Source organism: Monodelphis domestica, chromosome 1 (genome assembly GCF_027887165.1).
Source record: "Monodelphis domestica isolate mMonDom1 chromosome 1, mMonDom1.pri, whole genome shotgun sequence".
Lineage (NCBI taxonomy): Eukaryota > Metazoa > Chordata > Mammalia > Didelphimorphia > Didelphidae > Monodelphis > Monodelphis domestica.
Genome location: NC_077227.1, coordinates 537,793,970 through 537,938,148, shown reverse-complemented (window position 1 = coordinate 537,938,148; position 144,179 = coordinate 537,793,970). Strand labels below are relative to the sequence as shown.

General features: G+C 36.2%; 1 protein-coding gene across 1 annotated transcript; it reads left to right on the top strand.

Annotated features, from left to right (window-relative positions):
- The first annotated feature begins 33,018 nt into the window (after positions 1–33,018).
- Positions 33,019–132,611, top strand: TAF1B (TATA-box binding protein associated factor, RNA polymerase I subunit B). The gene is made up of 15 exons (XM_001381106.4): positions 33,019–33,227; positions 34,865–34,963; positions 42,000–42,090; positions 45,197–45,294; positions 46,570–46,665; positions 48,452–48,602; positions 56,934–57,090; positions 63,493–63,592; positions 92,630–92,777; positions 112,270–112,447; positions 113,003–113,049; positions 115,657–115,747; positions 119,136–119,206; positions 121,190–121,412; positions 131,168–132,611. Exons 1-15 carry the CDS (start codon positions 33,210–33,212, stop codon positions 131,376–131,378), a joined length of 1,779 nt encoding a protein of 592 aa, XP_001381143.1. The 5' UTR covers positions 33,019–33,209; the 3' UTR covers positions 131,379–132,611.
- The last annotated feature ends 11,568 nt before the right edge of the window (positions 132,612–144,179 follow it).

The window sequence follows — 144,179 nt, the reverse complement described above, 5'->3', positions numbered from 1 at the left end:
TTAGCTTTGTCTGATATCATGACTGCTACTCTTTATTTTTTTTTTACTTTAGATGATGCATAATAAATTCTGCTCCAGCCTTTTACCATTAATCTGTGTGTGTCTCCCTGTCTCAAATGTGTTTCTTGTAAACAGTATACAGTAGAATTCTGGTTTTTAATCCACTCTGCTATCTGCTTCTATTTTATGGGTGAGTTCATTCCATTTACATTCACAGTTATAATTACTGTGTATTACCCTCAATCTATAGTTTCCCCTTTTGTTCTTGCTCTACTTGATTTCACTCCATTCGTCTTCACCAGTGTTTTGCTTTTAATTACCCCCACCACCACTTTCCCTTCCCTCCAATTACCTCTCCCTTCCCTTATCTTATTCCCCTTCTACTTCTGTGTAGGGTAAGACAGAATTCTATGCCCCAGTGAGTATATTTGTTTTTCCCTCTTTGAGTCAGTTATGATGAGAGTAAAGTTTAAGCATTCCCTACCACCACCCTCATCCTCCCCTTCCTATAAAAATTAAATAGGGTTAAGTGACTTGTCTAATAAATATCTGAGGCCAGATTTGAACTCTAGGAGAAGTCTCCCTGATTTCAAACCCAGTGCTCTATCCACTGTGCTACCCAGTTGCTCAAGTGCCATATAAATGTTGGTTCTTGTTATTATACATTCAATCAATCATTCATTCACAGCTTAATAAATGCTTGTTGATTGATTGAATAGAACTGGATTTCCTAGTTTCAAGTTCCATTCAATTCAACAAGTATTTGAGTGTCTATTAAATGGTAGACACTATTTTAAGTACTCAGAAAAGAGGGTAGAGTGAAATAATCTCTGTCTTTAAGAAGTTTACATTCCATTGTGGGGAAACCAATATGTGCCCAGAAAAATATAATGAGAATATATGCAATGGAAATATAAAATAATTTGGAAGTGGTATGGAAGACTAATAACTGAGAGGACCAGTGCCTAGAGGAGTTGGCATGTCAGAAGGAAGGTGGGGATTCTGTGAGGTACTGTGAGGAAACAACATATTACAGGCATTTGGATAAACTATGCAAAGTCATGAAGACTGGAGATGGATTTTCAGGCATTGAGAATAGTAAATGAGTCAGTTTAGTTGAAACATGGTATACATGAGGGAGAGCTAGGTACAATTCATTTGGAAAGATAGATTTAATACAGATTGTAATTGGCTTTCAGTACAAAAATAGGAATTTGTAATTTTTCTTAAATGCAATAAGCAATCACTCAAGTTTCTTATCCTTTAGGAATATCAATTTGGTAGCTGAATGAAAGGTGAATTGGAGAAGGGAGAGACTTGAGGCAGGCAGAACAATTAGGAGGATATTTTAATAATACTGGGAAGAGGCTATGAAGACCTAAACTAGAGATCTGTGGCATGATTAGAGAGAAGGGATGAGATGTGAGAGATTACTGTGCTTGCTGAGACCTGGCTCTTTTCTGACAACACAACTTCCCTCTCCCCACCTTCCAACACTTTATACCTTCAGTCATCCCCTCTGATCCACCCCATCCACTCCCAACACATAGATATATGGGTTGTGATGAAATTCCTTGCCACTTTCAGGTTCTTCCTCTATCACTGTCATTTAGTAACTACTCCTTTGGGATTTGTTCAATACACATTTATCACTTAAGTTCTGGTGGCTATTGTCTACAGATTCTCTAGGGTGCTCTCTTTCATTCCTCAATAAGTTCAGTGTTTGGCTCAGCCTTTTTCTCCTCTCCAGCTGCTACACTCATACTAAGGGACTTCAAAATGTATACATCAATATAAACATCATATTCTCTCATTCTCTCATCTACCCTTCCTTAGCCTCCTCTTGATCTTGTCATCACCCACAGGTTTTCTGCATCCATATTCATGAGTCCTGAAATTCCTTTATCTGATCATAATCTGGTATCATTCTCTCTCTCTCTCTCTCTCTCTCTCTCTCTCTCTCTCTCTCTCTCTCTCTCTCTCTCTCTCTCAAATCCAGATTTTGTTCTTCAACTTTATTATCCTATACTGTGTCCTTTTCTCTTGAATTCCTTGCCCCTTTATCCTATCAAAGATCTTCCCTTGCTGAACATCAGCCTTGAATTACTCTCATGTACTGCCTTCACTTCTACTCATGCTGTGAACAAAGTTGGCAAAAAAAAAATCACAAAACAGTATTGATTCACCATAAATTTATGTCATGTAAAGTCAACTCTTTGTTGTAAATGTTGTAAATGTAAAGACCCTCATAGTGGCAAGGCAGTCCTCTTACGTCTCCCTAATTAATTTACTCCCCCATTCATTACTGCTGCATATCCAGACCTTTATATCCCTTCAAAAATCTCCTATGGGTCCCCTACTCCATTCTGTTTAGATAAAAAACCTTGATTCACCAACAATTCTCTCCTCTCTCTTCCTCCTTATCTTATATTATTGATGCCTTCTGCTATTTTCTTTTTTTTCACCCCATTTCACATGAAGAGGTGGCCCTTCCCCTTGTCAATAAAAGTTTCTCTACATGTATAAGTGACCCCAATCCATCCCATCTTTTCCAGATCACCTCCTCTTCAGTTCTCACTCTCACTTATCTTCAATCTCTCCCTGTCTAGTAAATGCTTCTCTATTGCCCAAAACATTCCCATGTCTACCCCATTCTCAAAAAACTATACTTAATCTTTCACTCCCTGCTAGTTATCTCTACCCTTTTGTGGCTAAACTCCTTGAGAAACCTCTCTATAATTAATTCCTCCATTTCCTTTCCTCTCACTTTCATCTTGACTCTGCACACTGGCTTCTAACCTCATATTTCAACCCAAACTGCTCTTTCCAAAGTTGCCAATGGTGTAATTTGCCAAATCTAATGGTCATATCTAAATCTTTATCCTTTTTAAAACACTTTTACATCCTTTGATATTCTTGATCATCCTCTTTTTGATACTTCCTTCCTTCCTTCCTTCCTTCCTTCCTTCCTTCCTTCCTTCCTTCCTTCCTTCCTTCCTTCCTTCCTTCCTTCCTTCCTTCCTTCCTTCCTTCCTTCCTTCCTTCCTCTTTCTCTCTCTCTCTCTCTCTCTCTCTCTCTCTCTCTCTCTCTCTCTCTCTCTCTCTCTCTCTCTCTCTCTCTCTCCCTCTCTCTCCTGGTTCTTCTGTCTGTCTGACCTCCTTAATCTGCTTTGCTGGAGCTTCCCTGAGATCATACCTCTAACAACTGTTGGTGAGTTCCCAGGGCTCTGTTCTCTTCTTTCTTTAGTTCTTTCTCTATATCATATTAATCATTGATCTCATCAAATCCTATGGAGTCACTTTATCATCTGTCTGCAGGTGATTCTCAGATCTGTTCAGAACTATTTGTCTAGTACTACCCTCTCTCTTGATCTCCAACTCCCTATTTGGATACCTAGAACTGGATGTCCCACAGATATCTTAAAACCAACATGTTAACAATTGATCTCATCATCTCCTCTACTTTCACCAATTCCCTTCTTTAATCTATCTTACACAAATTCAATAACACATGACTCTAACTATGCCACTAACCAGCCCAAAAATTTCCTTCCTTCCTTCCTTCCTTCCTTCCTTCCTTCCTTCCTTCCTTCCTTCCTTCCTTCCTTCCTTCCTTCCTTCCTTCCTTCCTTCCTTCCTTCCTTCCTTCCTTCCTTCCTTCCTTCCTTCCTTCTTTCCTTCCTTCCTTCCTTCCTTCCTTCCTTCCTTCCTTCCTTCCTTCCTTCCTTCCTTCCTTCCTTCCTTCCTTCCTTCCTTCCTTCTTTCCTTCCCTTTTAGTCTTAGTATAATTTGTAAGAGAAGAGCAGCAAAGGCTAAACAATCAGGGTTAAGCAACTTGTCCAGGGTCACATAGTTAGGAAGTATCTCAGGACAGATTTGAACCCAAGTCCTCCTTTCTCTAGGCTTAGTTCTTTATCCACTGTGCTACCTAGCATATTTTCTAGCCAGATCTGATTGCTTGTCATTCATTGAAAAAAACCAGCACATTTTTCTACTTCCATTCCTTTGTTCTTTGTGTTCATCCCCATCATTTGTTTTTTCCTTCTTGAAATCCTACCCATCCTTCAAGACCCAGCACTAATGCTACTTCTTTTCTTGATCTCCCCAGCAGGAAGTGCCATCTTCCTTCTTTGACCTGACACATAAGAACCTTGTCTGTATTTCTCCTAGGTACTCATTATATGTCACTGTGTTAATTATTGACACAATAGTAACTCACATTTCTATAGCATTATAAAGCTTACTGAGCATTGTAAAGCATTCATTAGACTGGAAGTTCATTGAAGGCAGATGGACTATTTTTGCCTTTTCTATATCCTCATTGCTCAGCACTATGCTCAACACATAGTAAATTTTTAATAAATGCTTATTGATTTTTCTCACAACAATACAGTGTGATAGGTAATAGAAGTGTTAATAGCTTGAATATTTTGAAGCCCACAATCACACAGCTATCAGAACAAGAATTCAAATTCAAGTCTTCTGACTCTATGCCCAATACTCTTTCCATTATGCTATCTATCTATCTTTCTTTCTATCTATCTATCTATCTATCTATCTATCTATCTATCTATCTATCTATCTATCTATCTATTATACTATACTAACTAACTCCTAGAATATGGACTCTCTGCAGGCAGGGAATGTATTTTATTCATCTTTTTTTGGAGCTTGCACAGAGTAAGTCTTTAATTAATATGTATTGAATGAATGAATGAACAAACAAATATACAAGCAGCTGTTTCACACACTCCTACCGAATCCTTATCCTTTTTTTTTTTTGCATTTATCTTCCTCTTCCATCAGTCTGGTCTTAATTAGAGAAGCCAAGACAAGCTGGCAATCTATGTGTCTACCAGCACGGAAGCTGCTGCCACTGTATCCCTATCAAGGTTTCAGCATGCTTGAGTAACTTGTAATTAGGGACAAAGACTGCACATAATTTTACATGTTGGGGAGCAGGTTATAAACATGTCAGTGCTCAATTATTTTCAACAAGTTGCTAAACCGGCTTCCCTGACCTGGGCAGATTTTCCACAGCAAAAATGGCAGTCTGATCAGGGAGGAGCTGAGTTGGACATGGATCACAATTGAAAGACTCTCTCAATTTTAGGTTTAGATCTCTAGAAAATCCAAAAGTCAGCTGTGTCATGTCTGTGCTGATTAGAAATATCTGCTTTTCTGAAATGTCAGAACTGGCCAAGAAATGAATACGATCATAACTTTCTTCTTAAAATCTCTTTGTTTAGGCTTATCATTGACTTAGAAGCATGGACTCTGGTAGAATGCTTCCATTTTAAAGACAAGGAAACAGACCAAGAGTGGGAAAGTGACTTGTCCAAGGTCACATAACAAGTTAGTGGTACAAGGACTAAAACTTGGTCTCTTTTTATTTATTTATTTTTTATTTATTTTTAAGCATTATTTTATTTGGTCATTTTCATACATTATTCTTTGGAAACAGAGATCATTTTCTTTTCCTCCCCCCCACCCCTCCCCTAGCCAATGCGTGATTCCTCTGGGTATCGCATGTGTTCTTGCTCTGAACCCATTTTCTTGTTGTTGGTATTTGCATAAGGGTGCTCATTTAGTGTCTCTCCTGGATCATGTCCCCTCAACCTCTGTAGTCAAGCAGTTGCTTTTCCTCAGTGTTTTTACTCCCTCAGTTTGTCCTCTGCTTGAGGATAGTTTTTTTTTTCTTATAAATCCCTTCAGATTGTTCAGGGACATTGTAAAGCCATTAATGGAGAAGTTCATTATGTTCAATTGTACTACAGTGTGTCAGTCTCTGTGTACAATGTTCTCCTGGTTCTGCTCCTTTTGCTCTGCATCACTTCCTGGAGGTTGTTCCAGTCTCCATGGAATTCCTCCACTTTATTATTCCTTTGAGCACAATAGTATTCCATCACCAACATATACCACAATTTGTTCAGCCATTCTCCAATTGAAGGGCATCCCTTCATTTTCCAATTTTTGGCCACCACAAAGAGTGCAGCTATGAATATTCATGTACAAGCTATGGCTGGATCAAAGGGCAGACAGTCTTTTGTCACCCTTTGGGCATAGTTCCAAATTGCCCTCCAGAATGGTTGGATCAATTCACATCTCCACCAGCAATGAATTAGTGTCCCTACTTTGCCACATCCCCTCCAGCATTCATTACTTTCCTTTGCTATTATGTTAGCCAATCTGCTAGGTGTGAGGTGATACCTCAGAGTTGTTTTGATTTACATCTCTCTGATTATAAGAGATTTAGAACACTTCTTCAGGTGCTTATTAATAGTTTTGATTTCTTTAACTGAAAATTGCCTATTCATGTCCCCAGCCCATTTTTTAAAAATATTTTATTTGATCATTTCTAAGCATTATTCATTAAAGACATAGATCATTTTCTTTTCCTCCCCCCCACCCCCCATAGCCGATGCGTAAGTCCACTGGGCATTAGATGTTTTCTTGATTTGAACCCATTGCTTTGTTGATAGTATTTGCATTAGAGTGTTCATTTAGAGTCTCTCCTCTGTCATGTCCCCTCAACCTCTGTATTCAGGCAGTTGCTTTTCCTCGGTGTTTCTACTCCCATAGTTTATCCTTTGCTTATGAATGGTGTTTTTTTTCTCCTGGATCCCTGCAAGTTGTTCAGAGACATTACACCACCACTAATGGAGAAGTCCATTACATTTGATTATACCACAGTGTATTAGTCTCTGTGTACAATGTTCTCCTGGTTCTGCTCCTCTCGCTCTGCATCACTTCCTGGAGGTTGTTCCAGTCTCCATGGAACTCCTCCACTTTATTATTCCTTTTAGCACAATAGTATTCCATCACCAACATATACCACAGTTTGTTCAGCCATTCCCCAATTGATGGGCATCCCCTCGTTTTCCAGTTTTTGGCCACCACAAAGAGCGCAGCTATGAATATTTTTGTACAAGTCTTTTTGTCCATTATCTCTTTGGGGTACAAACCCAGCAGTGCTATGGCTGGATCAAAGGGTAGATATTCTTTTGTCGCCCTTTGGGCATAGTTCCAAATTGCCCACCAGAATGGTTGGATCAGTTCACAACTCTACCAGCAATGAATTAATGTCCCTACTTTGCCACATCCCCTCCAGCATTCATTACTTTCCTTTGCTGTTATGTTAGCCAATCTGCTAGGTGTGAGGTGATACCTCAGAGTTGTTTTGATTTACATCTCTCTGATTATAAGAGATTTAGAACACTTCTTCATGTGCTTATTAATAGTTTTGATTTCTTTATCTGAGAACTGCCTATCCATGTCCCTTGCCCATTTATCAATTAATTATCAATCAATCAATCAATAAAATTGGAGAGTGGCTTGATTTTTTGTACAGTTGATTTAGCTCTTTATAAATTTGAGTAATTAAACCTTTGTCAGAGGTTTCTATGAAGATTTTTTCCCAGTTTGTTGTTTCCCTTCTGATTTCAGTTACATTGGTTTTGTTTGTGCAAAAGCTTTTTAATTTGATGTAGTCAAAATTATTTATTTTACATTTTGTGATTCTTTCTATGTCTTGCTTGGTTTTAAAGTCTTTCCCCTCCCAAAGGTCTGACATGTATACTATTCTGTGTTTACCCAATTTACTTATGGTTTCCTTCTTTATGTTTAAGTCACTCACCCATTTTGAATTTATCTTGGTGTAGGGTGTGAGGTGTTGATCTATTCCTAGTCTCTCCCACACTGTCTTCCAATTTTCCCAACAGTTTTTATCGAATAGTGGATTTTTGTCCCAAAAGCTGGGATCTTTGGGTTTATCGTATACTGTCTTGCTGAGGTCGCTTTCCCCCAGTCTATTCCACTGATCTTCCTTTCTGTTTCTTAGCCAGTACCAAATTGTTTTGATGACTGCTGCTTTGTAATATAGTTTAAGGTCAGGGACTGCAAGGCCCCCATCATATGTGTTTTTTTTTTCATTATTTCCCTGGATATCCTTGATCTTTTGTTCTTCCAAATGAACTTTGTTATGGTTTTTTCTAAATCAGTGAAGAAGTATTTTGGTAGTTCAATGGGTATGGCACTAAATAGATAAATAAGTTTGGGTAGGATGGTCATTTTTATTATATTGGCTCGTCCTATCCATGAGCAGTTAATGTTTTTCCAATTGCTCAAGTCTAGTTTTAGTTGTGTGGAGAGTGTTTTGTAGTTATGTTCATATAGTTCCTGTGTTTGTCTTGGGAGGTAGATTCCTAGGTATTTTATTTTGTCTAAGGTGATTTTGAATGGGATTTCTCTTTCTAGTTCTTGCTGCTGAGCTGTGTTGAAGGTATATAGAAAAGCTGATGATTTATGTGGGTTTATTTTGTATCCTGCAACTTTGCTAAAGTTGTTGATTATTTCAATTAGCTTTTTGGTTGAATCTCTAGGATACTTTAAGTAGACCATCATGTCATCTGCAAAGAGTGATAACTTGGTCTCCTCCTTGCCTATTTTGATGCCTTCAATTTCTTTTTCTTCTCTAATTGCTACTGCTAGTGTTTCTAGTACAATGTCAAATAGTAGAGGTGATAATGGGCATCCTTGTTTCACTCCTGATCTTATTGGGAATGCGTCTAGTTTATCCCCATTGCAAATGATATTAGCTGATGGGTTTAGGTATATACTGTTTATTATTTTTAGGAATGACCCTTCTATTCCTATGCTTTCTAGTGTTTTTAATAGGAATGGGTGTTGTATTTTGTCAAAGGCTTTTTCTGCATCTATTGAGATAATCATGTGGTTCTTGTTGGTTTGCTTGTTGATGTGGTCAATTATGTGGATGGTTTTCCTAATATTGAACCATCTTTGCATTCCTGGAATAAATCTGACTTGATCATGGTGAATGATCCTTCTGATCACTTGCTGGAGTCTTTTTGCTAGTATCCTATTTAAGATTTTTGCATCTATATTCATTAGGGAGATTGGTCTATAGTTTTCTTTCTCTGTTTTTGACCTGCCTGGTTTTGGAATCAGTACCATGTTTGTGTCGTAAAAGGAGTTTGGTAGAACTCCCTCTTTGCTTATTATGTCAGATAGTTTGTATAGTATTGGGATTAACTGTTCTCTGAATGTTTGATAGAATTCACTGGTGAATCCATCAGGCCCTGGGGATTTTTTCTTAGGAAGTTCTTTGATGAAAATGGATTTCATTTTCTGATATGGGATTATTTAAGAATTCTATTTCCTCTTCTGTTAGTCTAGGCAGTTTGTATTTTTGCATATATTCATCCATATCCCCATAAATTGGTGTATTTATTGCCATATAATTGGGCAAAATAATTTCTAATGATTGCCTTAATTTCCTCTTCATTGGAGGTGCTGTCCCCCTTTTCATCTTTAATGCTGTTAATTTGCTTTTCTTCTTCCTTTTTTTAATTAGATTGACCAGTACTTTGTCTATTTTGTTTGTTTTTTCAAAGTACCAGCTTCTTGTCTTATTTATTAAATCAATAGTTCTATCACTTTCGATTTTATTAATTTCTCCCTTAATTTTTAGGATTTCTAGTTTGGTTTTCTGCTGGGGGGTTTTAATTTGATCGCTTTCGAGTTTTTTCATTTGCATTTCCAATTGATTGATCTCTGCTCTCCCTAGTTTGTTAATATAAGCATTCAGGGATATGAATTTACCTCTGATTACCGCTTTGGCTGCATCCCAAAAGGTTTGAAAGGATGTCTCGCCATTGTCATTTTCCTCGATGAAATTATTAATTGTTTCTATGATTTCTTCTTTAACTAAATGATTTTGGAGTATCATATTGTTTAATTTCCAATTGGTTTTAGATTTGGTTTTCCATGTACCATTACTAATCATTATTTTTATTGCCTTGTGATCTGAGAAGGCTGCATTCATTATTTCTGCTTTTCTGCATTTGTGTGCTATGTTTCTGTGACCTAATGTATGATCAATTTTTGTGAATGTGCCATGTGGTACTGAGAAGAAGGTGTATTCCTTTTTATCCCTATTTATTTTTCTCCATATGTCTATTAATTCTAATTTTTCTAAGATTTCATTCACTTCTTTTACCTCTTTCTTATTTATTTTTTGATTTGATTTATCTAAATTTGATAATGGTTGGTTTAAGTCTCCCACTAAAATTGTTTTACTGTCTATTTCTTCCTTCAATTCTCCTAGTTTCTCCATTAGAAATTTGGGTGCTATATTATTTGGTGCATACATGTTGATTAATGATATTTCCTCATTGTCTAAAGTCCCTTTTAACAAAATATAATTACCTTCCCTATCCCTTTTGATCAGGTCTATTTTTGCTTTGGCTTTATCAGATATCATGATTACCACTCCTGCCTTCTTTCTGTCAATTGAGGCCCAAAAGGTCTTACTCCAACCTTTAATTCTGACCTTGTGGATGTCTACCTGCCTCATGTGTGTTTCTTGAAGACAACATATGGTAGGGTTTTGGATTCTAATCCATTCTGCTATTCGTCTATGTTTTATGGGTGAGTTCATCCCATTCACGTTCAAAGTTATGATTGTCATTTGTGGACTCCCTGGCATTTTGATATCCTTCCCTAATTCTAACCTTTTCTTCTTCGGCTCTACCTTTTAGTCCAGTGATTTACTTTGAATCAGTCCCCCTTGTCCCCTCCCTTGATGTTTCCCTTTTTAGTCCCTCCCTTTTTGTTCCCTTCCCCTCCCCCCTCTCTTTCCCTCCCTTTTTGTTTTCCCTCTCCCCCTCCCCCCCTTGGTTTTCCCTTCTCCCTACCCTTGTTGGGTAAGATAGAATTCAAGATCCCAATGGATCTGGATGTTTTTCCCTCTCAGAGTTGATTTCTCTGAGATTAAGGTTTAAGTAAAAAATCCTCTCTTCCTCTCCTTCTTATAGGAGTTTTCTTCCCCTCCCCTTCCCATGTGAATCTTTGTGTGAGAAAGATTATTCTATTTGGTCTTTCTTTACCCCCTATTTATACATTACATTTTCCCCACATGTTAGTATACATAGATTGATAGAAATGTAGTCCTTATAGAAGAGAGTTTGAGTAAAAGAAGATAACATTTTTCTCCTTTCCCCTTTCCTTAATATTTATCTTTTCAGGTATTCCTTGCTCTTTGTTTTTCGGTATCAAACTTTCCACAGAGCTCTGGTCTTTTCTTTGCAAAAAGTTGGAAGTCTTCTATTTTGTTGAATGCCCATACTTTCCTTTGGAAGTATATAGTCAGTTTTGCTGGGTAGCTGATTCTTGGTTGAAGACCCAGCTCTCTTGCCTTTCTGAAGATCGTGTTCAATGCCTTACGATCATTCAGAGTAGAACTTGCAAGGTCTTGTCTGACCCTGATTGGCATTCCTTTATATCTAAATTGTCTTTTTCTGGCTTCCTATAGGAGTTTTTCTTTTGTTTGAGAGCTTTGGAATTTGGCAATTACATTCCTGGGAGTTGTCTTTTGGGGGTTTAGTGTAGAAGGTGTTCTGTGAGCTCTGTCAATGGCTGTATTACCCCCTTGTTCTGGAATCTCTGGGCAATTTTCTTTGATTATATCTTGTATCATGATGTCAAGTTTGGTGTTTATTTCTGGCTTTTCTGGAAGTCCAATTATTCTTAAATTATCTCTTCTCCCTCTATTTTCCAGATCTGTCACCTTGTCGGTGAGATATTTTATGTTCTCTTCTAATTTCTTGGTATTTTGGCTTTGCTTTATTAATTCTTGCTCTTTTACACGATCATTGTCTTCCAGCTGCCTGATTCTGGCCTTTAAAGCCTGGTTTTCCTTTTCAGTTTGGTCACACCGGTTTTGTAGATGCGTGAATTTCTTTTGCATTATTTCCCACTTTTCCTCCCAGAAGGCTTCCATCTTTTTGGTCATTTCTGATTAAAATTCTTCATGGGTTTGTGGAGAGTTTCCATTTCCTTTGGAAGGTTTTGGAGCATTTTCTTGTGTATCGTATTCTATCTCCTCTGTATTTTGTATTTTGGCTCCATAGAATGTGTCCAAAGTCGCCCCTTTCTTCTTATTTTTCTTGGGATTTTGGGGCTTCTGTGCTTCTGTGGAGTTTGCCATCTCTGAATGGGGAGGATTAGCTTTTATTATCTCTGTCTGGTGTTCAGAGGCTTTAGTCCTGGGCAGATTGTCGGTTCTATGAGGTTTCCCTGGGTTAAACTGAGTATGCCTTAAGGCAATGACTTTCACTGGAACTGGAATGGAAGGGTTGGACCAGGGGGCACACTCTCCCCCAGTTCTCTCTGTTTCCCTGCTGCTAAGGTTCCCCCTCGACTGGACTGGGTGGGGTTGCTTTCCGGAAGTTGCCTTCAGAATAGCTGGCCGTGAGGCTGTTTTGTTGTCCCTGAGGGATGCTGTTGTTTCAGAGGACCCTGCTCTCTGCAGGGGAAGGGGCTGCGGCTTCCCGGAGTCGAGAGCAGTGACTTTCACTGAGACTTGGATAGCAGCATCCAGCTGGTGAGGCTGTGTTGCCCGCCCTGAGGGTTGCTGTTGTTTCAGACGACCCTGCTCTCTGAGGGGGTAGGGGCTGCGGCTTCCTGGAGCCTTGGACTCTGAGCTCCTACCCCTTAGGTCCGAGTGATCTCGGGTTCTGGCTTTTGAGGGGGGCCGTACCTTTTGATCCAGGTCCAGGTCCAGGAGGAGGATTCCCAGGGTCTGTGCTGTTGATTGTTTTGAATTTCGGCACCTTAGGAGCTTATAGTTTGAGATCAGTCAGGAAGGGTTTTCCGGAGATCTAAACTTTAGCTTTCTCTAAGCCGCTATCTTGACCGGAAGTCTCCCTAGCCCATTTTTCAATTGGAGAATGACTTGATTTTTTGTACAATTGATTTAGCTCTAAAACTTGGTCTCTTAATCACTACTCCAGTGTTCTTTTCACCATACCACAAAATATTTGTGAAACACAGGATGTTACTACATATATTTTCTGCTTAGAGTATATCACAGTAGAAGAATACTCATATATATAAATAATTAATCATTTATAGCATTTCATTCAGGATAATGAATATCAAGAACATAATTACTACAACTACACAATGAGCTCAGTTCCATAGATATTTCCTCAGTAACTGCCCTGTGTAAAGCCCTATGCTAAATGCTAGGGAAGAAACAAAAACTTTCCTATCAAGGAGTTCATGGTCTATTAATTTAAAGAACAGGACAATAACTAGGGCCAGGCAACAAGGGTTTTGCCTCAGTGTCATAATATAGAAGGCATTGATTGCACTTGTTTAGTAACATCTGATCTTAATACCTAATTAGCAAGTAATAATAATAATTTAAAGCAGGAGGCTACCAGAGAGGGCAATACTGGCTATATCCACTTGATCTCTTCCCCAGCCCCCTCTCCCTGCCATCCTTCTCCCTTGCAGTGGCCTCAGTCAGCAATATCTGACAGCACATTCTATGTTGCTTGCCCCAGCATATTTTACACTATCTGCTCTAGGCATAAAAATTACTGGTTATAGTTCTGGGAATTCAAGTAACTGCAACACAGTAGGCTATAAAAAGCTCATAAAAGAAGTACAAATACTGAGTGCTATCAGAGTTCAGAGGGGGAAGTGATGACTTTCACCTGGAGTTATCAGGACACGTTTCATGTAGAATATTACCTGATTTAGTCCTTAGACTTATAGAATCATCAGGCTTTAATGGACATGTAGGGATCATATTGTATAATATTCTACCTTTAGGTAGATGAATGAATGTCTAAACCATCTAGGGCTAATCCCTGGCCATGCTTTGGCCAAAGATTTCCACTGAAAGAGTCCACATCAGAAGGAGCACACTTCCCCTTTATCATCTATTCCACTAGTTTATCACTGACATGAAGAATTTATCAACCCCATCAACAAACAGTTGTAGAATACTTTCTTCGTGGGGGACATTGGGATTGGCTCATAGCCCAAGGCTGCTAGAAGTTCCTACTTAGGTCAGTACTCCAGGGACCTGTGATTTCATCAGTGTGAAAACTTAAAGATTGCCACCTAAATTTTAACTTATAGTCTTAAAGAGTTGCCTGAGGCTCAGATAGATTCAGTGATTTGCCTATGGTCACATAGATAATCTAAGTGTCAGAGACAAGGTTCAGAATGCAGGTCTTCCTGATTCCATGTCCAATACTTTATTGACTATATCATATTACTTCTATTTTTTTAAACCCTTACTCTCTATCTTAGAATCAATATTGTTGCAAGGCAGAAGAGCATAAAGAGGTAGGCATTTGGGGTTAAGTGACTTGCCCAGAGTCACACAACTAGAAAGTGTCTGAGGTCAGATTCTGATCATCATACAATATTGTTGTTACTGTGAAAATGTTCTCTTAGTTGGTTCTACTTATTTCACTGCATCAGTTCATATAGGCCTTTCCAATTTTCCTGACATCCTCCTGTTTATCATTTCATATAACACAGTATTATTCCATCACAATCACATACCACAATTTCTTCAGCCATTCCTCAATTGATGGACATTCCCTCAATTCCCAATTCTTTGCCACCAAATAAAGAACACATAAATATTTTTGTACAAGTAGGTCCTTTTCTCCTTTTTTATTATCTCTGGGATTTAGACCCTGGTAGTGGGTCTATATTGGATCAAAGGGTATGCACAGTTTTATAGCCCTTTGGGTATAGCTCCAAATTGCCCTCTGAAATGGTTGGATTAATTCACAACTCCACCACAATGCATTTGTGTTCCAATTTTGCCACATTGCCTTCAATATTTACCGCTTTCCTTTACTGCCATGTTGCCCAATCTGATAGGTATGAGATGGTACCTCAGAGGTGTTTTAATTTGCATTTCTCTAATCAAGAGTGATTTAGGGGGCAGCTGGGTGGCTCAGTGGATTGAGAGCCAGGCCTAGAGTTGTGTAACAAGGGAATCACTTTAAAAGACTGATATATATTAATTTAAGGTCACCAAGGAATCAGCTATGTAATTCCTAAATGAAAACTCAAGTCAGCCGTCAGCCTTTTTTGGAGTTTAATTACAATAGGAGTAAGAAAGGAATTAGAGATAGAGAGAGAGAGAAAGGGAGAGAAGGGAATAGGGCTTAAATACCCCTTCTGTTTAGGCTGGGCCAAAAGGCCCAAGCCCTTAGATAGCTGGGGCAAAGAAAAGAGATCAGTCCCTATTACTCACGTGTCCAAAATGGAGAAACAGTCTCAGAGGCCCCCACCTTCAGCTTCCTTCAGAGCAAGCCTTCTTCGAGCCCACAGGAACCACACCGACCAAGACTCCTCAACCTCCTCCAGTCTCCAGACCCTCCTATCTTTAAGGAAACCATCCAAGTTCCTCCTCCCAGTTCTCCCATCTACCAATCCCTGTTCATCAATTTCCCTCTGCCAATGGAGGCTCTAGCTTAACCCAGGACAGCCCAGAGGTTTCTGGCTTTTGCACATGTCTGTTGAAGGTCATATTTTCAAATGATTAAATCTTTACTCCTTTGCTACAGCCCTTTCTAAATCCTGTTAACTTGAGTATGGTAGAGATTGGAATAATTAAATTTTGATCTAGGCTGCAGCCCTTACTCAATCCTATTAGGACTGAATAGGGTGGAGATTTATTCCAAGTATCTCCATTGTATCAATTCTAAAATCAATCAAGACTCAAAGAAATTCCTGTTCTATGCTTAAGCATAGGTCAAAGTCCTTTCCATTGTTCAGCAAAGGGTTTCTGTCCTAAAGTAATCTTAAGAAGGGAAGAGAAGGAACCTCCCATGCCAATGGGGTTCCCATTCCAATAGACTATCAGTAAGAAATTTTCCAAGTATGAAATATCCCAATGGTGAAATTTCCAACATTTATAAGTCTAAGGAAATTTGAGGTTTACAGTTGGGAGGTCCTACATTCAAATCTGGCCTCAGACACTTCCTAGCTGTGTGAAGTCACTTAGTCCCATTTGCCTAGCTCTCACCATTCTTCTGCCTTAGAACCACTACATAGTAATGATTCTAAGATGGAAGGTAAGAGTTTTTTAAAAAGAGTGATTTAGAGCATTTTTTCATATCATTATTGATGGCTTTGATTTCTTCATCTGAAAATTGCTTGTTCATATCCTTTGACCATTTGTCAATTGGCAAACATATTGTATTCTTATAAATTTTTCTTAGTTCTTTATAAATTTGAGAAGTTAGACCTTTATCAGAGATATTATTTATAAAAGTTTTTTCACAAATTCTTCCCTTCATCAAAGGTCTGCCAGGTAAACTATTGTGTGTTTGTCTAATTTGGTTATGGTATTACTATTTATATCTAAATCATATATCCATTTTGAGCTTATCTTGGTACCCTCCCCTTTTTTAGAATTAGATTAATTTCCAATTAATTTTTAACTTCTCTTTTCATAGCCCCTTATAGATTATAATTTTAATTGCATCACAATCTGAAAAGGATGCATTTGTTATTTCTGTTTTGCTGCATTTGATTGTGATGGTTTTATGCCCTAATACCTGGTCAATTTTTGTGTTGGTGTCATGTACTACTGAGAGGAAGGTATATTCCTTTCTATTCCCATTTAATTTTCTCTAGATGTTTATTAGATCTAACTTTTCTAAAATTCCATTAATCTCCTTAAGTTCTTTTCTTGTTTATTTTTTTGGTTAGATTAAGAGGGGAAAGTTGATATTTTTTTCTGCCTATTTCTCCTTTAGCATATTTAGCTTTTCTGTTATTTTTTCTGTATATTTCTCTTTGAGCATCTTTAATTTCTCCTTTAAAAATTTGTAGGCTATGCTGGGTCTGTATCCCAAAGAGATAATGGACACAAAGACTTGTACAAAAATATTCATAGCTGCGCTCTTTGTGGTGGCCCAAAACTGGAAAACGAGGGGATGCCCATCAATTGGGGAATGGCTGAACAAACTGTGGTATATGTTGGTGATGGAATACTATTGTGCTCAAAGGAATAATAAAGTGGAGAAGTTCCATGGAGACTGGAACAACCTCCAGGAAGTGATGCAGAGCGAGAGGAGCAGAACCAGGAGAACATTGTACACAGAGACTAATACACTGTGGTATAATCAAATGTAATGGACTTCTCCATTAGGGGCGGTGTAATGTCCCTGAACAACTTTCAGGGATCCAGGAGAAAAAAAAACACCATTCATAAGCAAAGGATAAACTATGGGAGTGGAAACACCGAGAAAAAGCAACTGCCTGAATACAGAGGTTGAGGGGACATGACAGAGGATAGACTTTAAATGAACACTCTAATGCAAATACTATCAACAAAGCAATGGGTTCAAATCAAGAAAACATCTAATGCCCAGTGGACTTACGCATCGGCTATGGGGGGTGGGGGGGAGGAAAAGAAAATGATCTATGTCTTTAACGAATAATGCTTGGAAATGATCAAATAAAATATATTTTAAAAAAAAATTTGTAGGCTATATCATTTGGTGCATATATATTTAGTATTGATGTTACTTCATTGTCTATGGGGTCTTTTATCAAGATATAATTTCCTTCTTTATCTCTTTTAATTAGATCTATTTTTGCTTGATCTTTTTTTTTTGAGATCATGATTGATACCCTTGCTATTTTTACTTCAACTAAAGTATAATAAATTCTGCTCCATTCCCTTACCTTTACTCCATGTGTGTCTCCCTGCTTCAAATACATTTCTTGAAAACAATATATTGTAGGATTCTGATTTTTAACCTGCACTGCTATCTACTTCTGTTCATGGAGGAGTTCTTTCTATCTGTGTTTACATTTATGATTACTACCTGTGATTTCTTCTCTATCTTATTTTCCCCTCTTAATCCTGCTCTTTCTTTTTTCTTTCACTCTTTCCCTCCTTCTAATTGTTTTGCTTTTAACCACCACCTCCTCCACTTCACCTTCCTATTACTCCTCCCCCCAACCATTTACTCTTCCCTCTCATATATCTCTATAGGGTAAGATTTTTATACCCAACTGAATAGGTTATTATTCCCTCTGTGGACTAAGTCCAAAGAGAGTAAGTTTTAAGCATTGCTCAACACCATCCTCATCCTCTCCTGCACTATAATAGTTTTTTCATGCCTCTTTAGGTGGGATAATTTCCCCCATTCTACCTCTTTTCTCTCAGTACTTTCCTCTTTTTCACCCCTTGATTTTAAAAAAAAAATCTTTTTTTGGTTATTATGTCATCCTAGTCAACTTACTCCCACATTCTCTGTCTTTGTGTACTCCTTCCAATTACCCTAACAAATGTAAAACTTTAAAGAGTTACAGGTATCATCTTTCCATATAATGATATAAACAGTTTTATCTTATTGACTCCCTTAAATTTTCTCTTTCTCATTTACCTTTTTATGATTCTCTTGAGTCTTATATTTGAACATCAGATTTTCTGTTTAGGTTGGGTCTTTTCATCAGGAATGCTTGGAAATCTCCTATTTTGTTAAATGACATTTTTTTTGTTGTTGTTCAATAAATGATTCTTGGTTGTAAACCCAGTTCCTTTGCCTTACAGAATTTCATATTCAAAGCCTTCTGATCCTTTAATATAGAACCTGCTTAATCCTATGTAATCCTGACTGTAGCTTCATGATATTTAAATTATTTATTTCTGTCTTCTTGTAGTATTTTCTCCTTGGCCTGGGAGCTTTGGAATTTGGCTATAATATTTCTCAGAGTTGTCATTTGGGGATTTATTTCAGTAGGTGCTCAGTGGAATTGTTAATTTTCTTTTTTACCCTTTTGTTCAAGAATATCATCTCATTCTTTTTTTTAAGTCTTCTAATTATATTTTCCCCAGTTATATATAAATGCAGTTTTAAATATTGTTTTCTTATATTTTGTGATACATGTTCTCTCTCTTCTTACCTCCCTTCCTTCTTCCCCTAGATAGCAGGTAATGTGATATAGGTTATACATTTATTTTCATAGCCCATTTCTTAGCTTTATTTTTGTAATCAAGGGTAGATGGCTTTCATAAAGTAATTTTTGATGCTCTTCTCAACCTAGAAGAGTGATGGTGAACCTATGGCATGGGTGCCAAAGATGGCACACAGCGCACTCAATGTAGGTACATGGCTGCCCTTCTAAACCCTCCTCCCAAGTTCAGAGGGAAGGCAGAGGGACTAGGGTGAAGCTGCTCTCCTCCCCTTCTCCACCATGCCTCATGACATTTTTTCACATCACCTGCCTTTCTGCCCAGTAGTCCAATGGGAGCACTTTCTCCCTCCCCTGTCTGAACTAAGGGTGGTGGAAGAGATAGGACATGCCTGGCACTCAGTTGGGGGGAGGGGCATGGCAGGCAATCTGGGGGTGGGGGGAGGCATGGTACTTAGTTTGGGTAAGGGCAGGGTCCAGCACTCCAACTCTAAAAGGTTCACCATCACTGTCCTAGAACATACCTTTACCATTCTGGCTCCCTCTTTGCATTTAATGAGTTCTTTCTAAGGCATTCATTTTTGGAATGTGCCCAAGATAGCCATGTTTACACCTGTTTTGATTCTCTGGACTTTGCTGCAATGTCCCCATAGAGGTAATTTCTCCTCTCCCTTTTCAGTTTCCTTTTATGTGTTGTCTTCCCTCACAAGACTGTAAGCTCATTGAGAGAAGAGATTGTTTCTTTTTGCTTGTATTTGTGTCACCATCATTTAGCACACTGCCTAGCACGTAATAAACTGCCTGCCTGCTGAAATGGCCCTCATTATTTCAAAATGAACTCATTAAGCATTAAATCATAGACACGATTGGCAAGCCAGTAGTGCTATTATTGCTATATTTTTATTAACATGTTTAAATGTAATTGGGAATTTTGGAACAAACTTTCAGTCATTTTTCAGTCACGTCCAATTTTTTGTGACCTCGTCTGGAGATTTTTGGGCTAAGAATGGTTTTTCATTTCTTTTTCTAGCTCATTTTACAGACGAGGAAACTAAAGAAAACAGGATTAAAAGTGACTTGCTCAAAAAGTCACACAGTTAGTATCTAAGGCCAAATTTAGATTCAAGAAGCTGAGTCTTCCTGCCTCCAGGTCTGGATTAGGGGATTGATTAGGGATTGTACTATAAGATGAATGTGACTCATGTTTGGGAGTTTGTAAAGTGATCTATACAATCTTAAAAGAAAAAGACTGAGAGGGAATTACAAAAGCTGAACAGCAGCAGTAGCAGTGAGAAAAAATCAACTCCAGTCCCACTGGAGCTAAACAGGAAAGATCTACTGGTAATGTAAAATCAAATAAGTAGACTAGAAATTGCCTTGTATCCTTAAAATTTTGCATTGAGTTAATATTAACTTACTTTGTGATATTTAGAAAACCACTTAATCTCTGAATTTCAGTTTTCTCACCTGTGAAATTGGAGAATTTTTTACAGACTGAAATCAGAGAATTATCTAATCACTGACACATAAGGTCTCTTCCAATTTCATATTTAAAATATAATGAATAATTAAGATTTTTTTTCTTGAGAGAACTTACACTCACATTCTTTTTACAACTAATTTATCTGGTTGAATGAAATAGTGAATAAATATCAGATGTTTGGGGACTTCAGGTAGATGCTTGGCATCATTTTAGTATAATTGTCTATTAGATTTCAATTTTTTGTTTTTACTGAGACAAGAAGATGTGTCTTAGCTCTTAATACTTCAACAATTCCTAATCTGCAAAAGAACAATCTCATTTGGGTCACAAATGCTGAGAACAGTATATATGAAACCTATTTAATTTTAAGTTTATCAGATTTGTTTTGGGACACAGAAAAAATAATGCTTTTCCCTCTATTCAGAGAGGTCTAGAAATGAGAGGACATATGGGAAGATATTTATACAGTTATATTCTCAATTAGCTCTTACCTAATTAACCAAAATTCTCAATAAATATGAGCTTTAATAAGCCTCATTTTTAGGAAAATGAAGCAAAGAAGAGAAAACAATCAATGTGTATTTAATTTAATTAAAAACATAAAAATTCCCACAAAAAAAATCCAAAGAATCAAACAGGTTTTATGTCCTTCCCTACTTCTACTTCCTCTTCTTACTATTATACCTCCATCTCCATCTCAGTCTGCATTTCTTTTTCCTCTCTAACTTCACTTGCATATTCAATTCCATCTCTTTTTTTCTCCCTTTCCCTTTCTCTCTTTATTTCCCCTTCTTTCTACTTTTCCCTCTCTATTTTTCTTCTTCCTCTTCCTCCCATTCCTCCTCCCCTTCCTGTTCCTATCTTCCTTCCTTCCTTTGTTCCTTCCTTTCCTTCCTTTCTTCTTTCCTTTCTTTCTTTTTCTTTCTCTTACTTTTCTCCTTCTCCTCTTCCTCCTCTTTCCTATAGTATTTATTAATTTTGACCTTAACACTAGAAACACAGTAGACACAATAAGTACTTTGTGATTTTTTGATTACTTGCTGATCAATATTCAAAATTATAGTCCTATAAGCTCTGCATTTCTAAGCTTTGTGAAGAAAGGGAACATACTTTATTCATCATTATATCCCATCAACCCCTAGAACATGGCCTTAAACAGAATAACTCTTTACTAAATATTAGTTTATTGCTTGACTGATAATTGATGACTCAGGGACCCTAAAAAATATTAATCATCCTTTCCATTGCTTTTGAATCATATCTTGTCCATCTTTATAATTTTCACACTGCTTAGCACAGTGTCCTATATTAAGTAGGCATTTAATAAATATTTGTTGATGAATATGTGAATGAAAGAATGAATCAAAGACATACCAATAAATTAGAACACTATCTAGAGAGGAGAGAATAGAGCTTTGCCCTAAGGTAACAGGAAGTTCTATACATTTCCCTTCGAACTCAACCTTTTTGATAGATTAATTTTCCTTGTTTGCTTAAAGTATGTCATTCTTACTTACAACCCAGTACACTTTACCTTGTAACTATGTAGTAGCTGCCCAATATAGGAGCAAATCTTTGAGGACAGTAAGCCCTATGGCCAAAGACAAGTTCAGGAATAACCCTAATAACACCCGTGTGAGAGAGATAGAGAACTGGTAATTTGTCCTAGTTTTATGAAACGGAAAAACCAGTCACCAACTAGTTCTGTAACTTGACAGATCTTATCTTTACTTCTGCTGATGCCTGAAAACCTCACAATTCTCTTAAGGGAGCATCTAGTCTCCTACAAATTCATGTTTCATTCATTCATTTCATTTATTCATTCCCCCAAATTCATTCACACATTGATCATGTGGAGCATTATATTAGATACCTTAAGAAAGTTGTGTAGTTCACATAAGACTTAGTTCTTCATGGAGGTCACAGTCTATGGAATCATAGATTTAGAGTTGTAGAGGAATTCAGAAACTACTTAGTGTAATCCCTTCTTTTTACAGATGAAGAAATTAGGGCCCAAAGAAGCTCAATAATTTGATCAAGGCCACATAGGTAGAAAGTCTCAGATGTGAACTTTGAAGTCAAGTCCTCTAGCTTGTCAGTGACTCCCTCTCATCCCCCTTATTCTGTACCACCTTGCCTCCTTTATGTTAAATACATCAAAGAGAAGATGTAAAACAATGTAATCAGCGACATAAGTTCATGACTAAGGTGGAGGAGAAAGAATAAGTGAATTCAAAGAAAAAATAATTGGTTATATTCACTTAACAAATTTATTAAATGTACTCTGGGCCCAAAGGGCCATAAAACTATGCACATTCTTTGTCCCAGAAATACCACTACTAGTTTTGCATCCCAAAAGGATTAAAGATAGGAGAATAGGACTTACTTGTACAAAAATATTTATAGCAGCTCTTTTGAGTTGTGGCAAATAACTGGAAACTGAAAGGAAGTTAATCAATTGGGGAATGGCTAACCAAGTTGCAGTATATGGTGGTACTATTGTGTCATAGAAATGACAAATCAGACAATCACCAAAAAACTTGGAAAGATTTATATAAAGTGATTCAAAATGAAGTAAGCAGAACCAGGAGAACATTATACACAGTAACAGCAATAATGTATGATGATCAACTATAAAATAAATTAACTATTATCAGCAATGCAATGATCCAAGACAATTCTAAGGGACTCATGACAGAAACATCTCTCCCCCACCATAGAAGGAACTGATAGAGTCCAAATGCTGATTGAAGCACTTTTCCTTTTATTTCCTCCATGAACTTTTCTCTAGTGTAAGCAATATGTGATATGTGTCTCCTTTCACAACATCATGAACATAGAAATATGTATTCTATGATAACACATATATAACCTATATCATATTGCCTGTCCTTTTGGGGAGCCTCTATCTCCCATGTTCCTTCAGCCCCTCCTTCCAGATGGGAGAATTATATTTTCCATCAGCCCCTATTGCCAATAAAGGGCTATATTCAAAGAGAAGTTATTATTAACTGGGGTCACTAGGAAGGTTTCATGGAAAATGAAGTATTTGTGTGGAGATTTAAAGGATGGTTGGGATTTCAATAGGCAAAGAATAGGAGGGAGAGTATTCTAGGCCTATGTAGTAGTGAGAGCAAAGACAGGAGAACTCAGGGCATTTGAGGAAGCAAAGAGTAGTTCAGAGGAAGGGTGGGTAGGAGAGTGAGAACATGGATCACAAAATGTCAGAAAAAGATTAGTAAAAATTGTATTGACATGTAAAAAGATTACAAATGAAAAAATACCTACTGTGTGTAAAACACTATACTTGGCACTGAGAGAGATAATACATGATCCTTGCCCATACAGAACTTACAGTCTAGTAGGGGAAATAATATACTAACACAAGTAGCTATAATACAGAATATTATATGATGAATGTATACGAAATGGAAAAACAAAGCATAGTTTCCTTGAGAACAAGACTGGGTTTTAAAATTTTGTTTTGTTTTGTTTTTCTTTCCTTAGCATTTTGCTCACAGTTGTTGTTTCTCCTTCATTTTAAAAGGGGATCTTGTGCATGAATTGGATTTAAATGAAGCATTCTTGTGCAAAGTTGTCAGAATTACTCTCTCTTCCAGAGTTATCTAAGTTCAATGGCAAGATGAAAGTCAGGATGACTGGCAATCATCCGGGATGCCTTGGATAACCTGGTCATCTTCAGTGTATGATGTTGGAACTAATTGTTCTCATCTGTACATTCTGCCAGTGGAAGTCTTCACATGCTTAGGGTAGATATCCTCCTAATTCACCAATGGGTTTGTGGCCCATTGGTTACCCTCAGTCTTACTCACAGTAGGCACTTAGAAAATAGTTATTTGTGAAGCTCCTCTTTGTATAATCAATTAGGAAACTTAATGCACTTTCAAGGTTAAGTTTAAACCAAATGACATTAGGGTCCCTTTTGGACTTTCCCACCTTGTACAGTCCACTCTTTTATAACAAACATTCATAAATACAACAAAAATCTGCCTCTTCTTTTTTTGGGGGAAGACAAAACCTCTTTTTAAAATATAGATATCAAATAAACAAAATTTAAATAGAACAGGAAAACCCCAGAGGAAAGCAAGCAATGCCAGTTAGTCAGGCAACTATAAGGCAGTAGTAAGGGAATGTATATCCCACAGTGTGAAGAATAGGTTTATCAAAGCAAACAGCAAATTTTATGCAGGCAGAACATTTCTTAAGTAGGTCAGTAAGTCAGACAAACTAACAACTGCTTGATGCCAACTGGTTGGTCAGTACCCTGGACAGCCCTGTGACCAAGGGCTGTGTTACATATCTATAAGAATTGGTTTCTGATTAATGGTTGAAAGATCTCAGAGTCCATGATGCTGCTTAAATGAAGTGTTTGTTTTTTCCTCCCAAGTCAAAGAGCTCATTAATTCCTGGTTTTATATTGTCTATTCTAATAAAGAAGTAAATAAGAATATAAAAATAAAGGAAAAAATATATATATAACTCTTCCAGTCTTCGTTACTGCTTGCTTTCATAAAGAGGTTCACTAACTATTCATGATGATCTCTTGTGTAACTGGTATTCTGGAGAGAGACCTAAGCTGGTGAAAGTAAGGTAAGAGTATCTTCTTGAGAGTGATCAGAGAAAGTGGCAGTTAGTGGCAGCTAGGTGGCCCAGTGGATAGTGTACCAGGCCTGGAGTTTGGAGGACCTAGGTTCAATTCTGGTCTCACAAACTTCCTAGCTGTATGATCACTTCACCCTGATTGCCTTGCCCTTGCCCTTCTTCTGTCTTAGTACTGATACAAAGGCAGAAGGTAAGAGTTTTTTTTTTTTAAGTGGCATTTATGCTAAACCCCAACATATCTTACATCTACCTTTATGTTTTATCTAATATCTACCAATATTAGATATGTAGTAGAGAACTATGATTCTAGTCAAACATTACTCTTAAAGATAGGAAAATGAGGAAGAAATTACCTAGCCATGGAAGTCCTGGATCCTGCTTGTCCTTTTGCTACTCTGCTGTTACTGAGGTCAGCAAGGACCTTCTTCCTACTCTTTGAAAGCATGACAAATGCAATATTCCTTGGAGTCAATGTGAGGCAAATATCAGACCATATGTATCTAGGCCAGTGATGGTGAGCCTATGACATGGGTGCCAAATATGGCACACAGAGCACTCTCAGTGGGCACACAGCTGCCCTCTCCCCCAGTCCCCATTACTAGAAAGGCAGAGAGACTCTGTGGAGCTGCTCCCTCCCTCCTCTCCACTGCACCTGACATTTTTTCACATCACCTAACCCTCTGCCCAGTAGGTCTGGCATGAGCAGGCACAGCACTTAATCTAGGGGGTGGGGGTGGGGCAGGGCCAGGCACTCTGTCTCTAAAAGGTTTGCCATCACTGATATAGGCCATTCAGGGGTCAGTTGTAAATATATAGTCTCCCTTGGAAACAAAGTGGGCTAGATTCTAAGTTATATCTATGTATGCCACGAGCTATGGATCTAAATATTTAGATAGCATCCCTAAATCTATATTTTACCATTATATTCAGTTTGGCAAGCAGCAATATTCCTTGAACATATATTACTTTGTAAAGAGAGCAAAAGTTCCTTGAGTTCCACAAGGCTTCTGCCTCCCATGTTCCTTCAGCTCCTCCTTCAGGTGGGAAAATTATACTTTCCATCAGCCCCTGTTGCCATAAGGTGCTACATTCAATGAAAAGTTATCACTAACTGGAGTTACCAGGGAAGTTTTAATGGAAAACAAAGCATTTGTGTTGAGACTTAAAGGATGATTAGGACAATACTGTGCATGTGTATTGGTTCCAAGGCAATAGAGTGGTGAGGGCCAGGCAATGGGGGTTAAGTGACTTGCCCAGGGTCGCCACAGCTAGGAAGTGTCTGAGGCCAGATTTGAACCAAGGACCTCCTGTCTCTATGCCTGGCTCTCGATCCACTGAGCTACCCAACTGCCCTCTCAGCTGGTTCCTTTTGAAGTGGTTAGTAAAGGAGTCTTGGAGCAATAAGTGCTTGGAAGGGGAAGAATGGAAAGATTTATTAACCTCTGCCATAGCCTTGGCATTTCCAGGATGACAGATACTTCACCTCATCATATAGCTGCCTGGCCTTTCTTCTCTTGTTGAAGGAACAGTATCATTAGAGTGGCAAGCAACTAGGTGGCTCAGTAGATAAAAAGCTGGTTCAAGAGCCAGGAAGACTTAAGTTAAAACTGGCCTTGAGACACTAATTGTGTGACTCTGGGTAAGTCACTTAATTAACCCTATTGGCCTCTATTTCTTCATCTATAAAATAAACTGGAGAAGGAAATGGCAAAATAAATGGGGTCACAAAGAGTTGGTAATGAATAAAACAACTGAACAACAAAAGTGGCAGTATTAATTGTATGGGAATAGAAGTGAGAAAGAAGGCTAAAGGAGAAAGGGTTTTCTGTGGCAAAAAAGGAAGGTGAAAGAACCAAAAAAGCAAATCTTCAATTTCACAATTTTCCTGATAAATACTAACCCAGATTAAGGATACATCTTCTAATCATACATTTATTTAAGGAAACAAAAACAAACTACAACACATCATTTAACCACAGTGGTAACAGACTGACACTGTTTTCTCGATCCACATTTTTGCTCTCTACTAAGCCATATCTTATCCTGGAATATGAGCCTTTATCACTCCTGCCTATCAAAATCTAGTCATCCTTCAAAGTCTGACTGAAAATTCACATCCTTCATGAATTTTCCTCTTATTATTCCTTTCGGAAAAAAATCTCTCCTTCCTGAAAACTTTCATGACAAATTGAGCCCATCTTGTTCTTTTTAAAAATAACTTTTGTAAAAGTTAAGAAATAACTTTAAAGGTTACTTATGTTCATGGTATTGCTTCCCTACTAGCATTAATGAAGTGCATTAAAGGTAGACACTGCAGTTTTATTGGATAGCAATGTGGTGAAGTAGAAAGAATACAGAGCTTGAAATCAGGAGTCCTAGATTCAAGACCCAGCCACAAATACTTACTAGTTGTGTCACCTTGAGTTAACTGCTCCAGGTTTTATTTTCATAATTTGTAAAATGGTGATGATAAGATTTGCAATAATCTTCGTTAAAGGGGGCAACTGGGTAGCTCAGTGGATTGAGAGCCAGGCCTATAGACAGGAGGTCCTAGGTTCAAATCTGGCCTCAATCGCTTCCCAGATGTGTGACCCTGGACAAGTCACTTAACCCCCATTGCCTAGCCCTTATCACTCTTCTGCCTTGTGTAATAGATACTTGAGGGTGTATTTTGATGGATTCTCTATATAACTAATGGATCAAGTTTGCCTACCCTCCTCCCAGTTTTCCTCCCTCTTCGAAAGCCTTTCAGCTTCCCCTCCCCCTTTCCCTTCAACCTTCTTCTGTCACTCAGGGTGAACTAAGATGCTTTAGAGAAAATACACTTTTCTTTAACTCAAGAAAGGATTTATTGGGGAAGACAGGAAAGGATGGAGAATAAGGTAAGAGGGATAGGTTTCCCTATTCTTTACAGGGAGCCTTGCTTAGGAGGATATTGAAGGAAATGGAAATAAGTCACTAGCAGGGACAGTCAGAGAGATAGGACAACTGTTTGTCTTCTTTCTTCTCTTTCTTCTAACCAGCCAGGTAAATATCAGAGATAAAAATTAGCTCTTCAGGCTCAGCCACCACCATCAGCCACACCAAAAGCCTCTCTTCTTCTCCACCTCTCTGTTAGAAGCCAAAAGACAGTCCAGCCCAGTTTATCTGTTGACTTAGCTCTAGCTGTTTTTCTCAGTAACATTCCAAAAGGAATGTTCCTTTTGACTGGCAGATGATGTCCTTTGCATGCATGTATATTCTCTCTTTTACACTTGGAACCAATATACAGTATTGATGCCAAGACGGAAGGTAAGGTTTTTTTCTTTTTAATCTTCATTAGGTTGTAGAAGGGGAATACCTATAGAAATATGTTATCCCTCACTATAACTAGCTATAAAAGGAAGGGCCTTGTAAATATTCAAATGATTTGGTGGAAAAAAAAAAAACAAGTGCATGAAACAGGACTTGCAAATAAACCATTAGTGTCTGTCATTGAGTGAAAATTCTATACCACTTTAACCAAAGCAAAACAAAAATCCCTCCAACTCTTTGTGACTTGACAATCTCCTTCTAGCAAAAGTTGTATGACTGGTAAATCAGGAGTCTGAAGATGAAAGATTCTATGGTGAGACAGGAAGGTGGAAAGAAAGTGTGAGATCTAGATCCTGCTCTTCTCCCAAACTAGCATTTTCTAGTGGAAATTCCTGAGGGAAGACAAATTATTTCAGTGTCAAGAATTTTGACTGCTCTCTAGAATATAACTTGCCAGCTTTTAATCAGTCTCTAGAAAGCTTAGAGATTAATAATATTTATAGACCTTGCATTTTACCCAATGATCTTGTAATGTATAATTCCCCTTAATTAAATGCTATTGGGTTCTTGTTGAGTAAGGAACTATCTCTCCTTTATATTAAAGAAAGAAAATCTAAGTTCTAGATGGACGAAATGACTACATTGGCATTTATTTGAAGTCAGTTCTCTTCCTTGGAAATACAACTCACAAATTTATACTGAAATGATGAAACGTGCTAAGGAGAATTAGAGAGTGTAAATTTAGCTTTAAACATTAATATACTTTGTTGTCTGAAATTTTGTTACCTTTTGTATGCCTTAGTTGTTATTTTTAGCCACAGTGCTTTCCTCCATTATCCTGAGTGTTTCCAGAGGCCTAGAACCTCAGATCTAGTCCCAATATTGACACTAAGGTTCAGGAGAACAAATCTAATACCTCTCTTTTCCTCCACTTCCCATTCTTCCCCCAAAAAGCCTTTCAAATCCTTGAAGGAAGTTAACATATCCCCAGTCTTCTTTCCACATGAAACTTTCTTAATTTCTTTAAAGGATATTTATCCTCCTGTGACACAGTATCTAAACCTCTCATAGTCTCATGGATCATCTCATATGGGTTGCCTTCCAGATTCTCAGTGCCCTAAGAGGCTTTACCAGAATTTAACACAAAATTCTAGATATGGTGCTGGGAGCCATCAGGCCACAACGCCTTGACAAAGTCACTCGTGGTAGCTAAGGAGGCCACAGAGTGGTCCTTGGCAAGATGTGATTGCCCACTCAGTCCCCCTTGCATGACCTCTCTCATTAACATCCCTTACCTATGGAATTACCATGATTACTATTTCCCCTAACCTCAGAAGGAATAATATAAGAGCAAAATACCTGAACTCTATTTCTCTAAAACATCACTAAAAGATCAGACCCTCAAATCCAATCCCAAAAGACTACCATGGATTAACTTTTACTTAGGTACATAATTCCCAGTAAAACTGCAGCTACAAGCCAAGCCCAGAACTTTCCCACTCACAGAAACTTATTCTCATGAAGCCAGCATACAAATCAATCATAAAGGCCCATACAAACATATAGGTACATCAAACTTCATCATGCCTCAGTGACTTGATTCTTCCCCTTGAGAAACTACCTGGTAAACCCTGAGAAATGATCAGTCTAATATTAAATCCAAATTGTGTTCCCAGTACCTCTCAACCTCAATGATATGATTGTTGAATTGTCTTTAAGAACTTTTGATTGATTATTTCTTTTTATTAAAAGTAATAAGTAAATTTCCTTGATTGTTTGTAAGCTCAAGCTCCTCACAAGGTAATGAGAAAATTAAGTCACCTATGATGAAATCATTTATCTTGTGTAAAATCTTTATTCTGTCAAGAATCTATAATCACAATACAAGAATATAGAGTATTAATCAAGTGATTTGTTAGAAGTTAATGTATCACTTCTCCAATTATCTCTATTTAGACATGTGTGTTAGTAATATATCTGTGTGCCAAGAAAATGGGTATGAAAATAAACATCAGGCCTGGGGATGGCAGAGCAGCTATCAGATGCAAAGCATGCTCATGGTGGTAAAATACACAGCTGTCTTCCATTTGTTATTTTCTTGACTAATCCTTCATCACCTGTTGGGAACCCCTGGAGTTGCAAGTGAGGCTGGACTTTGCCTGTGGCAATATGGTCTGATTAGGATAGAGGATAAAGGATTATCACCATCATGATCCTGGACTCTATACCTTTCAAAGCCTAAGATTCCAATATTTTGGTTTACTATGTTGTACTCCTTACTCATTTTTAGTTTGGAATCCATCAAAATCCCTGGGTTGGTTCCTCCTACCCCCACCCCATGAATCTAAGGAAGACTTCTTCATTTCTTACCTATGAAATTTATTTTTTTAAAATATCAGGATAAAACTATATTTATCGACTTCCCTCAAAAGTGAATTTGTATTTACTTGGTATGAATTTTGGCTGTGGGCATTTTCTCTGGTTGTTCCCTATGCCTGTAATTCTTTCCTTCCTCATCTCCACCTACTGGCTTCCCTGGCTTTCTTTAAGTCTTAACAAAATGTTATCTTCTACAGGAATTCTTTCCCAATCCCTTTTAATTCTAGTGCCTTTCGCTCTCTTAATTATTTTCTATTTGTCCTATGTAATAGCAAACATATTTGTTTGTTTGTTGTCTCCCCCATTAAACTGTGAGCTCCTAAAGCCTCTGGCTTCAGGCAAGGACTGCCTTTTGCTTCTTTTGTATCCCTAGTGCTTAGAATAGGACTTAACATAAAGTAGGTGTTTAATAAATGTTTATGGACAGCCTGTTTGTATATATAGATGAATGTATGAAATAGATAAAACACTTAAGTGCAATGTGCCAAGTATGGTTCTATATATACTTCATAGGATCATAAGTTCTGAACTAGCAGGGACCTTAAAGTTCATCAAATCCAACCTCCCCATTTGACAGATAAGGAAACTGAGGTATGGAGAGATTAAATGGCTTGTCCTTGGTAGTCTCTTCTCTCTAGGTTTTTGTGGCATCTATCTCTCCTGGATTTCCTCCTACTTATCTGACCACTTCTCAGTCTCCTTTGCTGGACCTTTATTCAGAGTGGTTCCACTATGAGTGTCCCCCCAAGGCTCTATCCTGGGTCCTCTTCTCTCTATATATTATTTCACTTGCTGATCTTATCAGACTCTGTGGTTTCTATTATCTCTCTGTAGATGATTCTCAGATTTATTTATCTACCCTAACATCTCTCCTGACCTCTTTAGTCTCACATCTCCAACTGCCAAAATGAATGTCCTATAGATATCTTATATTTAACATATCAAAAACTGAACTTTATTTTCCCTCCAAAATTGTTCCTTCTTGCTAACTTTCCTAGTACTATTGAGGGTATCACTATTCTCCTAGACACACAACCTAGGTATCTTCTTCAACTTCTCATTCTCTCTCTCCATATCTCATCTGTGGCCAAATCCTGTGTATCATGTCTTATATTAATCCTGTTCTTTCCTCTGACACTGCCACCATCCTGATGGAGGACCTCCTTCAAATCTCACCTTACTCCAGGTCAGTTACCACTCAGATATAAAAAGATCTTCCTAAAGCATAAGTCTGATCAAGTTACCCTTCCCACCCCCACCCCACTCAATAGATTTCCTATTACTTCCAGAAGCAAACATAAAATCTTTGGTTTGGCTTTTAAAGCCCTTCATAACCTACCCCTTTCTACTTTTCTAGTCTTCTTACAACTTACTCCCTTCTACATGTTCTGTGATTTAGTGATGTTCCTTGTGTAGTGTGCCCTATATGCCACCTCTTGGAATTTTCATTGGCTACCCTCAATGTCTGGAATTCTCTCCCTCTTTATCTCCACCTCCTTAGCTTCTCTGGTTACCATTAAATCTCAGCTAAAGTCTCATTGCAAGAAACCTTTCCAACTCCCCCTAAATGTGCTAGTGCCTTCCCTTTGAGATTATCTCCAATTTATTCTGTATATATTTGGTTTGTATGTAGTTTTCATATTGTCTTCCCTACTAGACTATAAATTCCTTAAGAACAGGTACTGTTTTTCCCTTTCTTTGCGTAGCTAGGGCTTATGACAGTATTTAGCATATAGTATGTTTACTAAATGCTTGTCACCTTAATTGGACTTGACTTGCTCTGGTTTTTACTCCAAATCCAGAATGCTATATATACAAATTTCACTTAATAGAATGTAAGTTCCTTGTGGACCAAGGTGTTTGTTTGTTTTAATCTCTCAATATAACCACTATCACAGTGACTGAGACATAGTAGGCTCTCTATAAATACTCGTATAACTGAGTTGAGTGCCAATTAAATTTCATCTGATTAGGGCCAGCTAGGTGGGTCAGTGGAGAGAGCCTGGGTTCAAATCTTACCTTAGGCACTTCCTAGCCATGTGGCCTGGACAAGTCACTTAATTCCAATTGCTAGCCTTTACCGTTCTTCTGCCTTAGAAGTGATACCTATTTTAAGACAGAAGATAAGGGTTTTAATTTTTTTTGTTTTTTTTTTTACTGTCATTCAATTAGGTCCGATCAATAAGTCAATTAAAGTTTATTAAGCACCTATGGTTTATGTGCTAGGCACTGTACCAAGTGCTAATGATACAAAAAGACAAAAGATAGTTATTGCCCTTGAGGAGTTGACAATCTAATGGGGGAGTCAGGCAAATAATTAGATACAAATAAGATATAGCTAGAATAAACTGAGTGTAGGTAGAATCAGAAGGAAGATACCAACATCCGATTCAGTCAAGGTTACTGGTCGGAAGGTTAGTTGGAAACTTAAAGAGTTGAAGAAATACAAGCAACTGTTATTGTGACCGTCTGGGGCTGCTCTCAGCGAAACTCTCCCAGCCGGTGATAAGAACGTTATAGGAACACAGCTAGTCCGGAACCTAAAGTTCCCAGGGCTGGTTTCCGGCCGGTGCTATTCTCACGCTTCTCTCTCAGGACTTCCGGAATTTCGGTGGAGGAAACTTGGATTCTCCGAGTAACGGGAGATCGGGGTTCCGCTATGGATTTTGACGAAGGGGTAAGAACCATGGAGCTGGACTGGGTTGGAGATGGACAAAGAAGAAGGGCTTCATCTAGCCTCCCGGGGGATGATTGAGGCTAATCAATCCACGGAGGGACTCAAAGCTGGGCTGAGAGGTCCCAAATGAGGTGGTTCGGTAGGGAAGAATCTCTGCGTCTGCTTCGAGATTGTCAGGGAGGCATTTTTGGCATTCTGGTTGGGTATGAATGAGTTTATATAAGTGTGTATGAGTGCACGTGCGAGTGTGAGTTTAAAGAGGTACCGACCGTTATATGATGTTAGGTAGGGGTGTGTGTTTGTGTGTTTACATAAGTAAGTTAAACAATTATTAAGCACCTGAGTTCAAAACTGTGTTGGGCTCTGAAAGAGGCAGGCTGGTGCATGCAGGGAAGGAGATAGAAACCTTAGATGAAGCACGGACCCCACTCTTGAATAGCTTAAGTTCTATTGAAGGAAAATAACTGTTCTTGGATAAGTAAGTAGAGTTTAACATTGAGAGGAGAATAAAGGAGAGGAGAGAGTATGTGTATCCGTGACCATCTCTTGCCTCTTTTTGTATCCCAAGCACAGTGCACGTAGTAGGCGCTTAACAAATGTTTATTGATTGATTTTGTTACTGTAAAAGCTTTTCGACGTTGTGCTATTGGAAGTTAGGTGGCACAGTGATAGATCATCAGGCCTGGAGTTAGAAAGACTTGAGTACAAATCTTCAAATCAGACAGTTAATAACTGTGGGACCTGGGTAAGTCACTTAAATCAGATTTCCTCAGTTTCTGCATCTGTAAAACGAGCTGACAAAGGAAATGACAAACTTCTGCGGATCTTTTTTGCCAAGAAAACCCCAAATAGGGCAGGAAGAGTCAGATGGTATTGAAGAACAACAGCAGCAAAAATTTTCCCCCTTTATGAACACCTTTAACCATTAATTGAGAGTTCTTCTCCTAGCCATAACTGTGAAAAGTTCCAAATCTTGCCTTCCTTTTTTGTTGTTGTTACTGGTGTTTTAATGAGATTATATGCCCATTTTTGGCTTATTGTGGTATTTGTGTGGTAAAATGTTTAATTAAACCTAATTTTCTGATAAACTTTTTTTCCTCAGCAATTCTTATAATAGTAATTCCATTATTAGGGTCATACTAGTTAATTAAAAGCGTTCAACTTTCTAGATCATCTGATACATATTTGATAACTGCACAGAATCAGATTGTGAGAGTTAGAAGACACCTTAGCAGCCATCTATTTCAACCCATACATGAAATGAATCTGAGTTTTAATATTTTAAACAAGTGGTCCAGCCTCTGCCTGAAGAACTCCAAAGTGGGGGAACATACCACCTTTCAAGGTGCAACCCATTTCACTTTTTTTTGGATGGCTCTAATTTTGGGGAAGTTTTTCCTGACATTTCTAGGGTGGATTTTGATAACATCTGAATTTTCATACCTTGCCCTAGGTTTATGGTGGAATGGCTTAGGACAGGACCAGGAACCTAATCCTCCCAAATCTGCTACTCAAGTCCTCTTTCTTTGTCCTGGCCTCTGGAAGAATCAATGTATACAATAATTGAAAGTGTATTATCTAGATGTATATTTGAGTTAAATACAATGAATGGATATTTTTTTCCTTTTCTCTTACAGAATGACTATAATGAACGCTGTACACAGTGCGCTGCGGTTTCTTGGAAAATTACTGATGAAGGAACATATTATTGTACATCTTGTCTCAATGTTACAGAGGTAAGTAATAGATGTTTTAAGAAATAATTCTGCTTACATTTAAAAATTCCTGTCATAAATGTAAAATACTGAAATATCTGCAAAGTTTTATAGATGAGCATCCAAATGCATTTCTTTATGTCATCTTTAGCATGTCATTTGAAAATATATCTTCACAAAATTTTAGATATTTGGAGAATTATAAATTAGACTTAGGATATTGGTCTTTAATGATACAGAGCCAGATTCTGCCAGATTTCTGAAATGATTCTACTTACTATTAAGCATTAGACTCCTTCAAGGAAGAAACTATCTTAGTTTCTCTTCAAGGATGAGACTTTAAATCTCTTCAAAGTGATCTACATTCTGATGTTTTGGTCTGGGTTCTGTGATTTTTATCAATGTGGAGAAATATTTGCTGTGGAAACTTCCTTCATTGAAGCAGATCAGCAGGTCATCTGTAATTTATGTTTATAGGAAGTTGCCTGAGGCAATGAGAAATTAGGTGACCATGAAGTCACACAGCTGATTTGTCAGAGTAAAGACTTAAATCTAGGTCTTTTTGACTTGAAAGCTGGAAAAGCTGGGAAAAATTAATAAATGTTTATTTTTGTTTTCTTGGAATTAAGCTCTGGAATTCAATGGGAAAAATACATTTTGTACCTTAAAAATTAATTTTTCATTTTAATTAATTAATTAAAAATATTTTTGTACTCTGGTTATTAATACTGTTAAAGGTTTTTACTTTTTTTTTTTTAACTTTTACCTTCTGTTTTAGAATTGATACTAAGTTTAGATTCCAAGGCAAAAGAGAGGTAAGGGCCAGGCTGTTGGGGCGAGGCTAGATTTTAACCCAGGGCCTCCCATTTCTAAGCCTGACTTTTTTTTTTTTAATTTAATTTTTTATCATGTAAAACACTCTTCCATAGTGGTCATTTTTGTAAGAGCACACTCATACAAAACCAAAACCTCAAAATAAAATTGTAAATACACTGATATAAAGGATAGCTGTTTTGATCCACATCCATCCAACTCTATCAGTTCTTTATCATAAGTTTTTCAGAATTATTCCAGATCATTGCTTTGCAGAGAGTAGCCAAGTTTTCACAGTTGATCATCATACAATATTGTTGTTATGGTGTACAATGTTCTCCTGGTTCTGTAGTAGGTCTTTCCCCTTTTATTTTTTTGGGATACAGACTCAATAGTGGTATTACAGGATCAAAGGGTATACACAGTTTTATATAGCCCTTTGAGCATAGTTCCAAATTGCCTCCAGAATGGTTGAATCAATTTACAACTTCACCAACAATCGGGCCAGGCTTTCAATATACTGAGCCACCAAGCATTACCCCCTCTTTTAAAAAAAATAATATTTCCCCCCATTACAGGTAAAAACAAATTTTTAACATTCATTTTTTTTTCAGTTTAGAGTTGTAAATTTTCTCCCTTCTGAGCCTAATTCCTTTCCTGTCCTTTCCCCTTCCCTGAATCTGATATAGATTTTACATGTGTAATCATATAAAACATTTTTCCATATCAGTCATTTTGTGGAATAGTTCTCAAAAGGAAAAAAAAAGAAGAAAGAAAATGAAATATATTTGTTTCAGTCTACATTCAAACTCCAATTCTTTCTCAGAGGGCAGATGGCATTTTTTATCATGAGTCTCTCAGATTGTCTTAGATCTCTGTATTGTTTGGAATAACTAGTTGTTCATAGTTCATTCATAGTTGTTCAAGAAATATTGTTGTCACTGTATAATGTTCTTGTGGTTCTGCTTATCTGTTCATGTAAATCTTTCCAGATTTTTCTGAAATCAACTTGCTTATCATTTCTTATAGCACAGTAGTGTTCCACAACTATCATATGTTGCAATTTATTTAGCCATTCTCCAATTGATGGACAACTCCTCAATTTCCAGTTCTTTGCTACCACAAAAAGATCTGTAATAAATATTCTTATATAAATAGGTCCTTTCCCCTTTTTTAAAAATCTCTTTGCAGTACAAACCTAGTAATGATATTGATGAATCAAAGGTTATTCATAGTTTTAGAGTCTATAAAGCAATTATTTTGTGGATGAAATTTTAAAGAAATGTACAGTCAGGTTCAAGTTGTGTAATTAACAGTCATGGAGGGGAGGGAAAAATACTGTTTTAAATAAAAATAATTAATACTGTTAAAGTTTTATTCTGGATTGCTCCCTTCATACATAGCTGAATTTGCTATAATAGCCAAGAAGACTCCCAGAAAACTGAGTAGGCTCTATAAGAATATTGAAAGCAAAATATAAGCCAATCCAATTTATATATGCTTGACATCCATATGTATATATACATATACATACAATATGTACCTATATATTTGTTGTTATTGTTTAGTCTTTTTTTCAGTTGTGTCTGACTCTTCATGACCTCTTTGGGGTTTTCTTAGTTATCTTTATTTCCATCAAGAATGTTTTGTGGTTATATTTATATGAAAACTGTGTATACTTTGTTAGATGGACTACCAAATATTTTGTATATTCCATAGTTTCTTGGAAAGGAATTTTTTCTGCCTTTTCTTGCTGATGGGATTTTTTTGTTTTTTTTTTGCTGGTGAATTTTTATTTGCCAGATTATTTAAAAAGTTTTATTTTCCCCATAAAGCAAAGAACTTCCCAGTAATTCCACTCCTTGATTCCCCAAATACTTATCAGGAAGAAATAGTCCAACATATTACTGAAAAGGGAAACTTTCCTATTAAGGAGAACTTGATCATTTTTCCAAATTGTTTAGAACCTTTCAAAGGAACATCAGGCTGTAGACCAGAGCCAACCAGCCAAATCATTTAATAAGCATTTATTATATGCCAGACCTTGCTAAGAACTTGGAATATAAATACAAGCAATACAAGTCTCTGCCCTATGATTAATTGAGAAAGACAACATAAAAAAAAGAGCTGAAAGGTGGGGTAGAGAAGAAGAAGGGTAAATGGGGTGTGAAGACAAAAGAAGTGCATTTTCATAAAATAGAACCCAAACAGATTTTGTAAGAAATCCTTAATATTCATTTTTTAATGCTTGCTTTTTGAAAAAAAAATCATAATATATTCAAAATGTTATTTTTCACAGTGACTTTTTTTTGTCTTTGCTTTTTTTCTGTTCTCTTCTGTGCTTTTTAAAAACACGTTACAATGGGTTTCTTTTTTTTTTTCCCATGACTACGGCTAACTGCCTTACCTCCCCAATAACTGAGAAAAAGAAAGTTAAAAAAACATCTCTATAACAAAATAAACATAGTCAAGCATAATGAAGCTGTGCTGTAGTCATGTTGAAAAATGAATGTCTAAAGATCTTATGTTAATCACCTTTCTGTCAGGAGGTAGATAATGTTTCATCATAGATCTTCTGGCATCATGTTTGGTCATTGCACTGGTTAGAGTTCTTAAGTCTTTCACAAAGTTATTTTTCTTTTCAGTGTTGTTATTTAAATCAGTTGTTTTCTTGGCTCTAATTACCTCACTTTTCATTAGCTCACCTAACCCAATATTCTCTGAAATCATCTTTTTTGTCATTTCTTATGGCTCAATAATATTACATTACATTCATATACCACAGTTTGTTTGGCCTTTCCCAAATATCTAAGAGGCAATTTAGGCATATCTTTAATTCCTAGATTTTTAAAAAATCTTTTTTTCCTTTTCCCTCTTTCAACCCCTCTTTCAGGATCAGGAGGTTTGGGCTTGTGCATGACTGCTTCTTCCTAATGTTATGCTCCCTGTTAATCCTCTGCTTTTCTACTTCATTTCTTGTTGAATTTGATGTTTTTCTATATCAAATTGTGTTTTTGTGGCTCTATGTATGTATGCCATTTGCTCCTTTGTTTCTGATAAGTATGGGATTCATCTGATGCTTACTACTTCCCTTCCATATTCATATACTCTTCTTCTCCTGAACCTAATTTTGAGAAACAATGAATTCTACCTCCTTTTTCTTCTTTTCTGCACTATCTTCTATTTCCATCTTAAATTCCTCTGGACTTAACTCCCAGAATCTGAGTGCCCAAACTCTGTTTTTCTTGTCTAAATCTCTTTGAAGACATTAAGGTTCTGCAATGATGCTTTCTTTTTCCTCTATTAGAATGTTAGCACTACATCATCTCACAGTTTTCTTTTACTTATTCAAATTTACTTTTCTTGTGCTTATATTTCCTACTCAGTTATGACCTTTTTATAAAAAAATTCTTGAAAATCCTCTCTTCTTTAAAGATATGTTTTTTTCCCCTGTTGGATTGTACCCTTTTTTACAGGATAATTCGCGGTTATAAGCCTACAACTGTATAATTCCAAGGTATCCTCTTGGTTTTAGTAAAACCATCCAGATCTTGTGTGATCCTTATGGCAGTTACTTGGTACTTGACCCTTTGTGGATCTTCATGGTATTTTTTTTCTTTGATATAGGAGCTCTGATTTTTGGTTATGATTTCCTTGAAACTCCTCTTTTTGGGATTCCTTTCAGGAGGTAGTCATTGGTTTATTTCCTGTCTTTACCCTGCCTTCTGAGTCTAATAGATCTGGACAGTTTTCATTTGTGATTTCTTAAAATTTAGCTTCCCAGAATTTTAATCTTGAAGTACCAGGGTTTGGTTTTTTTTGTTTTTGTTGTTTTTAAACTCTTACCCTCCATCTTGGAATCAATACTGTGTATTGGTTCCAAGGCAGAAGAGTGGTAAGAGCTAGGCAATGGGGGGTTAAGTGACTTGCCCAGGGTCACACAGCTGGGAAGTGTCTAAGGCCAGATTTGAATCTAGGAACTCCCATCTCTAGGCCTGACTCTCAATCCACTGAGCTACCCAGCTGCCCTCTTAAAGTACAAGTTTTAAAATAAATCTTACCTTCTGTCTTAGAATTGATACTAAGTATAGTTTCAAGGCAGAAGATTAGTAAGGGCTAGCAGTTATTTTTAAGTGACTTGCCCTTGGAAGTATCTGAGGTTAGATTAAAAACAGGACCTTCTACCTGCAGGCATAAGTCTCTACCTAGCTGCTCCAGCACCAGTGATTCTTAAATTCTCTCCCTTTGACCTAATACAGATATCAGTTATTTTTGTTATCAGATACTTTGGAGATTTTTTTGTCTCTTGATTTGGTTCTAATATTTCTTACTGTCTTATCAAGTTATTGCTTTCTGTTTGATCTGTACTGATTTTCAGAGAGTCTGTTTCTTCAGTGAACTTTACTATTTTCTCTTTCAAATTCTTTCTGTTAGGACTTTCATTTTGTTTTTTATCTCTTGCTAAATTTTTTTCTAGATTTTCATATAGTCTTTGTGAAATATCCATTTTTTCCCCTTTAAGATCTGCTTGCCATTGTTACAGAGTTAATTTGTAATGATTTTTGTTATTAGTTAGTGTCTTATTTATTAAATAAAATGCTTGTTCAGTTTGATCAGACCTTTGTACAAAGCTCAGACTCTATCCCATGGTACATTTTTTGGGTTGAGTAGTAGGTCATTTTTATTCTGGCCTCCTGGATTCTTGTGCCATTCTGAGTTAACCCCTCCCTCCAATGGATCTTTGAGTTTCAGAGTACTGGATCTTCAGGGCCATTTCTGGTGTTTCAGGTCAGAGTGTTAGGGACCTCAGAGCCCCAGGGCCTAGGTCAGTGATGGTGAACCTTTTAGAGATGGAGTGCCAGACCCTGCCCTCACCCTACCCTCCCCCCCAGACTAAGTGCCATGTCTGCCTCCCCTAGTCCAAGTGCCATGTCCCACCTCCCCACCTTGCCCCCTGGCCCTCCCCTTAACTCAGACAAGGGAGGGAGGAAGCATTCCCATTGAACTGCTAGGTGGAGAGGCAGATAAAATGAAAAAATGGCCTCAGCGCAGGTGAAGAGGGGATCCTCTCCAACTCTGCCACCTTTGAGCAACACCTTACCATTTGGGCTGCTGGGCAGAGGGGTGAGTGATGTGAGAAAATGTCTGCAGGCATGGTGGAGAGGGGGAGGGAAGCAGCTCTACCTGAGTACCTCTGCCTTTTTAGTAAGGAACTTGGGGGGGGGGTGGCTCATGTGCCCACAGAGAGTGTTCTGCATGCCATCTTTGCCACCTGTGCCATAGTTTCGCCATCACTGGCCTATGCTGCCCTGATCTGAGCCCTTTGCCACTATACTGAATAGCATTTTTTTGGTCACTAACAACTTTGGGGCATTCTTAGGAGATTATTCCTTTGCTCTTGCTACTTCTGGACACAGAGTGGTATAGGCTATATATACTTTATCATGCATTCTACTGAAGCTCCATTTGCTTGAGAGCCCCCTTTCCTATTGAACTTTGGGTTCTGGTTGACTTTTACTTTAGTGGAAGTTGACTTTAGTGGAATCTATCAGTTACTATATTTTTCCTTTAGATTTATTTATCTTTCAAGGTTTTCATGGTAGCTGGTTAATCTGCCTCCTGTTTAAGCAACTTTCTTGGCAGGAACTGCTTCTGGGGTATTTGTGAGAGATCTGGGTGTCCTAACATTCTACCATCTCTCCACATTCTTTAGTTGAATTTTTAAGAACATATTCTCTCCCAGCCTATGAGACTTTGAAAGTGAAAAAAAGTTCCACATTAGACCATGTGATTAAAAGTAATTAAAACAATGGCTAATGAGTATTAGCCATTGTTTTAATTACTTATTAACTTACTCTTTACATTTCTCCTGCAAAAACACACTTTTCTTGGTGATTAAAACTAGTATACACTTTGTCTACCAAATAAAGGAAATAATTTCCTTGAAGGAATTATTCTAAGAACATTTTTGTTATCCCTATCAAACTCCCTAAGCATTCCTCACACTGTATAGGCTGCTTGGAAGTTTTCTTATCCCACTGAACTCTCTATATACTCCAAAAAACATATTAACCATAGGAAACCATGACCTGTCTGATGACCCAGGTCTGTTGTTCTTCCATAACAACCTTCCAACACTTAAAAAAAAAGTCCTAATAAACAATCCTACAGACTCCTTTATGTTCTGATGAGGTTCAAGTATCAGCTTTCCATCTCTTTAATGGTCTGTTTCTACTTTTCTCAGAGGCGTAAGGAAGTTGAAAGCGTTGCGGACTTTACACCTAACACAAAGATCCAAGCCATCAATAGAGGACTTAAAAAAAAGAGGAAACTTGGTATGTATACTCTGGATGTACTCATCAGTATTTTTTATCATGTGTGGTATCATCTTTTTTGTTTTCATTTAGTTACTTTTCTAGGACATTGGTTTCAATATTGGATTCATTCTATGATTTCATTAGTATGGGGAACTCCTGGGTGAAGAATGCCTAGAGCACTAAGAGCTTAAGTGACTTGCCTCCTGGTCACATGGCCAGTGCTTGCCAGATGTGGAAATTGAACTGACATCTTCTTGGCTCTAATGCTCTCTCTGTCTACCATGTCATATTTTAATAATAATAGTAACTAGCATTTTAAAGTTTGCATAGTGCTTTACAGATATCATTTCATCATTTTACAAATGAGGGAATTGAGGCTGACAGAGAAGGCTGACAGAGAAGTGACTTGCCATGTATGTAGTGAGTAAGTATCTGAGCCTGGATTTGAATTCAGGTCTTCCTGACTCCAGTTTCAGTACTTTTAGTTTTCATATCACATTCATTTCTCTATATATTTCCCCTCAGAATATTATCAACCTCAAAAAAATAATAAATAGAAACAGCCAAAACAGAAACAGTATTTGAAAGTTTATTTGCTTTCTTTCCTTATAATCACTTGGCTTCTCTACTTAAAGGAGAAAGGTAAATTTAATTGTGTTCTCTGAGACTTCTTTTGTTTAATTCACTTACTTAGTTCAGGTTCCTTCAAACAACCTTTTAATTTACATTATTGTAGTCAACAATTCTTCTGGTTCTTATTTTATTGTGTCACTTCATATAAGTCCTGTTTTTCTTTGAATTCCTTATTTCCATCACATTTTACTACTGCACAATAATATTTAATTATATTTGTACTACCTGGTTTGTTTACCCGTTCTCCACATTCAATATCTACTTTAATTACCACAAAAGAACATTGTATATATATTGTATGAGGAAGAACTTTTCAAAAAATGCTATTGGAAAATTAAATGAGCTTCTTTATAAGGATAGGGAGTTAGTGTTGTTTAGTCAGAGAATGTGTGACTACTCATCAGATATTCTGGAGGGTGTATGTTTTGGTAGAGAAAAAATGGAATAGTATCTATGCTCTCTCTATGAATTTGGATATCACAAAATATGTTTTTCTTTTGTAAATATAGTAGTAATTATAGTTATATCAAAATTTAATTAATTTAAATATTTTACATTATTCATAACTACAAATCTGAGATTTTAGAGAGATTTACAATATTTTAAAACTTTTGTTTTTAAACTTTTACCTTCTGTTTCAGAATTGATGCCAAGTATTAGTTCCAAGGCAGAAGAGTAGAAAGGGCTAGGCAATTGGGGTTAAGTGACTTGCACAGCGCAGAGTCACATAGCTAGAAAGTATCTAAAGACAGATTTGGACCCAGGAACTCCTATCTCTAGACTTCATTCTATCCACTGAATGAACCACTTAGCTACCTCAAAAACAAAATCTTAATGTAGTATGGTATGAATGCTGGATATGGGAGTAAGGAAAACATGGGCTTAAATTTTGCATCTGATTCTTTCAAGCTGTGTATTCCAAATCACTTAATCTCACTGAGCTTCAATATCCTCATCTGTAAAATGGAAATAGTAATGCATAAAGAATGAATCTCACAGAATTTAGAAGAGTTGTTAGAAGATTTAAATGAAATAATGTATTTTAAGTCTTTGCAAACTTTAAGATGTTGTATATATTGTCAGTTATTATCCATATCAATTCAGGTGACTAACTTATATCAGGTGACAATTGTATTAATCAAACTAGAATCCATGTTCACCCCAAATCATAATAAATAGCATTACTTCTTTAAAAGTTTATTAAATCAATTCAGAAAATGTTTATTAAAAGTATCTATTTATTAGGGGACAGCTAGGTGGCTCTGTGAATAGAGGGCCAGGCCTGGAGATGGGAGGTTCTGGATTCATATCTGGCCTCAAATACTTTCTAGTCATGTGACCCTAATGTCACTTAACCCCCATTACCTAACCCTTATCACTCTTCTACCTTGGAACCAATACATAGTATTGATTCTAAAATAGAATGTAAGGGTTAAAAAAAAAAGTAGTATCAACCTACTATGTATAATCCTTTTCCCCGTTTAATCTGAGTTAGTATATCTTTTATCCTCACACTCCATTACCCCCACCATAAAATGAATAAATTTCTGTTTTTTTCTCTAAAGACCTGTTATTATGACACTTGCTATAGACAATCCTTGGTTCTTAAAGGTTATCCCTTTAGATCCATTTTATCAGACAGAAAAATTTCAGGTGATGGGCATGTCTTTGGTCTGAGGAGTCACTTAGTTAAATTCAGGGTCCAATCACTAAGTTTGCCACAGATAGATGACTCAGTTCCAAAAATACTGTAAGACTACTAAGTTATTGAAATCTGGATTAGTGGAGAGCTGATGAAATTACAGAATCACCAGGTATTGAAGTATTAATACTAATAAAAAGATAATTCTTACCTGTAGTGTGCCATTGATCATTTGGTTTCTTTCTCTTTGGCTTTTCCCCAACAACTGATCACTGTTTTGATAAAACTAGATTGTCACAGCACAACTTTTATAGACTTAACTCTTAGCTCCCTTCTGTATTCTCTGATGTTCAGCTGGCCCCTGATATTATTCACAGTTTTCTAGTTCAGTAGAAAATAATAGAAATCAGGGTGAGTGCTTTATTGTCTTTTTTTACAAGGCATTCCTCCATTAAAATATGAATTTTTCATTAACTTTAGTTTCTTGCAAAAAAAATAAAATTCTCTGTCTCTTGTGTATTTCAGATTAGAATACAAAAAAATTAAAAAGTATTTTAAAGAAAAACATTTCTTGTTGATACAATATTAAAGCAATCATTTTATAAAACTGATTTTTAAAAGGCAAATAGCTATTTTGTACTCATACTTTACAGAAAGGAAATATGTTGACTTGAAAAAATAGAGTGTGGAAACAGTAAGACCTATATTGTGAGATTTAAAGGAAATATATTTGAAAAGAGTAAACTTCAGTTTTAATTGTACATTGATATTGGTAAAACTGCTTCTGTGCCAAATGTTAACCATTAAGTTTGGAAAACAAACAATTGAAATATGGTTTTTGACATTTAGAGAAAGGCTGGGAGTGGTATGTCTGTGAAGGTTTTCAGTATATACTTCATCAACAAGCTGAGGCCCTGCTATCTCTGGGAGTGTGCCCCAAATTAAAGGTAAGTCAAGTCAAATGCATATGTTAACTTAATATTTTTATTTTTCTGGAAAAATAGGATTCAGTGTGGAACTAAAAATCTAAGGCCACTGTAGAACTATTTTTTCTCATTGCCATTTGAATACTCTTTCTATTAAAATATACTTTTCCTCTGGAATAATATATGGCATATTTTACCATTACCTAAATTTCATATTCTCTAATCTTTAGTATTTGGAGTACTTAGAAAATTTCCTTGTAGTTTTCTTTTACTCACCATATGTTTATCATTAACAATAAGCCTGCTGATGCCTCAGACTGAGATAAGTGCTAAAAAAAGAATCCTCAATATTAGTGAAACAGTGATAGTCAGTAAGATAATATGTAGTCAGGTGCTTAAAAAGTGACTGAAAAAGGAATTAAAGATCCCCATGGAAATGGTCAAGGAAAACTTTGTAGAGGAGCTTGCTAAAACCAAGCCAGTCTTTGATAAGGATAAACTAGAAGAAATCTCAGTTGGAACAGAGTATATCTTGAACTGTAGATGAGTAGATAGTTATTAGTCTATTCTTTTAATACAGTTTATGGAAATAAAATTTTGTAGAAAATTTTAACAATTCTGATAGAGACCTCTACATATAATATCTGAACTGAAAGGGACCTCTACATATAATAATTAACAATATTTGGATCACAACAGAAGTAAAAAGTTTAGATAGAAGAACTAATAATCTTTAAATATTGAAAACATAGTTTGCCTCTGTTGAAATAACCCTGTAGTAAAATAATAATTTTATTTGTGGACAGTTTTATATAATTGCTGTGTATTTTCATTCTGACTTACAGTGATGTAACACATTATTCCAGCCTGGTTAATATGTTTCATTTGGGTCAGAGTGACTCGAAATTATTTCTTTATTTATAATTGATACGGAGACATATACTTCTTGTTAAAATCAAATAAAAATAGTCAATAGCGTAGATAGAGTATTGAGCTTTGAGTCAGTTAGACCTGGGTTCATGTCCCTTCTTAGACACTGGCTATGTGAATCTGAGCAAGTTACTTATCTTTCTGAGCCTGCTTCCTCATCTGTAAAATGGGGAATTTGGACTCAATGACTGTTATAGTTTCCTTCTATGATCTTATAATCAAACATTTATTGAACAATTAATATGTTCTTAGGACTGATAATAACTTTTTTGAAAACCAAAGTAGAATATCATATGTGAATATTATATTGTATTTGAGAATAAAAGCATATCTGTCATAAATTGAACTATTTTTTTTTCTCCTTAGGATGAAGTATTGCATAATTTTTGGAAGCGTTATCTTCAGAAAAGCAAGCAGGCCTATTGCAGGAAGCCAATTTATTCCAATAATAATAAATCTGCAGTAAGTCTTTTTTTTAAAACTCTTACCTCCCACCTTAGAATCAATATTGTATATTGGTACCAAGGCAGAAGAGTGGTAATGGCTAGGCAAAGGGGGTTAAGTGACTTGCCCAGGGTCACACAGCTGGGAAGTGTCTGAGGCCAGATTTGAACCCAGGACCTCCCTTTTCTAGGCCTGGTTCTCAGTCTACTTACTGCACTACCCAGCTGCCCCCTGCAGTAAGTTTTAAGTTCAGAAAACAAACCTGAGAACTAACTAGTTAGTTGACTAAGTAAAAAATTAAAAGAGTTGAAGGAAAGATAGACAAACAAGAAAACTTTAAAAGTAATATGCTGAATTTACTTTATATTTTTTTCATTGAATTCTTTTCTTACCCCTCTACCCCTGGGATTAAAAAGAAACGTATAACTTTTGTGACACATAATAATTGTCAGATAAAACAAACTATTGTATTGGAGGTATCCAAAAATGGATATCTTATTCTCTGCATAAGTACATCATCTCCCTGTAGACCTTTGTAATCATTATTGATCATCACCTTGATCTAAGTTGTGATTGTGGTGAATAATAAATTGCCTGAGATCCCATGTATTCAAATTCAAACTTTTTGAAGTTATGATTATGTAAAAATGGCAATTGGTTCTAGCCCAATGGAAATATGCAGTGTGAATTTGAATAATGTGACTACTTCAGGGCTTTTATTTTTTAGGCTTTTTGGGATCTGGCTGTATGTTTAGTTGATATTCAATTCATTTTACTTCATACCCACCTCATTCCATGAATCTCTTTTGACTTCAGTTTCAGTGACCTCCTTCTGGCAACAACTCTTCCCCATAGCTGAATCTTCTAAATAGTGAATTCCTCTTCAAAAATCTCCATTTGACAAAGTACCCTTACTAGTTATGCTTACTTCAAACTTTCCCCAACCCATAACACCCTGAACTATATTTTTAATCTTACCTCTTCAGCTCCCCTTTATATGTTGTCTTCTCTTCATTAGAATGTAAGCTCCTTGAGGGAAAGGACTGTCTTTTTGCTTGTATTCATATTTCCCAACACTTAACACAGTCTCTGGCTTAGAGTAAGCATTTCATACATCTCCCTTCCTTTCTCCCTTTCTCCCTTCCTCTTCCTTTCCTCCTTCCCTACTTCCCTCCTGAAACTGTCTCTTTCTTCATACCTTTTTCTATTATATCTAACAGTATTCATATTTTACAATATTTTATTACATTCATATACCATAATTTGTCTAACCATTCCCCAGTTGATGGGGCATCTCTTAGTTTCCAGTTTTTTGCCACTACAAAAAAGTTATTATTAAATATTTTTGCACATGTAGGACCTTTTCTTGTTTCTTTGATTTCTCTGATGTATAGAACTAGTAATGGTATCACTTTATCAAGGTCTTGTGATTTAGTAACTTTTTTATCATAGTTCCAAGTTGTTTTCCAGAATACCTAAACCAATTCTGAGCTCCATCAACAGTTCATCAATGTGAGGCAGCTAGATGGCATAATGGATAGAGTACCAGGCCTGGAGTTGGGGGGACTTGAGTTAAAATTTGACCTCAGACACTTCTAGATGTGTGTCCCTGAATGTTAATGAATAGTCATGTCCTCTGTCCTCAGGGAATTTATAATCTTTGTTATCTTTAGTCTGAGAAGAGCATATTGTGCCAAATGATTATGTTTTGTGTTTTTATTCAAAAGACATGAATCATTTGAAGTTTTTAGAAGTTGTCTTCTTCACTAATGTCCAGGCAGTAATTATTATTTTTTTTAAATAGGTATCTGACAGCCAAATGAGTCTTTCAGGCTTGGATAGTGAGCCTGAGCTGCTTAGTATCTACAGTTGCCATTTATCAGAGAGTGAAGTAGAATCTCGGTCTGATATCAGTAGTAAACTGATTTTCCCCAACATCAAAACTACACAGTCTGGTAAGTAAAAATTCATATATAGATTCATGTATAGAATCACAAGATTTTAGAACTAGAAGGGACCAAGAGGTTTTTTTTTAAATTTAATTTTATATATTATATATATACATAAATATACATATATTTATATATAAATATATATAATAAGAAAATAAAAAAATATATAATAAATTAATTCAGTTTAACAAATAGTTCTTAAGCACCTGCCTTGTGATAGGAACTGGGACATGAAGCTGTCCCTGTACTCAGTATTTTAGGGAATATAGCAGGTAAACAGATAGTAAAAATAACTGACTTTTCAGAGAGAGAACACTAAGAATAAGGAGATAAGTTAAAGGATTTAAGTAGGAGATGGCAAGAATGTGGCTCCTGAAAGAAAGGTAGTGGTGTTAGGAAAGAACTGGAGTATTTTGGGCCTCTTTATTATTCCCAGAATGGAGGACATTCTGGTCAGGGCGACAACCCACTATACATACTCATATCAGAGATGGAGTGTCAAGTTTGAGAGATAGGTTGTTGTCTAATCAGGCATGCTTATTGCGATGGCCTTTTAATTGTCCTTTCTGCCGCAGGCCTCTCCCTTCTTTAATCCACATAGCTGCCAAAATGATTTCCCTAAAATCCAGATATAATGCTGTTGCTCTACTTCTCACTAAAGTCCAGTTGTTACAAAGAGTAAATGAACTCTGTAACTTTTGTGAATCAAATACAGATTTCTTTGTTTGGCATTTCAAGCCCTTCACATGCCCCCCAGCCTACCATTTAAGATCTGTGATGCTTTATTCCCTTCCATTCACTGAATACTCCAGCTAACCTGACCTTGTTGCTATTCTTTGTCATCCCTGGCCTGGGCTCCTTTCTGACCTTCATATTGGAGAATATCTAGTTACATTCAAATGTATTTCCTAATCCTTCCAAATCACTTAATCCCCATTTGCCTCAGTTTCTCATATGTAAAATGGGGGCACTGGAGAAGGAACTGGCAAAGCACTCTGTTATCTTTGCCAAGAAAAGCCCATAGACAAAAATCCGTGTGATCATATAAAGATGAACACAATTGAATGACTGAATAACAAAAACAACAACAAATTCTTTTGAGAAAATGGGGATTAAGTAACTTGCTCAGGGTCACCCTGCTAGTGTATTTCTGAGGCTGGATTTGAACTCAAATCTCCCTGACTCCAGGTCTAATGCTCCATCCATTGCACCACCTGGCTGTCTCTTAAGAATGGACTCATATTAATTTTGTATATATTTTATTTGTATCTATGTCTCCTATGATAGAATGTAGACTGGCATTTTAATTTTTTTTATCCAGACTACCTGATTTTATTTGTAATGAGGATTATTAGTGAAGAAATTCCTTCTACTAATGCAGATTAGCATTTGCTAGGCAACTCATATTAAAAGTTGCCTTGGGGACCAAGAAGTTAAGTGGCTTACCCAAGGTCACATAGTCTCTGTTTCATAAGTAGGACTGAACCCAGGCCTTCTTGATAGCAAGTCTGATTCAGTCCACTGTGCAATGGCTACCTCTGCCAGACATATAATAGATGCTAAATAAATGCTTATTTAATGATTGATTTGGCTGGAACATAAAATATGTGAAAAGAATTACCATAAACTAAACATAAAAAGTGGAACAATTAAAGTACCAGAATGAGGTTTATCTTTTATCCTAGAAGCAATAGGTAGCTATTGAAGGTTTTTGAGTATGGTATTAAGAATCTTCTTCTTTGTAACATTATTTGAAAACTGTATATAAGCTAAATTGGAGAAGGAGGAGCTGGAAGCAGCAATATCAATTAGGCAGTTATTACAGTATTCCAGGCTAGAACTGGTAAGTTTCAGAAGTAGGATAGTGGAAATGTGAATGGAAAGAGTGGGAAGGTTCATGAAGCAACAAGCAATTATTAAGTGCCTACAATATGCCAAGCACTTTGCTAGGTGCTAGAAATAAAAATACAAAAAATAAAACAATCCCTACTTTGAAGGAGCTTCTATTTAAACTTATCAGATAAGAAACACATATCTTAGTGTATGCAGGAAACATTTAAAGAGAATAAATGCCAAGTAGTGAAATAAAGTATAGTTAGGGATGCAGAAAGAGTACTAACAGTTGAGAAGCATCAGGAAAAGCTTCCTAGTAGATGGTGGTGCCCTTAACCACTTTTCTGCTTTGGAATCAGGGTACACAGTATTGATTCTAAGAGAGAAGGTAAGGTTTGTTTTTTAAAAGAAAAAAAGTACACTAAGCCTTTAAAGAGTCTCCCTATTTTATTCTAGAGGCAATAGGGAACACCAGGAAAATTTACTGTGTGTGTCAGTCACTTGGTCAGATTGGTGTTTAAGGAAAATCACATTGTCAGCAGTATGTAGGATAGATTGGAATAGGGAGAATAATGGATGAGAGAAAACAAATAAGATGCCATTGTAAAAGGCCTGATGTAAGATGGTGGTGATGTGAGTGGAAAGAAGGGAATGTATTTACAAAATATTTTGAAAATAGAAAGGGCAGCATCTATCAGATTGCATGTGTTGGGGTATATGAGAGTAAGTAATTGAGCATTAACTTGAGATTATGAACATAGAGGATTGGACAACTGATGGTGTCGACAGAAATAGGGAAATTGAGAAGAGTAGTGGGTTTGGAAATGTGACAGATGTGGAGGTAGAATTGACAAGACTTTGCCAATGATTGAATATGGAGGGAATAAAATAGTGAGAAACTTCAAAGATGACTGAGTTTATAAACCTGGTGTTTTGGAAGAATAATGGTGTCAGAGGGTAACTAGGCAGCTTGGTAGATTGAGATCCAGGCTAAGAGATGGGAGGTACTGTCAAATGTGACCTCAGACACTCCTAGTTATGTGACCCTGGACAAGTCACTTAACTCCCATTACTTGGCCCTTCCTTACCTCTTTTCTGCTTTGGTTCTAAGATAGAAGGTAAGGATTAAAAAAAAAAGAATAATGATGTAACTCCTATAAAAATAGGGATGGTAGTAGCACTTCTGGTTTTAGATAGAGAGTTCAGTTTTTGATCCATTAGATAAAAGATACCAATGGGATATTTGAGAAAAATGTCTAGCATTTAGAAAAAGTGCTTATGACCAGATGGATGGATTTGTGAGCCATTTGTAAAGAGATGATAATTGAGCTTTTGGAAGCTTTTGAGATCACTGAGAATGTTAAAGAGAGATTAGAATGGAATTCAGTAGAAAGTCTTGGGGAATCTACAACATATGAATGATGTCCTAATAGAAGAAACTGAGAAATGCTTGTTAGAAAGATAGGAGAACCCACAGAGTAAAGGTCAAAAAAAGCAAATGGAGGAGACTGTTGTGACAAGGAAATCACTTTAAAAGACTGATATATATTAATTTAAGGTTGCCAAGGAATTCAGCTATGTAATTCCTTAATGAAAACTCAAGTCAGCAGTCAACCTTTTATACAGTTTAATTACAAACAGGAGGAAGAAAGGAATTAGAGTTAGAGAGAGAGAGGGAGAGAGAAAGGGGAGAGAAGGGAATAGGGCTTAAATACCCCCCTTCTGTTTAGGCTGGGCCAAAAGGCCCAAGCCCTTAGATAGCTGAGGCAAAGAAAAGAGATCAGTCCCTATCACTCATGTGACCAAAATGGAGAAACAGTCTCAGGGGCCTCCACCTCCAGCTTCCTTCAGAGCAGCTTCCTTCAGAGCAAGTACAACCTCTCAGCGCAAAACCTCTCCAACCAACCATCCCCCTCAGTCCTCAGACCCCTCTATCTTTAAGGAAACCATCCAAGTTCCCTCCCCTCAGTTCTCACTGTCTCTACCAATCACTGTCCATGTCTTCCCTGTGCCAATGGCGGCTCTAGCTTAACCCAGGACCGCCCAGAGGTCTGTGGCTTTGCACATGTCTGTTGAAGGTCATATTCTCAAATAATTAAATCTTGATCCTTTGCTGCAGCCTTTCCTAAATCCTGTTAGGACTGAGTGGGGTGGAAATTGTATTTTCCAAGACCTGGTTCTGTCATTCCACGTATCTCTATTGTATCAATTCTAAAATCAATCCTGACTCAAAGAAATTCCTGTTCTATGCTTAAGCATAGGTCAAAGCCCTTTCCATTGTTCAGCAAAAGGTTTCTGTCCTAAAGTAATCTTAAGAAGGGAGGAGGAAGAACCTCCCATGCCAATGGGGTTCACATTCCAATAGAGTTCCCACTATCAATAGGAAATTTTTCAAGTATGAAATTTCCCAATGGTGAAATTTCCAACATTTATAAATCTAAGAAATTTTAAGGTTTACACTGTATCCAGGAAAAAGATGTATCAGAAGGTTTCAAGGTATCAGGTAGGATAAGGAAATAAGCCAGGGTCAACAGACTTATCAATTAATAGACCATTTGTAATCTTGGTGAGAATAGTTACATTGAGGGATGACATAGGAAGCTAGATTGCAAGGAAGGAAGAGGACTCAGTAGGAAGTAAGTAAATTGGGAGCAGTAGTTCATATGACTATTTTTAGTAAATTGTATGTGAAAGACAATAGCATTACAGGCAGGAAACTTGAGGTAATGATGGAGTCAGTTAAAGAATGTTTTTTGGCATGTATGCAGGTAATAGGGGAAAAACCAAGGGATAAGGGAAGACCAAAAATGAGAGGAGAGTTTCTGGCTTCCATAGCAACCTAAGATTTTCTAATCAAGTCCATCTCTTCTGAGGAATGCCTATGAAACAACAGAACCAAAGAGAATCAGCACTGAGCTCTTTTATCCCATAACAGATGGCATAAGGAGACAGAGACTGAAGCAAGAACTATTCTAAGGGCTTCCTAAGAGATGAGGGCTCTAGGAACAAGCACAAGTCTAGTAAGACTAGGAGCCTGGAGCTTTCCCAGCAGCCAGTATTATAGCTGGTAGGAACATTCTAGAGGCTGAAGCTGTGGCTTTTGGATAGGTGACTGGATAAAGAAGAGGACAAGACCAACAATATTAGGGTTGTGGGATACTCTGGAGATCAGAAACAAACTTCAGACTTTGGAACTGATTGGGTCTTGGCGCTCTGGCTTCCTGGTTCCCTATCTCAGAGCTGTGGAAGAAGTTAGGAAATGGCCATAGGCAGCCTCCACTCAGTCACTCTAGGACAATGGCTTCCAAACTACTACAGAGGCAAGACCAGCCCTAATACATTGCCATTTCAGAACTTTAGAAGGAGTCAGGACTTGGACTTAGTCACCTTATTTAATATTGTAAGGTGGGCAGATCCTGACTATGGTACAAAGTTCTGATTCAAGAACTAAAGTTATAATAATGAACAAAATGAAGGAAACTCCTCATGCTATAAAGAAATACATTCAGTTAAAAGAACCAAAAGATAAAACCTCAAGGAAGGGAAAAAGTCTGAAATAATAAGTAAAGAATGGATGGGCCCTGAAGATTCTCAATAAAGAATAGATTGGCCCCATGGACTCTCTGTGGATGGAGGAATTTAAATGGAAGGAAGAGCTAAGGCAATAGATAAAAAATATGAGATTAAAACACTTGGTGAGAGGATAAATGAGGAACTACAATGATGGAGACACAGGAAGAAGTGCAATTGAACTCCTTCGCACAATTTCTACATAAAGATCTAGAAAACTCAGCAGATCAAGTACAAAACAGGAATCTAAGCAAAAAAATCAACAATGAATCATTTTCTATCCCAGGTCAGATAGAGGTTTGAGGACACCAGCAATGAGAGGCAAACCTGGAATATCCATGCAGAACATTCCAGGATAGGGACTGAAAGAAGCCCAAGGGATGTACCATGGCAAGAGAAAGTCCTAGAACCATTCAAAGGAGTCCAACCTTGTACAATATGCAAGAACAAGTGGTATCTAGCAGCTCTGTTGCTAATTGAGGGGTTAAGGTGTTTTCAGAGTGTACCAATATGTATGTTGCAAGTCTCCTTGTATGAGGACTGGATTTGGGAAGGAGGGAAAGATTATGAGCCAGGTACTCATGGAAGAAGGGACAGGAATGCCCTGGCGAAAAGTAGACAAAAGCTACCAGGCTTTCAGGTGGGGGGTAGATATTAATTTTATGGCTTTCAGAGGAAGAGAACATACTGAGCTATGGTTGTAGAAGAACCTGAAACTGGCAACAGAGGTAAAGTGTGTTTTAGCCAATCTTATAGGTACGAGATTATATCTCAGAATTGTTTTCATTTACATTATGGTCAGTTGTGATTTAGAGCATTTTTTTCCCTTTGCCTATGTGTGGCTTTGATTTCTTCATCCCAAAACTGCCTGTTCATATATTTTGACCATTTATCAGTTGGGGAATGACTTATAAATTTGACAAAGTTCTCTATCCTCTTAGATATTAGACTTCTGTCTGAGAAATGTCTATAAAATTTCTTCCCAATTTCCTGCTTTCCTTCCGTTCTTGGCTACATTAGTTTTATTTGTACAAACCTTTTTTAACTTAATGTAATAAAATTTTCCATTTTGTACCTCATAATGCTTTTTCTATCTCTTGTTTATTAATAAGTTCTTCTCCTATCCACAAATCTTATAAGTAATATGGTCCCCATTCTCATTTGGTTATGATATCTCCCATTATGTCTAGGTCATGTATCCATTTTGATCTTATTGAATACTATGAGATAGTAATCTATACCTAATTTCTGCCAAACTACTTTCCAATTTTCCCAGCAATTTTTACTAAATAGTGAATTCTTTCCTCATGCCACCTTCAAAACCTTTACCTTCTACGCTGTATTGCTTGTATACTTGTATTGCTTCTAAGGCAAGAGAGTAGTAAGGGCTAGGCAATTAGGGTTAAGTGCCTTACCCAGAGTCACACACCTAGAAAGAATGTGAGGCTAGGTTTGAACCCAGGTCCTCCCAATTCCTCACCTGGCACTCTAACCACTGAGCCCCTAAGTATGAGTTTTTATGCTCAAAACTTCAATCAATACTTTTGTCAAATACCATTATTTTTTGTATTTCTGTTCTGTTCCTCTGATCTGCCTTTCTGTTTCTTAGCTAGTACCATATGGTTTTAATAATGATTACTTTATAAAACTTTAAAATCTGGTACTGCAAGACCTGCTTCCTTTACATTTTTTTTATTAATCCCTTTGATGTTCTTTATCTTTTGTTCTTCCAAATGAATTTTGTTACTATTTTTTTCTAGTACAAAAAATAGTTTTTTTGGTAATTTTATTGGAATAGCACTAAATAAATAAGTTAGGTAAAATTGTCATTTTAATTATATTGGCTATGCCCACTTATAAATAATTAATATTTCTCCCCTTATTTAAATCTGACTTTATTTGTGTAAAAAAGTATTTTGTAATTGTGTTCATGTAGTTTCTGACTTTGTTTTGGCGGGTATACATATCTTCAGGCATTTTATTCTGTTCATGGTTATTTCAAAGCATATTTATTAATTTCATTTAACCAGCCCATAAACACTTTTTATTTATTTATGGCAGGCACTGTGCTAAGTATGAAGGATACCAAGAAAAGAGAACGACAGTTGCTGCCCCCAAGGAACTCACAATGTAATGGGAGCAGACAATACAAAAAAAGAAGCTGAAAAGTCAGCAGGGAAGGGAAAGGAGCCAGTTTGGGAGCATGATAGGTGATGATGAGGTGACTGTACTGGATACCCTCATTAAATGAAGCATCTGAGGGTACTTTTCCAATACCCACCATCCACCCTCTTCAATCAGAGGGGAGTCCAGGGCCAGCAAAGACAAATGATTTTCAGAGTTGATTCAATCTTGTTGGAAGAAGTTGTGAAAATGATGGCATTTAGTGGATAATTGAATTAAATGGTATTGATTTTGAAATCAGGAAGACCTAGACTCAAATCCAGCTTCAGACACAATCTGGTGTCAACCTACTTTTTCCAACCTAATTATACAGTTACTTCCCTCTCCATTCTCAATGGTTCTGTTAAACTAGTCTTCACTGTCCTTTGTACAGTACAGCCTTCCACTTCTGTTCCTTTGTATCAGTTGTCCTCTGTACCTAAGATGCACTCCCTCCTCATTGTTACCTTGTAGAATACATTTTTCTTTCCATCTTCAACTCAAGCATTAACTTCTACCTGACGCCTTTCCTGATTATCCTCCTCATCCATAGTGTCTAACCCCCTAGCTATTACTTTGTATTACTTGTACTTACATATGTACCTTTTACTCCTGATAGAATGTAAGTTCCTTAAAGGCTGACACTATTTAATTTTTCATTTCAGACTCTAACTTGAAGTTCTGAGAGGAAACATTGCTATTGTGTTTCTTCTATCATGCAACATAAAAATTGGGCTTAAAAAAATCTCCATTTTTTTTTCTTCAAAGAAACAACTTCTGTCTGTTCTGGATCAATTGATGGAGTTGAATACTTAAAACAGAAGGAAAAAGGGATTTTAAAGATGACACTGCCAATGACCCTTGCATTCTGCTATATGTCATTACTTTGGCAAAGGGAAACAATTACTCTTTCAGATCTCTTGAGGTAAGATAACTATATCTAGAGAAGAAAAAACAAACTCTTGGTATTTTGAATAATAGCACTAATTGGGGGAGGGGTAGTTATTGCACATTTCCATTTTACCTTAGAGGCTTCGTATGATCAAATAACTTAAGAGATAGCATGGCCTGAGTTCTAAATCTGAAGCTTAATTCCTTCTAGAGTGGTAACTAACTTGTCTTTATTTTCTTTGTATAGTGGAAATAATCATAGTTATCTCATAGGTGCATTTGAAAGATTAATTAGCTAATGCATTTAAAGTTCTTTGAAGATTAAAAGTACCATTTACAGAGCTAAGTATCATTAAGCATTTTAATTTACAAGAGAAAAGATGAACAGATGGCCTTCCAATTATCTTTGTGTTTATTAATACCTAAATTGAGATATAAATAAGTTGTTATATATTAGGAATGAAAGTGAAAATAAGAATATTAAGAAACCTAATGTATAGGAGGACCTCTTTCACTATTAGACACACCAAATATCATAGTATGTTGCTACCTTACTGAAAGCAAATTAGAAATTTTTTTGAGGACCAGGACCTATTTCAATATAAATATAACAATAATAATCACACTTAAAGGTTTATGATATGTTTTATTTATAGATATATAGCCCTTTCAACTCTGTGAGATAGTTGCAATTATTATTCTTATTTTACAGGTAACAGAATAAATAGGGTTGAAAGGGCTCTGTGTGTGTGTGTGTGTGTGTGTGTGTGTGTGTGTGTGTGTGTGTGCATGTCTTTTCCAATTTTAACATTTATTTATCTTAACTCTAATTAGTCCCGATAAAGCTAATCTTTCCTTGTATGCTGTTATTATTTCAGTACCAGCTATCTATATAAAAGTAAAAAATCAATATTAAGCTATAAAATACTGAGAATAATTATAATAGCTTTTTCCCAGCCTCTGTGAATAAACTGTTGACTCTTAAAAAAGGAGAAGTAGGTTAATGTAAAAACTTTGACTCATTTTCATAGGGAATTTTACATGATATAAATTGATCACAAAAAGACCACAATAGCCCAGTATTATTCAGCTTAAGCTAAGCCACTTTAGTTAGCAAATATGTATGCTATCCTTGCCAAGAGAAAAGATGTCATCTGGAGTCAACATTATTTACAATATAAACTTATTTGCTATACATTATACAGAAGAATGGTTAAATATTACAAACTAATAACTCAGACCCATGAAAAGTAGTAGAGGAGAAAACAATTCTGCAGACTACTTGTCTTGAGACCCAGTAAACCAGATTATCCCAGTAGCATTTATAGATGAAGCTGGAAGGAAAACAAAAAAGTCATAAATGAAATGTTTGCTGGCATTTTTATGATGGTCTCTTCTTATTTTCATTACTTTTGGACTTTAACATCAATTCCTTTTTATGTTCTAAGAAGAATTGTTAATATTGTTTTGCTTAGGAAAAGCAAGTAGATCAGACAAAATGTATTCAGAAGTCATCTAACACATCTCAAAATTTATTAAATTACTGCTCTGTAAATTGTTATTAGGCACTAGAGACAGGTGTAAAGATTAAAATTTAGGAGAAGCTGAGGCAGGTAGAAATTAGTTTCTCTCTGCAAGTAGTATTATATTTTATGAGGTTTATTGAAGATTAAAATATAAAGAAAACACAAGTAAGAAAAAGCAAGTGTCTAGGCCCAGAGAGCCTATTCACAACCACTCACATCTTGCCTGTTAGGTGGAGAGCCACATGTGCTCCGAAGCAGAAGTAAAAAGAGCGCTAGAGCCTATTCACAACCAGGTTAAATACTCCATCTCACTCTTGGCCCAGGTGAGGTTTCAGTGAGATTAGAGGGCATTCTGGGGAAGTGGAGCAAGGACTTCTGGGGATTGAAGTCCTGGATTCAAGTTCATTTTTACACAGGGATAAAATAGAAAATAGTTCTAGACCTTCAATACCTTATATTCTACCAAGCTTGGGATATACAGGGGATAGAATTTTAAAACATTGATGAAATACTTTGAAGACATTTCAAAGCAGAGAATATTTCAAAGAACTGAAAATTAGACAGAATTATTACCTTCTCCTTGGCAAAAAGTACCCAAGAATATAATTGCAAACACAAACCTTTTTTCTTACTTTTTTAGTGTAATACTCCCTTGGAACTATTCTCTCAATTTGTAGTTAAGCATAGTCCCCTAAAGACAACTGTTACTTTGGATTCTAGGGGATAACTCTTTGGATCTGCACACCTAACAGTACAGATAAAAAGCTCCCCACTGGCCCTGCCCCTCAATTATGGTTTGTATCAACATTCAGTGTAATAAATTAGCTCGTAACAAAGGCATTTGTCCTAAATAGCACAGGAAGAACAATACCTATAAAATATTTCCTTTCTCCCTGTATTCCTGGGATATCCTCTCTCCTAAATACCCAGAAAGGAAAAGTAGTTTCAACTTAGAATAGAGTGGTAGTGAGGCACATATGAAGAAGATAGATTCGGCAAAGGTAACTCATCTGTAGGTACTACAGATTGGAAGTTCTTTATGTGTTTGTAAAGTCCTCATATTGAATTCCCAGGATCCATTCCTTTCCACAGTGCTGGACTCATGATTTACAAATGGGACATTCCTTTAACCTACTTCCTTTCTTGAGTGTCGGTCTCTCTGTATCTGTCTATTTAAAATATGTTTCTCTATCCCCCAATTGATATAGTGTCTCCTATTAGTCCAATAGCTATTCATGGCCTTTGGGGTTTAGGGAAAAAAGAAAAGCAGCATCCCTCCCTCCACCAATTAAGCCTTCTGATTTAGGTGCAGGACTTTCCTGCACAACCGCCTCCAGCTCTTTTTGAATTCTTTTTCTTTTTTAAAATTTTATTTAATTAGTCAATTTACAATATTTTTCCTTGGTTACAAGAATATATTCTTTCCCTCTCCTCACCCCACCCCTCTCCGTAGCCGATGCACAATTCCACCGGGTTTTACATGTGTCCTTGATCAAAACCCATTTCTATGTTGTTGATATTTGCACTAGGGTGATCATTTAGAGTCTACATCCCCAATCATATGTCCCCATTGACCCATGTGATCATGCAGTTGTTTTTCTTCTGCGTTTCTACTCCCACAGTTTTTCCTCTGAATGTGGATAGTGTTCTTTCCTCGTAAATCCCTCCAAACTGTTCTGGATCACTGCATTGCCACTAATGGACAAGTCCATTACATTATAGTGCACTACAGTGTATATAGTCTCAGTATGTAATGTTCTCCTGGTTCTGCCCTTCTCACTCTAGATCAATTCCTGGAGGTCATTCCAGTTCGTTATTCCTTTGAGCACAATAGTATTCCATCACCAACATAAGCTACAATTTGTTCAGCCATTCCCAAATTGGAGGGCATCCCCTCATTTTTCAATTTTTGGCCACCACAAAGAGTGCAGCTATGAATATTCTTGTACAATTCTTTTTCCTTATTATCTCTTTGGGGTACAAACCCAGCAGTGCCATGGCTGTATTAAAGGTCAGACAGTCTTTTAAAGCCCTTTGGGCATAGTTCCAAATTGCCCTCCAGGATGGTTGGATCAATTCACAGCTCCACCAGCAATGCATTAATGTCCCAACTTTGCCACATCCACTCCAACATTCATGATTTTCCTTTGCTGTCATGTTAAGCAAACTACTAGGTGTGAAGTGATACCTCATAGTTGTTTTGATTAGCATCTCTCTGATTATAAGAGATTTAGAATACCTTTTCATTTGCTTAATAGTTTTGATTTCTTTATCTGAAAATTGCCTGTTCATGTCCCTTGTCTATTTGTCAATTAGGGAATGACTTGATTTTTTTTTGTACAATTGAGTTAGCTCTTTATAAATTTGAGTAATTAGACCTTTGTCAGAGGTTTTTGTTATGAAGATTTTTTCCCAATTTTTTGCTTCCCTTCTAATTTTGGTTGCATTGGTTTTATTATTTTTTAATTTAATGTAATCAAAATAATTTATTTTACATTTTGTGATTCTTTTCTAACTCTTTCTTGGTCTTAAAATCTTTCCTTTCCCAAAGATCTGACATGTATACTATTCGGTGTTCACCTAATTTGCTTATAGTTTCCTTCTTTATATTTAAGTCTTTCACCAATTCTGAGTTTATCTTTGTGTAGGGCAGCGGTTCTCAACCTCTCAATTTGTAGCAATGAGAATACATAATGCATATCAGGTATTTACATTCTGAATCATAACTGTAGCAAAATTACAGTTTTGAAGTAGCCACCAAAATAATTTTTTGGTTTGGGGTCACTGCAACATGAGGAACTGTATTGCGGGGTCACGGCATTAGAAAGGTTGAGAACCACTGGTGTAGGGTGTGAGATGTTGATCCAAACCAATATCTCTCATACTGTCTTCCAATTTTCCCAGCACTTTTTGTCAGATAGTGGACTTTTGTCCCCAAAGCTGGGATCTTTGGGTTGATCATTGATTGTCCTTGATCCTCCTCTATTCCACTTGTTCTTTGTTCATTGCCTGGATAGAAGCTGTCGATTGTAACTTCTTTTTTCTTTTTCTGTTGTTTACTCATATTTTCCCCTTCTTTCCCCCCTGTAGTTGCCTGTAGTCTCGATTGTCTCACTTGTGCTGGATCTGTAGGTTTGGGCTGTTCTGTCCTAAAGGGGCTTCTTCTCTGATCTGCTGATTAATCAGGTTAGTCAGACCCAGCTGACAGCAAAAGCTGCAAAGGAGATGGGCTTCCCTTCCTGTTGTCAAGGTTGTTGCCTGTAGTTTGTTGCCTTGGAGCTTAGTCAGCAAGGCTCTCAGATCAGTCTGTGGGGGAGGGGTGTTGGAGCTTGAGCTTCCCTGTCCTCTGAAGGCTTCTTATCTGCCCTATTAATGATCTCTTTCTGAATTCTTAAACTCATCCAGGGCCTACCCATTTGAAGGCCCTCCCACCCTATATGGCTTACCTGCTTGCTCAGTCCATCATACTATTCCTTTCTTGACCCAATTAGAAAACAATTTGAACTTCCTAAAGGGATCATGGCATAGTTGCATCTTGTTCTCATATTAAACTTACTGTGTAACTAACTATGTTCTACAACTATGTCATTTGATGTGGGTGAGAAAAATCTTTTCATTATATCCTCTTTGTGAGAATATTACAAACATTTTAAGGATTTTCTTAATGAAAATTTGAGAAGGAAACAATTTTGTAGATAATTTTCTCTAGCAGATATCTTCACAATCTTATAGATGATTAAAAGACACTATGCATCAGTTGTCAGTTATAGAAGAAATTTGACTTTTGTTTATGCTGTCCATCATCTAAATATCTTTTGCATATTTTAAGGTAATCTAAGAGTTCTTGATTGATGTAACCCATAGAGAGAACTGGGTTAATGATACCTGTGATTATCAACATAAATAATAAATGTTTAATAAATGCTTCTTTCTTTCTTCCTTCAACCTTCTCTGCCTTTCTCTCCCTTGAGATATTAGCTGCTATCCTGGGATGAGTCTAAAATTGAACAAAAATTCCTTATAGATACTGAGATGTTTCAGATGCTTTTGTTTGACAAAGCCTTATCCTGATTTTATGAAGTATCATATCATGTTAGTGAGATTCATGACTACTTAAAATAAATTGGCTTGATAATCCAAAGAGAAAAACAAATGGATGAAGGGGGGAGGTGGGGAGTGTGTATACATATACACACAAATATAAAAGATCATGATATTCAGTTAAATCAGATGACAATTTATATGAAGTAGGAAGGACAGAATAAGCATGTATACAGCACCTTCCATATTCTAGGCACTATTCTAAATGGATTTTTTTTGTTGTTTTTTAAACAAATAATATCTCATTTGATTTTCACAAGCCTGCAGCATAGGTGTTGCTATTATCTCCATTTTGCATTTGAGGAAATTGAGACAAATAAGTTAAGTGACTTCTGCATGGCCACTCATTTAGGTGAGGTCTGAGGCTGGATTTTAACTCAGATCTTCCCGGCTCCATATCCAGGATTTTATTCACTGTACAACCAGCAGTAAGTTCTTTGCAAACCTTGGATGAACAACTCATCTCTCAAGCCCTGTTTACCCCTGATTTATGCTTGTAACTTAAGTGCTTCAGTGGTATATGAATAATTTAAGGAAAACGAGTAGAATATTTAAGCTGGGAGTTTAAAATGTGCACTACTTAGAAAATATACATTTTGTCTTAAAAAAAAAGATATGAGATAGTTAACCAAAAACTATTTTATAGTTATTTTACAAACATGTGGATATAGGTTATCCTTTAAATTTTTTCACGTATAGATAAAGGTAGAATGCATCCAATTAGCCCTTTTCAGAATAGAAGGTTTTTTAATATTTTTAAATAAGCCTAGAGCTTTTATTTGTGTCTCATCCTGGTTTTTTAAATTCAGATTTGTAGAAGATGGTCATATTCCCTACATAAACACTTACCAGAATTTTCCAGAGGAGATGAAGGTATATGGAAGAGACATAAGAATATTTTCTATAGAGGTAAATATTTTGTCTTTATTTGATTACTAGCATAATATAAGCTAACAGTAAATCAATCTGTTGAATAACTTTATATTCCTTGCTTGACCCATTTTTCTTTTTGGTGTGATATTTTATGCCATTTGATATGTGATCTCATTATATGGTTTTTTCTCCAGGGATACAAACATAGCCAGCTTATCCCACCCTGCCTATTCTATTTGACTCTCATCCATAGCCTCCCATATAATTGCTAGAGTAGTTCTACACAGTGAGCTGGGAGACTTCTTCCTGTTCTCTTAACACTGTGTGGATACATTGGAGCAAGCAGGCTTGATCATCAATCAATCATGTATTTATCAACTGTCTACTATATGTTAAGGACTGTGCAAGGTACTGGGATACAAATACAAAACTGATATGGTTTCTTGCTTCAGGGAGCTTATTTTTTCATTGGGGGAATACTTTTGTAAATAAGCAAATATGTCATATATACAAAAATATATACATAATGTTGGAGGTGAGAATATATCATCAAAGACCTTTTATGGGAGGTGAGACTTGAACTTGAAGCAGAAGTTCCAGTAGACAGAGGTGAACAGATAGAAAGCATGCAAGCTTATAGGGAAGAGCCTGTGCAAAGGCTTAGAGATGAGGGATGGAAAATTTAATCTTAAGTATCTGCAATTTGTTCAGTTTGGCTGAGTGCGTGATGGGGAGTAATGTGTCATCTACCTGGAAAGGAAAGATGTAGCTAGAGTGTGGCAGAACAGATATTCATACTTTATCCTAAATATAATGTCGAAACACTAAAATTTCTCTAGCAAGGAGTGATTTGGTCAGACTTGGATTATGTGAATATCATTTTGATAACTCTTTGGGGGATGAATTGAAGAGAGAAGAGGCTGGTGGCAGAAGGTTTAATTAGCAGGCTTCTGTAGTATTTCAAGGTTGTTGTGAGTTAAGAGAAGTGAGATATGGAAGAGAGAACTGACAATACTTGGCAAACTAATTGCCAGTGAGGACAGGAGTGTGAGTGAAAATTTGGGGAAAATTCCTAAGTTCTGATTCTGTGTGACCAAAAGAAAGGTAGTACCTTTAATGTAATTAGGGGATGTAAGGGGTAAATTTAGGGGTTTTTTACTAATATACTATGGTCACCAGGGATTTAATTCAATCCCAATAAAAATACTCAAGTCAGTTTGGGAATTTTATGGTGGTTTAATTAATATAGAGGGAAGGAATTAAGAAGAAGAAGAGAGAGAAAGGGGTATAAGAATTTTCCAGCCTAGCTTAAGCTAAGGGAAGTTCAGAGACTTCAGCCACGAGGTCTCCTCCATGATGAAAACTAGCTCTGCTTCCAGCCACAAGGTCTGTTCTGAGATGAGGGGCTTCCTAAGAGGATAGTGCTTTTGAAGGTAAAGGCAAAAGGAATCAGTCTAAACTCACTCACCTAGCACACTCACACCAAGCCTGGACAAGAGCTGCAAGCATGTCAAAATGCCAAGACGCCCAGCATGCTGCCACCAGCCACGTCTCCGCCCAAGAGAGATTGGCAAGAGAAAGTGACACAAATATATAGATTTTTTTTTTTAACATCACTTCCTGCATCTCACATGTACCAATGGTAGCTTAAGCTTTAATTCGGACAGCCCAGGGGGTATATCAGTTGTTTCTGATTTGTCATTTGCTAGCACATGTCTGTCATAGGCCATCCTTCTCAACACTTAATCCTTAAGGAGGGGTGTATACATTCCTGATTACTAGACTAAGCAGGGTGGAGTAAATCTAAAATTCATAGGGCGTTAGGAAATACTGCGATTTTACGGAAAAAGTACTCAATTCATTTTCGGACATATCAAGTTTGAGATGCCGGTTGGATATAACCAACAGACAGTTGAGAGATACTAGCCAGCTTAGGACAGAACTAAAGTCTAGATAACTAGGTTTATGTAACACCTGCATAGAGGTGATAGTTGAGTTAATAGGATCTGATGAAATCCCTGAGGGAGAAAAAGAAGAGGAGAGAGCCCAGGGCAGAAGAAAGAGAAGAGAGGCCAAGGGGTAACCAGACATATTTCTTAGGACTATTTTTCTGTCTTCCAACTCAGTCACAAATATATCTTCAAAATCCTTTACTGGGTCCCTTTTGCTTTAACTTACCAGACACTGACTGGTCAAACTATCTATTCATCTTTGCTCCTGCTTCCTGATTCACACTGTTTTCTCTGCCTCTCTCTGCCTTTTCTCCTCCACTTATTTTAATCCTACCCAACCTTTAAATTTCAGCCCATATACTTTTATCCTATTGGGTTTCTTTGAATCTTCCAGAATTATGGTTATTTCTTCCTCTGACTTATATATGACTTTATTTGTCTCCCTGTTATTGGTGTGTCAGTAACTTCTATCAGAGCAAAAGTTGTGTTTTCTCTAAACTGTGTATCATCCCTACCAGAGTTCTCACTACATAGAATAAGCTTAATATTTCTTGAATTGAAATAATAATAGTTTTAATTACTTCATGAGAGAATAATTTTTCCCATGTTATTCTGGCATTGAATTTTATATTAGCTTTTATTGAAAAAAGTTAAAGAATTCCTATATACAAACTTATTTATAGAACAAATTATTTGAAAATATTTATTTTTTTGAAGATTTTATTTAGTCAATTTAAAACATTTTTCCTTGGTTACAAGAATTATATTCTTTCCTTCCCCCAACCCTATCCCTTCCCATAGCTGATGCACAATTCCACTGGGTTTTACATGTGTCCTTGATCAAAACTTATTTCCATGTTGTTCATGTTTGCACTAGGGTGATCATTTAGAGTCTACATCCCCAATCATATCCCCATCGAACCATGTGATCAAGCAGTTGTTTTTCTTCTGCGTTTCTACTCCCACAGTGTTTCCTCTGAATGTGGATAGTATTCTTTCTCATAAATCCCTCCAAACTGTTCTGGATTACTGCATTGCCAATAATAGAGAAGTTCATTACATTCAATTGTACCACAGTGTATCAGTCTCTGTATATAATGTTCTCCTGTATCTGCTCCTTTCACTCTGCATCAATTCCTGGAGTTCATTCCAGTTCACATGGAATTCCACCAGTTCATCATTCCTTTTAGCACAATAGTATTCCATCACCAACATATGCTACAATTTGTTCAGCCATTCCCAAATTGGAGGGCATCCCCTCATATCCCAATTTTTTGCCACCACAAAGAACGTAACTATGAATATTCTTGTACAAGTCTTTTTCCTTACTATCTCTTTGGGGTACAAACCAAGCAGTGCTATGGCTGGATCAAAGGGAAGACAGTCTTTTAGCTAAAAGGGTTTGTACAAACAAAACCAATGCAACCAAAATTAGAAGGGAGGGAACAAATTGGGGAAGAAAATCTTCATAACAAAAACCTCTGACAAGGGTCTAGTTACTCAGATTTATAAGGAGCTAAATGAATTGTACAAAAAAATCAAGTCATTCTCTAATTGATAAATAGACAAGGGACATGAACAGGCAATTTTCAGATAAAGAAATCAAAACTATCAATAAGCAAATAAAAAGGTGTTCTAAATCTTTTATAATCAGAGAGATGCTAATCAAAACAACTCTGAGGTATCACTTCACACCTAGCAGTTTGCTTAACATGATAGCAAAGGAAAATAATGAATGTTGGAGGCAATGTGGCAAGTTGGGACATTCTTCTTCTGTTAATCTAGGCAATTTATATTGTTGTAAATATTCATCCATATCCCCTAGATTGCCATATAATTGGGCATAATAGTTTTTAATGATTGCCTTAATTTCCTCTTCATTCGAGGTGAGGTCTCCCTTTTTCATCTTGGATACTGTCAATTTGGTCTTCTTCTTTCCTTTTTTTAATTAGACTGACCAGTACTTTGTCTATTTCATTTGTTTTTTTTCAAAGTATCAGCTTCTAGTCTTATTTATTAAATCAATAGTTTTTTGACTTTCAATTTTATTAATTTCTCCTTTGATTTTTAGGATCTCTAATTTAGTTTTCATCTGAGGATCTTTAATTTGTTCATTTTCTAGTTTTTTAATTTGCATGCCCAATTCATTGACCTCTGCCTTCCCTAATTTGTTAATATATGAACTCAAGGATATAAATTTTCCTCTGAGTACTGCTTTGGCTGTATCCCATAGGTTTTGAAAGCATGTCTCATCATTGTCATTCTCTTCAATGAAATTATTGTTTCTATGATTTGTTCTTTAACAAACCAGTTTTGGAGAATCATATTGTTTAATTTCCAATTAATTTTTGATTTACCTCTCCATGTACCCTTACTAATTATTATTTTCATTGCATTGTGATCTGAGAAGTTGCATTTATTATTTCTGCTGTTTTGCACTTGTTTGCAATGTTTTTATGCCCTAATACATGGTCAATCTTTGTGAATGTACCGTGTGCTGCTGAAAAGGTGTATTCTTTTTTGTCCCTATTTAGTTTTCTCCATATATCTACTAACTCTAATTTTTCTCTTGCCTCTTTCTTATTTATTTTTTGGTTTGATTTATTTAGTTTTGATAGAGGAAAGTTCAGGTTTCCCACTAGTTTTGTTTTTCTATCTATTTCATCATTGAGCTCTATTAATTTCTCCTTTAGAAATTTGGATACTATGCCATTTGGTGCATACATGTTGAGTACTGATATTTCCTAATTGTCTATATTGCCTTTGATTAGGTTGTAATTATCATCCCTATATCTTTTGACTAGATCTATTTTTACTTTGGCTTTGTCAGATATCATGATTGAGACTCCTGCCTTCTTTTTCTCAGTTGATGCCCAATAGATTTGGCTCCATCCACTTACTTTTACCCTATGTGTGTCTACCTTCCTCATATTTGTTTCTTGTAGACAACATATGGTAGGGTTTTGTTTTCTAATCCACTCTGCTATTTGCTTGCATTTTATGGGCAAGTTCATTCCATTCACATTCAGAGTTATGATTACCAGCTGTGTATTTCCCAGGATTTTGATTTCCACTCCTAGTTCTGCCCTTTCTTCTTTCACTCTTTCCTTCTATACCAGTGTTTTATTTTTAATCAGTCCCCATAATTCCCACCCTTATTTTACTTCCCTTTCTACCCCCTTCCCTTCTTATTCCCCTCTTATTTTCTTTATAGTCTTTTTAAACTAACCCCCCTCACCCTCACTTGTATTGCTTCCCTCTCCACCAGTCCATTTGTTACCCTTCTATTTCCCTATAGGGCGCAAATCAATTCTCTGCCGCAAATCAATTCTCTGCCGCAAATCAATTCTCTGACGCAATGGATTTGATTGTTCTTCCCTCTTTGAGTCAATTTCAATATATGTAAGAATTGAGTATTTCTTATCTCCAACGTCTTTACCCTTCCAGTGTATTGATGTTCTCCCCCCTCTCCCTCCATGTGCTTCTTTGTGACATAAATTTACTTCATTTTGTTTCTTTTCCCTTTTCTCTTAGTATTAACCTCTTTTTTAACCTTTAATTATATATATTTATATATATGTCTTGGCACTTCATCCTAATACAGTTTGTCACTGTTCTCTCTAAATATAATTCTTCTAGCTACCCAGGTGATGATAACAATTTTTAAGGGTTGCCAATATCCTCTTTTCTTGTAGTGATACTAATCATTTTAATTTATTGGATCCCTTAAAAAAAGTTTTTTTTTTCTTTTTCCCTTTTCTTAATTACCTTTTGGTGATTCTCTTGAGTTCTGTATTTGGGCATCAACTTTTCTGTTAAAGTCTGATCTTTTCTTTATTAATGCTTGGAAGTCTTCTATTAAATGAGCATAATTTCCCCTGCAAGAATATAGTCAGTTTTGCTGGGTAGTTGATTCTTGGTTGTAGACCTAGTTCCCTTGCTTTCAGGAATATCATATTCCATGTCTTTCAGTATAGATGCAGCTAGATCCTATGTTGTCCTAACTGTGGTTCCATGGTATCTGTGTGTGACTTTGTAATAATTAAAGGGATTGTAGAGGATATAAGAAGTACAGGGGATAAGGAAGGTTTTGTAACAGGGAATTGGAGGAGTTGGAGGGATAGAGGGAATATGGATGCTGGTGAGGTAAAAGGAGAGAAATACCCACTGCTGAGAGGCTAGCTTTGAAAAATGGGGTTCCCATGAAATGAGCCAGCTATGATAGCCTGAGGGGATGTCTTCTCTATTGATTGATATTGAAGATACCCCAGAGTAGGTAAGCACATACCCCCCTGAGGGACAAGCCTCGCCTCAGACCAAGGTCGCCCGCAGGGGTCCAATAAGGACAGCTTATAGTTGAATGGCTGTCCTTAGGTTTGGTTCCCTCTATGTCACCCTGAAATGACAGTCCTCTTATCTGAGTGCAGGTTATTTAACTCAAGATGAATTTAATAACAAATTTGAATTGGTGTAAAAATTAAAATTAATGTGCAATAATAAAAATAATATAATTTATGGGATTCATTAAATATCATTAGAAATAACGGAATAAAGAGGATTCAAAATAAAAACCACGTGCCCGTGGCTGGTTAGCCATTTTCAAAATCCTCACCTTACCACCATCACTGCTGGCTGTAAGCCAAAGAGGAGGAGCAGGTCTGCCCCCTGGATATTTATTCCCTGTCTACAGGAAGTACGTACTGACAGGAAGTCAGTGGGTTCTTGGAAAAGGTAGTTCCCCTTTAGGGTAACAGATTTTCAGTTATACATTGGGAAGATATCAGGGAAGAGGGAATTGGGATTTCCCTAACTTGGGTTTGAGTCTCTCTCAGCTTTTGAGCTGAGAGGCCAGGCCTTGCAGGCTGGTGGAGGGTTTCTTTTATTCCTTTCTATGATAATCTGTGCTAGTTTTCTTAAGTTCAAAGTCTTTAGCAATAGATAGCAAGAGGAAGAAAAGATTCTGACCTTCAGAGCTTGTAGGACCTGTCTCTTCGGGGTGATACCCCTAAAGAAAGACCTTACAATTCAAACTGCTCTCCTTAAATCCTTTTGTTTGTTGGGAGAATCCAGGAATAGAGGTACTTCTATCCAGAGATGGAGAGAGTGCTCCTTCAAGTCCGAGGGCCAGGAAAGAGGGAGTCCTTCGAGAGCAACTTTTCACTTTACAAGTCTCCCTCCCCCCACCAATTGTCATTGCTGTCCATCAATTTCACTCTAACCTTCCAACTATTTGCTCCAACTCAGTGGCAGAAAGTCCAGAGCTTGATTCAGTTTTCCTTTCCACAACTTCTTCTTAGCAGTTTGTAATATTTTTACCTTGGTCTGATAGTTCTTGAATTTGGCTATAACATTCCTGGGTGTTGTCAGTTGGAGTTAAGTACATGAGGTGATCTGTGGATTCTTTCAATCTTCACTTTTCCCTCTTGCTCTAGAATGTCGGGGCAGTTTTCTTGGATAATTTCCTGTAGAATGATGTCCAGGCTTGTTCTTTTGTCATGATCTTCTGGTAGACCATGATCTTCTTAAGTTGTCTCTCCTGGATCTGTTTTCCAGATCTTCTATTTTGTGGATGAGGTGTTTCATATTTTCCTCAATTTTTTCATTCTTTGGGTTTTGTTTTATTGTTTACTGCTGCCTTGTGAAGTCGTTTGCCTCTGGTTGTCGGATTCTAGTTTTTAAAGACTGAATTTCATCACTGACTTTTTGGTCATCGTTCTCCTTCTGGTCTGATTTTCTTTGGAGGTCCTCTTTTATCTTCTTTGACTCATCTTTCATCTCCTTTGCCTCATCTTTCATCTCCTTTGCCTCATTTTCATGCTGATTAATTTTGGCTTTCAAGACACTATTTTCTGTCTCCAGCTGATTTATTTTGCATTTTAAGTTCTTTTCCCATTTGTCTTCAGCCTGTCTCAATTTTTTTTTTAATTGTATTTTTGAGTTCTTCCAAAGCTTGTGTCCAAATCACTGGATTTCTGTGTTTTTGCTTGGTGTTCCTTGATCCTCCTCTGTTCCATTTGCTCTTTGTTCATTGCCTGAATAGAAGCTGTCTATTTTAAATTCTTTTTTCTTTTTCTGTTGTTTACTCATATTTTCCCCTTCTTTCCCCCCTATAGTCTGTAGTCTTGATTGTCTCACTTGTGCTGGATCTGTGGGTTTGGGCTATTCTGTCCTGAAGGGGCTTCTTCTCTGTTCTACTGATTGATCAGGTTAGTCAGATCTTCCCCAGCTGACAGCAAAAGCTGAAAAGGAGATGGGCTTCCCTTCCTGTTGTCAAGGTTGTTGCCTGTAGTTTTTTGCAGCTTTTGCCCTTGGAGTTTAATCAGCAAGGCTCTCAGATCAGTCTGTGGGGGAGGGGTGTTGGAGCTTGAGCCCCCTTGCCCTTTGAAGGCTTCTTATCTGCCCTGTTGATGAGATTGAGCCAGGGTGGAGTTGATCTGCAAGGCTGGATGTGCCCTGATTCCAAAACCTTGAGTGGGGGAGGGCCAGATGGACCATCTTGGCTGAGACTAGGCTGCCTTCTCTGTGCTTCTTCTCCAGCTTCCTCTATGCCACCTGTGTTCAATGCTCTGAACCTGGCACAGCTGTGCCAGCAAGGTACTCCCTCCAGACAAGTGCCCTTGCCCACCCAGAGATTCCAGCCACACTTGGAGGTTCAGCACTATAGGTGGGGGAGGGGTCTTCTTCCCCTTAATCCCGTGTGTTCTAGAATTCAGGCTTTTTTTTTTCATTGTTAAAACCCTTGCCTTCCATCTTGGAATCAATACTCTATATTGGTTCCAAGGCAGAAGAGCAGCAAGGGCTAGGCAATGGGGGTCAAGTGACTTGCCCAGGGTCACACAGCTGGGAAGTGTCTGAGGCCAGGTTTGAACCTAGGACCTCCAATCTCTAGGCCTGGCTCTCAATTCACTGAGCTATCCAGTTGCCCCTTACAATTCAGGCTTTTTTGAGCCATACCTTTTAAGTTGGTTCCAGCAGGAGGGTTCCCTAGCTCTGTCCTGTTGTTAGATTTGGTTTTCAGTCCCCTCAAAGCATTCTGTTTTTGATCAGTGAGGAAGGGTTTAAGGAGGTCTGAACTATTGCTGTCTCTAAGCTGCCATCTTGACTCTGCCTCTATTTGTAAATATATTTAGTATAATTCATTTTTTAAAACTGAAGAACACACTACTCTCAAAACAACTATATCATCATAATATATGGTGGTGATTCTTTTGGGAGATAGGACAAGGAAATGAATCTTTGAAGTATATTTTCAACATTACAATTGATACATATACCAAAACCAAAATCCTAAGGCATTGGGATCTGCTCTGATTACAGGGGCCATAAAGCTAATGAGTATTGTGGCACATAACCAATGGACAGCCTAGTGAGGAAGGAAGAGTTATATCCACTACCCAGACTTGGTTGTACAGAAAGAGACAGAAGGGTGAATGTCTTCATCCCTTAGACAAAATAACACTGTAGCTGGTTATTTATTGCCTATTACTTTCTATGTATCTTTTATTTCCAACATTTTCTCTTCCTCTATTTCTTTCTCCTATAATAAGGGACTATATTGATTGGTAATTGATAACTAACAAATCAGGCTGTTATCTACTTTCTTCCTCCCTTTCTCCCTCTTCCTCCCTTCTTTCAGCCTCCTTTCTTCTCCCCTCCCCCTTCTTTTTCCCTCTTTGTCTTTTAAATCAACTCAAGGTGAGTCTTATGATGTCTCAAATGAAATACTCTTTCTCCTCTTTATCTTATGTAAGGGGTTTATTGGGGAAGACAAGGAAGGATGAGAAATGGAGGTAAGAGGGTTGGGGATTTCCCTAATACTACAGTGAGTCTCAGGTTGGTGGATGATGGAATATTTTCAATTTGGAGAAATGGGCTGATAGGTCTGGAAGCTCAGTCACTATCACAACAGAGCATATTAGAGAGAGAGCGCTGGACTTTGTCCTTCTTTCTTCAGTCTTCAAAGCTCAGAGACAACCTCTCCTTTCTGTCTTCAAGGCTAAAGACCTAACCCATCAGTTGGTCTGTTCCTTTCTTCAACTGCTTCTCCCGGGAACATTCCAAATATTACACTCTCGTTTGAATGACAGGTCATCAGTCTCAGCTACTCCTCTCTTGTTGCATGCTTTCCCACTTTCTCTCTTCCACACTCCATTTATAATCTTGCAGACTAAGAGGATTGAGTTTTAAAAAAGAGAGTCATAGAATCATAGAATTGGACATCTGTCCCATCCAAAACCCACTTGAATTATGTATCACTCTGAAATAACACCGACAATTTCCATTTCTCTTTGGTACACCCCAGTGATGCCTCTTTATTAGCTTGGAGATTCTTTACTGGAGAGCCTTACATAGTTCATATTTAGCTTGACTGTTTTCATCAATTTAGCTTGGACATTTTTATCAATTTCCTGAATAAAAAAAGGGAAGAGAATAAGCATATCTATAGTGCTTATTACAAGTATTGTCTCATTTGATCCTCACCGCAGCCCTGCAAGTTGGTTGCAATTATCGTCCTTGTTTTACAATTGAGGAAACTGAAGCAATGAAAAGTTAAGTGACTTGCTCAGGCTCAGATAGCCAATAAGTATTTGAAGCAGGATTTAAACACATTTGACTTCTTAATAGTGGTTTCTCCACTGATATGTATGCATATATCACATATACATATGTGCACATTCTAAGTATATGTATATATTTATAAAATAAAGGCATAGATGACAATGCTTATCAAATATGTAGATGACACAAAACTGAGAAGGATAACTAATATGTTAGATGGGAGAGTCAGAATCCCAAAAGGTCTCAGCAAGTTAGAATGTTGGGCTAAATCTAATGAGATAAATTCCTCTGTAGTACAATTTGGAGGATGTATAGACAAATAAAATAGTATTTCATCTAGAGTTTCAGTGGACTGCAAGTTCAATATGAGTTGTAGTATGGAAGCAAAAAACAGTAATGCAATTTTATATTGAGAGAGAATAGTATTGAGAATGAGGAAGCTGATAGTTTTTCTGTGCATTCAGAATACATTCATAGTGCTGTGTTCAGTTTCATGGATACTAAATTACAGGAAAAAATATTTCATAACTAGAACATGTACAAAGAAGGACAACCCAGGATAGTGAGTCCTGAAGACTGTCATATGAGGATTTTTTGGAGTAATTTGGGATGTCTAGCTTTAAGGAAAGATAACTTAGACCTTACTGTAACTGATAATTTCAAGGGACAGGGATGTCTTGACAAAGGGGGTTTAGACTTTATTTTCCTTGGTCCTAAAGAGCAGAATTAGAGAGTGGAAGTGGCAGAAATGCAAGTTTCCTCCTGACCAAAAGGAAGACTTCTTAACACAGCTATCCAAAATCAGAATTGCATGCCTCAATAGATAGTGAATTCCACTTCCATTTTCCACCTCCAAATTCTTTAACCAAAGACTAGTTGACTATTTGGTGGTGATGTTTAGAAGTGATTCTTGATCAGGTACAGATTTGACTTAGATGAGTTCTTAGTTCCTTTTCTAATTCCGATTTTGTCATTTCTACCTGTTAGTCCTATTTTGACTTTCTGAGGCCAAGCAACATAAGTGTAAATATTTTAGTTCCAATTTTTTTTTTCCTCTGGGTAATTATAGATGGGAGAATGTGCCTGGACTAATGCTGTTCTTTTAAAAATCCTCTGCTAATTATCATGATGTGCCTGATCCTTTTAATACATAAACTGTACAATAATGTGTTATTTTTTGTTTAACTGGTTATCATATCTGATAATTTAGCATTTTATTGGACCTTTATTAGAAATATTTAAAAAAATAAATCTCTAACCTCATTTATCATGCTCCTCCAGTGCTTCTTCGTAACTTTGAGTTGTTAAAGGTTTTGGCAGTGGAATTTGAGTTCTGAGAAGATCTATCACACTGGAAACTGGTCTTCCTGTAGTGATGAAAGGCACTAATACATAGTTGATAGAGCTCTGGATTTGAAGTCAAGTCATTTGGCAAATAAAACACTGAGGCTTAAAAGAAGTTAAGTGTGATTTGCTTTGGTCACGAGCTGGTAAATGTAATATACTCGAGTCATGCCTAGATTTCTTGACTCCAAATCCAGAGGGAATTTTATTGGCCATAATAATTCACAGAAGCTATCTAATAAATTATAGAGGGGTTGTGATCTGCATGATGGAGAGGGGACTCACACTGATGAAATCATGAGTCCTTGAAGTATCTCTATTACATGTTGTTAGTCTTTTAAGTTTAGTAGCCAAATACTTGCTCACAACTAGTCACTGTGTGTCCAGCATTTAATAATACAAAAAGCAGAATGGCTTTGGTTTGGTAATACTAGGTGTGTATCTCATCTTCCTAATTATAGTACATTTTCTGGGAGGGGCTGATGGAAATGAATCACTGTAGTTTTTGATCATTAGTTAGTGACTTTGTCTTGACTAATGAGAGAAGTGAAGTTCTTTTTAAAATCTCCATTGTTCCATGTCTTTTATCAAACCTTTGATAGAATTTAAGCCAAGTTTTTAAATACATTTGCCACATAAGTGATGTTGACATTGTTTAAGAGTTTCACGTTTATTTATTTGTTCTTTCCCAAGAGGAAATAGTCTTTAATTATACTCTTTTTTTTTAAAACCCTTACATTCTGTCTTGGAATCAATACTGTGTATTGGTTCCAAGGCAGAAGAGCAGTAAGGGCTAGGCAATGGGTGTTAAGTGACTTGCCCAGGGTCACACAGCTGGGAAGTGTCTGAGGTCAGATTTGAACCTAGGACCTCCCATTTCTAGGACTGGCTCTCAATCCACTGAGGTACCCAGCTGCCCCCTTTAATTATACTCTTACTTGCTAAATGTATTCCACAGGTACAGATACTGTCTTATACTTAGAACCAGGCTATTAGGAAGTTAGTTGTTTTAGAGATTGTGTAATGTAATCTCTTAATTTTGCTGATAAAGCAACTGAAACCTAGGGAGAAGTGGCATGCCAAAAGTCACAAGCCCCTATGTTCCCTGGAATATAGTGAAGGCTAGGATAATGTAAACTTAAATTGGAAAGCCCTCCATAAATGCATCCTCATAGGTAGGAGGATTTGGTTTACATAAAATAAGTGAAGAATGGTCTCCATTATATCATTTTGGAGGTATACTATTGCTTCTCATGCTAAGTCAATGATCAGTAATTTCCTACTATATTAGGAAACTTAGTTTACCTTATTACATAATAAAGCTTCCCAAGGCGAGAGAAGCTTTAAGGTAGGAAGATAGAGGAAGAATAGAAGTTTTGGATACCGCAAGGGGAGTGGCGGAGCCAAATTAGAGATATGAAGTGGCAGGAATGAGTCAGAAATGCAGGCCTTATTAATTAAATATCAATGAGCCACAGCAAAACTGCGATCAGTGGACTACTCAGAAGGCTTGTACCCGTCCAGTGATCCAAATTTAATACCACACAGGTCGGAGAGATGATAGAGAAAAGAAAGTGCCTGGCCGAAGGCCAGGTCCCAGGTGAGAGATATAGTGAAGGAACGGAATTAAAGATGGAGCTTGGCCAGAGGCCAAGCTCCAGCAAGGACAGACATCAGTGGGAGCTGAGATCCAAGAGGAAGAAAGGGAAGAGAGAGGGCAGAGATTGCTGTGGCTGCTTTTAATGTCTTTGATATGCAAATATACGTGATACATAGGGATGATTATCATTGGTTAATGACAAGGTATAGGTGTGGTTTCTCTTAACCAGGTGAGCACAAAGAAACCTGTTTTCCCGCCTAACCTGGGGGAAGCTGGGGTCAAGGGTCAGAGGCTTTCCTAGCCATGTGCAAGACTGAGCATGCTCAAGACTGAGCATGCTCTCTTCTAAGATAATCTGTACATACTGTTTCCCTTGCCCATAGCTAGGGGTGGACTGCTACACATAACATATATAGCAACAGTTATCCAGAAACTTTTATCAAGTGCCCATTGTATACAGAGCATTGTGCTGGGAACTGGAAGTGACACAAAGTTCATCTAAGATGGCATTTTTCCTCAAGACGCTTATTTAGTAAGGAAGAAGGGAAATAAGCATTTATTAAGTGTCTACTATGTGGAAAGTGCTCTAGCAATATCTCATTTGATTCTCACAACAACCGTGGGAGGTAGATGCTATTGTTATCCTCATTTTACAGTTGAGGAAACCGAGGCAAACAAAGGTTAAGTGATTTGCCTAGGGTTACACAGCTAGGAAATGTCTGAGGTGGGTTTTAAACTCAGATCTATCTTCCTGACCCTAGGGCCTGGGCTCTATCCCTTGTCACTTACTTATTGCCTACACTGGTCAGAGTAAAAGAAACCAGCATAACTATAATGAACTCTAATGAAAAAGTGTTAAGAAAGTTAAAATCAAAGTGCTATGTAATATCTAAGGAGCAAAGTAAAGCCATTATTGATCAAGATGATCAGGAAAGTTTCATGGAGGAGTCATCATTTGTATTGGCCTTTAAAATATAATAAATTAAAAAGGATGACCCTGAGTTAGGTGGTGAAGCCTTTTGAAAAAGTTGGGAGAATGATCTTAAAGACATTTGATGGCAGCAACATAACCAGCCTTAAAGTATATAGTACAAAAGTAACTATTCTCAGTGATTAATCATTGTTTATCCCTACACACAGTGGTAGAACCAATATTACAGAATTTTTAAGTGATGGTGGATGTGTCAAGTAATGAAGAATATTGAGAAATTCATATGACTATTCATGACATTTTCTTTGTTTAAATACTATATAAGCTTAAGCCTAAGCCTTTAGTTATGCTATGTACTGCCCTCCAATGGACAGTGTTGAAAGGAAGTGTATTTGTTTTAAATGCATTTGCTTGTAATTGTAGCCTCACTAAAGATGACTCAAGGTTTTAGCTTAAATACAGTGCTTTTGATGTTGTGTCTTTTAAATTTTGACTGTTCTACACCCTTACATTTTTATGTTTTGTTAATTTTAAGTACTGTTCCAGAGACTTGGGTTTTATAAATTAACAAATGAGTTATTTTATTTTATTTTTGTCATATTACCATAGAAAATATTTCAATAATCATTACATTTGGAAATTAAGGGTGTAACACGAGAGCTTCTTAAGTTTTGAAGTGTTGGCAAAATATTACTATTAGCTTTAAATTTTGAATTAAAATACTTTTATTTCTAATTAATTATTGATGTTTTAAAATTGCAACCTAATTTTTAAAAAATCATTAATACTGATGAATATGCTCCTAGTTATGTTATTTTCAGTTAATCATATTTCACTTTTTATGGGCAGGGCCATGTTTGGGGAATTATATATATAGTAACAAACCTATTTTTAAAGTTAACTCTTTACCTTTATTCAGTTTTCTTATTTACATCAGATTTTCTAAATTAACCATGGGAGGGGTCAGGGAGGAGAAAAAGCAAATGAGGATTCCATTTAGAGATTAGGGTGAAAAAATTATATAGAAACAAATAATCTGGGATTATGTCTTGGGGAAAGAATAAAATGTTGCCATACAGGTCTGGTAGCCATTGCTGGCCTCATTCCCAGCTTACCATACCACAGATACAACATTGGATAAAGTGGGAAGTGTCCAAACTCTAGGAAAGGCAACTATTCTCCAAACCCATTGATGTGGGTTTAAGAAAACCTCTTTCCTTTCTACAAACTATGTCCAAAAGGATTTACAGAGTCAGGTGTTGAAAAGTGGAGTGTGATAGAACACCACTTTAAATTAAAGAAGAAGAAAAGGTATTCCAAATGACAGAATTTTCAGAAGAAATTGGTTCAGTGTAGAAGTTTCTAGACTGTGAGAAAGTGCATTGGGAAGGACTATATAAAGGTAGTTTGTTTTGTTTTTATTTCCTAGCATTTTTAAAATGTAATGTTCCTTTTTTATTTTATCTTTAATCATTTTTACAATACAAATTGCACAAACAGATATTAATTGTAGGTTATAAGTAAATCTGTCTGTAACCAACCTCTTTTGATTGAGCTGACTTTCTTACAGGAATCTCAAACTCTGTAGTCCAAAATATAGATCATTATTCCATTCTTTCCAACCCACCTATCATCTGAATGATTCTTTACTAAGTTCTATTATCAAAGATGCCATGGTCTTTTTTAAAAATTCACTCTTACTTTATTTTCAGTTCCAAATTCTTTCCAACCCCTCCCCTACCCATTTATCATCATCTTTCCATTTACCTAGGTTCAGAACTTTGGTGACAATCCTCACCTCCTTACTTTCATACTACATAACTAATTAGTTGCTGGATCTTCTTGTTTCTATTTCCATAGAATTTCCTGAATACATCCTTTTTTCCTTACTCACCAAGTCCTCATTCAGGCTCTCATCTCCTTTCGCCTGGACTATTGCAATATCACATTATTTGGTTTTCCTGCCTCAAATTTCTTTTTATTCCAGCCATCTTCCACATAGTCACCAAAGTAATTTTCCTGAAGTGTTGGTCTAACTACATTTCCACTCTTATCCCTAATAAACACCAGTGGCTCTTTGTTACTTTTAGGATCCAAATATAAATGACACTTTTTTTTTTTAACATTTGTAGACTTTTTCCTATCTTCCACTAACTCTTTACTGGTCTACTTGCTGCTCATCACTTAAAACTGTCTCTTTTCTCTATGTCTTTACACTGATTCTGTCATGCCTAGAATATTTTCCTTCCTCAGCTCTACTTCTTGGAATCCCTAGTTTTCAAAATTCAGCTCAAGTGACACCTTCTGCAGAAATCATTTCCTCATCACCTGTCATTCCTCTGCTTCCCCCCCCCCCCAATTCCTAGTGTCTTTCCTCCTAAAATTATCCCATGTTCTTTTTACATATATTCTGCATAAAAATATATGTACATGGTTGTCTTCTCCCAGGTAAGCTCCTTAAAGGCCAGGATTATTTAAATTTTGTCATTGTATTTACAACCTTTAGTGCAGTGCTTGGCACATAGTAAATTTGTATAATCAATTATATATTCACATAGGTAGATATATGTTTTGCATGTGTATTTATATGGTTCTCTATTTTTCATACTTTTCATTATTTTATTTAGGCTTTTCTCCATACTTCTGAAAATATTTTCTATCATTCTCCTTGGTCATATAGTATCTTTTTTTTTAAATTATTGATCTGTACTTGTTTAGTCACTCATTAATTTTAAGAGGTTTTTTCCCCTACTTTTCAATATTATTGTTACTACAGATATAAATATCTTTGTACAGGTAGCTTTTTCTTTTCTATACTGCTTTAATACTTCAGATGTAGTCTGACCAGGGAAGAGTATATCACTAGTACTGTATTCTCATTTTCTGTGATTCTATTATAAAGACAGTGGAAGAAGAATTCAGATGATTTAGGTCCAAAACTCAGCTTTCCTTCATACTACAAATATGTACCTTAGGCAAGTTACTAAATATTTTGGGACTTCAGTTTTCTTATTTACAATAGAGTGATGGGTTTAAACTATAAAGTCTTTTCTAGTTTTAAATCTTTAAATGTTAAATTGAGCTGTATAATCTGCTAAAAATCGTTAAAATTTCTAAGGTCTTTTTCATTCAAACTATTGTCTACGTTGTGTTGTTTTTTGTTTTTTTTTTCTAACCCAAATGGATGGCTTTAAATTAACTTTCATATTATTAGATTTGGCCTATCATTCCAGTTTGCTTAGACTTGTTTGGATTCTAAATCTGTTACTATCTTAGCTATTCTTCTCAACTTTATGTCATCTATAAAATTGATGTTTGTCATCTACGCTTTTATCCAAGTCATTAATGTGTTAAACAGTACAGGCCAAGGGCAAAGCCTTGTAATATTTCATTATAGATTTTTCTCTAAATTAATATTGATTCATTAATCTATTAATGGAGGAAGACCCCCTTTTTTTCTTTGTGGTTAGGAAGCTGGAGGAGAATAGCCAAAAAAGGTGACAAGAGATAAGGAAAAACACTTGGATGGATATATTATTTAGGTCTATTTAGAGCTCATTTGCATATAGGATATGAATAGGTCCATTTTGTATGCATCATTGTATACTCCTTGAAGAATGTAGTTTAACTTATGCTTTTTTATACCTACAGTATTTATTGCACTTCTGGACACCTTGTTGGTCAACCATATCTGACTCCTTGTGATCCCATAGACTATAGCATAGCTTCTGTCCTCCCCTATCTCCTGAAATCTGTCCAAACTCATATTCATTGCTTCTATGACACTAGCTTTCCACTTCATTCTTAACTGTCCCCTGTCTGTACTAGGTGCTAAATAAGTATTTTTTGCCTGATTTGCTGCAGGCTGAATGGAATTGGTTAAAGGGTTTTTAGAAGATTTGAATTGAACTTGGAAATATTTTAAGTTAAGGCTTGTGTAATAGATATCTTTTTAGTTACTTCTGATATTAATACAGCAATACATGCTTCGCTCTTTGTAAAATGAATTACAGTAAAATGTATGCTTTATTTTATTTTACTTTATTTTATTTTTTTAAAACCCATTCCTTCCGTCTTGGATTGGCTCCAAGGCAGAAAAGTGGTAAGGGCTAGGCAATGGGGGTTAAGTGACTTGCCCAGGGTCACACAGCTGGGAAGTGTCTGAGGCCAGATTTGAACCTAAGACCTCCCATCTCTAGGCCTGACTCTCTATCCACTGAGCCACCCAGCTGCCCCCGTGTATGCTTTATTTTAGTAAATTCTAAGAAAACTCATAGAAGCAATGAAATTTTAAAACATAAGAGATAGTGGCTTGTCTAGTATTAGATAATGAAATCCAAGTATTAGTTATCACTTATTATTCTCCAAGACATGGCAATAAATCTTTTATAGATCATCCCTCTTTCAAGAAGCAGTATGGCATGGTACTTGGAGTCAGGGGATCTGGCTTCAGTATTTCTTCAGTTACTAGGAATATGAAAATAGGAAAATCACTTAATTTCTCAAAGCATCAGTTTCTTCATCTATAAAATGAGGATAACATGTAACAACATATTCCATAGAGTTTTATGAGGATATCTCAAGATTATTCACTGACTTTCTTCTTTTTGGGGATTCCTTAAAAATATGAGCTATACTTGAACTCTTAAATGTTTATGTATTAAAACTAGTAGTGTCTTCCTTTGATAAGAAAATGTATATGTGAAATTATATTTGTAGTATTTCTTTTATGACTCATATGAATGCAGCTCTTAGTTCAACCAGATACTGAAACCTTTAGTGATTATTATCTGATTTATCAGATCTGTGGTTTTTCTGTAACCTTTTAAATCTCAGACCAATTTCTTTCCAGCAACAGTCTGTAGTTTTGCTATTTCCTTATTATTGCTTTGGGGGGAGGGAGTACAGTGATACTTTTACTCCAGACTAAGCAAAAGATCATAGACAGAATACTTCAAAGGCATCAAATGGAGCAGCCAGGTGGCCTAGTGAATAAAGCACCAGACCTGGGTTCATACTGTATTGAGATAAAATTTGCCTTTTAATAGTTTCCATCCTATTGCTCTTGGTTCTGTCCTCTGGGACCAAGCAAGACGAGGAAATCCAGTCCCTCTCACGTGTGTGGCAGTTCTTCAAATTTTTGAATATGTCACCATGTGCAGATCTCTTCTCCAACCTAAACAGTCTTGATTCTTTTGTGTAGTTCCTATAAGAGTTTCAGAATCTTTTACCATATTGGTGCCCTCCTCTTAACACATTCACAGAATTACAGATTTTTTAGAGTTGGAGGCAATCTTAGTAGCTGTTTAGTCTAATCTATATCTAAAAAAGAATCCCTGCTATGACATGACTGACAAGTAGTCATCTAGACTCTGCTTGATGACCTCAGGAGGTCATCAGCACCATTTCCAGAAGCAGTTCATTCCACTTTGAATAACTCCAATTGCCAGGAAGATTTTCTTGACATCAAGATGAAAGTTTCCCCTTTGCAACTTTGTAGCTAGTGCTCCTGAAACCCAGTACAAATCTAATCTCTCTCACATAGGACAACATTTAAGATATATGAAAAATAGCTTTCTTATCCCTCTTAAGTCTTGTCTTCTTTAGGCTAGATATCTTTAATTCCTTCAACTGGTCTTCATATGACATAGACTTAAGACCATTAACCATCCTGCTTGCCCTTTGAATGTCCTTTAACTTTCCAATGTCCTACCTAAACCATAGGACTCAGAACTGAGCATTATATTCAAGCTATAGTTTGATCAATGCCAAATACATTGTAAACTACCACTTGAGAAGGTTCGTGGAAGCTGTGCTTCTCACTATTGCCCAGATCTCATTATAAATTTTTTGTGTTGTTGGCCACATCATACTTCTGTAAGCTTTCAGTCCACTAAGGCCCCCAGAGATTTTTGTCACAGAAACTAGTCTAATAATTTCCCTCATCATACATTTGTGAAGTTGACATTTTAAAACACAAGTCTGTCTTTGGCATTTATCCCTATTATATTTAATCTTATTATATTCACCCTAATGCTCTAGCCTTTAAAAAAAACCTTTTTCTTATCATGACTCTCATCCAGTGTATTAGCTGACCCTCCCAGTTTTGTGACATCTTCATATTTGATCATCATGCCATCTATGTCTTCCAGCTTGGCCACTAATCTTCCTAATGTGATTCTGAGCGTTGAACATAATACTTCGTATGTAGTCTTTATCACCTCCCTTATTTTGGATATCATGCTTCTGTTGATACAGCCTAATGTTGCATTAGTTCTTTTTGCTGCCACATCATACTGCTGATTTATAATGAGCTTGTAGTCCTTGAAAACATCCAGCTGCTCTCATATGTAGCCAAGTAAGGGTTCTTAACCTTTTTTGTGTCATGGCACCCTTTGATAGTTTGGTGAAGAAGCCTATGGACCCCTTCTCTGAGTAATATTTGTTTCCTGTCTTCATAATTAAAGATATTATAAATTTCAGTTAGAGGTTAGTAAAAACAAAGATATGTGTATTTTTTTTTTCCATCCTAGTTCATGAAATCCCTGAAATTTATGTCCCCAGGTTAAGAATCCCTAGATAAATCCTAAAGGTAGGGAAGAGTACTCGTATACCTTATTTCATCTATTTTATCGATTATCATTTTAATATAATTTTTCAGAACTGGAAAGGACGTTTTTAACAATCTGGTCCAGTTTCAATGAATCATGGACTTTATTTTCAGTTTTCTCTATAACTCAACCTATAACAAGCTTTCCCCTATTCTTTTATCTTATATTTTCATTTATTTATAAAGGCCTATGGATTAGCAGGTGCATGCTGCATTAGATTTTTTTCTCACCTGAAACTTCATTTCAAAACAACAATAAGAATAAGTAAGGGTGAGGCACTGCCTTTTTTTAAAATAGCTAAACAGGAAGTTCACCTCTGTCAGGAGTGTTGTAATCATGGTTATCATAGGAGTCTGCTGTTGGGTAACAGAAACTCTAGCTTGTCCTTACCTGCCTGGAAGCATTGCTTCACAGAGGAAAATAAACCCACTGGAATATTTGTGAAATTCAATAAATTGTCTTCCCAAGCATTCAGTTTTAATGCTTGTTAGGATAACTTCTTATAGCTTTGTAGCTTCTAAAAACATGTTAAACTTCAGAATCCTTTGCATTGTAGTTAAACTAATCCACATCACTCAAATTAGTTTATATGCTATATTCTTATAGTCCCTTTTAGGCACATCTATCATTCAAATGTAATAATACTACGTAAACATTGTCTTTTTCCCCCTATTCAGGAAAAAGGTGAAGGTTTGGGATGTCTTCAAGTGACTTTTTAATTGACAGGCAGCCATTCTTTATTGTGTACTTTGCATTTGTTCACAAAAGTGCATTCACTGTTCCAATAGTGTATGTTGAAACTTTAAATGGAAAAGCTTTTCATTAACAAAGAGAGCATTTTCCTCCCTCTTTCCATGTCTTAGCTTTCTCCACTAAGTCTTGGCTTCTTCAGCAGCTGTACCTCCACCAGAAATGACAAAAGGTGCAATTGTTTTAGGAGATGGAGATGGAGATAATACCAGTGGAGCTTTTTGTGTGGGCTGCTAAGGACTGTTTTTCTTCTTTGGTTTTTGTTTTGTTTTTGTTATTCTAGAAACTGAGCAAACTCTTTTTTTAAGGGGGAGGGGAGAATGGAATGGAAGAATGAAAAAATATCTTGACACTTTCCTTCAGCTTTAATACTAGGAAGAGACTATTTTCCCCCCATTAGGATGCCCAAGTTGTCTTAATGCACAACTGCTAATATCAAGAAAGTTAACAGACCTAGCTTGTATCTGAGCACTGCTGTGTAGCCTTAAACAAGTCATTTCCCCTCTTTGGGTAGTGGTTTCTTTCCTCACTGGTAAAAGAAGCTGATGATCTCTAAGATACATTTCAGGAATTCAGATTTTGAATTTATATAGGAGAATATAGTTAAGAAATTGTGTCTGTAGTTTGGTTTCTTTTCTGGAGAAGGGATTGAGTTCCAGCCTTCATTCTGATTTAAGGTTAAGCCCAGCAATTGAAGCAGGTGTGCATGTTACATTTTAGTATTCCTACTCATCTTGATGTACTGTCATTTTCCCCCTCAGGCAGATAACCTTTGTATCTGACTCAAGTTTCTAGAGCATGGTGTTCTGATTTGAAGCGACATTACTTCTAGCAGCAAATTTTCTGTTTAGCTAACTAGACAATAAATCTGTATCTGTTTCAAGGATACTATTACCCAGTGTTGACTTGGAAAAAACACAGAACTAATAGTCAGAAAAATCACTCTTTAAACAAGGAAAAGGGGTTCAGGGTGACAGTAGGCCACTACACAGAGCTGCCCACATGCCTATGCAGAGTCTGAGAATTGAACTCTGGTTGCTCTGGACACTGACCCCCAGGAAAGCCCATGGTGCTAGATTAGACTATTCCCAGGAGCCATTAAAGCTGGGAAGCTTAAATACCTCTCCAGGTTAAACATGGGGGCTGAGGATGAGAGGGATAGTTGATTGATGTTACAATGGTGAAAAAGGAAAATTCAGAGGGGAATAACTGTAAGGGGCTAATGCTTTACAATGGACACAAAAGGGAATGACAGAGCCAAAGGCTGGGCCACCTTGGTAAAGGACTTTGGCCTAAGGAGGAGAGGCCTTTGGGATCAAAGAGATACTTAACATCTGATGGGATTAGCTATTCCCACCCAAACTACCTTAAAGTCTGTTGTTAGTCTGAGACCAGTGAAGTAGGACTTTCCCTCAGGGAGGACACTCTCATGTGACAAAGTCAAACCTGAGACTTTCACCTTTAAGCTAAATAAACTGGGGGTCCTTAAATCTTTCTAGGCTACAAGTTTGGGGGCTTCTAGATCCCACACTGACACTGGGAACACATAGAACAGTCGTTACTTATCTAAATGTGAATTTTACTCTGGAAATTTGTTCTTTTAATGAACTGTTGGTAGCAATATTAGTAGTATGCTGTAAGCCATGATTTCTTTTATTTTTATAGTTTTCAGGCTATGTTTAGATAATTTACATTTCATAAACTCCAATGTATTATAGTCCTTGACAGTATTTCTATAATCCTCCTTAAAAATGAATCATTTCATTATTCATTATAGGGCTTTTAGTAAAATGGATAAATAGGAATGCAGTTAGAAGCAACAGCCCTCCAGTTTTTTTAATGTTGATTAACAACATTCTGATCTACTCTTTGAATGACTAGTAAGAAAAGATGTAATGCTGGTTCGGCCAAATCAACTGCATGGCATTTTGCCATGCTGATTCATTTTGATTTGGAAAAACTTTTAAGACTCTTTGTAAAACCTGTTCCCTATTAGTTAAAGGAGGACTATGTCTCCAGAGAGCATTCAGTTATTTCTTAAGCTCTCCCAAATGAAGGAATTACAGGTTCAAGTTTGAATACATTCCAAGTCTCCTTGAAGTCAGAAAGACTGGAGTTCAAATCTGCCCTTAGATACTTAGCAGCTGTGTGACTGGGTAAGTCACTTCACCACTGTTTGCTTCAGTTTCCTCAACTGTGAGTTGAGAATAATAACCCCTACCTTTCAGGATTGTCTTGAGGATTAAATGAGATAATAGTTTTAAAGTGTTTCATATTATTTCATATAGTACAAAAATATTCCATTGCATTCATGTTTTACAACTTGTTTGGCTATTCCCTAATTGCCGAGCATCTACTTTGTTCATTGCAATTTCAAAAAAGTACTGTTATAAATATTATGGTATATTTGAGACCTTTCACTGAATCATTTATTTATGATAAATATTAGTAGTAGGATCTCTGGGGCAAAAAGAATGGATACTTTAGTCACTTTCTTAACATAATTCCAAATTGCTTTCCAGAATGACAGTTTCAACTATAGTGTACCAGTATACTTGTCTTTCCACAGCCTTCATAGCATGAATTCTTTCATTTAACGTCTTTGCCAACTTGTAGAATATGAGGGAACACTTCAATCATTTTGATTTTACAATCAATCAGTCAAAATTTATTAAGTGTCCACTATGTACCAGGCACTGTGTTAAGCAATGTGGAGGCAAAAGGAGGCAAAAGACAGTCTTTTGTGGCTGTTTGTAGTTTGCAGTTCTCTAGAGAACTATTTACAACTTTTAAAAAAAAATTTAAACAGTATTCTTTAAACTTTAAGTGTGCTATGTACCAGACATTGTGCCAAGCACCTAGAATACAAAAAGAATCAAAAGATAGCCCTTGCCTTCAAGGAGCTCACAGTCTAATTATCAGACAACAAGCAAATATAAACATATAAAAACAAGCTATATGTGGAATAAGTAGGAAATAAATAAGAGAGAGAATGTTTTAGAATTGAGGTGTTGGGGGGAGGGGGCAACCGAGTAGCTCAGTGGATTGAGAGCCAGGCCTAGAGATGGGAGGACCTAGGTTCAAATCTGGTCTCAGACACTTCCCAGCTGTGTGACCCTTGGCCAGTCACTTAACCTCCATTGCCTAGCCTTTACCACTTTTCTGCCTTGGAACCAATACAAGACAGAAGTTTAAGGGTTTTAAAAAAGAAAAATTGAGGAGTTGGGAAAGGCTTCCTATAGAAAGTGAGAGATTTGAAACCAGGGTAAGAAATAATTGGCAGAGATGAGAGGAGGGGAGCATTCTAGGCATAAGGGACCCCCAGAGATAATTCCCAGATCAGAGGGATGAATTATCTTATTTCTGCAACAGCCAAGAGGCCACTATCATTGGATTGAAGAGAACAGAGTGGAAAGGATTAAAAATACTGAAAAGATAGGAGGGGACTAGGTTTTGAATGGCTTTGAATGCCAAAAAAAATTGCATTTGATCCTGGAAGCAATTGGGAGCCATTGGAATATATTGGAGCAGGAAGGTAACAAGATCAGACCTGCACTTTAGTAATATTACTTTGGTAGCTGAATGGAGAATGCTGGTTATATTAAGGAGAGATTTAAGGCAGACCAACCCACCACAAGCTGCAATAATTGAGGTGTGAGGTGATGAGAGTCTGCACTAGAGCAGTGGCCAAGTCAAGGAAGAGAATGGGTATATTAGAAATGTTGCAAAGGTGAAATCAATAGGCCTTGGCAAAAGATTTGTTATGATCTGGTAACCAGTTTTATGGAGACATATATGGGAATCATAGCTGGAGTGGCTTTTGGAATTGCATTTTCCCAGTTGATTGGTATGCTATTGACCAGCTGTCTGTCCCAGTTTATCATTACTGATCAATATGAGATGGTTTAATAAGAGTCTTTCATGGGTGTTGGGGACAGAAGAAACCTTTTTCCACCTTGGGAGCTGTAATATTCCAGGAAGAATTTCAAGGACATATTAGAGGACACCACCCACTTACATGCGCTTATACATGCACTCATGTGTGCATACATGTACACTCATACCCATAGAAATGAAGTCTCAGCTCCATTATCAAATTGTTCCATAACTAGAGTTTCCTTCTGTGAATTACTGTTGTGCCCCAGAGAGTAGCCCAAGTCACTCTGTTTCTAGTACTGTTTAGCACCGCCCCATGTGCCACAAACTTTACGCCTCAGCCTTTGGACTTCAAAGCCACATGAGGGTACACGGTAGATGAAACTGCACAAAGACAATAATCATTCTTGGTCACCGAGAGACTACCAAGTTAGCACTCCATCTTGAGGGGCTCTGCATATTAACGACACTACTGGTATGCCCTTGGCCATACTGTAGGCGCATTGTAACTTAAAGGTGATCCATTAATGGTGTTGATCAGACTGCATATAATGGCTGGAAGGCATCCTTAGCCTTTCACCAAGGTTAATAAATGTTGCACATGTTCATCTAAAGCAAGTATATGAAATCTGCTTCTTGGCTAAAAAAACAGAGACCTTGGCAACAGCTTCGGCTTGGGTGTGGGGTAAGAGATAGTGAAGAATCTAGGTTGTGAGCCTGAGGGACTAGGAGGATGATGTTACCCTCTGATAACAGCAAAGGTAGGAAGGAGGGGTGGAACTCAGGGGAAAAGATAATGAGCTTAAGATGTCTTTTGGACCACAGTGTTTGAAAGGCAGGTGTAGATGAAAGATTGGAGGTCAATTGAGAGGTTAGGGAAGGATAGGAAGATCTGAGAATCAGCAGCAGAGAGTAATTAAATCAATGAGAGCTGATGAGATCAGAAAGTGTACAGAGGGAGGAAAGGGTACAGTACAGAACTCTGAGAGACACCTATGATTAGAGTGATCTGGAGGATCCAGCAAAGGAGACTGAGAAGGAATGGCTAGATAGATTGGTTGGCGACTTGGTGGTTTGTTGATAGGAGATAGGTAGTAGAATCAGGAGAGAGTGGTGGCCCCAAAATGTAGATAGAAAAAAGTATTAAGGAAAGAGTGATCCACAATTTCAAAAGCCATGGAAAAGTCATTGAGAATGATTTGACAATTAAGATATTACCAATTGAAAAAGCATTTTCATATGCACAGCAAAACACAAAAAAGATTCAGTGTGAAACCATGAATGTCCATTTCACATAGCTAGTTATTTTTTGAAAAGCATATGATAAATTCTACATCTGACTTAACTCAATTGCTTGTCAGTTCTCTTATGTTATATCTTTTTAAAAAAACTTTTACAATGGTCCACTTTTTTTTCTGCACTATTGCTAGCCTCTTCTACTTTCTGACCTCCTCTACATTAACCAGGAAAGGAAAAAGAAGGAAAAAATGACTTGAAACAAATTAGCACAGTCAAATATAGCATATCCACATAGAGGCCAAGACCAAAAATATGCCTGTTTATCTTGTGCCCATCCCTTCTCTGTTAGGAGGTGGGTAGTATGCTTTGTCATAGTCCTCTGGAGATCTGAGACACTGTTATTCATTCCTGTGATAAGTTCTTAAATGCTTCAAAGTTGTTTTTCCCTACATTGTTTTTGTATCAGTTGTTCTCCTGATTCTTCGCACTTCACTGAGTCAATTTATACTAACCATGATTGTTCTCTGAAATTATCTTTTTAATTTTTTTCTTAAGATACAACAAGATTGTATCAATTCATATACCACAACTTGTTTATCCCTCAAATTGTCTTAAAAGGCCATTTATGCACTGTATCCCCTCCCCCACCTAGTTCTAATTCTTCTCCCCACCCTCTTGCAGTACTTCTCTTAAACTCTCTCTCTCAACTTATGTAACCCTGTTGAGTTTGATATATTTCTCAATAAAACTCGGTGTATGTGTTCAGTTCATTTCTTTTAAGTGTAAGATTTATTTGAATCCTACCTACCTCTTACTTTCTCCATGTTTGTATATTCTCATGTCCTCTAATTATGATGACTTGTAAGTTCCTCCCCATTCTTCCTTCTTTCTACATTAATATATTCTTTATTTTATCTTTCCTTTTCTCTTTTAAAATTCTGAAAACAGAACTAATACATTTATAGGACCTCAGTTTTTCTAATTTAACCTCCTTTGTGTGCTAAGTGGGCCATTAGATAGAATTTTAGATCTGGAGTTAGGAAGACCTGAGTTCAAATGCAGACTAAAATATTTACTAGCTATGTAAATCTAAACAAGGCATCCTCTGTTTGCTTCAGTTTCCTCATCTGTAAAATGGAGATAATAAGGGCACCTGCTTCCCAGGGTGGTTGTGAGGAATGAGATGATAATTGTAATTATTCAATCAATAAACATTTGTTAAGCACCTAATATGTGCCAAGCACTATGCTAAGCCTTGGGATTACAAAAAGAAGCAAAACACAGTCCCTACGCTCAAGGAGCTTACAATCTATCAGGGAAGACAACAGGAAAATAAATATATACAAAGCAAGTTTTATATATAAGATAAAACAGAAAATCATTAACCAAGAGAAGACACTAGAATTAAGAAGGGCCAAGGAGGGCTTCCTGTAGAAGGTGAAATTTTAGTTGGGACTTAAAGTACTTAGCGGATTGCCTAGAACATAGTATAGAACATTCTATAAGGTTCTGCTGGGATGCTTTTTTAATTAATTCTGTGATTTGCATATCTTTCTAGCTTTAGATCATGAATTAGAGCTTTGTTCCCCATCTCCTTTCGCCTTCTGTAATTTTTGAGTGGCATGTTGGTCTTATCCTGTGTACTTTATGATCTTTTAATGACCTCTTTTTCTCTGGGATCACATGCTTCCTCCATTGGCCTTTCAAATTCATGGTACTGGGTCTTTGAGACCATCTCTGGTATCTTAGAACAATGTTTAAGGACCTCAGAGGTCAGCACTGTGTTGCCATTCCCTGGGGTTTCTTAAGGTCCCTGCCCTGGGATTTTCTGGCCATCCTGAGGATCTCTCAGCAAACTCTTGCCTCTAGAGACCCTGCCTCTAGGCACAGAGTCTTAGAGGCTAAAATTTTCTTTTCTGTGGTTATCCTCTTGCTTACTTTGCTTGAGAGCTTTCCTTTCCTAGCTGATCTTATCCCACCCTGCCTCCCCCTTCAGTTCTGAGGTGGAAAGTGTTGCTCTAGTTTATCATTTGATTTCTTGTTAATTATGCAAACTGGTAAAACTTTAGGGTTTTGTTAGAGGAGGTACTTGGGAGCTGGGCAGCTTGTCTCCCATTCAACCCTTTTATCTTTTGTCACATTGCCTAAAAATTTTAAAACTAAAATTCTAGAAATTATGTCTTTACCCTGAATGCCTCCATTTTATTTTAGTCTTGGCCCGTCTATGAAGATATATATGAAAAAATTATTGAACTTGGAAAATTTTTGGACTTGCCTCGTTTTCCAGATATAACTGAGAACTGTTTTCTCCATCCAAATATGTTATGTATGAAGTACCTGATGGAAGCCAATTTACCTGGTAAGTAGAATATGTATTTATATATAACATCTGTGTGAGTGCATGTGTTTAGGAAATGTTTTGATATTTATATACTACATATTAGATTTATAGTCAGTGGAATTATATGATACAAAATCTGAGGCCCCTTGGTGCTGTCACCAGTAGATCAAAAAAATAATAGACGGTAGTGAATTGATCCAACCATTCTGGAGAGCAATTTGGAACTATTCCCAAAGGGCGATAAAAGAATGTCTGCCCTTTGATCCAGCCATAGCACTGCTGGGTCTGTACCCCAAAGAGATAATGGACAAAAAGACTTGTACAAAAATATTCATAGCTGCGCTCTTTGTGGTGGCCAAAAATTGGAAAATGAGGGGATGCCCTTCAATTGGAGAATGGCTGAACAAATTGTGGTATATGTTGGTGATGGAATACTATTGTGCTAAAAGGAATAATAAAGTGGAGGAATTCCACAGAGACTGGAACAACCTCTAGGAAGTGATGCAGAGCGAGAGGAGCAGAACCAGGAAAACATTATACACAGAGACTGATATATTGTGGTACAATCGAAGGTGATGGACTTCTCCATTAGTGTCAATACAATGTCCCTGAACAATCTGCAGGGATCTAAAAAATACTACCCACAAGCAGAGGATAAACTGTGGGAGTAAAAACACCGATGAAAAGCAACTGCTTGACTACAGGGTTGGAGGAGATAAGACTGAGGAGAGACTCTAAATGAACACTATAATGCAAATTCCAACAACAGGGAAATGGGTTTGAGTCAAGAACACATGTGATAACCAGTGGAATCATGCGTCGGCTATGGGAGAGGGAAAGGCAGGGGGGGGATGGGAGGAAAAGAAAATGATCTTTGTTTCCAGTGAATAATGTATGAAAACGACCAAATAAAATAATGTTTAAAAATTAAAAAATAAATAAATAAATAAAATAAAAAGCATTATAATGGGAGGAATCAAATAAAATAATATTTATAAATCACCAAAAAAAATAATAGACTGTATTAAAAATAATGTAGCATCCTTTAGAGGAAGAACTGTTTTCTTACTTTGTGTCCCAGACACATATCACATAGGTATTTACAAATGCTTTTTAAAATTGATTTATCACACAAATATGACAGCTCTGTCTTGACTGCCAAACAAATGTTCTTATGTGAAGTTTCATATCAGAAAAGAATTATTCTAGAAACCAAATAGTTCCTGGAATGGTTTTAGATTTTCAGCTTGATGAAAAGTGATATGTCTTTTAGTCCCAATTACTTTAGGTGGCTTTGTTTAACTGATTTTTGGTACTGTACTTTGTTGAGAGAACAGTTTGGATGTTTGGGAATTGCTGTTCTGGCAAAATAAAATGAATCCAAAATTTTTTTGAATAAAAAATTAGTTCTGGGAAAGAGAATATATATGTTTAAATTTTTTAAAATTTCATCATTACCATAAAGCATTTGTTTTGGTTTTTCACTGGACCTGTGATTTCATTGGTGTATAGAATTCCCAGTGAGGAAACTCCCTCTACCAATGCAGGTCAATAGCTACTCTGCCACTTGTAGTATAAAAGAGGTACCTGAGAAGTTTAGGGACATACCCAGTATAAAAGCTATTATATGAAAAAGGTGGGTCTTGAGTCTGGGTTATCTTAACTCCAAGGCCTTGGATCTGGACACTCTGCTAACCTGACTTTTAATATGACATTACCGATTCTTCATGGTTATGAGGAAGACTGATCTGAATTCAAGAGGAGTCCAAATTAAAAAATCTTTGAAAAAATAATTCAACTAAAGACCCTGTTTTAATGGTAACTCAAGAGACACAAATTCAGGTATATGCAATTAACAATCAGAAAAAAATAAAGGCAGAAAAATATATAAAATAAAAATTTTTAATTACACACTAAAGCAGTGCCATTTTCCTAAGTGGCATAAAGTCTCACAACAGTTTGCCCAATCACACTTATTCCAGCTCTGAGAAGCAGTAATGTAAGTCATTACATTGTTTTGTGCCAAACATTAGCTCCCACATCAATCTTTGTCAGGAATTTTCACTATTAATAAGTTGTATCTGTATCAGAGCAGTAGTCATTAATGCTATTTGGTTATTAATAATGGCCCCAAGTATAAGAGTAGTGATGCTGGAACTCTGATAAGCCTAAGAAAAATCATAAGTGCCTGTGAATGTTCATATAAGTAATAGTTATTAAATAATGCGGTTCACCATTATGTGTGATTTTCAACTTGTTCCAAGGGTCTTAAAATGTATTGGTCATATAAAATGAAGTCCTACTGTATGTGTAAAAATTAGAGTAGAATGAAGAGAAGCTGTTCCTTAGGAGATTAGTTTCACTAAACAGATAAAAATGAACTGTAATTTAAAAATTGATTGTATTATGTAACCTAGTATTTCTAAAGTACCTAAAATAGTTTGTTCTAAAAAGAGATTTTAAAATTATATTCTTATTTTACTATCAATTTATTTGGCAAAGCCTTTTTTACATATTTTGGAAAGAAAAATTTTAGCCCAGAACTATTTCAAAGTATTGAATCCCAAAAATACATATACTTTGAAAGAATAGTCTTCTTTTCTACTGTAACAGTTAAAATTAGGGGAGACAGGGAGACTGAGGCATCTGAGGCAGGTAGAAATTAGTTTCTCTCTGCAAGAAGTATTATATTTTTTAGAGGTTTATTAAAGGTTAAAGATTAAAGAATATACAAGTAAGAAACATGTGCCTAGGCCAGAGGCCTAGACAAAATAACCTCACATCACGCAAGAGACGCTCCTGCTCCAAAATGGAAGTCCAAAAAGAGCCAAGAGAGCGACCCTCAAAAGCCTTTGAATCAGCTTAAATACCTTCTCGATCTCGGCCCAGGTGAGATTACAAGGCAGCAAAGGCTCTTGGGGATTGTAGTCCTGTATTCGAGTCTATTTTTTACATTCCCTGTGTGATCATTTTTGGAAAAATTAATTTTCCCCCAAAAGGATCATAAAAACATAATAAACTTAAAAGATTACAATAGTGTGAGGATAAGAGAAAAAAGAATAAAACCAATAATTGCTGAACACATTGACAAAAAGCCGTTAGGGGGCAGTCCCCTTTGGCATAAAAGTATACATACAAATAAATGTTCAATCAACCACACCCAAGTTCAATTTTGTGCAACTTGTGGTCTGGAGGCTTCTTCATGGTGGCTTCTCCAACAGTTCAGTTCTGGATTCAGAGAGGTAGCATCTTCTTTACCTAAAATTCTTCTCAAAAGGAATTTAAACTTTGCAATTTAAATAATGATATTTTTTTCTAACATTCCCCCGTGTTGTGGGTGACTGAAAGATACAGAATCACTTAGGGATGCATGTCTGAGGTATGAGGTATATGAATCAATTGGCAAGAGATATTAAAAAGACATCAGAAAATCCAAAAGAAAAGAAAAATTTCTGGATGAAAATATAGACTATCAAAGTCTTATGTGTAAAAATTCCAAGTAGAAGAAAAATAAATCTATAACAGGTCCTTCAATCAGGGCCCAATCAAAATGATATAAGTAATGATGCATTTACCCAGTCAGTAGCCAGGACTACAGAAAGGTACCACACTATGAGAGGCAGAAAAGAAAGGGACCAGATTATAGAAGCCAAGTAGGAGCCAAGGTTTTGGGGATACTCGTCTGTGAGTATCTTCAGGGTGGGTGTGGATACAAGGAAAGCCTATGTCTTAACACATGTTAAACATAGTAACCTTGAGTCTTCACACTAGGTTCAAGATCTTTGTATTGGCCTAGAAGTGCATCAAACCATCCTAGATTGGCCTTTCTTTGGCTCTGTGCAATGGCTCTTGTGTGTATATCTTCTCCTGGAATCAGACAGAATCATTAAGCAAAGTCCCATAATTTATTTAACTAATTAGTGGCATCATTTTTATAGTCACAAGCCTTTTGGGCATGCTCTGACAAATGTATCATACACTTGTAGTACTGAAAAATCAAAAGGTTAAAGAAAATCTTAATGCTGGTGACATGTGCTTCAAATATAAAAAGGAGAGAAAAAAATTTAAAAAAACTGAAAAAGTATATTGCAATGCAAGAAAAATATAATAATAAAAGAGCTTTAAAAAATTCAAAAATATAGCTTATAATCATTGACACTCTGTGTCAGTTAAGAAAATATAAAATACAAGGCTTTCTCACCAAAAAATGAGATCCATTTCCTCTTTGTATCTGGCCATGATCACTGTGAGTAGAAGGCAAATGAATTGAACAAGGTTAACAATTTTTTCATCTTTAAAAATACAGTAGTACAAATATGTAGATATCAAAATCCCCAAAATTCTCAATAGCCCAATTAATTACAATAGCAAACAAACACACTTTCATATTTCACATAAGTTGCTGTATGACATTTTTAAAACCTATGAATTGATGGACATTTGTCACAATTTTTACAAACATAGCAATCTTTCAACCTTGGTAATAAACATATATATTTTTTTAAACAAAGTAAAACTCATCTAGGGTTAAGAACATAATCAAGAAATCTATATATCATTCTGGTGCAAGTAAAGTAGTGAGCTGAAGAGTATAAATAAAGGGGTGCTCCCTTTGGAGGCTTTTTAAGGGTACAAATGCCCTGAAATTAACTGCCCAACTTCCATTCACATGTGGGAAGGTTGGGGTTTATAAAATGTATTTCACTTCAGCTAATGGGCCTTACCTCGTGGTAGGGGCAGGCAAAAATAACCAGATTGTTAAAAAAATTCCAAAAATCATATTAAAAAAACCCTTAAAATCAAATCATTTGAGGTATTTAGCACATTAAAATTCCAAAGGTTGTTAATACAATTATAACCAGTTCTGAAGTCCATCTATCCTCAGCAAAATAGAAAAAAGCTGTTTTTTCATATATGGGCTTATTCACAATAATATTTGTTCAATACAATTGCAGGGGAAAAACAACAGAATTTTTAAAACTCAGTACATTCAAAATAAATTCAATCAACCTTCAGTTCAAGCAGAATAATATTGAATCCAGTAATATATGAACTTAAAATCACAAAGTTAAACCATAACAAAAAATGCAATAGAATACAGAGATTTTTATAAACCATTGGAGTCTGAAATGCCTTAGAATATAGCCTTTAGTCTTTAAAGTTCCTTGGGTGGGTTTTTTTTGTTTGTTTGTTTGTTTTTAATTATCCATTTAAATGTCTATTGTCGGAAGGTAGAGTAGTAAAGGCCTTCGATCTGCTCGGAGTCCCACAGCTGGGGAGTATCTGAGGCCAGATTTTAACCCAGGACCATGCTCTCAGTTCCCTGAGCCACCCATTTGCAAATTCAAAGTTGAATCTTTGGGCTGAATGTTTCTTCTGGCACGCAGGTGAAATCAATGAAATTACCAGAACAGTCAAAAATCCTTTTAAACAGCCCATTGCTTTTTAAGTTTCTGTTTGAAAAATCTGTTTCTTCTCCTCTCCCTTTTCTCTCTCCCCTGCTCTGATCCCCCTGTGGCCAATACCCCCATCCATGTGGAGGCTTAGCCTAAGGGAAAATTACCCATTCTCCTTTCCCTCTTGTCTCTCCCCTCCGCCCACGTGGCCAATACTGTTACCAGCTGGTCGCAATGAGTCCTCAGCAATCTGCTCCAAGGAGCTGGGTGATGAGCCGGCTGGGGTCATGCTCATGGGTCTGGGGCTGGGGTGATGAGCCGTCTGGTTTGGAGGCCAGATGGGTGAGAGACAAACCGCCGGGGTGGGTCAGGCCGGGAGCTGGAGCGCAGCTTGGACACCAGGTGAGAGGCCAGGAGCAGAAACAGGAACCGATCAAGATGGTTTTCTAAAGAGTATCTTGGAGAATAGTGGCTTTTAAAAAAATTCTCTAGGCTAAAAAAAATTTTTGAGAAGTTCTTAAAGTCTATTTTTTACACTACCCTATTTTATGCTTTTAATTTTTAATCAATACCAAAGTTCACAGAATTCGAGTTGGAAGGGATCTTAAGAGCCAACTTGTCCCCAAAGCTATCACTATTATAAAGGGTGGGACAAATGGTTTTCCAGACTCTTCCTCAGCCCCTCCAAGGCAGAGGAAACTACCACTTTTCAAGTCATTCCCTTTTGCTTCCATATATCAAAACTCAATTTACTTCTTTGCATCTTCTACCCATAGCTTCTACTTTCTTTCCTCTAGTGTCAAATAGAACAAGTCTAATACCAATGATAGCCATTCTAGTCATTGAAGACTGCTGTCATACCCTCTACATGATACCTTTCTTCTCTAGACTAAACATGTACAATTTCTTCATTTTCTTGGATGTCTAATCATGGTTTAAAAAAAAATAAAACATTTCTAAATTACCTATTCCTGATTCCTCTACTTCCTTACTCTTCTCTCATTCTTCAACCTCTTGTTACTCTGAACCTAAGACTCATGATTTCCCGGGTCCTTCTGTTGGGCTATTTTCTCACTCATGACATTCCAGAAGGACAAATCCACTGTCTTTTTTTCACTTCTTGTTTTCCTTGATCTCTCTGCAGCTTTTAATATTATTGATAGCTCTTTATCACTGGATACACTTCCCTCAACTTCAGTTTCATAACTATCTACTAGTTCTCCTCTTGTCTCTAATCTCTTTTCCTTGTTTTCTTTGCTGACTCCTCACCCTCTTCTTGACTTTTTGAAATGATTGTTGCACAAGGGTCTATCCTTGATGCTGGAGATAGCCCTAAATTATCTGATCACAGAAAGTTACAAAGCTGTCAAGCCCCCTGAATATACCTTTTCCCTACCCACTTTTCTGACCTCTTTGCCCCTGTGTAAAAAAAGCCACACTCATATCTGTAATCACTCTTCTAAACTATTTGTATTTACCTGTTAGAAACTGTTCCCTTCTTATGAAGTCAGAGATAAGTCCTGGCTCCTAGTTAATTATCCTGTTTATAAGGAGAGAGCTAGGAGTGATTTTTCCATTTCCATAAATAGTCATGAGCACTGTGGAGAGGAAGTAATAAAGGACCCAGGTGTCCTACTCATTTTCTAGGAAGAATGATAAAAGGTTGGAGCAACTTAGATATGCTGAGCCTGTGAGCAATCTCTTGAATAACCATTACTGAGATCCAGCAACTTTGATTTTTGGTTTCTTCTGCCTTGAACCTCTGTGCTTGTTGCCCCTGCCTCTGAATGTCTCCTGTACATTAAGCTTTCTCTTGTGTGAGTTAGAGCATGCCCAAATAAAAAGCCCAATGCTTTAAGCACTTAGTGGGCTAGTTTGTGAAAACCTTCCTAAATCTCTAGATTGTTGAAGTTAATTTTAGGATAGTTCTTTTTTTTTCTCTCTACAATTTCTCCTGTTAGCAGTCTTTTGCCCAAGCAAAACAAGAATGTTAAATTATTTTTTAAAATTATATAACAGAATTTAAGCATTTAAAGTAAAAAGTATTTACATTTACAAATAAAAAATCAACTATTATCTGAATTTGCACTTGATGAAATTTAATATTTATGTGTTATATCCATAAACTGTTGTGCATTTTTCTATTTAGTGACAAATATTTAAGGTTAATTTCTGATTTCTTCAGTGGAATAATTCAGAACTCTGAAAAAGTTTATTAGGTAAGAAAATAAAATATTTCAAAAATGATTTAATGATAACTAGCCATGACTAATTAAGGTTTGCAAAAACTTTACAAACATTATCTCATTTCATATTCACAACAACCATGAGAGGTAGGTGCTATTATTTGCTATTATTATTACCATTTTGGAGATGAGGAAATACTCAAATTTGCCAATTTCTGTTTCCATAAGAAGATGGATAATAATAAAGACTAATATATCAAGAATAGCTTTTTACTCTTTGAATTCAGTGTAATGAAATATAGAGAATAAAAGGATTCTTACTAGACATAGCTTAAAATACACTAAGCTATAGGTTATCTAGTTGGAATCTGCTGATATAATCAGTTCCTGAAATTCTTGCTAAACTGGAAGTGTGAGAAATTCAGGGGAGTTATACTTGTGGGAAAATACAAATATGGGGACCATATTTATGCAATAATGATTTCAAAAATGTGAAGTTTTTTTTTAATACCAGTAAAAATATTTACTAAATTAAATGGCAATAAAGCTTTATACATTTTTGTGATGATACTTAGACTCATTGTCTAGACTAATGTTTTGTTATTTGAAAAGCCCAATTTCTGCATTTGTGGGATAAATCAATAGCTTTATGTTTGTTAGATTTTATTTCATTTTCTTCAAAAAATTTTCAAAAAATAGAGATTAAAATTTTTTCTTTCATTGGAAGCAGCAGAGCCTTCAGCCCTTCCAAATATGCTTTAGTCTTGAGCTAGATAAGAATGACTCCAGACATCAGAAAAAATAACTGAAACATCTTCCCATTTGTAAATTCATAACCTTATAGCAAGTTTCCATCTGAGACACTAGTTCTGTAATGGGAATGAGAATGGCAGGATGGGTGGTTTGGCTCATTTGGCTAGTTTAATGGTCCTTACTTGCCTGACTACCCACCTCCTATTTCAAGTTTAGTCAGGGGCTATAGAATGGGAGAAGGTCGCTTCCTAGTTTATATTAGGTGCTTTGTTGTCTGTCCTCAAAGGTGGACTTGTCTGGTGCATGCTTCCTTGTGGGTTCTTAAGCAACTCACTTGACTTTTCTGGGCTTTATGTCATTGGTTATAAAAAGAGGAGGATGCCCTGGACAGTTTCTCAGATCTAAAGCTATAACCTAAGAAAAAACAAAATCCTTGGCTAATAGAGTTTACATTCTTTGATACTGATACTCAGGGGATCAAAGGTGGCATAACTACAACTTCCAGTATTACATTACTGTACAGGGATACAAAAATGAAAGTAGTAGTTATTTCTTCCCTTTTGCTTTTTTATTCACTATCAGTGCCTCCTTTTATTCATCTTTCTCCCTTATCTTCTAACTATATTTTCTTCTCTTAGAGTCTTGAGAAATTGCAATTACAAATAATAATACAGTTCTAACTTAGAAATTTTCTGAAAGAAAACTGTATACTCCTCTGGAGACTGATGAAAGTAATATGCAAAATTTAACAAATCTTTTTTGCAAACCTATCTTGGAATATTAGTGAAAACTATTTTGATGGTAAAAGTCAAGTCAAAACACCTAAGTTTTTCAGTATAATAGATATATCTGTATATAAGTTTTATGTTGGAATGTCTTCAAGCAAATTTACAACTTTTCGTGGCTAAACATTTTCTAGTTAATTTTTATAGTTCAATTTTTTTGTTGATAGTGAACATTTTTCACTAATAAATTACTTATTTGTCATTTAGAATAACATAAAACATGATTAGGTTTCAAAATGTATAATGAAGACAAGGAATGTTTTCATGCCTCACAACATGAAAGAGATCTATAATAAAATAGTTTTTATTCTATTGAACATGCCAACAATGTGAAATTGCAGATGTTAATGTGTCCCTATAGCTAACGATGTAAAAGTCAAATCAATAAACATTTGTTAGATGCCTATTATGTGCCAGACACTGTACTAAGCACCAGGATTACAAGGAAAGCTAAAAACACTCCCTGCTTTCAAGGAGTATAGAGTGTAATGAGGTGATAACATGAAAATAACTATGAACAATATATAGACAGGATGAATTGGAGATAATCTTGGAAGACACTAACATGAAGGAAGATCGGTGTTCTTAATGTGTTCCATGAACTTATTTTTAAAAAATATTTTGGGAGGGTAAAGCCAAGGTGGTAGAGTTGGTATAGATCTTCATCTGATCTCTACCAAATTGCCCTCCAAAAAAACTGATATAATGCCTTAGAACAAATTCTAGAGCACCATAACCCTCAAAAAGACAAGGTGAAGTAATTTTCCAGTGCAAAACAACTTAGAAGGCCTGCATGATGGATCTAGTGCACTGGGATAGTGGTGGAGCACAGCATGCCAGGGCAGGCCCCTCAACAGCAATAGGCTCTGAGTGCAGCTGAAGCAGCAGCAAAGGCTTCTGGAGCTTTCAGCCACATATGGTATAGAGGACAGTTGCTTAGAAAGAGATTACAAGTGTCCTTTTGCTAGCTCTGGATGCAAGACTCTTGTTGCATTGCCCATACACAGAACCAGTTCACAGTCCAGGGGGCATGATCTCAGGGTGAGAAGGACTATTAGCAAGCACCAAATCTTGTGGCTGTAGGGAAACAGGGGAAACTGGCCACAGTTCCAAGGGGAAAAAGAGTGCTTGGGGTTACTCACAGACCAGAGCGCAGGCCAGGAGAGTATTAAACATACCTCTCCTTACATCATACCACCTTGAAAGAACTTCCCCAGAGCTACCTCTGAAGGCAACTATATTGAACTCACAGCTTAAAAAGTGCTCCCTTCACCACAGGTACAGAGGCCAACTTTAACAGTTTTTTTTTTTAATTAAAAGAAAAAGGCAGAAAATTGAGCAAACAACAGAAAAAGAAACTCAGGGTTATTTTGGTGATAGAGAAGACCAAACACAAACTCAGAAGACAACAATAAAACCAATACTACTGCATCCAAAACCTCCAAGAAAATTGGAATTACTCTCAAGTCCAAAAAAATTAACAGAGCAGTTCAAAAGGGACTTTAAGAAGCAAATAAAAGAGGTAGAAGAAGAATTGGGAAAAGAAATGAGAGCTCAACCATTTTGTTCACTATAATACAGGAAAATCATGAAAAAAAGAGTCAACAGCTTGGAAAAGGAAGCACAAAAAATTACTGAAGAAATTAATAACTTGAAAAGCAGAATAGGCCAATTGGTAAAAGAGGCAAAAAAAAAAACCACTGAAAAGAACATCTTTAAAAGCAAAATTAGCCAAGTGGAAAAAAAAGATAAGCAAAAATGCATTGAAAAGAACTTTTTAAAAGGTATACTACCTCTCTTAATAATAATATAGATTTGAATTTAAATAACTTTAGAATTACCGATATAATCCTTTGGGGGAGAGGGGATGGGTATCCAGTGAAATATAGGACTTTCAAACATTCCTGAAAAGACCAGAGCTGGACAGAATATTTGATTCTGAAATTCAAGACTCAAGAGAATTATAAAAAAGGGAAACAGAAAAGAGAAATCAAAAGACATTCAATAAGATTAAACTATGTACCTCACTACATGGGGAAATGATTCTTATAACTCCAAAGAATTTTGTCATTATTAGGGCAGTTAGAAATAGTATACATAGCAAGAATTAGAGATTCTGAGGAGGTGGAGTCAAGATGGTGGCGTAGAAGCAGCAAAAGTTCAGACCTCTAAATACCCTTCCGTAACAATTACAAACTAAATGCTCCTGGGGACTGAAAATCAAACCTAACAATAAGACAGAGTCAAGGAGCCCTCCTGCTGGACTCAATTCAAAAGGTATGCCCCCCAAAAGCTGGAATTCGAGAACACTCGGCTTTAAGGGGAAGGCAGAAGGAAGGTCCTGGGACCCCCCCCCCCCCCCAAGACGCTAAGCCTCCAGAGGCGGAAGGAACCTCTGGGCAGGCAAAGGCACTGGTCTGGAGGGTGTATCTTGTGGACAGGGCTGTGCCAAGCACAGAGCATCAAACACAAGTGGTGGGGAAGGAGCTAGAGAAGGAGCTGGAGAGGGCAGCCTGGTCACAGCGGCGGAGACCTTCCATATTGCTCCAGCCTTCCAGGAGGTTTTGGCCTCAGAGCACATCCAGCCCAACCCAGTTGAACTTAATCCCATCAAAAGTCTTCAGAGGTCAGGGAAGCCCAAGCTCCAACACCCCTCCCTCACAAACTGCTGGACTTTAATCCAATCAAAAGCCTTCAGAAGACAGGGAAGCTCAAACTCCAACACCCCTCCCCCACAGACTGCATGGAGAGATCTTCTGACAAAGCTCCAAGAGGGAAGACTGTCAGAAAACCCCAAAATCAAAAAAAAAAATGAGAGGAGCAAGAGCACAGACAAATACGGGGAGTAAAGAAGGAGTAAATATGAGCAAACAACAGAAAAAGAAAAAAATTATAATTGACAGCTTCTATATAGGCAACAAACAAAGAGCAAACAGAACAGAGGAGGAGGGATCATCAAACATTATAAATCAGAAATCCCAGTGAACAGGATACAGGCTTTGGAAGAACTCAAAATGCAATTCAAAACACAAGAGAGGCTGAAAACAATTAGGAAAAGAACTTAAAAACTAAGATAAGTCATCTGGAAACAGAAAATAGTGTCTTGAAGGCCAAAATCAACCAGCTTGAAAATGAGGCAAAGGAAATGAAAGATGAGGCAAAGGAGATGAGAGATGAGGTAAAGAGAATGAAAGATGACCTCCAAAGAAAATCTGACCAGAAAGAAAAGCATGACCAAAAAGCCAGGGATGAAATACAGTCTTTAAGAACCAGAATACAACAACTAGAATTGAGTGATCTCACAAGGCAGCAGGACACTATAAAACAAAACCAAAAGAATGAAAAAGTTGAGGAAAATATGAAGCATTTCATTCACAAAAGATTAGATTTAGAAAATCATTCGAGGAGAGACAATTTAAGAATCATTGGTCTGCCAGAAGACCATGACAAAAGAAAAAGCCTGGACATAATACAATAGGAAATTATCCAAGAAAACTGCCCCAATATTCTAGAACAAGAGGGAAAAGTGGAGATTGAAAGAATCCATAGATCACCTCCTGTACTTAATCCCCAACTGACAACACCCAAGAATGTTATAGCCAAATTCAAGAACTATCAGACCAAAGAAAAAATATTACAAGCTGCCAAGAAGAAATCATTCAGATACCATGGAATCACATTGAGGATAATACAGGATCTGACTGCATCTACACTGAAGAACCGAAAGGCATAGAATATGATATTCTGGAAAGCAAGGGAACTAGGTCTACAATCAAAAATCAACCAGCAAAACTAACTATATTCTTACAGGAGAAAGTATGGTCATTCAACAAAATAGAAGAATTCCAAGCATTTTTAAAGAAAAGACCAGACCTGAACAGAAAATTTGATGCCCAAGCACAGAACTCAGAGAATCATCAAAAGGTAATTAAAAAAGAGGGAAAAAAGAAAAACAACAAAAAAAACTTTTTTTTTAAAGAGACTCAATAAGTTAAAATGATATGTATCCCTATAAGAAAAGAGGTCACTGGTAACTCTTAAAAATTGTTACTACCATCTGGGCAGCTAGAGAATTACACTTAAAGGGAACAGTGACAAACTGTAGAGGATGAAATGACAAATCATAAGTGGGTATATAGATATATGTATGCATTAATACATATATGTGTGTGTGTGTGTATACAACTAGAGCTAAAAAAAGAGGTTAATACTAAAAGAAATGGGAAAGGAAATATAAGGGGTAAATTTATATTTCACAAAGAAGATCATGGTGGGAGGGGGGAGAACATCAATACACTGGAAGGGTAAAGAGGTTGGAGATAGGAAATACTCAACTCTTAGGTGCATTGAAATTGACCCAAAGAGGGAAGAACAATCCAATCCATTGGAGCAGAGAATAGATTTGTGCCCTATAGGGGAGGAGAAGGGTAACAAACGGACTGGTGGGGAGGGAAGCCATACAAGAGAGGGAGAGGGTAGGGGGTAGTTTTAGAAAGACTGCAAGGCAAATAAGAGGGGAATAAGAAAGGAGTGGGGTAGAAAGGGAAGTAAAATAAGTGTGGGAACTAGGGGTACTGATTAAAAACAAGCATTGGTATAGAAGGAAATGGTGAAAGAAGAAAAGGCAGGACTAGGAGTAGAAATCAAAATGCTGGGAAATACATAGCTGGTAATCATAACTGAATGTTAATGGAATGAACTCACCCATAAAACACAAGCAAATTGCAGAGTGGATTAGAATCCAAAACCCTACCATATGCTGTCTACAAGAAACACACATGAAGAAAGTAGATACACATGGGGTGAAAGTAAGAGGATGGAGCCAAATCTATTGGGCATAAACTGAGAAAAAGAAGGCAGGAGTCATAATCATGATATCTGAGAAAGCCAAAGTAAAAATAAATCTAGTTAAAAGAGATAGGGAAGGTAATTCCATCCTGGTACAAGGCAGTATAGACAATAAAGAAATATCAGTACTCAACGTGTATGCACCAAATGGCATAGCATCCAAATTTCTAAAGGAGAAATTAATAGAGCTCAATGATGAAATAGATAGAAAAACTATACTAGTGGGAGACCTGAAACTTCCTCTATGAGAACTAGATAAATCAAACCAAAAAATAAATAAGAAAGAAGTAAGAGAAAAATTAGAGTTAGTAGATATATGGAGAAAAATAAATAGGGACAAAAAGAAATACACCTTCTTTTCAGCAGCACGTGGTACATTCACAAAGATTGACCACGTATTAGGGCATAAAAACATTGCAAACAAGTGCAAAACAGCAGAAATAATAAATGCAACTTCTCAGATCACAATGCAATGAAAATAATAATTAGTAAGGGTACATGGAGAGGTAAATCAAAAATTAATTGGAAATTAAACAATATGATTCTCCAAAACTGGTTTGTTAAAGAACAAATCATAGAAACAATTAATAATTTCATTGAAGAGAATGATAATGATGAGACATGTTTTCAAAACCTATGGGATGCAGCCAAAGAAGTAGTCAGGGGGAAATTTATATCCTTGAGTTCATATATTAACAAATTAGGGAAGACAGAGGTCAATGAATTGGGAATGCAAATTAAAAAACTAGAACGTGAACAAAGTAAAAATTTCAGATGAAGGCTAAATTAGAGATCCTAAAAATCAAAGGAGAAATTAATAAAATTGAAAGTCAAAGAACTATTGATTTAATAAATAAGACTAGAAGCTGGTATTTTGAAAAAACAAATAAAATAGACAAAGTACTGGTTAGTCTAATTAAAAAAAGGAAAGAATAAAACCAAATTGACAGTATCCAAGATGAAAAGGGAGACCTCACCTCTAATGAAGAGGAAATTAAGGCCATCATTAAAAACTATTATACCTAATTTATGGCAATAAATATGGCAATCTAGGGAATATGGATGAATACTTACAAAAATATAAATTGCCTAGACTAACAGAGGAACAAATAGATTACCTAACCAACCCCATATCAGAAAAAGAAATTGAACAAGCCATCAAAGAACTCCCTATGAAAAACTCCCCAGGTCCAGATGGATTCACAAATGAATTCTATCAAACATTCAAAGAATAACTAATCCTAATATTATACAAACTATTTGACAGAATAAGCTAAGAATAGTTCTACCAAATTGGTTTTATGACACAAATATGGTACTGATCCCAAAGCTAGGCAGGTCAAAAACAGAGAAAGAAAATTATAGACCAATCTCCTTAATGAATACAGATGTAAAAATCTTAAATAAGATACTAGTGAAAAGACTCCAGCAAGTCGTTACAAGGGTTTTTCACTATGACCAGGTAGTATTCATACCAGGAATGCAAGGATGGTTCAATATTAGGAAAATCATTCACATAATTGACCATATTAACAAGCAAACTAACAAAAATTACATGATTATCTCAATAGATGCAGAAAAAGCCTTTGATAAAATACAACACCCATTCCTATTGAAAACACTAGAAAGTATAGGAATAGAAGGGCCTTTCCTAAAAATAATAAACAGTATATATCTAAAACCATCAGCAAACATCATCTGCAATGGGGATAAACTAGAAGCCTTCCCATTAAGATCAAGAGTGAAACAAGGATGCCCATTATCACTTCTATTATTTAACATTGTACTAGAAACACTAGCAATAGCAATTAGAGAAGAAAACGAAATTGAAGGTATTAAAATTGGCAGTTAGGAGACCAAGCTATCACTCTTTGTGGATGATATGATGGTCTATAAAGAATCCTAGAGAATTCACTAAAAAGCTAGTTGAAATAATCAACAACTTTATCAAAGTTGCAGGATACAAAATAAACCCTCATAAGTCATCAGCATATCTATATATCTCCAACCCATTTCAGCAGCAAGAATTAGAAAGAGAAATTCCATTTAAAATCACTCTAGACAATATAAAATACTTAGGAATCTATCTGCCAAGACAAACACAGGAACTATATGAACACAACTATAAAACACTCACCACACAATTAAAACTAGATCTAAATAATTGGAAAAACATTGATTGCTCATGGGTCGAACGAGCTAACAATAAAAATTATAATCCTGCCCAAATTAATTTACTTATTTAGTGCCATACCTATTGAACTACCAAAAAACTTTTTACTGAATTAGAAAAAACCATAACAATGTTCATTTGGAAGAACAAAAGATCAAGGATATCCAGGGAAATCATGAAAAAAAAATGCAAAGGAAGGAGGACTTGCAGGTACAGATCTCAAAGTATACTATGATAAGCCCAAAGAACCAAAACCCACTATTTGATAAAAACTACTGGGAAAATTGGAAGACAGTATGGGAAAGATAAGGTTTGGATTAGGTAGGATCTCACACCCTACACCAAGATAAACTCAGAATGAGTGAATGACCTGAATATAAAGAAGGAAACTATAAGCAAATTAGGCCAACACAGAATAGTATACTTGTCAGATCTTTAGGAAAGGAAAGACTTTAAAACCAAGCAAGATCTAGAAAAAATAAAAAAATATAAAATCAATAATTTTGATTATATCAAATTAAAAAGTTTTTGTACAAACAGCACGAATGCATCCAAAATTAGAAAGGAAACAACAAATTGGGAAACCATCTTCATTAAAAAAACTTCTGACAAAGGTCTAATTACTCGTTTATAAAGAAGTAAACCAATTGCACAAAAAATCAAGCCATTCTCCAATTGATAAATGGGCAAGGGACATGAATAGGCAATTTTTCAGATAAAGAAATCAAAACCATTAATAAGCACATGGAAAAGTGCTCTAAATCTCTTATAATCAGAGAGATGCAAATCAAAACAACTCTGAGGTATCACCTCACACCTAGCAGATTGGCTAACATGACAGCTATGGAAAGTAATGAATGCTGGAGGGGATGTGGCAAAGTAGGGACACTAATTCATTGCTGGTGGAGTTGTGAATTGATCCAACCATTCTGGAGGGCAATTTGGAACTATGCCTAAAGGGTACTAAAAGACTGTCTGCCCTTTGGTCCAGCCATAGCACTGCTGGGTTTGTACGCCAAAGAGATAATGGACAAAAAGACCTGTACAAGAATATTCATAGCTGCACTCTTTGTGGTGGCCAAAAATTGGAAAACGAGGGGATGCCCTTCAATTGGGGAATGGCTGAACAAATTGTGGCATATATTGGTGATGGACTAGTATTGTGCCCAAAGGAATAATGAACTGGAGGAATTCCTTGTGAACTGGAATCAACCTCCAGGAATTGATGCAGAGTGAGAGGAGCAGAACCAGGAGAACATTATACACAGGGTACAATCGAATGTAATGGACTTTTCCATTATTGGCAATGCAGTGATTCTGAACAACTCAGAGGGATTTACGAGAAAGACCACTAACCACATTTAGAGGGAAAACTGTGGGAGTAGAAACAGAAGAAAAACAACTGCTTGATCATAAGGGTGGATGGGGATATGATTAGGGATGTAGACTCTAAATGATCATTCTTGTGCAAACATTAACAATATGGAAATAGGTTCTGATCAAAGACACATGTACAACCCAGTGGAATTGTGTGTCAGCTACGGGAAGGGGTGGGATTATGGGAGGGAAAGAATAGGATTCTTGTAACCAAGGAATAATGTTCTAGATTGACTAATTAAATAAAATTTTCAAAAAAGAAATTTAAAAAAGAAAGAGTATACATAGAGGGCTAGAGTGTGAGTTGAATATGATGGGATGATATAAAATTAAATTAAGGCATGAGAAAGAGGAATGTATTGAGAGGAAGGGGAAGAGAAAAATAAAATGGGCTAGATTGTTACACATAAAAGAGGCATGAAAGAGCTTTTACAATGGAGGGGAAGATAGAGGAGGTGGGCAGGGAAGCATGTGAACCTTACTATCATTGGGATTAGTCCAGTGAGGGAAGAACATACACAGTCAGTTGGGTATAGAGAAAACAATCTTAACCCTACAGGAAAATAGAAGGGGAGGGGAAGAGAAGAGGGGGTTGGTACTGATACAAATTGGAGGACGTGGCAGTCAAAACCTAAACATGGTAAATAGGATGATGAATAATATACAGTAATCATAATGCAAAAAAAAAAATTACAAGTCTCTAATAAAGCTTTGTTTCTCAAATACATAGAGAAATTAGTTGAATATATATGAATATGAATACAATACATTCCCTAATTGATAGTCAAAAGTTATGAAAAGGCAGTTCTCAAAATATTTAAAGCTTTTTATGATCATGTAAAAAATGCTCTATATCACTTATTAGAGAAATGTAAACTAAAATAAATCTGAGATACTACCCCACATGTCACGTTTGTCATTTTCCTTTTTTGTTATAATAACCAAACTTGGAGAGGATATGGGAAAGTTGAGACACTAATGCCTTGTTTGGGGGCAGTTCTGAATTAATTCCACCGTTCTGGGGAGCTATTTGAACCTATGCCCAAAGGGCTATAACAGTACTTACCCTTTGACCTAGTAGTATCATTACTAGGGTTATATCCCAGAGATAAAATACAAAAGGGGGAAGGATTTATATATACAAAAATAAAGCAGCTCTTTTAGGGGAGGGATATGGCAAAGAATTGGAAAGTGAGGGAATGGTTGAATAAGTTATAGTACATGATTTTAATGTAATTTTATTGTACTGTTAGAAATGATGAGCAGGCAGAGCTCAGAAAAAGACTGGAAAGTCTAAAACAAACTTGAAGCGAATGAAATAAGCAGAACCAGGAGAACATTGAACAGAGTAACAGGAATAATGTACAGTGAACAACTGTGAATAACACCTATTCTCAGCAATATGATAATCCAAAACTATCCCAAAGGACTCATGATAAAAAATGCCATCTGCTTCCAGAGGAAAAGAACTGATAGAGTCCAAATCTAGATTAAAGCAAACTTTTTTCACTTTCTTAATTTTTTAAAATTTGAGTTTCCTTCCACAAAAGGGTTAATACGGGGAAATGTTTTAAGTGATTGCAAATGTAAAAAACTATATAAGATTGCTAACCATCTCAACATGGATGGAGGGATGAGGAGGAGGGAAGGGAGAGAACTTAAAGATTCAATATTCTTTGAAAAATGTTGGAAACTGTTGTTACATGTAATTAGGGGAAAATAAAATAAAATGTCTAAAAATTAGGTTAAATAAAATAAAAACTAAATATGATAAAATAATCTTTAAACATTCTCTCACTAAATTTGTTTTAAAATGAAATATATAACAATGAATTTTACTAATTAGCTAGTTTTTTATTAAAAGTAACTTTGGAGGAAATGTTATTTTATTTTTTCTAAAATATGTTATTAAATGCAGTTTTTCATAAATACTAGCATGTTCATGTTTTTAGGAAAATCTTATTTATGGTTTCCTGTTTTACTCTTCTACAGATGAAATGCATAACCTGACTTGTCAAGTGGTCAAATTGACTGGCATAGGAGAAGTAGATTTCCTGACATTTGATCCAATAACGGAAAAAACAAGGATGGTTAAATATGATGTTCAGGCTGTAGCTGTCATTGTTGTGGTGCTGAAACTACTCTTTTTATTGAATGACAATGTAGAATGGTAAATATGTGGTTTCTATCAATTTAGTGGGGACTAACACTTTTATAATGGTCATTATATTAAGTAAGCTAAAGTAGTATTATTTATTGACTTCACTATCTAGAGTGAAGACATTTATGTTAATTTTTTTTTATATTGGAAAGTCTTAATTGCCATACCATAAAAACATTCAATTTCAGTATTGTTTATACCAGTACATTTATGTCTCAGATATTTTCAAAGTATTTACTTTGACTTACTAAATGGTTGATAATGTATTAGGTTCGTCTTGGTATTACTTGTTAGATATTAATATTAGTACATTGTTTGTCCTCAGATTTTGACAGCATACATATTCTTTTTAAAATTAGCTTGAGAGAACAGAATTTCATTGCTGTGCTCTCCTCTTCTTCTTAGTACTAGGTATTTTGGACAGAATTTAGTGTCTCCACTGTTCAAGTGAGGCATTTTTTTCCTTGAAAAAATTGACTTTAATTAGGTACACATATTAAGTAGGAGAAGTCAGGTGGTAATTGTTTTCAAGTGAGTTGATAATTTACGTGTGATTATTTGCAGGTCCCTTTCTAGCCTTGCTCAAGAAAATAACGAAAACAACCATGAAGGTACTTAAATGTGTCTATCAGTATTATTCATTGTAAAAGCTAATTTCAAAATTGTGCCCCCTCCAAATTGTGTTTTATGTTTATGAGTTTATGCTTAAAGCATATTTTGAATTCTCATATTCCATCTAGGGTTAATGGTATTCTCAATAGTAGGATGCCTTCAAAAATACTTTTGATATTCATGGCCCTAGAAAGGCCCAGTAGTTTCATGTTGAAAAGGTAGTGGTGGCACAGGCAAAGGACTGTGTACTTCCCTTAAGGCAATAGGAACCCACTGAAGATTTTTGAGCAGAGGAATAATATACAGCTGGTATGAAGAATTAGAGGAATAGGAGTGGTGTTAGAGGAACTATTTGAAAACTTTTGCAATAGCCAGGGCACATGATAATATAGTAATAATTTTTTAAAATAAAGTGATAGCAATGGAAATAGAAAAGAGAGGACAAATGAGAGTTGCTGTAATGGTAGAATTGAAAGGTCTTTATGATTCTAGCTTCTGTGGATCTACTATAGCCATGTTGGTGAACCTATGACACATGTACCAGAGGAGGGCACTCAGAGCTCTCTCTGTGGGCACTCCCGCTATCACTCCAGCACAGAATTCACCAGAGTTTGTTACTAGAAAGCTAGAGAGATGCAGTGTGGAGCTGCTCCCCTCCCCTGCTCCTTGCAGTTTGCAGTTTGGGCACTTGGTCTCTAAAAGGTTTGCCCTCACTGTACTATAGCAATTCTTAGAGGACAGGCAGCTGCTTTTTTCTCAGAGGATCTACCTCTCTCCTCTTCAAGAAGAGCCTCCTTTTTTTTTTTTTAAGTTCGAAGTATACAGTTGTCCTTTTTTTCTAGGTGATATTTTTCTACTTTCCATCTTTCCAACAGAGTTATTTCTTCTGTGCTACTTTTATTTTGTTTTTTCCCACTAACGTCAGCCTTTTGGTGTCTTCTTTTGTTGTTTTGTTTTAAAGGAATATTTTAAAATTTCTAATAACTTGTATTATGGAGCTCCTTTCATCTTTCCTTTTAGGAAGGAGACTAGCCTACCACTTGGAACATAAACAGTAGTAATTTGGCAGTGGCACAAAATAAAATTTTAAAATCCCATTGGAAGTTATTGAAGTATTTACCCAACTATTTATTCTAATTGAAATTCTCAACATTGTTTTTTGAACTTCTTGTGGATATTTACACCTAGCCCCCTAACCTTAGTTCTTAATATCTTTACAGCCTTTTATCCCTTTTAACTGCTTGTTAACCAAATCTAATTTTCATTTCCTTTCAGCAGTTTCATAACTTTATATTCTACTTCCCTTCCCTTAATGACTTGTTTATTTTCCCAATTTCTTTTTTAAGTTATTAATTTTGTTTTAATTATCAATCTGTATTTCTTACCTCTCTTGTCTTCCTAACTACTTTATCCTTTTCCATCTTCCTGAGTCCTCTTCTTTAGGTCTCCTCTTAGCTCAAGTTGTTCTCTTTCAATTTATCTTTTTTTTCCTCAAGTTTTCTCCCTTGTTTTTAAATCTTTCTTCACAAGTAAAGACCTTTCAAAATCACCTTCACAATTTCTTTCTCTTTTTATAGCTGCAGTCTTTGTTTCTCCTCATGTTGTATTTCCTACAACCCTCTCTTAAAGTACTATATTGACCTAAGGATTGTTTTCCTTCATTTTTTTCTTTCTCCCCAATTTTTTCAAATCTTTCTTCCTTTCTATTAATCTCTAGTTTCTTGACAAGTCTAACATCTTCCAAATCACCTTCACAATTTCCTTCCAATTCTTTTTTGAGTCTTAATTTCTTCTAGTCCTTGATCAAAAACTTGAAGTTAAAAAAAAAGGCAAAAAAACAAAAAAAAGGACCATTCAGAAGCAACAGTTATGTTCTCTTCTCTGGTTTTATGAAACTGATAATTAACTTAGAGTATTTTAACAGATACTTTGATAAGAAAGGAGTAGAGTTCAATAATAGCCCATTCAAGCTATCATTCAGCTCTCTAGTTTTCATCTTTTGCTTTCTTTTCTATCAGAGTCCCATCTCTTTCTCTGTCCCATCCTTTCTTGGCTTCCACCTGTGGATAGAAAAGAATGAGGATTGAAGGACCATACAGTAATGCATTCATCTCCGCTCACCTCACACTGGCAATAAGGGTTGGTTGCTCTTTGATCTAGCTTCTTGTCATTAGGATCTTTGAAGATGTTCTATAATTAGGAATAGTAGATGATAAAGAAAGGCAATGTGACATAATGGAAAGAGGATCAAATTTGAATTTTGAGAGCCTTGAATCATTAAATTCTGTCACTAACCCGGACAAATCACTGATTATCTCAACTTCAATTTTCACACTTTCACTACCAAATTCATGATGTTTTTGTGGAGATTAAATAAGACTGCTAAATTAATAATTCAGTTAAGTATGGTATTATTGATTCTCTATGTTTACCAAGACTTATTATTAAAATGCTTAGAAACAGGGAGTGAAGTAAATATTCTTTGGTTCCTTCTATCTTTAAACCTATGATCCTTTAGTTCTATTATCAACAAATGATGTATCATTTGGGTTATGTATATTATTCCAGGATTTACATAGTTAATAATTAAATTTTTTATGTTTTAGGTAAGCCATGTTTTGACTTCAGAAAGTGGTATCAGATTATGAAGAAAATAATCGATGAAAAACAGCAACAAAGAGAGGAATTCAAAGCAAAGTACTTTTTTTTAAAACTATTACTGCTTTAATAACTTGTTATATTACTAAATCCCTTAGATACTCTCAAATCAACTGAGAAACTTAGAATCTGAAGTACAATGAATTTACAGGCTTAACCAATACATATGTATCAATTTTTTAGTTATTAGGCCACATTCTGTTTGTCTTTTGTGGTTTATACCATTCCTCTCCCAGCTGACCAAAACCACCCCTTTTTTAAAGTTCCTTCTTCATCCTACTTATTCTAGTACTACCAAAAACAAAAACAAAAACAAAAAACAAAGCTAAAGCTACCAATAGTTTTCTATTTGCTTAGAGAGAAAATGTCATTAAAACAAAACCAAAGGGAAATGTAGACTATTTTTATATTTGGTTTGGCTATTTTGGAGCTCCCAGAATGATTTTGTTTGGAATCAACTTTATTTGACAAAGCATACAACTTGAGAGCTAGAAGAAACTTATTCCAGATTTCACATAGGCATATTGTGTTAAGTTTTGGGAAAGAGTATTATTATAAGTTGGAGTGCATCTAGAGATAAGGAAAGACAATATTAGAGACCATGCCATATGAGAACTGGTTGAAGGAACTGTGGATGTTTAACAAAACTTGTGGAGGGAAGGATTTTGACTCCATGGGAAGAATTGCTTCCTAACAATTAATGTTCTCTTAAATTGGAATGAAATCCCTCATCAAGTAGTGGCTTTCTCATCATTGGAGATCTTCAGGTGGACATTAAATGTCTACACATTGGTGAATCTGAAAGTAATTCCTCAGTTCAAGTATGCCTTGGACTAGATGATCTTTGTGGTTTCTTCTTGAGATTGTATGCTTTTGAGATCATAGGAGCATAACTCTAGGTCTGAAAGAGACCTCAAATTCCATGTAAACCAATTCTCTTATTTACAGAGAAGAAAACTGAGCCCTAGGGTATTAAATAACTTACTCAAAATCACACAGGAAGGTAAGCATCAGAGGCAGGTTTTCCCATTGTTCTACACTACCTCCTCCTAGATTATCAATCCTTTGGCCATAATCTGATCTTTTTAGCTATGTGTTATCAAGAATAATTGAGGGAAAAAATTTTGAACTGATAAATTGTCTTCATTTTGTTTCAGTATATGGAAGTACTACAGAAAGATAGATAGCAAATTGAAGAAAATATATACAGAATATCTCAGAAGCCTAAGCTTTAATAACTTTAAACTGAACTAAGACTTTGGGGATGCTATATTATTTTTATTCCACATGAATAGGAACTGGTACCAGTTTATGGATTCTAAAGCAATATTTCCAAAAAGAACCATTTGACCTTTTGTTGCAAAATGAACATTAGAGAGGAAGCCATGTATTTTACCATCTTTCTCTGAAATGGCAAGGTTTCTTGGGTAGGATTTATACCTATACTATTACATTTTGAGCTCCTTGAAGGGAAAAAACTACCTTTTCCTTTCTTTGTTTCCTCAGCACTTAATGTGAGTACTGTAGTGAGGAAATTAGGAGATTGATTAAGATATTGATTAAAATAAGATATTTGATAAAGAGATCTCTGAGGGTACAAGCAAGGTAGAGAGAAGTGTATCAGACCAGAATTTGGAAGGAAGAACTCAGGAAAAAGTTCTGTCATTTGGTTAGGTCCTCTCACTGGGTCACTTACTGACTGGGCTTCGGTTAGTGAGCTTGTTTTCTCTGGCTGCTGTGAGAGACAGGCATCTATGACTTTACTCTTGGCTGGTGAAAGGGAAGAGTGACCTCTTAATCCCATCTGAAGAGGGTTTCTACTTTCCTGTTTGAGAGAAGTCATCTTTAAGAAGAAGCTGACAGATCTGCTTTGCTGGATAACAGTTTTGGAGGAGAAAGATTGAAGCTGTTTGTCTAGACTCTGGGCCACACCAGGGCCACCAGATTATCAGTTAGCAGCTGCCATCTTGACTGACTGAATTTACATGTGATTGGAGAACTTCTTTATCAAATTAAGTTAATTGAATAAGGATTTAGGTAGTTTATAGTTAGATAGAATGTTGGATTTTAGTATCGGAGTAGATATTAGTGTGACCAGATCAGAAGACTCCATTGTGAGGTGGACTTAGCAGGTGGGTGGAGACAGTTCCTGGCTAGCATTAAGGTTCCTTATTATTAATCCTTATTTTCATCTTATTAAACAAAAATAAATAGCTATATATATATATATATATATATATATAGTATGTCTCCAAGAACCTTCCATATTGACCTAAGGAAGGGAAGCCATCCTAATCAATATCCTAATTTCCTTACCACAGTACTTGGCACATAGTAAGCACTGAATAAATGTTTATTAACCTTACAGTATTATTTATTAGTCCTTCCCCTCCTTTTAATTCCTGCTAGTTCAGACACTTACCTCTTCTCACCTAGATCATTCAGTTGTCTATAAATTGCCTTCCTCCTTATTGTGTTTGCAATTCATCCTTTCCATGGCTTTTTTTTTTTAATTTTCCCAATTTGTTGCTCTTATCACACCATCCTCTATTCAAAATCATTTAGTGGCTCCCCAGGGCATACTGAATAAAGTAAAGATTCTCAATCCAATCACTTAAAGTCTCAAACATTTTGACTTCAAATTGTCTTCTCAGATTTATTTCATTACTCATTTCCACAATTTCCACTATTTTCAATCAAATCAAACTTTTCCGTATCCTTTTCCTCACTGCCCTTTTTTTGTCACAATGCCTTTCCTCTTTATATTCTTATACCTAAAATGGGCCACCCTTAACTCCATCTGTTGAATCATCAGCCACAAATACTTAGTAAACACCTACTAGGTACTAGGCAGACAAAGATAAAAGCAGTCTCTGCCTTCCAGAAACATGATATCAAGGGAAAGAATAAATACATACATAAGTTTATATAAAATATGTACATACGCTTTTATAAAAATATGTAAGCACATGCAAAATAAATACAAGATTATGTTTTAGGAGACACTGATAGCTGGGGATATGGTGAAGATCAAGAATGACTTTATATAGAAGGTGGTACTTAAGCTATGCATTAAAAGAAACTAGTATTTCTTCCTTCAAGGACTAAATCATTTATTCTAGATAAACTTTCATTTCACTGTCTTTGGCTGGAAGTGGTCTTTCCATCATATTTATCAAAACATAGTCTTTATCTGAACTTTCTCTCAACACTTATCCCATGCTTCCTGATTTAGTTCTTAAAAGTTAGAAGGGACCTTAGATAACATCTAATCCAACCCTTTTTGCTGTTAAACAGAATGAAAGGTGGACAGGTTAAATGGCTTTTCCTAGCTCTCACAAGTAGATATTTCTTCTAAGAATTAGTCCACCAGAATGTGATCAGCCATGTTTCTTTTCTATCATTTTATAATTTTTTCTATCTATAGGTACCTGTGGAAAAGTGAAAAGCCATTATATTATTCATCAGCGGACAGATCAGTAGTTTATAAAAGAAGGCGTGAGTTGAATTTTTTCAAGTATTGTTTTTACTTTTAACATGTTGTTACACAGTTGCATCTTTTAATTTTCCATATCTGCAGGTTTTTGTATATGACAAAAACTGCAATTATGTTAGCAATAATATATTTTTGATCATGATGATAATAACAATGATAAAAAAATATATATTTAGTTTACACAAGGTGTTTTCCTACAACAACCCTGTGAAGTTGGCAGCGCTCATCTTACTTTGGCCTTATGAAGAGACTAAAGCCCAAAAGTTGGAGTGACTTGCCACAGAGTCACATAGCTAGGAAGTATCAGAGATGGGACTCATCCAAGCCTCTTGGCTCAAAGTCTGCTATAATTGCCATTCTGCCAGGTTGGTGGCTGGGAAAGCGCTAGAGCATCATCCAGATATCCAAAACATGTATAAGAATGCCATTATGGAACTGTTTTATAATACTGATGATGAATTTCCCTAGGACAAATAAAATTTGCCATGATTTTCCCTAAGGCCTCTTGACTGATTGAAAAGCCTTGGTCAGATCAATGAACATTGTGTTCAGACTTCTGTTCTATACCTGGTTTTTCTCTTGGAGTTGTTGGGCAGCAAACATCATATCGAATGTTCCTTGACCCTTTCTGAAACTACACTGGCTTTCAAGTAGATGACTATCTTCCAGGTGAAGGATTAACCTATTAAGGAGTACTCCTACTGGCTATTCATACCTGACTTGTGGTAGAATCTTCTGAGCTTATATTGGCCTGATCAGCCATAGTCAGACACACTGATCTTGACACAGTGCTGTCGTTTTGGTCCTCTTCAAAGACAACAACCAACCATCATTTATGGAGTAGTTTCTTTTATATAGAAGCAAATTTTATATTTATATAGAAGTAAAATGTATTTTTTAAAATTGTGAGCATACAAGGTATAAAAGTTTTAACTGATTTTTTAAATGTCATAATACATAAACCCAAATGAGTATTATTCCCATCAAAATAACTATTTTAATCATCAATACACTTCATTCAGCATTGTGACTATTATTAAAATCTAAGATTTAGGTATCTGCAAAAATCGAGGATTAAATGATGATTGAAACAGTTTTTGAAATAGTCTTCAGATTCATCAACACTTTCTTTTTTAATATCTTCAGTAATGGTAATTTTTACAGTAAAATCTTAATATTCTTTTTTTTTTTAAACCCTTACCTTCCGTCTTGGAGTCAATACTGTGTATTGGCTCCAAGGCAGAAGAGTGGTAAGGGCTAGGCAATGGGGGTCAAGTGACTTGCCCAGGATCACACAGCTAGGAAGTGACTGAGGCCAGATTTGAACCTAGGACCTCCTGTCTCTAGGCCTGGCTCTCAATCCACTTTGAGCCACCCAGCTGCCCCCAAAATCATAATATTCTAAAGACAGAGGACATTTAGAAAAAAGCCCCTCTTCCCTCATTTTACAATGGAGGTATTACTAAGAGAAATTAAGTGATTTGTATAAAATTGCTCAGTAAATTAGTGTCTGATCTGGAACTGTAACCTAGGGCTGTTGAAATCCCTTTTGTCCCTAGTTTGATACTCTGCCCCCATTCTTCAAAAGTAGATTTGAATTTTGGAAGCAGGGAAAAAAAAAAAAACCAAAACATTTAGAACCTAGTTAATTTGAAGTCATTTGAGCTTTGGTGAATACAGTGAATGGTTATAATAAGTAGTTATCATTTTGTTTCAGAAACAAAATGTGATTATTAAAAAAAGGTTACTATTTGTGTGTGTCCCACAGGTTTTAAATGCAATTCTAAAGGAAGATCCCTCAAAATATTTGAGAAGAGCATCATTTTTTGGAATTAGTGTCTACCCATCCAAAGGGATTACTTCAAAGGGAAACTAGAAACTAGGATGGTTTTTAAACAATTGATATCATCATATCAAATACCTTATATTTTTTTGTGAGTTAAGCACTGCTTTTTCTTATGTAGTCTCCTTCCTTCTAATTCCAGGCATGGTAATGAACCTCCAAAAACAGTTTAGTACATTGGTTGATTCAGCACCAAATTCTGAAAAGAAAAACCCAACAAGTTTCCAGTTAAAGTGGACAAAAGAAGAGCAGAATACAACTTGCTTCCATGGACACAGTCTTCAAGAAATCCTACAAAAGAAAGGCAAATCATTAACAACCTTAAATTCACAGTATTGGCTTAGCACTCAGAAGTTCTGTAAGAGGTATGTGGCACTTTGAGGGAAGAATAAGGCCAGAAGGAATGAAGTTGGCTTTTGCCAAAACAGTGTCTCTTATTAACATAAGTATTTTACTATAAAATTCTTTATGTAAAATTTGCCATATTAGTCAATTATAGCAAGATTGATGTGATTGGAAGGTTGAGAGTTTATGACTAAAGTCCAAGGATATACAGTCAATCATTTCCTTGTGCTTATGCAAAATAAAAATGGAGAAATTCTAAAAGAGAGATGATACAGAATTAACACAGAATGTTTAGGTCCAGTTAAATCAATCTACAATAAAACAGATAAACTAATCAAAATGCAGATAAATATTGGTCAGTGTTAGATAATTTCTTAAAAACATTGTACAAATATTGTCCCTTATATTTTTAGATAGACGTTATGCAGCAATGCTATATATTAAAATGGATTTGATTTTCTCTTTTTTTCCAGAGTAATGAACATTTTTCTTAAAATGACACTCGACAAGATTAAGGGGCGGGGGAGGGAATTGCTCATAGGAAGGAATGACCGATTTTCTGAAACAAAATTGTTGTCTTTTAAATAAGCAAAACCACAAAAATATTCAACCATACCATGTGGAGAACCTTTGTTTCTTCTTATTAAGGAAGTAATTTTGGGGACAGCTGGGCAGCTCAATGTATTGAGAGCCAGGCCCAGAGATGGGAGGTCCTGGATTCAGATCTGGCCTCAGACACTTCCTAGGTGTGTGACCCTGGGCAAGTCACTTGACCCCCATTGCCTAGCCCTTACCACTCTTCTGCCTTAGAACCAATACACAGTATTGATTCTATGACAGAAGGTAAGGGTTTTAAAAAAAATGTGATTTCATGTTCCATTTGGAGCTAATAATGATGATCCCACTTAAATTCTGAAATAAGTATTGGTAGACATTTACTCACTAACAATTTAATAAATATTTGAGAAGCACCCATGCTATGCAAAGTACTGTTTTATCACATAGGGATTGAAATTTAAATTAAACATGATCCTTGTCATCAAGGCTATTAAATTAATATGTGCTAGGGGGATAAGACAGAAGAATACATGTTAATAAGTTCATTAAAAACTTGCAAAACAAATGATATGTGATTTTTCCAACTCGAGAAGTCAGAAGACTTTCCAGAAGGAGGTAGCATTTGAGTTAAAGATGGATAGGAATTCAGCAAGGGAGAAGGATAGGAACGAAGGACCTCATGGGTATAGGGGATCACTGCAAACAACTGACTAAGTCTGTCAAGAGTACCACCCTTTCTTCCAGGAATCAAGGTTTATAATCTGGGAGTTATCCTCAACCCTGTACTTTCACTCACTCCACATAACCAATCGATGATCATCTCCTCCCTTCTCTCCACACACATAGCCACTATCCTAATTCATCCTTCATGACCAGACCATTATAATAATGTCCTGATTGTTTTTCTTACAAACAGCTTCTTTTCTGTCTAGTTCATCCTCATACCCCTGCCAGATAAATATTCCTAAAGCATGTCTAATCACATTTTTTTCCCACTCAAGAAGTTTCAATAGCTTTCTATTGCCTTAGGATAAAATACAAACTCTTTTCTTTGACATTTAAAGTTCTCTTTAGAGCCTGACTCTAGACTCTCTCTCCAGACATTTTTTTATACATTTTTTAATTCCGTCATTTAACTTACTCTTGTTTTGTAGCCAAATTGATCTTCTTGTATGTGATATTACTGCATAAATTTCCCATTATTCCTGGAGTGCTTTTTCTTACCTCCACCTCTTAAAACTCATACTTCTATTCATGTCACCTTCTATTAGAGGCCTTTCCTAATTCTCCCAGGTGTTAGTCTCCCTCCCATATCAAACAGTCATCAAGCAAAACTATTACATATTTATTTTGTATATTCTTTATGTTTTTCTGTTTACGTGTTGTTTCTCTTCCCCTCCTCCAGTAGTGTAAGTTCCTTCAGAGCAGGAACTGTTTCATTTTTTGCTTTTGTATCTTCACCATCTAGCACAGTGCCTAGCATAGAGTAAACACTTAATAAATGTTTGTTGAATTAATGAATGGAGTGGGAAGATGCTTGCTCATTTGCATTATGCAAATGTTTTGGTAGTTGGTGTTCCATATGCAAATATAACCAACCATGTCAGTGAGGATACCACATACTATTTTTCTGAGATGTCCAAATCTACAGTAATAATTATGTTATATTTGGGGGCTAAGTCATATTGATTGACAAGTCTAAGTCTGAATAATTGCCTGGGGAGGTTTAAGAAGTGATTCAGTGAACTCCTAGCTTTTTCTATACTTTAAATTTAAATATTAGAATGTATACTGATTTAATTTGGCATGTTTTATCCAGCTTGTAGAATTTCTCTGCATTGTCATCCTTTGCAATGGATGTCGATGCATATGCTAAAGTTATTTTAATGGCTGCCTTTCTGCAAAGATTATGAACACTACAGTAGGAAATGACTGTCTCATGAGATAACTCCTTACTGCTTTTGAATAGAAACATATGGGTTATTATCTCCATCACTGGACAAAACATCCAAGTTAATGAGCTCACAGAACTATTTAAGTACTTTAAATTCATTAGATCTTCAAGAGAGAATGAATATAGTGAAAACAATATTGAATTTATAGAAGATAAGCTTGTGTTCTAATACCTTTTTTCAACTTTAAAAAGCAGTTAATTTATCTCCTTGTATAATTGTCCTTTGAACATATAAACAAATATAAAAGAATAATAGCAGGAAAGCTACTTGCCCTAGGAACTTTTTATCAAACTTCATAAAAAAATGAGAATACTGAGACAATGAGGAGAAGTAAAAAAAAGAAAGGAGACTGCAGCTTAAAGTGGATAAAGTGCGAGGCTGAGAGGCAGGAAGGCCTAGATTCTAGTATTGCCTTTGATACATACTAGACGTCCAACTGTGACTTAACCTCTTGGTTGCTGATCTGCATTGATGACACAAAGAGTTCATCTAGAGCAAAAATAATAATAAGCAATCTATAAGCATTTATTAAATCTCTGTGCAAGACACTGAGGAGACAAATACATTAAAATAATACTTCTTTTCAAGGAACAAACATTCTAATGAATGAGACAAGTATGTGTATGTTCTAAGTAGGGGATAGAAACTAGACCTGTGATTTAATTGGTGGTGGGAACTTCCAGACGAGGGAAACTCCCTCTACCCATGCAGGCTGACATTTTCTTTGCAATTCATAGACTAAATCTGAGTTCCTGAGAAATTAATTGAAAGCTCAATTAATTGAAAGGTCAATGACATCTCACATATAATGCTTGAAATTTTTCAAAGATTTTTCTTATAAGTATCACTTTCCAAATTTACAGATCAGGAGACTGAAATTTAAAGAAATTAAGTAACTTCTCCAAGGACACATAGCTAATCAGTGTTGTAAGGATCTTGACCCAAGATTTTCCTGACTCCACCTTTGGTGTCCTTATCATTACACAGAAATTGCCTATCAGAACTAAAAGCCTATATAAAAATTTTTGGATAATTTATTCATAAGTATGATGGATATTTTCATACAAATAATTTTGGTACAACTATACATTATATTTCTCCTTTCTCTATTTCATGGCATTTTGTGACATAGTTTCTTTTCATAGTTATTCATTAGAAAAATATTGTTCCCAAGGAGGTAAATATTCGTGATATCATTACTGAGTTGGGAAAAGTAGAATTAAAAGAATCCAAGTGAAAGAAGATATCTATAGAGGAAGTAGTGTAAGCCCAAAATTGTCCCCCCAACAAGTATGAAAGCATATGTGAAATTTTAATTAATTCAGATTGAGCTGATTGTTGTACAGGCTTTATAGCATTCTTCAAGTGCCTATATGGTGGTGATGACTCTTGAGTTTCTTTTTATAAGAATTTGAAATTTTCATTTAAGTAGTATAGGAAAAGGATTCTGATATATGTATGGTTTTCTAAAACTAAACAAGCAATTTCTTTGTTTTATTAAGAAGGGACTTGAGGGGCAGCTGGGTGGCTCAATGGATTGAGAACCAGACCTAGAGATGGGAAGTCCTGGGTTCAAATCTGACCTCAGACATTCCTAGCTATGTGACCCTGAGCAAGTCGCTTACCCCCATTGCCAGCCCTTACCACTTTTCTGCCTTGGAACCAATATACAGTATTGATTCTAAGATGGAAGGTAAGGGTTTAAGAAAAAAAAAAGGGACTTTACAGTTAATACACAAATATGTGTGTAATACACTTATAATACACACTCACATATATGATAGACAAAGTCTTTCTAACCTGAACTCAAATACTATCTTTGTGACAAGTCACTGATCTTCTCAATTGCCTAAATCTAAGATTATAAATTTTAGAGGAGATGTTGATCTATATCTTTGGAGGGAAGTTTCATTCTGAGATTCTCTGTACTGATGAAATCATGATTTTAGACTCCAAAAAAATTAGTGTAAATAATCTTTCAATACACTTTGATGGAGGTGATCTTTGGTTCTCAAAGTCAATACCAAGAGAACAATAGATGTGAAAAGTCCTACAAAGCTGGAAACTCTTCAAGTATGAGGCTAGTGGTGGATTGTTTGTCCTTTGGTCAAAAGCCAGCTGAAGTAGGTTGAGAGGCTACAGTTTTGAATTGGGTACATAGCTTTTTCCTTAATGTTATTTGTTCTTTCATTCAGTATATCTTTACTCAGTATCCACTCCATATATGACATTGTGCTAGGTTTAGTGGGAAATATAAAACTGAGTATGGCTTAGTCTTTGCCTTCATAGAAATTACAGTGGGAAAGATAAATGTAATGGGACTTGAAAGTGTCTTGAGAAAGGTACAAAATGCTCTTGTAGTTCTGAAGAGGTAGAAATCACTCTCTGAAAGGACAGGAAAAAGGAGGCATGGGCCTTCTTTCAAGGCTCAGTTCAAATACCACCACCGCTATGAAACCTTGATTAATATCCCTTTTCTCCGCCCCAGATTTACCATGTCACTAGGCAATTAGAGTTAAATGCTTTACCCAGGGTTATGTAGCTAAGAAGTGTTTGGGGGTCAGGGCACATTTGAACCCAGGATCTCTCCCCCTTTAGGCCTGGGTCTCTATCCACTGAGCTACCTAGCTGTCTCCATAGCACTTTCTTATACCTCTCCTTTGCCCTTAACCTCACTCCCTTAAGATTAGTGAATTGCCTGAACTTATTTGAATGATATCACTTTTCTTTAATTCATTATTATTTATGTACACTATCTCCCCCCCATTAGATATTTCTAATTTCCCTGTAACTATAGAGGGTAATACCATCATTCCAACCCCTCGGGTTCACCAACTAGAAGTCATCCTGAATTCCTCAGTATCCCTCACCCTGTTTTATCCAGTATGTTGCCAGGATCTATTGATTACCTCTTCGTAGAATTTCTCTAGTAATTCTCCTGCCTTCTTACGCTACCACCACTGTAGGACAGACCCTCATTACCTTATACCTTGATTATTGCACTAGCATGCTGGTGGGTCTGCTTGCTTCAAGTCTTCTAGCTCCAATCCATCTTCCACTTAGCCACTAAAGTGTTTTGTTTTGTTTTTTCCAGTCTGACTATGTCATCCCTCTACTCAATAAATTCCAGTGGCTCCCTGACACCTTCAGTATCAAGTGCAAAATCCTTTGGAATCCAAACCCTTCATCACCTACCACCTCTGACTTTCCAGCCCTCATATACCCTACACTCCTCCAAGTACTCTTCAATTCAATAATACTAGTCTCCTTGCTCAGTCACCAACTCGACACTCCATCTATTAGCTCCAGGCATTTTATCTGATTGTTCTCCATGTCTATAATGTAATCCCTCCTCATCTTCCCCCACTGGCTTCTTTGGCTTCCTTATAGTCCCAGCTAAAATCCCATCTTCTGCATGAAGTCTTTTCTTGAACCCTGATAATTCTAGTGTCTTCTTTCATTTAGTTATTTTTTATTTATCTTCTTTATAGCTTGTCTGTCTGTTTTTTGTTGTTGAGGTCTCCCTAATTTGTGGTCTCTTTGAAGGTAGGAGTTGCCCTTTTTTTGTATCCCCATTGCTTAGCATGGTACCTGGAATATAGTAGATCTTTAATGAATGTTTATTAATTAATTAGAAACTTTTTAAGATTAGAGCCTAGATTTTATTTATCTTTTTATTGCCAGTTCCTAGAGGTTGGCCTTTCATATAATGGGCACTTAATAAAGATTAATTGACTGACATATAATTGAATTAGGGCACACAACCATGTTGACAGGGTCCATTGCCTATTTGTTATCTCAGTTGGACCCTTGTTGCTTTTATTTCTCAATTAACTTTATTTCCAATTCTCCATAGTAGCAGTTAAAGGCCTCTCTTTCTTCAGACCTCCCATATTACTCCTTTCTTGTAGGGTTACAGTCCTGGTTCTGGAAGAAACTTCTGAGGCCATCTAATCCAACTTCCCCTTCTTTACAAATGAGAAAAATTGAGACCCAGAGGAGTTAAATGACTTGACCCAGGTCATAAGAATAATAAACATCCTTCTCAGTCAAAGATGCTTCCTACTTTCCTGAGTAAAACATGTCATGAGCTCTCTATTTTACCTTACTCCACACTTAAAACCTTACTGCTGCCAGGCCTAGAGACGGGAGGTCCTAGATTCAAATCTGGCCTCAGACACCTCCCAGCTGTGTGACCCTGGGCAAGTCACTTAACCCCCATTGAGCCCTTACCACTCTTCTGCCTTGGAGCTAATACACAGTATTGACTCCAAGATAGAAGGTAAAGGTTTAAGAAAAAAAAAGTCTTACTGCTTCTCTCCTCTTCGTTCTCATCTTTGAAAAAGAAATTCTTCTTCTTGCCAAAGCTGACCCTTCAAACTGTTCTTGACCCATTCTCCCAGCATAGACCATCTCTCCTCTGGGATCTTGGCTCTTAGATCCTTATCTCTTTTCATTTTCCATCTTTAATCTGCTTGTTCCTTCATTCTACAGATATGTTCAAATAGTTCAAACCATAAATAACTTTCTTTTGACTACCCTCTCAGGTTATCATTTATTTTTCCTCCCTTTTCCACCCAAACTTCAAGAAGAAGAAAAAAACTACATTAATCATTTCCGCTTTCTCATCTAGCTTTCAGCCCCATCGCTTTCTTAAAACTCCTCATTCTCAAGTTACAGCAATATTCCAGTTGCTAAAATTCATTCCTCATTCTCTGTAACCTCTTCAGTTTTTGACATATTGTATACCCTCTCTTGGATTTTAGGTCTTGATTCTTTCCTGATTCTTCTTCTGCCTTTGTAGCTCTCCTTTTGAGTTAGATCATCTTCCATGCCCCATCATCATGGATGCTCCCATACCTCTGTTCTGAATCTTATTTCTTTATACTCTCTCCATGACCCCATCAGCTGCCATGGATTCAGAGACCACATCTATGCAGATGACTGCTCTAAGTTATAGATTTATCTCTAATGTCTTGTGTTTTACTCCTACTTTGTCAGCTGCCTTGGTGAATCTTTCCATTTGATCTTTATGTAAATAAACTTCTTATGATTCCTAGTTATGTGAGATGACATTCTCCCACCCTTCCTTAGAAAATCCCTTTACCTTCTCCCCCCCATTTTTTCTCCTAAGAGCATCAAAACATAACAAAAATTATTCCCAGGCCTCCCATCTTCTTTGATTTCCTCCATGAACCCTTAATGACATCTTTGGAATCTTATATCATATCTGACCCCACTCAAATGCACACACCTCATTGTTAATAAAATTTTTTTCCCAATTGCTCACTTGTATTTGCTTTTTATGTTTCTCTTTACTCTCTTGTGTTTGTATTTCAGAGTTTCAACTCAGCTCCTTTCTTTTCATCAAGAATGCTGAAAAGTCCTTTATTTCAGTAAAAGTTGATTTTTTCCCCTCTTCTGGAATATACTCAGCTTTATGTTCTTGGTTATAAGTTAACAACTTATCAGCTCTGTACTATAGGTCCAGCTTTGAGCTCTAGGCTCTGAGCCTGTACTGTATGTTTATATTTCTGGAGCCTTTGGGAGACCCTGCATTCCTGTTAAGAGCCATAGCTAAGTCCATGATCCCTTATGGGCATTGTGTTACTGGCTAGTCTAGAACCCTAGTTTGGAACACTGAGTCCATGATCCCAGACCACTAATGTTATACATTTCCTGCCCTGAATATTGCTTGTAGGTCAAATATTTGATCTTGGGCTGGAAAGATGACTCGCTATAGGTTCTCCTTTAATTTCTGAATCATTATTTGAAGTGAAAGTCAGATCATTTTTGGAATAGCATGGGGATGTACAGATTCCTCTTACTCTGCCATCTTGACTTGGTTTCTTAGTAAGATATGTTTTAAAATTAGAATGCCAGAATTATAAATAATTAGATGCTTTTACATTTTTCATCTTAGATCACAGACTGCGGTATAATGGATAGAACATAGAACTCAGAATCCATAAGACCTGAGTTCAAATCTTGTCTCAGATACTTAAATGTTGTGTGACCCTGGGCCAGTCACTTAACCTCTGTTTACCTCAGTTTTCTCATCTGTGAACTAAGAATAATAATAGTAATGCCTACCTTATTGGGGTTGTTGTGAGGATAAAATGAGATGATATTCATGAATCTCTTAGAAAACTTTACTATATAAATGCTGTCTACTCCTGCTGCTGCTATTACTGCTACTATTATCATACTTTTGTTGTTCAATCATTCAGTCCAACTCCTTATGACCCCATTATGGGGTTTTCTTGGCAAAGATACTGGAGTAGTTTGCTATTTTCTTCTCCAGTGGAATAAGGTAAACAGGTTAAGTGACTTGCTCAGGGTCACATAGCTAGTGAGATCTGAGGCCAAATTTGAACTCGGGTCTTCCTCACTCCAGGCGAAGTGCTTTATTCACTGAACCACCTAGCTGCTTTAACACACTCTTATGTAGCCTTTACCAATAATTTTTTTTCAGCAGAAGAAATAAATTTTTTTAAAAAAATCTTAAATACTTTTGCCCCCAAGAACCTGTTTATTTGTGATAGACTAAGTCTATAAACTGTACATGGAAAAATTTTGCCTCTTAGTGAAATAATTTAAGAGTATAATTTTCATGTAACAAAAGCATTGCTCCTAGCACTCTGAGAATTTCAGGTATAAGTCTAAAAATCTTTGATGTTATCATCAATTCAGTAGAAAAAAAAAATGGAGATCTTTGGTCCCTAGGTAGAGCCATAGTCTCTAAGTGGGATTCATTGATTCATTGAGTTGTTGGGGGTGTGTAGACATCCCAGAGGTGCCACAGCTTGACCAAAAGTGGAGGATCACCCGTCACTTTGAGATAGAGAAGATGAGTTGTGTCTTACTCTCCCCCACCATAGACAACCATGGGTTTGTCTCAGGTACAATTACATCACCCCATTCAGCACTCCTTAAAATTTCAGTCTTATGTTCTTTCACTTCTTTAGGGAGATTCACCATCATGGATTCAAGTTCTTCTATTCCTTTAAGCTCTGCAGGTCATAAATTCTACCAAGTTCTTATCTAAATTCTACCCTAAAAGTTCTGATTTTTCTCTTGAACCATTCTGGAATATCTTGGTGCCATTCCATTCTCTCTTGAGAAACCAAGGGGTTCTCTTTTATCAAGTATTTTTATTATAATTTTATTTAAAGAAGTTTTTAATTTTTAGGTATATTATTTACTTTTCTGATTTTAAAGAAACATTACCATTTAAATTGTATTTTCTTTTTTTCCCCTAGTTACTGTAAACATGTGACTACCTATGAAGAATCCAATTTTTCAATGAGCTATCAGTTTGTACTAAATCTTTTCTCCTTCTTACTGAGGATAAAGGCTTCACTTCTTCATGAAGAAGTAAGCTTAATTGAAAAGAGACTTTTTTACAAAAAATATGAGACTAAAAGTAAAGCTTCCAAATCAAAAAAAAGCAAAAAGATCTTAAAAAGATAGAAGTGAAGATGATTTTGAGAAACTTGCTTCTACATACCTTCACAGTGGTTTTGCCATGAAATCGTACTTCATTACTTCAAAAAATTTGCTATTTCAGCATGAGCACTCCATTCCTTGCTGCAGATGACAGACCTTTACACAGGTACTAGAAATTTTCACGAGTTGCTTTAAGTCAAAAGAAAAACCTAGTACCCAGCATTCCTGTGATAAACATCATCAAACTTAGCTAGGATGATTCTTAGGCCCATTTCCAGGCCCATCCTTGAAGTCTTTTCAGCTTGATACTACCTGCCGAGCTGGTGTTCTGCTGTCAGTGAGTATTCAGAGTCACTTCTACACCATGAAGAACCATCAAGAAGAACTTACTCGAAATAACATTGTTATAAAGCCTTCATATTGAAATTTTAGACAAATGTTTGAGCAATAGCAAAATGTTTAGTGAGATTATGCTTTTATTCACCTGTGAAACAAACATTAAGACTAACTTTTGTATTTCCCCTAGGTTGGGGTCTTCATATATGTTTGTAAAATCAGATTAAAACAACAGATGGGGGAATGTATTGATTAGACTCATAACTTAATCATATGGTAAATTAAAATAAGAAAAAAATTAAATCTATGTATATGTGTGTGTATAAATATATATATTCATATACATTTTCATATATCATATTTTTGAAAGAGATATTTACAATCATGCACATGGGCAGCTCTGTTGTAGTGGACAGAATGCCATCTTTGAAGTCAAAAAGACCTGAGTTCAAGTCCCATCTCTGACACATTCCAAGTATGTGAAATCACTGAACCTGTCAGTGCCTCTGGAACAGAGACTCTGAAGTTGCATAGTAAGTGATGATCTGCGTTGGTGAATTTCTTCACTGAGAATCTCTATACCAATGAAATCAAAGATCAGCTTTAAAAAAACATGATTGTTTGCATTTTATCTACTCTAGTAGTCTGTGAGGTTTGAGAGCCTTTCTTTGTATCCTCAGAGCTTCACCCTGTGCCTAGCACTAGGAAGCGCTTCATAAATGCTTTTTGGTGTGATTGACTGACAGTGCTGACATTATGAATTGGAATAACAGTTGTAATGTATTAAAAACCATGTCTAATTTGATTTATTTATAAATGTTCTTTCAGAAAATGAGTTCTACAGAAGCTATATAAATATTATGTCTGAAAATTTATATTCATTTTAATCAAAATAAAAAATTATTTTGTAAAGAATTAAAATGGAAAACTTGTCATTTATGGAGCTTCCAGTCCACAACAGGCCTCTTAAGAGTGTAAGGAAAGGCTACATCTTGAGGCAGGCTTACAAGGCACATTTCTTTGACTATGAACTGGAGAAAGAATATAATTGACTGAGAAGAAAATAAAGGAACACTTTAGAGATGTTTCTAGAATCCAGTTGAATCAATATAGACCATTTTATAAGCTTGGTTGAAAGAATATCAGGAGCATTTCTAATAATCCATGTTTTTCACTTCTGTAAATGGCATTGATTTTTAACCATAGCCAGTGATTTCTCTTGACTGTATCATCTTCCAGAGCTTTCCTGCAAATCCTTTCTCACCTTTCACCTGGAAGGTTTAATAAAGTTGGACCAAAAAGTCTTAGTGGCCACTTCTAACTCTAAGATTCCATAGTTATGGGAGGTCTAACCCTTGGAATGATACTGTTTTTCAAGCTTTGTCATTTTTCACTCTTGTGATTCATTCAGGCAATGTGTTGATTTTAATAGCTTGGGACCAATCTGCCTACAAGTGGCCATCAGATATTTTCTAGTTCATATCGATAAAAAAGAAATCTCAAGTAGTTAACAACTTTTATTTTTTTTTAACCATCATCTTCTGTATTTGCTTTTATTATCTCCAATTGTTTAAGCAGATGCTAGGCCCTTAGGATGTAAATTCTGTAGTCCTCACTATTTGAATATAAAAATTTAAGATGTATAGATAGATTTGATTGCAAAAAAATCTAAATTCTATAGAACAGAAACATGAAATAGAGAGAAATAAATTTGCATAAAAGATATAGCAAGTATAATAGAACTTTTAACATCTAAAATTTAAGAAATGGATGTAAATAAAACATTACTCAGGGACAGCTAGGTGGCTCAGTGGATAGAAAGCCAGACTTAGAGACAGGAGGTCCTGAGATCTAATTTGACCTCAGATAATTCTTAGCTTTGTGACCCTGGGCAAGTCTCTTAACCCCATTTGCCTAGCCCTTACCATTCTTCTGTCTTGGAACCAAAACTTAATATCAATTCCAACACAGAAGGCAAAAGTTCAATAAATAAATAATAAAATGAAGCATTACTTAGTTACCATTGGATAAATAGAGTATGAATGATAATATACAAAAGAAAAAAAGCATAGACATTTTAAAAGGATCAAAATGAATCACTAAAAAATCTTCAACTTTAGTGACATAAAGTAGAACAACTTTGAAATACTACTAGCCACACTGACAAATAAATAAAAGTAACAAAATTCAATAGTAGATGGTTTCTGGGGAAACAGGTATGTCTATATGTTGCTAGTAGATTTAGTTTGTAGAGGATAAAATAATACATATAAAAAATAAGAGAAGAGCCCAGATCTGCCCCCTAGAAATTCTCCAGAAGGAATGGAAAAAAAAAAAACCCAGATATTTAGCTTTAAACCTTTCCACCTAGTATAGGTTTTCATCAAAGACTAATAGAATCCTGTGGGAGATAAGCCACAGTAGATGAAAGTAGCCAGACCCTACAAAAGGAGATGATGCCAGAGCAGTGCCTTGCACAAGACAACCCCCAGAAAGTCCCAGGCATGGCAGGAGGCCAGAAGGTGAGCACAGGTTCAGAGTGACCTCGGAGACCAAGTGATGACAGGACATGGAATGTCTTCCAACAGTGCCGAACATGGAATAACCCTAGAGCTCCAGTAGCAACAAGAAACAAGACCACACCAGGATCCAGGCACTCACACCTGATAAATCCAAGCAGCCTATGCAATATTCCTATCTAGCATCCAGAAAATAGCTTTGACCCTGAACCACAATGGCAGACAAGAATAGATAGGTCCTACAAAATGTAAGCTTCATCATTATTATTTTTGAGCTTAAGAAATATTTATTGATTGACTTGTGTTGTGAGCCCCTTTGGCAGTCTAATTAAGCCAATGATAGGCCCCATTATTAGCCACCGCAACTTAGGAATAAGCAGAGCCTTCCTATACCATCCAGAAGTATGGAAGTAGAATTTGACTTGGGCACAAATCCAAAATACAGAAACAGAAACTGGAAATGAATAAAGAGAAGAAAATACCCAACCCATTGAAGAAATTCCTTGGACTGAAATGCCCTGTGGTTAAACCTAGAAGAGAACTAACTCTACAAATCCAAGTAGAGCCTTTGAAAAAATAATTTCCAAGTCACAAGTATTACAAGAGTACATGGAAGAAATGAAACAAGATCTTTATAAAATAGAATAGGTAAAGAGAAGAGAATGGCATGGGGAATTAATAACTTAGAAGAAATAGTGATAAAATTTACCCAAGAAATTAACTTCTAAAAATTGGAAGGGGCCAAACAAATCAGTGACTCCATGCAATAATAATAAATAATAAAATAAAAGATTGAAAGAGCAGAAGAAAACATATGTTGGGAAACAAGTCAAGGATAAATCACTTAAAATATTAAGACTACCTGAAAATTACAACCCTCTAGAAAAGCACCTTAGATACCATATTTTTAGAAATATTTAAAACTCTTTTAGAATCAGAAGGCAAAGTAAAAATAGAAAGAATACACTGGTCACTTCTGAAACTCCAAAATGAAAACACAGGAACATCAATGCCAAAATGCAAAGCTTCTAGTTCAAAGAAAAAATACTGCAAACATCCAGAAAGCAAGAGATTAAATACCAAGAAGCCACAATTAGGATCACAAGACTTGGCAGTTGCTGCTATGAAAGAGAGGAGAGCTTATAAAAATATTTTTTAAAGGCAAAATATGAACTTAGTATAATTTTACAGTAATGAATAGGGAATTTCTAAACATTCCTGATGAAAAGGTCAGAATTGAAAAAGACACTTTGAAATGGAAAGATAGGAGATAAGAAAAGTATAGAAAGTCACATAATATAAATTAGGATAATTGTAAGAATAAATTATTCATATTCTAGTAGGGTATTAAGAAACAAAGATCAGAAAATCAGAAGAATAGGAGAATATTCTGGGGAAGAAAGTAGGTGAAAACAAGGGAATTCACTCAATATGAGTACATGAAATGAAGCATAAAAAACATGGAGGACAGGATAGGTAACTGGATTTCCATGAATTTATAGGTTTCAGCACATACAAAGTGTATAAATATGTTAAATTCTAAATTAAAAGGGAAAAGAAGTGAAAGGGGAAGAGTTAAGAAGGGTTCTAGAAATAAGGAGTAGTCAAAAGCCATTATTAGACGAGGGAACATGAAAAGAGGATTAAAAAGGAAAAACAATAAGAACTTACGATTGAGGTTGAGACAAAAGGAAGGGGAAAAGGTACTTTCATTTATAGATCACAAGTATGAGTTAATTCTTAAACATCACCTTCTTTGTAAAGAGTGGTACAGAAAAGCAAAGAGAAAAAAAGCAAAAAAAGGACAAGATGGAGGGCAATAAACAATGAACAATTTGCAATGTGAATGGGATTAATTCCCCTATAAAGTAGAAGAGGATAGCAGAATGGATTAGAAGACAAAATTGCTCAATACGTTGGTTAGAGGAAATATAGTTGAAACAAAGATTCACAGAGCATTAAAATGAGGAGCTAGAGCCAAATATATTTCAGTTGAACTCAAAAAAGGGGTAGCAATCTTGATTTTTTTTTTAACCACTTGAAGTAAAGATAGACAATTTAAAAAATCATCTGGGAAACTGTTTATCCTTAAAGGCACCATAGGTAATGAATCAGTAACACACACATACACATATGTATGTTTGTATCAAATAACACAACATCTAAATACTTAAATAAAATATTAAGTTGCAGGGAGGGATAGACAGTAGTTATAGTCAAATGATAACAGGACAACAATGAAGCCTTTTCAAACATAGACACACAATAACAAAGCTAAGGATATGAATAATTTTCTTGAAATATTAAAGATGATAGATCCCTGACATTACAGAATGGGAATAGAAGGAAGTTTGCATATTTTTAAATTTTTGCATGGTATCATTGCAAACACTGAACATTATTTGACGGCATACATATCTCACAAATGCAAGAAAGCAGAAATATATCCTGTTCTGACTAATGCAATTGACAATTATTTTCTATAAAAGTTATTTTAGATAATTAAAAATTTATTGGTGATTCAGTCACTTAAAGAATTAGTGGGTCAAAGAACAAATCATAGAAACAATAGAAAATTTCATAAAAAAATGACAGCAAGAAAGCAATATGCCAAAACTTATGGAATGTATCTACAGCAGCCCTCAGATAAAAATTCATATCCTAATACTTTCTTCACTTCATTCAGTTCATTTCTTCAACAAAAGAAAATGAAAAGCATACTCCTTTCTTCCACAGAATATTCTTCCATTTCTCTGATTTCCTTCTCATAAAACCAGCAATACTGAACAAAAACACCTCCAGGCACCCTGATTATGTCAACTTTTTGATATGTTCTTGAAGATAGTGGGGCTTTTAAAAGGCATTTGCTTCTTAATTCTCTACTAGAAAGACAACTAGAAAACAACAAATCAGAACCCCCAAGTAAACACCAAAGTAGAACTTCTAAAAAATCAAAGAAGAGATTAATAAAACCAACAGCTCAAGACAAAAAAAAAAAACAGAAAGCCCAAATCAACAAACAAAAGGATTGATTTTGGGGAAGTAGGATTAGGAACAGATTTTTAGTTAAAAAAAACAACAACCCACCAACTAGATAAATAGCTAGTCTGTTTTAATAGACAAGGAAAACCAAAATTTTCATGTAAAAAGAATAACAATTGAAAAGGAAATAAAGGGAAATATTTCCCCAATTTTCTGTCAAAACATAATTTAGATGAAATTGATGAATATAGTAAAAATATAAAGTCTAGATGAACAAACTGAAATATTTAAATTCCAAATATTAGAAAAATTGACAACATATGAGATCTACAAAATAGAACCTCAGGACCAAATAAATTACAAGCAAAATTTTAAGAAACATTCAATGAACATTTAATTCCGATATTACATAAAATGTTTGCAAAACAGGAAAAGGAACCTTTCCATACTCTATGTGATATGCATTTGTTCCTGATACCAATACCAGTGAGAGACAAAATAGATAAGGAAAAACTATAGACCCTTATCTCTAAGGAACACTACAGATATTAAAAAGACTGTACATTATGACCAGGTTAGATTATTTATTTATTTGTTTGTTTGTTTATTTTTAAAGCCCTTACCTTCCATCTTGGAATCAATACTGTGTATTGGTTCCAAGGCAAAAGAGTGGTAAAGGCTAGCCCCCCAGCTTAGATTTATATCAGGAGAGTAGGAATGGTTCAGTATATGAAAAACTATTAGATAATGGACCAATTAACTCGATGAACAACCACAATTCTTGAGGACTAATACTGAAACATGCTGTCCACCTCCTGATAAAAGTGATAGATTATAAAAGGACATTAAGCCATTTTTTTCAGACAGGCCATTGTGGGAATTTGTTTTACTTGAATATAAATGCTTATAACAGGGGTCTTATTTTTCTTGCTTTCTCTCAGTGGGATGAAGATGGGGGGAAAAGAAAGGAAGGATTCTGAAGGAGAAAAAGTGAATTTTAGTTCGGAACATATGAAATTTAATTTTAGAAAATATTTATTTGGTTTTAACCTTGCTTAAAATCCTCCATGACAAATTATTGGAGTTTTTAAAAATAATTAAGTTTCATATAGAAGACAGTATAATATTGGGGAAAGAATATTTTATTGCTAATCAAAATCCTGTATATTTTAGTTCTAGTCTACTCTAACTAGCTCTTTGACTTTCAACAAGTCATGTGCTTTGTCTTGACTTCCTCATCTATAAAATAGTTGGTAGAAGGTTGATGAACTAGATGAGACTGGAAAGGACTAAGGTCTTTTCTAGATTGATTTTTCTAAAGAAGTGATTTTCTGTTTCTAGGAATTTAATGATTGAGAAGTGTCATTTTACCACTTGAGACATGTCATATTCAATGATTTTCATAGGAATCTCTTTTCTGAAATTTTATTTTTTTGTCTCTGATACAAAATCTTTTACTATCAGAAAATATGATTTTACAATTAAAATATTGGAATCATCTGTATCCTTCAAAAGTCATCAGTATAAATGTAAGGCTAAGGCAAGACAGATGTTCATTTTTTTACAGGAGGAAAATGGGCCTCAATGAAATTTTATATGATCTCCTAATCATTTATTTGATGAACAGTTATTGAATATCTACTATGGGTCCAGAATGGTAAAGGGTAGGGTGGTACAAAATGAATAATAAAAGATTTGGTTCTTCTCTAAAGAGTTTATCATCACAAAACTCATGCCCAAATAATTACATAAAGCAAAATTTTAGCCTAATAAAAGTAAATGAAATTTTATGGCAATTTAAGGAATAAAAAAATCACCTCAGGTATGGTTGGGTGGGGCAAAGGGGTCCTAGAGGTGGTGGAATTTGAGCTAGATTTATAGCATGGAATTGGAGTAGGATTAGAATTGTAGGAGGGCATTTGGGGATTTAGTAAACAATGAATAAAAGGCATAAAAGTGAGAAAATTTAGGATTTGTTTAGGTGAATGAAGAAATCCTGTTTGGCTAGAACCTAGGTATAATACCTGAAGGGAAATACTGTGAGTTAGTGTAGGCAAGGTAGATTGGGGTCAAATTAGGTCCCCCAAATTCCACAAGGTATGGGAGGAAAATAATGGTCAGGGATGTCATAGATTAGAAAATAAGTTATTTGAGTGTTTATATATGTGTGTGTTTGTGTGTGTGTGTGTATGCATAGTAAGACTTCATTTTAAGCAACCAATACATTCCAAGACTCTTTGAATAACTTAAAAAGCACACATAATAGTGAGCCCAATTATTAATAAGTATTTCTTGTAAGAACATACATAGGCACTCGGACTTTTCATAAGCTTATCAGAGCTACCAGCATCTCTCCTCTTGAACTAAACGAGATAAAGGGAAACACTGCTCTGCTGTGGACACAACCTGCCACGAGAGAACTCTGAACAAAGACTGATGTGGGAACTAGTATTTGGCACAAAACAACGTAATGACTCACATTTAACACGGATCATGTCTGCCCAGCTCTGATTCTTGCTTCAACAGCATTTGTTCTGAACCTGTCTGGAGTTCCCTGGAACCCCAATCCTTTAACCCTCACCTTTCTACTGGCTACCAGTCCGTGGGACCCCCCACCTCCAGGACTAGCCACCTTCTTACCTCATCATTGATGCCATGAGCTCCACCTCCCAGATTCAGCAAAACTACTCTCTCAAAGTTCAGTGTGACTGGGCAAACTGTAGCAAGACTTTATGCCACTGGCATTATGATGTGGATTTAGAGAGTAATTAAAATTTTTTATTTTACATATTTTTCTATTTTTATTTTTCAAATGCCAATTTCATATTCCTGAATTTGTGTAAAATATAAAGTGAATTTGTATAAAATAAGGCCCTACCATATACAGATTCATATATTTGAATAAAGAGGACCTTATAAAACAACTTTTATAATCTTTCAACTAAAGGCTGTAGTAGAAGTGGTGGATTTGGGGTCTTAGGAAAAGACTTTTTCAGTTTAAAACCTAGACTTGGCATCAGAAATGTCAGGACGAATGCCTTGATGAGATAATATTCATCTCAGCAAAGTCTACACTATTAGCCAACTGCTAATCATAATGCTGCATAAAACAAAATAGGAAAAATGATTACAGAGTAATATTAGTAACATTTTTCCAAATGATATAAATGATGATAGATGAAATGGCAACCAGAGCAAAGTAATTACTGGCTTTATCCTAAATTCCTGGGTGCTAGATAGAACAAGAAATATCAAGCATGTTTCAAGTTATTGGAAAGAAAATAAGGAAAACAAAACCAAAAATCCTTGAAATGAATTAGATACAGTGAATTGTCAGTAGTGCTTATAAGATATTGTATCTTTAAAATGAGAAATGGTTTATTAAATGATCCTTATTACATGATTAAGATATCCTCTTTTGAACTATTAAACACTGCTTTCTTTCCCCAAACTAAACTAAGTAAATCTTATTAACTTTAGCACTTTAAAATGAGAAGAAACCTCCCCATTCTTTGTAGAGGTGAAGGAGGACACAATCAATCAATCAACATTTGCTAAGCACCTACTATGTATACCAGGAACACAAAAAGGCATGAATTTCTGTCCTCAAGGAGCTTACAATCTAATGGGGTAGAAAACATACATATATATATGTGTATGTATACACACACACACACACACACACACACACACACACACACACACACAGCAAGCTATATACAGGATAAATAGGAAATAATTAACTGGAATTAAGATGGGTTGGAAGGGCCAGTTAGGTGACTCATTGGATAGAAAACCAGGTCTGGAGAGAGGAGGTCCTGGATTCAAATTTGGCCTCAGAAACTTCCTAACTATGTGACCTTGGGCACTTAACCCTAATTGCCCAGCTCTAACTATTCTCTGCCTTGAAACTGATATCAATTCTAAGACACAAGGTAAAAGTTAAAAAGTTTTTAAGGGGTAGGAAAGACTTCTTATGGAAGGTGGGATTTTTGTGGGAACTTAAAGGAAACCAGTGAGTCAAATGTCAGAGTGGAAGAGGGAAGAGTTTTCCAGACCTGGGAATAGCCAGAAAAAAGTCCTGAGTGAAGAGATGGGCTGAAGGAGAGTCTTGTTTGTCTTGAAACCAGGAGACTAAAGGTACTGTATTGAAGAGGGAGGAATGTATTAGAAGACTGGAAATATAGAAGTAGGTTGGCTTATGAAGGGCTTTCATATTTGCTCCTGGTAGCAATAGGAAGCAACTGGAGTTTTTTGAGTAGCAGGATAATGTGATTGGACCTGCACTTTAGGAAACTCACTTTAGTGACTGAATGGAGGGTGGGTCAGATTGGGGGAAAAGATTTGAAGCAGATGGAATCTCCAGCAGGCTATTGTAATAACTGAGGTGTGTAACAATGAAAGCTTGGTGGCCATGTCAGAGGAAAGGAGGTGTATTCAAGAGATGTTGCAGGTCTTGGCAACACATTGATATATGAGGGGTTGAGAGATAGTAAGGAATTCAAGATGATAAAGAGGCAAGGAACATTGTGCATATTTTCATATTTATATATTGATGTTATGCTGATTTTTTCTCTAAAAATTATTATATAGGTTGGCTCTCTGGGAGTAGAAAGGATATATTAATGTATCTGTATAAATAAAAATACAAAAGTAGAAATCAATAAAATTTATTTAAAAAAAAACAACTTCAACTCTTTAAAAAGTCAAATGGTCTGCCTTGGGATGTCTTGGGTTCTTCCTTACTAGAGACATCTTCAAGTAAAGATTAGATGACAACTTGTCAGTTGGATTGTAGAAGGGATTCTTTTTTTTTCATAGGAATTAGACCAAAGAGCCTCCAAGTCCCTTCTAACTGAAATCCTATTGTTCTCTGAGGTGGGTTTGAAAGTACTACTTACTAATTTTGGACTGCCACTTACTAATTTTATCCTGATGGACAAGTCACTTACTTCTCTTTGTCTGTTTCCTCATAAATAAAAGACAATATTCACTCATCTCATAGGATTGTATATAAAGCCCATTGTAAACTGTAAAGCAGTATGCAAATGCGAGCTTTGATTAGTAATAATATATTTTTATCAGTCTCTTTCCCAAAGCAAACCATCAAAAAGGTATGTATGTTTATATAATTATTTTTAAGCAATCTTAAAGTCTCAAAATCTTGGGATCAGAAGAATGAGAGTAGGAAGAGACTTTGGTGATTGTCTGTTCCTACACCCTTTTATACAAATTAGGAAACAGAGGTACAGATCCACAAACTACTTGCATAAATTCACGCACCCAGTATTTAAAATCAAGTCCTCTGACTCCAAATGAATTCCCTTTCCATTACACAACAGTAGATATAGGGATCCATCCAGTGGCCCCTCTGAGGATCCAAGGTCTCTCTGCCCAGATATGACATCACGGTTGGAATAAGGAGGAGATGAGACACACTGTGCATTCAACCCACCTGTGCAGGCATTACACACAGTGCTCTGCCATAGTACTGTGGCTCATTTATTATATAGGTTTTTTGGCACATGCTTCTTTGACACACAGTCAATCTTCTATGTATGTGACATTCTACAATTTGATTGGATATTATCAAATCACCTAAACAACACTCTTGTGATGTTACTACAACAAAGAATTCTGTGATCATTTACTAGGTTTCTACAACACTCTGTGATAGATATGATTAATGTGAATCAAGCCATTTGTAGGTTAGTACCCCTTGACCTGTGTGGAAAAGAGAGAAATTATAAGGCATACAAAAGGACAGAAGCAGTGGCTGAGTGGTAATCTGTCAATCAAATGAAGATTCTGATTTGGAATGTTACTGGGAAAGACAGTTTGGAGCAAAACCAACTGCTGGATGAATTCTGGTGGGCTTGGCTGATTGTGGTTGCCTTTGAATCAGAGTCCTGGCTGATTTCCTGATTGCCTTTGAATCAGGGAAGGAAGAAGCTGGTTTTATCTCTGGGACTTGGGATATAAAGCTGGAAGTGGCCTGGTGACTTTGAAGGCAGAAAAAGAAGAAGGACAGTAGTCCATATATCTCTCTGACTTGCTCTGTTGGTGAAAGTGACTAAAATACTAGACTTATCAACCATTTCTATCAATATCCTCCAGTCTAAGAATAATTATAGAATTGGGGAAACCCCAACCCTCTTACCTCCATCCTCCATATTTTCCTGTCTTCCCCAAATAAACCCTTACTTGAGATAAAAGAAGATAGAGAGTATTTTCATTTGAAACATCATTAACTCACCCTGACTAATTTAGAAACCAGAAGAAGAATAGGGGAAGGGGAAGCTGAAGGGAAGAAGAGGGGAGGAAGGGAGCTATAGAGGGAGGAGGGCAGGCAAAAGAAGATAAGTGCCTGATTTATTAGTTATCATTAACCCATCAAATATACCCCCTCGATATTATCTATTATACCTGCTGAGAGGATCATTGTGCTTTTAGTCAACTTTCACTATCCATCATAATTTCTTGGGAGATGAACAACAAAACATCTTCATATCTAGGTGTGGGGACTTAAAGCAGACCAGTTTGGGGGTTTTCCTCAATTTACAAGTTCTGTTTTTCTTGTATTACTTTGAAGTGCCTAGCAATGCTGCTTGGCTTCTGTTCCAACAAATTCATTGGAGTATGGTAACTGTAGGAAAAGATTCATTATAGTACTCAAGCTTTTGGCTAGTGTTTATTGTAGGGCCTTGGAGCGTTTCTTGTGCTTGAGAAAGGAGGGGTCATGGGCAGTAATCTTTGGGCTTTAATTCTGTAATTTCAATCTTTTGGGGTATTAACCTAGGGGGCTTAAAGTAGGGTATTTATTTATTGATTCTATAAGTATTTTCTCTCGTATTATTTCTCCTGTATTGGAGAAAGAATAATAATCATAACAAGTCCATTAGTGGGGAAAATTTGGGGAGAGAAGTCACAGAGGGGGATCAGCAGGGGCCTCTCATTCTGGGGTCTGTTTTGCAGACCTCCCTTCCTC

Bases quoted from the DNA above. Each gene is read 5' to 3' on its own strand.
- TAF1B (XM_001381106.4), top strand. The intron at 57,091-63,492 runs GTAAGATAACTA...TTTTAAATTCAG, and splicing joins ACTCTTTCAGATCTCTTGAG to ATTTGTAGAAGATGGTCATA. The intron at 113,050-115,656 runs GTACTTAAATGT...TTTATGTTTTAG, and splicing joins TAACGAAAACAACCATGAAG to GTAAGCCATGTTTTGACTTC.